Here is a 137,145-nt window from a genome sequence, read left to right on the forward strand (position 1 = left end):
AGCTATCTGTGAACTGGGGACAATGACGTGGGGTTGAGGCCCACGGGGAGGTGTTATTTAGTTTCTCACCTAACACCTTCTAAAATAGCCACCGTGAAATTCCACCCAAAATATATCCCAGTGCGCAGCCTGGTGTGGGAATAGAGGGGGGTCCCGGGGGTCTGCCTTCCTCCCCGAGCCTTGCCGCCCACAACAGCAGCCTTGAGTCTCTATAGGAGCCGGAGAGGCCAAACCCCACCTCTCCAGACACCCCAGCGCATTCCCCAAAAAAGCAACCTGTGGCTGAATTTGAAGGAAGGGGGCCGCCCGCTGTCCCGTCACCCAAGGCCTGCTGTGACCTATCCTCACCTTCAAAGAGGCTGTTCAGAGAGCAGAGGAAGGCCATAAAACATACACACAGGCCTGTTTTCCTTTTTCCCACCAGCATCACCAGGCCTTGGCCACACGTCCACGTTCCACAAGAGTCTCCTTTGAAACAAGAATGAGGCCGCAGAGGGAGGCCCCACAGAGCTGCCACTGTTCCTGGGGGAGCCCCAAACGGGCTCCACAGTCTGCCTGGGTTGGCCGCGTCTCAGCAAGGGCGGGGCCGGCAAGGGCGGGGCCGGCAAGGGCCACATCTGTGGGAGCGGGGAGCCCAACAGAGGGGGTTTCAAAGAGGCCAGTGGCTGGGCTGGGGGAGCAGCTGCAAGATCCTAAGTGTCCTTCTTCCCAAGTCATGGAATTTCCCTGTAGCCGCCACGGTCACTGCTTACCCTCGAGGGACCTCTCTTGGTACGAGAGAAGAATTCCATCTTCCTGGACTCAGAGGCTGGCATGGAACTCAAGGAGGGGCTGGGCCAGGACGTGGGGCAGAACTGTGAATTCAGGACTAGGGGTGAATTCAGGGGCACAACCCAGGCTGAGTTAAGTCACCACGTGGGACAAGCCTGGGATTGGCTGAGATCTACCTGGGCTGAGAGAAAGACGTGTGCCGGTTGTGGAGGCCGAGGGGACTTCGGTGTGGTCTGAAACGTTTTTTTGGTTTTGTTTTTTGAATTTCAATGATGAATTGTTAAAAAGCAGACCAAGCAAAAAAGATTGAGCCTTCATAAGGAACTGGAGGCTTGATGGCTGCTGGCCAAGTGCTGCCCTACGCCTTTCATGTAACCCACTGTGGGGGTGTTGAGGCCTCTAAAATCCCACTTCACAGGTGAGGCACAGAGAGGCCAAGACATTTGAGAGAGGTCACACAGCAAGTCGATGGCAGGGCAGGGATACTCACCTAGACCTGCTCTTGTTAACCCAAACTCATCAACGGTCTATCCTTGATGGCTAGAACAGTCATGTGTTATATTTTTCTTTTAATTGAATTTTATTTTTTTAGACTTTTTTGTTGTGGTAAAATATATATAACATAAAATTCACCATTTTAACTGTACAATTCAGTGGCATTAAGTACATTCACAAAATGTTGTGCATTTAATTGTGTGTTATTTATTGCCAAAATTTTTCATTGCCCCAAACAGAAACCTAGTACACATTAAGCAGTCACTCTCCACACCCCTCCCCCATCCCCTGGTAACCACTAATCTGCTTCTGTCTCTATACATTTGCCTGTTCTGGACATTTCATATAAATGGGATCACACACTGTGTGGCCTTTTGTGTCTGGTTTCTTTCACTCAGCCTGATGTTTTCCAGGTTCAGCCACACTGTAGCGTGTATCAGAGCTTCATTCCTTTTCATGGCTGAATAATATTCCACTGTATTGATGGGCCACATTTTATTTATCCATTCATCAGCTGATGGATATTTGGGTTGTTTCCACCTTCTGGTGATCGTGAGTGTGTGCTGTGAACATTGTGTACAAGTATCTGTGAGTCCCAGCTTTGAATTCGTTTGTTATATTCCTCTCACACGCACACAGTTTTTTTATGTAATACCGTCATGGACATTACTTTTTTTACACAGTGTTATTCAGTTATGATTGACATACCAAAACCGCACATATTTAAAGTATACTATTTGATGTGTTTAACACGTGTCTACACTCGTGAAACCATCGCCACAATCAGGAGGGTGAAGAAGCCGTCAGCCCGCGTGACCCTGCTCTCCCCGGGTGCCTGTCCTTTTGCATCAGTTTGCACTTCCTGCCACAGCACATTTTGGACTCTTGAATCATGCAGCCTTGGCGTCTGGCTTCTTTCACTCAGATAACCCACTGGAGGTGCATCCATGTTGTTGAGAGTGTCAGTAGCTCAGCTTTTCATTGCTGAGAAGCATTCCGTTGTGAGTTCATCCATTCCCCTGATGATGGACGTTCAGGTTGTTTCCGGTTTGGGACAGTTACAGATAGAGCTGCTGTGAGCATTCATGGACCAGCTCTGCTCTCATTTCTCTCCGGTAAATGCTGAGTGCGGAAAGGCTGGCTCCATGGTGGGGTTTTAACTTTTGAAGAAACTGCCGACCTGCCTTGGCAAGCTGGCTGCACCGGTTCACATTTCCAGCAGCTGGGAGTTCTGGTTCCTCCTCGTCCTCACCAGCACTTGACAGTGTCAGTCTGTCACGTTAGCCGTCTCTGGGAGGGGTCACAGCACACAGAGTTCTGGTTTCTGAGATTCCAGGTGGTTTTATACTCTTCTACTTTTCTGTTTTGTCTGATTTTTTCTTTTTGGTGAGGAATATTGGCCCTAACATCTGTGCCAATCTTCCTCTCTTTTGTATGTGGGACGCTGCCACAGCGTGGCTTGATGTACGGTGTGTAGGTCCGTGCCCAGGATCTGAACCCATGAACCCCAGGCAGCTGAAGTGGAGCACATGAACTTAACCACTACACCACCAGGCCAGCCCCAAGAATGTATTACTTTTACAGTCAGGGACCCTCTTCCTCCACACACACAAACCTTTTGCTTTTCCCTGAATAGGACAAATAAACAAAAATAAATGCCAGTTCAACAGCTGCATTCCTGAGTTCTCATCATAAGGAAAAACAAATTTTTTTTTGCGTTTTCTTTTTATTTTATCTATATGAGGTGATGGATGTTAACTAAACTTATGGTGGTGATCATTTCACAATATATATCAGTTAAACCATTATACCTTATGGTATATACCTTACCTTTTACACTTTAAACTTCTACAGTGATGTATGTCAATTGTATCTCAATAAAATTAGGAAAAAACCCAGCTGCTTAGTTCTGCTCAAAAGTTGCAATGAAGGTACAAGTTTCCTTTTTTATTTTTATTTTTTAACTGAGGAAGATTCGCCCTGAGCTAGCATCTGCACCAGTCTTCCTCTATTTTGTATGTGGGTCACCGCCACAGCACAGCTGCTGATGAGTGGTGTAGGTCCGCACCTGGGAACCGAAGCCCAGCCTCTGAAGTGGAGTGTGATGAACTTAAGTACTAGGCCAGCAGGGCTGGCCCACAAGTTTCCTTTCGAGGTGATAAAGATGTTCTGGAACTAGATAGAGCTGATGGTTGCATAACACTGTGGATGTGCTAAATGCCACTGAACTGTCCACTTTAGAATGGCGACATAGTGAATTTTACATTATGTGAATTTTACCTCAATTGTAAAAGAAGTTGCATTAGAATCCCCCAGGTACCTCAGTGAAATACCACTTTGCATTCATTTGGTTGGCAAAAATTACTGAGTGAGATGATACCTAGCATGGCAGGAATGGGGCTCCTGGGGCATCTCATAGATAGCTAGGGGGCAGGTGTGTTGTGGTGGCCACATTGAAACCAGCTGGTTCCTCTTCCTCACGTGGAATATTCACATACCCTGCGACACGCCCAAGAGAAATTGCTTGATGTGTTGGAGGTGTCCACAGCAGGGCAAGCCTGGAATCTGCCTGAACGCTGAACAGAGGTGGTGGAATATTATACAACCATCAAAAAGCATGCCCAGAGGGATGGGCACCAATATGCCACAGCTTAGAAACAGAGTCAGCATGCAAAAAACTGTAAGTGCCCCAAGACCACAGACAGACTGATGCCCTTTTATAAAGTTAAAAACAACCCAAATAAAAATGTATATGGGGCCAGCCGGGTGGCATAGTAGTTAAGTTCACTGCACTCCACTTCGGCTGCCCAGGTTCACGGGTTCAGATCCCGGACGGTGACCTACACCACTCATTATGCCATGCTGTGGTGGTGTCCCACATACAAAATAGAGGAAGACGGGCACAGATGTTAGCTCAGGGCCACTCTTTCTCAGGCAAAAAGAAGAAGATTGGTAACAGGCAACAGGTGTTACTTTGGGCCAATCTTCCTCACACACACACAAAAATGTATATGTACTTTTTTAATTAATAGAGGTACCAAAAAAAAGAGAGAGTACCAGTTTCCACCCCTGGAAAATGGGAGATTTGAGGTGAGGGCCACCTGGTGGGGGTGGCAATTTCCTGCGGCTACTGTAACAAGTGGGGTCTCAACAACAGGCATTTCTTCTCTCCAGTTCCGGAGGCCTGGAGTCCAGGATGCGGGTGTGGGCAGGGCTGTGCCCCCTCTGGGGGTCTGGGGGGAGCCTTCCTGGCCTCCAGCTCCTGGGGCTCCAAGTGCCCTTGGCTCGTGGTTGCATCCCTCCAACTCCTGCCTCCGTCATCATGTGGCTTCTCCCGCGTGTCTCCTCTTCTGGCTGTCATAAGGACACTTGTCATGGGGATTAGGGCCTGCCCTAAATCCAGGATGATCTCACCTTGAAATCCTTCACTGAATTACATCTGCAAGGACCCTTTTTCCAAGTGAGTCACATTCATAGGTTCCAGGGGTTAGGATTTGGCCATATCTTTCTGAGGAAGGCCATTCAATTCATTACAGGAGGCGAATATTAATTATTGCTTGTTAGGTTTTAAAAAACAGCTAGCAACCAAGTAAACAAAAGTGGCCACGGGCCCTCCAGTGATGAGAATGTGGTCAGACAAGCATTGTTTTATTTCTCATCCTCTCCATCCTGAAGAAGCCCTCAGAGGTGGTGCTACAATGCAGAGCCTGGGGCTGCCCAGGGCCTTCTCAGGCTGAATCCTGGCAGGGGGCGGGGGAAATCCTTGGAGATTGAGCCTCTCAAATCTGAGATGCCTGCATCCAGGGGGGCACCCCAGACCCCTTTGAAAAGCCCCTTTGTCCCTTTTGGGACAACTTCTCCTGGACGATTTTTAAAGGTTATCCAAGTGAATCTCACCCCACACTCCCCCAGAGCCAGATCCCAAGGCTGCCTGCTTCACTGCTCTGAGCCTCAGTTTCTAGTCCTGGAAAATGGGCTGATGCCACCTACTCTCAGAGTTGCGGGGTTGTCAAGTGATGCTATTTCTGTGTTTGTTTCACACTGGGGTTTCTCATCCTCAGCGCTATCGACGTTTTGGGCTGAATTTTATTTTGTGTGTGTTGGGGGCTGCCCTGTGCATTGCAGGACATTTAGCAGCATCCCCGGCTTCTACCCACAAGCTGCCGGCACAGAGTTGCCAGATTCAGCAAATACAAATCCAGGATGCCCAGGTAAATCTGAATTTCAGATAAACCTACAATAATTTTTTAGCCTAAGTATGTCCCAAATATTGCATGGCACACGCTCATACTAAAAAGCATTGACTGGGCCGGCCCCGTGGCTTAGCGGTTAAGTGCATGTGCTCCACTGCTGGCGGCCCGGGTTCGGATCCCGGGCGTGCACTGACGCACCACTTCTCCGGCCATGCTGAGGCCGCGTCCCACATACAGCAACTAGAAGGATGTGCAGCTATGACATACAACTATCTACTGGGGCTTTGGAGGGAAAAAATAAATAAATAAAATCTTTAAAAAGCATTGACAAGGGTGTGAAGACCATTCAATGGGAGAAAACAGTCTTTTCAACAAATGGTGCTGGACAGCTGGGTGTCCACACGTGGAAGAACGAGGTTGGACCCTGGCCACGTGCGGGAGTAAATCTCTGCGACTTTGCGTTAGGCAACATTGACTTAGATATGACACCAAAAGCACAGACAACAAAAGAAAAAATGGATGAAGTAGATTTCATCAAAATGTAAGACTTTGCCCTCCAAATGTTACCATCAAGAAACTACAAAAGACAACCCACAGAATGGGAGAAAACGTGCAAATCATATATCTGACAAGAGACTTGTATCCAGAATATAAAAAGAACCCTTACAACTCAATAATAAAAATATAAATAACTCAATTTAAAAAGGGCAAGGGACTTGAATAGACATTTCTTTTATTTATTTATTTATTTATTTATTTACTTATTTACTTTTGTGAGGAAGATCAGCCCTGAGCTAACATCCATGCCAATCCTCCTCTTTTTGCTGAGGAAGACCGACCCTGGGCTAACATCCGTGCCCATCTTCCTCTACTTTATATGGGACGCCGCCACAGCATGGCCTGACAAGCGGTGCGTCGGTGCGCGCCTGGGGTGCGAACCTGCGAACCCCGGGCCACTGAAGTGGAGCGCGGGCACTTAACCGCTGCACCACCAGGCCGGCCCCTGAATAGACATTTCTTCCTCAAAAAACAACCTTGAAAATGAACAAAGTTGGAGGGCTCACACTTCCTGATTGTGAAAATTACTCCAAAGGCACAGTAATCAAGACAGCGTGCGTGACAGCAGCATTTGTTGCCGTTAGTGCCATGGAGTCGATTCCGACTCCTAGCGCCCCTGTGGACAGCAGAGTAGAATCCGTCCTGTCTTTTTGCGCCATCATCTCACCTTCCAGTGCTGTATCAGACAATCTCCACTGCTATTCATGGGGTTTTCATGGCCAGTTTTTCAGAAGACAGTGGCCAGGACCTTCTTCCTAGTCTGTGTTAGTCTGGAAGCTCCACTGAAACCTGTCCACCGTGGGGGACCCTGCTGGTATTTGAAATACTGGTGGCGTAGATTTCAGCATCACAGCAACATGCAGCCACCACAGCGTGACAAGCGACAGATGGTAGTAGCATGAGGATAGACAAATATATCAATGGAAGGGAATTGGGAATCCAGAAACAAAGCCTTACATTCATGACCAATCGATTTTCAACAAGGGTGCTGTCTCAGTCAGCTCTGGCTGCTGTAACAAAACACCACACACACAGGGCAGCTTAAACACACACAGTTATTTCTCACAGTTCTGGAGGCTGGAAGTCCAAGATCAAATCAAGGTGACAGCCAATTCGGCTCCTGGTGAGAGCTCTTTCTGGCTTGTAGATGGCCGTCTTCTTGCTGTTTCCTCACCTGCCAGGAAGTGAAAGAGAGAGAAAGAGCGAGAGTGAGAGCGAGAGAGCGAGAGCGAGAGAGAGAGCAAGAGAGAGAGAGAGAGAGAGAGAGAGAGAGAGAGAGAGAGAGAGAGATAGAGTTCTCTGGGGTCTCTTCTTATAACAGCACTAATCCCATAGTAAGGGCTCCACTCTCATGACCTCATCTAACTATAATCACCTCCCAAAGGCCCCATTTCCAAATAACATCACACTGGGGGGTTAGGGCTTCAACACACAAATTTAATGGGGACACATTCAGTCCATAATAGGTTTCCCCATAATGGGGAAAGAATAGTTTCTTCCACAAAAGGTGCCAGAACAACTGGATCTCCATATGCAAAGGAACGCAATTGGACCCCTACCTCACACTATACACAAAAATCAACTCAAAATAGATCAAAGACCAAAATGTAAGACCTAAAACCATACAACTCTTAGAAGAAAACCTAGAGGTTAATCCCCATGACCTCAAGTTAGCAACGGTTTCTTAGATATGACACCAAAAGCAAAAGCAACAAAATAAACACATAGATCAACATGCCTTCTTTTCTAATTGGCCTTGGCCTCCATATGCTCAAAGTGTATGAAGGTGTTGATGGATGTCGAGTTTGCAGGAGAAATGTGCCAGAGATGAGTGGGAACGAAAGATTTTGACAAAGAGTGACGATCCTTTCAGTCATCTCTTTAACCTATAAACATGGGTAATAGGACTCCTCCTTGTTCCCTCCAAGCAGTGACAAGGGCTCATGCGTTGTCCCCTGAAATATTTATTGAGCACATACTGTGTGCCAGGCATCGTGCCCGGCCTTAGGCATACAGGAGCAAACGAGACTGACACATTTCCTGCTCTCAGAGAGCTGGCTTCTACCCTGGTTTGGGTTGGGTTCTCTAGAAGCTGAGCCTGAAGCAGGGATTCAGGACCATGTGAATTCATGGGAAACATGTGAGGGAGTGAGGGACACAGGATAAGTTAGGGCAGGAGCCAGGCAGGGAAGGGGGTGCGGCTGGAGTGGAGCCTCAGCCTGGGAGGGGAGGGGAAGCCCTAGAGCACATCTAGCACCAGAGTTGGTCCCATTTTGAGGCAAAGGGTCCAGCCTCTTGTGCCCCACGCCAACCAGTCCTTGGTGTGGGCTTCCCTAGAGTGTGCATGTTTGGGGGGGCCAACTTCCCTGGTGAGGCAGTTCGGGCCAGGGCAATTCACAAGGGGTGGCTGTGAGCCGTTAGCAGCCAACACTTGCAGCATCTGGGGTGGGGGCGCACCAGCCATCGAGGAGGTCTGGGTGGGGCACTCACAGTATCCTCGACAATGATGTATGTCAGAGAAGGAATCACACCGACAATAATTTAATTACAATCACGACCGATGCTGGCTGTGAAGAGGGCTCCATCAGAGGAGGGAAGGGAGGTCCTGGGGTGACAGGGACAGGAGCGGTAAGGAATGGGTCTGGAAGCCTGACTAACAAGACTAACTGGAGCAAGGCTGGAGAACAGAAGTCACCAGCAGGGGTCAGCTGGTGCAGACCACATCCTGGGCCTGGGCTCCCTCCTGAGGCACCTGAGCCCGGACACCTTCAAGCACCTGACAGCTGAGGCTGCCCTGCCCTTAGTGGAGTGACAACCTGATCTGAGGTTGGGGCGAGTCGTTTGTTATTAGTGATGGTCACCTAGGTTGTTTCACATCTTTTTTTGGGGGAAGATTGGCCCTGTGCTAACATCTGTTGCCAATCTTCCTCTTTTTTCTTTTATCTTTCTGAAGACCCAGTAGATAGCTGTGTATCATAGTCGTATAGTTGTAGCTCTTCTATATGGGATGCCACCTCAGCATGGCTTGATGAGCGGTGAGTAGGTCCATGCCCAGGATCCGAACCGGCGAACCCCAGGCTGCCAACGCCAAAGCAGAACTCATAAACTTAACCACTAGGCCACCGGGCTGGCCTCTGTTTCACATCTTTTGATCTTATCAACCAACCTGCAGTTAAACATCTTGTATGTCTGTATCAGTTATCTATTGCTGTGTAACAAATCATACCCCTAATTAGTAGTTTAAAACAATAAACACTTATTATCTCACAGTTTCTGTAGGTCAGGAACTGGGGAGTGACTTAGCTAGCTGGATGTGACTTGGGGTCTCTTAGGAGGTTGTGGTCAAGATGTCGGCTAGAGCCGGAGCCAGCGGAAGCTCTCCAGGGCTGCAGGGTCCGCTGCCAAGGTGGCTCGCACACATGGATGGCTGCAGGTGCTGGCTGTTGGGGGCGGGTCTTGGTTTTTTCCTGGACGCCTCTCCACAGGGATGCTTGAGTGTTCTCATGATGTGGTGGCAGGCTTCTCCCTGTGTGAGTGACCAGGAAAGGGCAAGGCAGGAGCCCCAGTGTCACACAGTTACTTCTGTCACCTTCTATTCGTTAGAAGCAAGTCACTAAGTCCAGTTACATTCAAGGGAGGGCAATCGAAAAATGTGTCAAAGAATTTGACATATTTTAAACTTCTACAATGTCAATTTTTGGGGTAATTTTTTTTTCATTGAGATAAAATTCATCATTTTAAAGTATATAATTCACTGCTTTTTAGTATATCCACAGTGTTGTGCAAACATCACCACTATCTAATTCCAGAACATTTCCATCACCCCCAAAAGAAACCCTGTACCTGTTGCAATTCCCCCTCGTCCATCCCCTGGCACTCGTCATTCTACATTCTGTTCCTATGAATTTGCATACTCCAGGTACCTCATGTGAGTGGAATCATACAGTATTTGTCCTTCTCGATCTGGCTTGTTTCATTTAGCAAAATGTTTTCAAGATTCATCCATGTTGTAGCATTTCATTCCTTTTTATGGCTGAGTAATATTCCATTGTATGGATATACCACATTTTGTGTATCCATTCATCCATTGATAAACATTTGGATTGTTTCCACCTTTTTGCTATTGGGAATAGTGCTGTTATGAACGTTGATGTACAACTATCTGTTTGAGTCTCTGCTTTCAATTATTTGAGTGTATACCAAGACGTGGAATTGCAGATCATATGATGATTCTATGTTCAACTTTTCAGGAAACTGCCAAACTTTTCCACAGCAGTTGCACCATTTTACACTCCCACCAGCAAGGCATAAGGGCTCCAATTTCTCCACAGCCTTGCCAACACTTGTTATTTTCCATTTTTTTAAAAATAATAGCCATCTTAGTGGGTGTGAGGTGGTATCTCATTGTGGTTTTGATTTGCATTTCCCTGATGGCTAATAATGTTGAGCTTCTTTTAATGTGCTATTTGCATATCTTCTTTGGAGAAGCGTCTATTCAGATCCTTGACCCTTTCAAAATTTTATTGTCTTTTTATCATTGAGTTTTAAAAGTCTTTTTATACTATGGATAGCAGTTGCTTATCAGATACATGGTTTGCAAATATTTTCTTCCATTCTTTTCACTTTCTTGACAGTGTTCTTTGATACACAAAAGTTACAAATTTTGATCAAGTTCAATGTATCTATTTTTTCTTTGGTTGCTTGTGCTTTTGATGTCATATCTAAGAAACCAGTGCCTAACCCAAGGTCATACAGACTAGCCCCCATATTTTCTTCAAAGAGTTTATGGTTCCAGCTCTCACATTTAGCTCGTTGATCCATTTTGAGTTAATTTTTGTATATGGTGTGATATAGGGGTCCAAATTCATTTTTTTTTTTTTTTTGCCTGAGGATATCCAATTGTCTTAGCACCATTTGTTGAAGAGACTATTTTTACCCATTGTATGGTCAGGATTCTCCAGAGAAATAGAACCAAGAGGAGAGAGAGGGAGGGAGGGAGAAAATTTATTTTAAAGAATTGGTTCACATGATTATGGAAGTATGGAAGCTTGGCAAATTCAAAATCTGCAAGATAGGCCACCAGGCTAGAGACCCAGAGAAGCTTGCACTTTGAGTCCAAAGGCAGTATGTTGGCAAAATTCCTTCTTTCTTGAGGAGGTCAGTCTTTTTCTATTAAGGTCTTCAACTGATTAGATGAGGCCCATCCACATTATGGAGGGTAATCTGCTTTACTCAAAGTGTGTTGATTTAAATGTTAATCTCATTTAACAAATACCTTCACAGAGACATCTAGAATAATGTTTGACCAAATATCTGGATAGTATGGCCTACTGAAGTTGACACACAAAATTAACCATGACCAGTCCACCTCTTGTCAACTTGGCAATCGTACACATCTCCTTAAACCACATTTAATCTCCAAATAAAGACACTAACCAGGCCAGAATTTCGCCTAACATGATACAACTGAAAAGGCACTAACCCTTTCTCCAGAAGAGAATGCAAAGTCCTTGGCTGATGTTTATTCTTGTCCTTGATATCCTGTGAGTTAAATACTATGATGTAAAGCTAATAATACTTAAATACTATGATATAAAGTCAATACACCATGTTACATGATAAGGGGATAAGAGAAGGGAGAAAACTACAATATTTGCTCTATGTGTATATATACACACGTATATATTATACACACATTCTTCCAACAAGAGAAGGAGGAGACACTTGTGGTAGTTACAATCCTCATTCCTATAACTGGTTGTGTGGGCATAGCTGGTGTAACCACCTTCTCCCACTACCCAATCCACATCCCCTTTGCCTTCAGCAAGCACCTGAGCAGTTGGGGTTCTTTACCTCCTGGGGTGACCCAGATCCTCATTCCTGAAAGGTCTGGGCCATCACTAGTCCTGGCTGAGTCGGGTTGTAGTTTCCCTTGGTCTTGATCACAGGGCATGGATGCTAAGAGATGCCTCCAGGGATCTCTTGTCTTCTGGACGTGCTCTTCCTTATCTCCACTGTGGAGCAGCAGGCCCATCTCCCCTTGTAGTCAGGATCAACCACTCCAGCCAGCACAGGAGCTCCCTTCTTTGCCTGTTGACTCAGAGGCATGGAGAACCTGAAGTGGCCAGGTGGCCATCTTAACTTCTGGCTTAATGGAATTGTTGTTGTTTCTCCTGGTCTAAGCATTCCTCCCTCTGAAATGAATACTTCTAGGCCAGAAGAGCATAAGGTCATGGGCACAGGAAGCAAAGCTTTTGCTAGTGGGTCACTAGGGGTAATAATGAGTGGTGCCCCTCCCATTTCCACCCCTTGCTTCCTGGATCCATGAGTCCCGGCTGTGGGAGAAACAGCACTACATATTGGTTGCTGACTCAGAGCATATGCAGCTTGCTGGAGAACTGTGCCCCAGCCCTGCCAGGTATCGCCTCCTAGCTGGCACTGTAACTGAGTCTTCAAATGACCATTCCACGGCTCTATCAAACCATCTGCTTCAGGATGGTGGGGAACACGGTAAGACCATTGAATTCCATGAGCATTGGCCCATTGCTGCACTTCATTTGCTCGAAGTGTGCTCCTTTCAGAAACCATGCTGTGAGGAATACCATGAGGGTGGACAATGCATTCTGTAGTCCACGGATAGTAGTTTTGGCAGAAGCGTTGTATGCAGGAAAGTACTTCCACATCCAGAGTAAGTATCTATTGTAGTAAGAACAAAATGCTGCCCCTTCCATGATGGAAGTGGTCCAAAGTAACCAACCTGCCATCAGGTAGCTGGCTGATTACCCCAGGGAATGTTCTATTTGGGGCTCAGTGTTGGTCTTTGCTGCTGGAAGATTGGGCACTCAGCAGTGACCATAGCCAGACTGACCTTGGTGAGTGGAAGTCCGTGTTGCCCATGCATAACCTCCATTCCTGCCACTGTGGCCACATGGTTCATGAGCCAATTGGGTGATGGCAGGGGTGACTGGGAAAAGGGGCGGACTGGTATCCACAGAACAGGTCATCTCACCCTCTTGATTATTAAAATCCTCCTCTGCGAAAGGGATGATTAGGCATACGTGTGTGGTGATAGATTGTGATTAGTCTTTGGGGGGTGAACATGATGTAATCTATGCAGAAATAGAAGTATAATGATGTACACTTGAGATTCATATAATGTTATAAACCAATGTTATTGCAATAAAAAAATTAAAATTAAATCCTCCTCTTCTGAGGTCCCCCTTTGGTGAGCATTCACATGGGACACAAACATCTTCACATCTTTCCCCTTTTCAGAAAGGCCTATCCATATGCATCTTCCTCAGACTTCCTTGTCACCAATTTTCCAGTCATGTTCTCTCCCATTTCCTACCATCCAACCAAACCATTGGCTACAGCTCATGAATCAGTATATAATTGCATGTCTGGCCATTTCTCCTTCCAAGCAAAATGAACAACCAGGTGCACTGCCCAAAGTTCTGCCCACTGGGAGTGCTTCTCTTCACCACTGTCGTTCAGAGAGGTCCCGGAGAGGGGCTGCAGCGCTCTGGCTGTCTACTTCTGAGTGGTGCCCGCATATCGCGAGAACCCTCTCCAGGCCCAAGATTTCTCTTCCTCTGTCAACTGACCATAGGGAACTCTGCACGAGGCTATAGGTGCAGGCTGGGAGAGAGGGCAGTGTAGCCAAAGTGGGGACCACGGGCGTTGGGCCACTTCTTCGTGTAACTTACTTATGCCTTCAGGGCCTACTTGGGCTCAATCTTTTTTATTCTTTTTTCTGAGGAAGATCAGCCCTGAGCTAACATCTGATGCTAATCCTCCTCTTTTTGCTGAGGAAGATTGGCCCTGAGCTGCCATCTGTGTTGGGCTCAATCTTACGTATACATTTCCGTTTGATGATGGAGTGTGGCTCTGCATGCCCAGTGTTATGGCTTGATGGGTTAGACAACACCCAGCTCATGATGGGCAGCTCAGGTCATGTGGTAACTTGGTGGCCCATGGGTCTGTGTTCAGTCTCTGCTAAAGCCCAGGAGCAGGGCTAAAGCTATTTCTCAAAAGGAGAGTCATTACCCACGGAGGATGCAGGGCCTTGCTCCCAAATCCTAGAGGCCTGTGCTGAGAGTCCCCTCTGGGAACTGCCAAAGGCTCCATCAGCATCTCTCTCTGCCACGGATATTCAGGCACCATCGGCCGTGCTGGGCCATGTGGCCCAAGTGGCCGAGCAGCTTGCACAGCGGTCGGGATCTGTTGCAGAGCCTTCTCTTGTTCTGGGCCCCACTCAAAACGAGCAGTTTTTCGGGTCACTCAGTAAATGGGCCAGAATAAGGAATATGTTGCCTCCAAAATCCAAAGAGGCCCACTAGGCATTGTACCTCTTTTTTGGTTGTAGGAGGGGCTAGATCCAACAGCTTATCCTTCACCTCAGAAGGGATATCCCAACATGCCCCACACCACTAGACCCCTAGAAATTTCCCTGAAGTAGAAGGCCTCTGAATTTTAGCCAGATTTATTTTCCAACCTTTGACAAGCAAATGTGTCACCAATAACTCTCAAGTGATTGCTACTTCTTTTTTTTTTTTTTTTGTGAGGAGATCAGCCCTGTGCTAACATCTGCCAATCCTCCTCTTTTTTTGCTGAGGAAGACTGACCCTGGGCTAACACCTGTGCCCGTCTTCCTCTACTTAACATGGGACGCTGCCACAGCATGGCTTGCCAAGCAGTGTGTCGGTGTGCACCTGGGATCCGAACCTGCGAATCCCGGGCCGCCGCAGCGGAGCACGCGCACCCAACCGCTTGCGCCACCGGGCTGGCCCCTGGTTGCTACTTCTTGCTCACTAGGTCCAATCAGCATAATGTCATCAATATCATGGACCAACGTGATTATCTTGTGAAGGGGAAGGTGATCAAGGTCCCTGTGGACTAAATTATGCCATAGGCTGGAGAGTTGATATGCCCCTGGGGTAGGACAGTGAACACGTGTCGCTGGCCTTGCCAGCTGAAAGCAAACTGCTTCTGGTGGGCCTTATGGACAGGGGTGGAGAAAAAGGCATTTGCTTCTCAGTAGCTGCATGGCAGGTACCAGGGGGTGGGTTCATTTGCTGGGCAATGAAACCATGTCTGGTATAGCTGCTGCAACTGGAATCACCACCTGGCTAAGCTTATGATAATCTACTCTCATTCTCCACGACCCATCTGTCCTCTGCACAGGCCAAACAGGGGAGCTGAATGAGGATGTGGTAGGAATTGCCACCCCTGCATCTTTCAAGTCATTGATGGCAGCACTCACCTGTGGAACCCTGAGAACGCAGCATCGCTTTTGGTTTACCATTTTCTTAGGTAGAGGAAGCTCTAGTGGCTTTCACTTGGCCTTTCCCACCATAATAGCCCTCACTCCACAAGTCAGGGAACCAATGTGAGGATTCTGCCAACTGCTAGGTGTATCTATTCCAATTATTCCTTCCAGAACTTGGGAAATAACCACAGGATGGGGGAGGTCAGGGACCCACTGGACCCAGCATGAGATGCATCTGAGCTAAAACTCCAGTGTCATCTGACTTCCATAAGGCCCTACTCTGACTGGTGGACCACAGAGACATTTTGGGTCTCCTGGAATTAGTGTCAGTTCAGAGCCAGTGTCCATTAGTCCCTGAAAGGTCTGATTATTTCCCTTTCCCCAATGCATAGTCACCCTGGTAAAGGGCTGTAGGCCCCACAGGGAAAGTCTGGGAGAAAGATTTACAGCATAAAATTCCAGTAGTGCACCAGGGTCCTTCCTTGAGGGGACCCAGCCTCCCCTTCATTCAAAGGGTTCTGGGTCTGTGAACTGCCTCAACTTTGAGAATTGATTGAGGGGGCTGTGACTCTCTGTTTTTATGATTCAAGTTATACTTCTGCTCACTTGACCTAGAACTTTTCGGCTCGTATAGAGCAAGTAAGAATTTAGTAGGCTTCCCATCTATTTCACTTCTAGGAACACCATGATCAACTAGTCAACGCAGAAAGTCTCTGTGAGTCAGACTTTTCTGATTGCTGCTTCGACTCTAATGTCCATTATGGTGACCACACCCACCTTGCCTTTGGTAGTTGAGTGCCACCGCTTGGCCCCTGACACTCTGGGATCCAATTACTCTCTTGCATTTAGGTTTCCCAAATAAGTGGCAGCAGGTAGCACTATAAATTCTGGCCTACAAAGAAGAATGATCACAGAGCTCTTCAAGGATGCTGGGGCTACCCTCACAAATTTATTTCTCACAATCATGGTGAAAGGTGTATCCTCTAGACCCTCTGAGGGTGAGTCTTAAATGACAAATCCACTCTAACATTCCAATCTCCCTGAGCCTTTGACTCCATTGCTCTATAGTAAACCATAGTTACTGTTGAATTGTTTATTTATCCTTTCAATTTTATCACATTTTGCTTCATGTATTTTGGGGCTTTGTTGTTAGGTGCATATATGTTTATAACTGTTATATCTTCATGATAGATTAGAACTTTTATCATTATATAATGTTTTTTGTCTCAAGTAACAATTTTGGTCTTAACATCTATTTTATCTGATATTAATATGGCAATCCAGCTCTCTTTTCTTTACTGTTTGCATGGAATATCTTTTTCTATCCCTTTACTTTCTTTTTTTTTTTTTTTTTTGGTAAGGAAGATCAGCCCTGAGCTAACATCTGTGCCTATCTTCCTCTATTTTTTTTTTTGTTTGGTAAGGAAGATCAGCCCTGAGCTAACATCCATGCCAATCCTCCTCTTTTTGCTGAGGAAGATTGGCCCTGGGCTAACATCCATGCCCATCTTCCTCCATGGCATGGCGTCGGTGCGCACCCGGAATCTGAATCCCGGGCTGCTGCAGTGGAGTGCACGCACTTAACCGCTATGCCACCGGGCCAGCCCCTCCATTTACTTTCTTTTTTTTTTTTTTAATTTTTATTTATTTATTTTTCCCCCAAAGCCCCAGTAGATAGTTGTAAGTCATGGTTGCACATCCTTCTAGTTGCTGTATGTGGGACTCAGGCTCAGCATGGCCAGAGAAGCAGTGCGTCGGTGCGCGCCTGGGATCCGAACCCAGGCTGCCAGCAGCGGAGCGTGCGCACTTAACCGCTAAGCCATGGGGCCGGCCCCCTCCATTTACTTTCAATCTATTTGTGTCTTTGAATCTAAAGTGACTCTCTTGTAGACAGCATATAGTTAAATTGTGTTTTTTAAAAAAATTTATCTGACAATCTCTGCCTTTTAAGTGAAGAGTTTCATCCATTTCCATTTAATGTAATTACTGATAAGGACTTATTTCTGCCATCTTGTTATTTGTTTTCTATATGTTTATATCTTTTTTTTTCAATTATTCCATTACGGACTTCTTTTGTATTAGACATGCTTTAGTGTGCCATCCAAAATGTCATTTTGCAAATGTGAGTATATGTAGGAAATAAGAGGAGAGCCTTAGGGGCCGGCTTGGTGGTACAAGCGGTTAAGTGTGCCCACTCAGCTTTGGTGGCCCAGGGTTCGCAGGTTCAGATCCCAGGTGCGCACCATTGCACCGCTTGTCAAGCTGTACTGTGGTGGCTTCTCATATTAAAAAAAAAAAGTAGGGGCCGGCCCCGTGGCGTAGCCATTAAGTGAGCACATTCTGCTGCTGGCGGCCCGGGCTTGGATCCCAGGCGTGCACCGACGCACCACCTGTCAGGCCATGCTGTGGCAGCGTCCCACATAAAGTGGAGGAAGATGGGCAAGGATGTTAGCTCAGGGCCAATCTTTCTCAGCAAAAAGAGGAGGATTGGCATGGATGTTAGCTCAGGGCTGATCTTCCTTACCAAAAAAAAAAAAAAAAGTAGAGGAAGATAGGCACAGATGTTAGCTCAGGGCCAATCTCCCTCAGCAAAAAAAAAAAAAGAGGAGAGCCTTAGAAGTGGAATTGCTAGATCAAAGGTGCAGAGGGGCCTGCATTTAAAACTGATAGTGTTACCACATTGGTCTTATATGCTTTTACCAGTTCAATTGGATATTTTCCAAAGAGGGCTTTGTTTTTTATCAAAACCATCCATTGGCTTGTTGGGATTCCCTCTTCAACTGTGTCTTCCTGGAGAGGGAGCACCTAATTATTCATTTTCTATATTCTCACATTTTAGTGCATAGTAGGAGACCAGAAAAGATGTGAAGAAGGAAAAAGGAACCTCTTATACGTCGTGACAGGAATATTGGAAAATGAGGAACCAGGCAGGATCAGGAACTATTAGTGCAGCTGTGCAAACCAGGAGCCCTGTGAGCTGACTTCAAGTATTTAGAGAGCCTCAGAAACTTGGGACAGAAAGGAAGTGGCGAGTTCTCCAAGACACTTTACAAAAAAGGAAGCTAGAGGCTGGAAGTTAGGAGATTAAGGCTCATAAACCAGTAGCTGAACTTGGACAACCTTTTACTGAGCACCTACTGTGTGTGGGCATTACTCTTCCCAAGGGGAAGACCATGTGATGAACAAAGCCAGCCCCTGTCCATGTGGAACTTTCCTTACTTAACAATTAAGGGAGTGAATAGTAGTTCACTTATTCTTCATCCCATCTTGATGGTTATTATCATCCTTTTCTAGTGGAGGAAACCTTAGGCTCAGAAAGGCGAATTCACTTGTACAGTCACACAGCCAGTAGGTGGCCAGATCTGGATTTCACCCCAGCGCAAGCGCTCCCAATCGCTTTATCATATACTGCCTCTTGAATAATATTATTGTCCGAAGCAGCAGCAACCACCATTTATGCGTGCCAGGCTCCGTGCTAAGGACTGCCCCCATTTGTTTATTCAACCAGTGCACAGTGAGCATCTACTATGGGTCAGGCACCCCCATTTTACGGATGGGGAAACCGAGGCCCAGGAAGCTTCTCCGAGACATGAGGGTGCGCCGTGCCGCCAAGCCTCTCCAATTGGGTGTTCCAAGACCACCTACGTAATGCATTCAGCTACTGCTCAATTAACCCGAGGCACTGTCGCAGTCGGTACGGCCACAACCACCACACCCTCACCGCCCGCCGCCCGGGCGCCACTGAACTGCGGTTTGGGCGGGACCACGGCCTCGTGCGGCCGCCGCGGCGGCGGTTGGAAGCCCCGCCTCCCGCGCGCGCGCGCTGCGCCTCCTGTCGGCCCGCTCGGCTCCGGGCGTCCGGGCGCGGTTGGAGGCGCCGCGAGGAGCGCGCGCGCCTGCGCCGGCGTCGGGCTCGCGCACGCGCACGGCGGCGGTTCCTGCTGGGAGCTGCGAGCGGCGGGCGGCTCCGAGAGGAGCGGCGGCGCTCAGGGGCTCGGCGGCGGCGGGGGCGGCTCGGCGCGCGTGACTCTCTGCCCGGCTTGCGCCGCGGCAGGCGTTTTGGTCCGGTCCAGGGGCGGGAGCGCGGCGGCGGCGGCGGCGGTCCGAAGTCCGAGGCCTGCGGCCTAGGCCTCAGCGCGGCGGCGGGCTCGAGTGCGGCGCGGAACCGGCCTGAGGGCCGTACGCGGCGGCACCATGAGCGTGGAGGCGTACGGGCCCAGCTCGCAGACGCTCACCTTCCTGGACACCGAGGAGGCCGAGCTGCTTGGCGCCGACACGCAGGGCTCGGAGTTCGAGTTCACCGACTTCACCATCCCCAGCCAGACGCAGACGCCCCCCGGCGGCCCCGGCGGCGGCGGCGCAGGGGGCCCGGTCGGCGTGGGCGCGGGCGCCGCGGCCGGACAGCTCGACGCGCAGGTGAGCGGCACATGGCGGCGCCGGAAGCCCGGACGGGCTTCTTCTCGGCGGCCGGAGACTTGCCGGGCTAATGCGCCCCGGGTCCCGCTCTCCGGCCGGGTCCGGAGTAACCTGGCTCGGGATCTCACTCAGGACTTGCCGGGTAACCTGGCTCGGGATCTCACTCATGACTTGCCGGGAGGAACCTGCCCCGGTTCCCGCTCTGAGTCCCGCTCTGGTTGCGTCCGGGTCATCTGTTCAGGATCTAGTTCAGGCTGGGTCTTAGGTGACCTGCCCCAAGTCCTCTTCCGGGCCTGTCCGGGGTGACCTGCCCTAGCACTGATTCCGGCCAGGTCGGGGGTGATCTGCCCCCCAGTACCCCTCCACCTGGGTCCGTGCCCTGCTCAAGGCGGCTCCGGGGGTATCTGCCCCGGTCCCTCCTCTGGCCAGTCCCGCCGCCCTGCCCTACTAGCTGCCTGTGGTCGCAGCAATCTGGGCACCCCCCCCAGTCATGCCCACTGAGCAGCGGGTTCAAATTTCCCCGGGCCCAGGGACGCTGGCGAGGGTGACGGTAGATGCTCCTGGAACAGAAATGGAATTTCTGCCTCCAGTCGAGAGCCCCACGCTCGTTGGCTATTAAGATTATTGAAGAGGCAGGTTGGGTTTTTTTTTTCCTTCTTGCATTGCCTGTTGCTGAAACTGACCTGTTACGTAACTGCACAGCCCTGCCTTGGAAAAGTTGGGTTTGAGTTTGTTCCTCCAATGGGGCAGTGATAGTGAGTTTTACATAAATGGGTCTGCCACGTCAGAAACTTTTGTTTTTAATGATATGGACGTTTGGCAAAGCCTACTTGGGTGTTTTAAATTTGAGTTTGGTTATGAGAAGTATCAGGCGTACATTTCGGTGACCTGGGTCCCTGCCCCAGGATGGGAGAGGGGTCTGGCTGGGGTCCCAGGGAATGTTGCGGTCATTCTCTGGATCTCAGATTACGTTTACCAAATTTCCCTGTGCCCAGCACCTCCCTCAGGTTTATTTTCCTGAATTCTCAACCAGGGAGGAGCTAAGAGGCTCACTTTGTCACAGGTGTCCTTTGCTCTGAGGACCCACTGCCAGGGCTGGGGAGCCACCCATCCTCAGCAGGAATGAGCTCAGATCCTGTCCTTGGGGGAGGGGGCTTACATTCTAGTTGGTTGAGTCACTCCAGTGGGTAGACCACCCACTTCTTTCTTTTAGCCCTTAATACAAGCAGAAAACATTTGACTCATTCTAACCCCAGATTCCTTAAAAATAGAAGTCCAGTGGGTGGGGCATTGGGGAGAACAGGTGTACAAGTATGTATGTTTCTCAGTTTTGTTTACATATGGTGGAGGGAGGTAGGAGAGGGGAGTTTGCATGGAGAAATGAAGGAGCCGCTGGAGGCTGCTGCTAACGCCTGTAGTTTCAAGCTTTGTAGACCCCTCTGTTTCCACAGCTGTGAAATGAAGGTAGCAGCTATGTTTTTGTTACTTTTCAACATTCATGAAATCTGGACTCGTGTATGAATGGACCAGATAGTGCTGCCTGTAACTTGTGGCCAGCATACCTGGAAGGCTGAGGATAAAGATCTCTTGGTTGAACAGTGTGCCATGCTCTGTAGCAGCTCAGGGTTGTGAAAGGTAGTCGTTTTACTGCAAATCTTTTTTTAACTGCAGCCAATATAAAACAGCAAACCTGGGGCAGCTCTGAGTTCTAGTTTTGTTCCTTGCCATCTGTTTGCGATTAATTGTGAGGCGTGTCCTTCTCTTTCAGTTGAAGTAATCAATTTATTTTCCTGCACCTGAACACTGTACAAAATAATAGCATTAAAACGCTCCACCGAAGGTAAACCTTGCAGTTGAGCTCATTTGAGTTCTGATGACATCAGAAGGGTCTGTCCGTCCTTCCTTTTAATGAAGCCTAAGGATCCACCCACCTATAGCCTAACTTTTGATTTGTATTTGGGGAAGGGAAGTGATATCCTTTGTGTCACAAGAGGAGGCCCTGAATTTGGGCATAGGAAAGTCTGAATAGAATCACAAAGGGGAAAAAAGTTAATTATCTCCTGTGCCAGTTGGTGGCATTGGCTGCCTGCAGCATTTGGGAGGATTTTCCTTATTTGTCCTCAGGAGTTGGCTGTATAACCAGCTATACGATGGGGCTTCCAGAAAGACTCAAAAAACCTCCCATTGTGAATGCCTTTTCATTCCGTCTTATTGGATGAGTGGCTGTGAATTGTCAACTGCTGTGTGGTCTCTTTTGTTTCACAGCTTTATTGAGATAGAATTCACATACCATATGATGCACTCGTTTCGAGTGTCCAATTCAGTGGCTTTTAATACATTCAGAGGTATGCCACCACCAGCACAATCAATTTTAGGACATTTTTGTTACCCTAGAAAGAAACCCTGCAACCCTCAGCCCGTCAATCCTCCCTTCTCCAACCCCAGGCCACCACTAATCTTTCTGGATTTATCTACTCTGAACGTTTCATATGGATGGAATCATACAGTATGTAATCTTTTGTGTCTGGCTTCTGTCACTGAGCGTGTCTTCAAGGTTTGTCCATGGTGTAGCAGTATCTGTTCCATTCCTTTTTATGACAGAATAATAGTCCACAGCATGGACAGACCACATTGTGTTTATCCACTCCTCTGTTGGTAGACATTTGGGTTGTTTCCACTTTGAACTGTTATAAGTAGTGCTGCTCTGACCATTGGTGAACAAGTTTCTGTGTGGATATATGTCCTCAGTGGAATTGCTGGGTCATGTGGTAGCTGCATAGCCCTTTCAGGAGCTGCCAGACTCGTTTCCAGCATGCAGCCACTTTTGCTGTCAGTCCTGACTGCCAGTTTTGCACGGTTAGTTTTACCTGAAAGTTTGTTTAGAGGCAGAGGGAGTGTCATGGCAGGGGTGGGAGAATGGCAGCCGGGGTGACTCCTGCTGAGCTCTGAGTTGGGTCAAATAACACTCATTTTGTTGCTTGTGAAATGAAACTGATATTTATCAAAGCCCTCGAAATGAAAAGCGTTGGCATAGTCCTGCCAAGTGTCCTTAAGATAAAGCAACAGTTTTCTTTTGATTATCTGACCCTTTCCCGGGCCCTTCCTCCACCCCTCAAAAGGCAGGGAAAGGTAATTTCAAAAGTCCTTTGAATAATAGCTGGTGTTACAAACCTGGTCTGCCCAGTTGGAATATTTCTTCTTAACTTTTGCTATTGTTGTGTTTCCTCCAAACATTGGAATTGTAGTGAAAATCTAAGAGTTGGGAACACTACTCCCAGAAAGGGAAGAAACTGTTGATACGCACAACAATGCTGATGCATCTCAAGATGATTGCACTGAGTGAAAGAAGCACTCTGACAAAAAAGAGTATATACTCTATGATTCTGTTCATATAAAACTCGAGAAAGTGTTGCTAACCTAGAGTAATAGCAGCTCAGTGGTTGGGGGGAGGGGAGCGAGGGAGGGAGGACTGACAGAGGGCACGAGGAGCCTCGGGGTGCTGGGTGTGCTCAGTATCTTGATTGTGGTGATGGCTTCACGGATGTGTATGTACATTGACGTATGTCATTTTATAAAATTATACACTTGAAGCATACACTGTTTATTGTACGTCAATTATACCTCAGTGAAACTGTTAAAAGAAAAAGCCACATGGAGATACCACTACCCACCCATTGGAGTGGCTCAATTTGTTTTTAAAAAGGCTGGAAATACCTCTTGAACTCCCTTGCCTTGCTGGTGGGATGGTTCGTTCGCCCAGACCCCTGTAGCCCTGCAGAGAAGCAAAGGTGGTCCACGTGTGGGGCTGCTCCGAGTGTTACAGCAGCTTCATTCACAGGAAACAACCAGTCTGTTTCCCAGACTGGAAACAACCCAGTGGCCGTCGCCAGGTGGACGGATAAACAAAGGCTCATCTCCAGTTGTAGTCGTGAGTGCATGACCTTGGGCCTCTTTTTCCTCTTCAAGTGGTGAGATACTTGGATCAAGAGTTGCTACCTAGTCTTCAGAACCACAGTCCTGGCTGCCTTCAGAATTCGTGGAAGGCTGTCCCGACATATCCTTGACTGTCAGGTAGACAGATCATCTGCTTACTGACCCTTAGCTTGTGAGGAGGAGGAGTGAGTTCCACACAGTCCCGGGGATGAAAGTGGTGAGTTTAAAATGTGAGTGGGCCTTTTTCCATCTGGTTTTGTGAGTGCTTGGTTAGGACGGCTGTGACGGAAGTGCACCTCGAGAAAATTGGAGCTAAGGTGCTGCACACCTGCCGGAGCTCTGGCGAGTGTTCGCTCAGTGTTTGCCCCATATTGGATTTCCCGGGTTTGGTTCCAGATGGTTAGGACTCTACCAGTGATTAGGAGAAAGAGAGGAGGGCTCACATGTTAGTTAGTGGTGAATAAGTGAAATGACTTCTAACTCACTGAACCCCAGTTAATCTCTTTACTCTGATCCAGCATGACTGGGAGAAAAGTTAACACTAATACCAGGATTAACTAAAAGACAGAGTTCTTTCTCAATCCAGTTCCCACAACCAAAAAAAAGAGACACCTTTCTAATGGCTTTATTGAGGTATGATCATATACCATGGAGTCCTCTTGTTTTTAAGTGTACAATTTAGTGTTTTTTTGTAAATTGACGGAGCTGTGGAGCCATCACGACAGTCACTGTCTGTCTTCGATTTCTCTTTCACTCTGCCTCTTCTTTCCTTTCCTGCTTCAGTTTTCCTCCTGCTAATCTTTGTAGTCATCAACAGCTCTAACGTAGGGAGATTGGGGCTTGGTTTGGAGGGACAGTGGGTGTGGCCAAGGGCCGGTGTGCCATGCCAGGGGCTTGGGCTGTATCTTGGAGGCTTGTGAAGCAACTGAGGGGTGCCCTGACCGCACCTGAGAGGAAAGGCCCTTAGACGGTGGGGAGACTTGGCTGAGTGTGGCTGAGGCCAGAAGGAGAGCTCAGGCAGAGGGCAGTGTGATCGGGTGTGTGCCCTCTTGTGTGTGTACATGTGTACGTGTACTACCAGAGTACCAGGGCACTGCCAGATCCTGGGATCCCGTGGCTGGCAAAGGGTCCTTGTACCTGTGTATTGGTATTGGTCCACTAGCAGCTTGCATGCTGGACTTCTCGGGATCCCTGCAGACTATTGCCAAGATAGCTTCTAGACGTACCATTGATTTAGGCTGCCTGCTGAGCTTTGTGCATAGCCCTTTGTCACAACTGAGGATGGCAGCTGCCTGTCTTCTTCGTCTCCTTGCGGAGCTCAGCTGCCAGCGGTGACTGTGAGCCTGGAGGGGTGGCTCTCTTCCTCTCAGGGCGGAAGGCGTTTGTCAGAGCTGTGCTCGTCTTCCATCACTTCTTTCGAGTGCGTGGCTCCACAGAGCTAACAGGTTCCAGGCGGCCACCTCGTCCACCTGTGCTGTGTAAAACTGTTTACTGTGAATTCTCTAATGTATAAGCAGAGAAAGCAGACCCTGCCCGTCCGTCTCCTCGATTTGACAACTGTGAAGATTTTCCTATCCCCTTTTTTCTTTTCCTTCACTGAAGTACTTTAAAGCAAATCCAGTGTGTCATTTCACCCTTACTTCTGAGGTTGAGCTACGTGAATTGGTGATACTCGACCATTTTGACCTACAATATTTAGTTTGCATTTCTAGAAATGCAAAAAGAGCACTTTCCTTTGTAGCCACGCTGCTGTTGCAGAGGAACAGCACCAACAGTAGTTTCGGGGTGATTTAATATGTGAGGCTTCCCTCTCTCCACAGTCACTTTCTTCACTTGTCAGAAAATGTCTTTGCTTGGTCCAGACCCCTGCGAGTCCATCATTAATGTGATCGTTGTGTCTCCTGGTCCTGCTGTCCAGGGCAGCATGTCCCTCCTTTTCATGCCACTGAGCTGGGGTCCAGTCCAGGTTATTGTCCCCTGAGGTATCCTGCCTTATGGACTGAACCCCTCGTTGTCATACCCTGGCTTCTCCTGGCAGGTTTGGGAGGGATTCCATCTCAGTCCATGTGCTTTTTTGAGAGTGGCTGATCCTGGGGCTGGACAGGTAGGGGCAGCCCAAGGTGAGCTGGGGATGCTCTGAGCATCAAAGTGAACTGTGGGTGTGGATTTGGGTGCACTGATCAGAGCAAGGGTCCACAAAGAAAGAGAGGGAGGACGGCTGTCTATCTAAAACGAATGTGGAAAGCAGAACCTGGGGATTGCTCTGTTACATGGGACCATGTGAAGTCGCCTTCTTTGTAGGTCAAAAATGGTCAAATCTCAGCAGTTTCGTGGAGTTCAAACCAATAGATTAAAAGAGGCTACAGAGACATTACAATTTGCGATCGTTAACTGGATCTTGGATTTCAAAAACTATAAAGGACGTTGGGGAAATATGCCTCTGCGTATTAGATAGCAGTGTTATATCAGTGTTATTCCTGAGCAGGATGCTTGTATTTTGATTATGTGGAGAGTGTGCATGCATGTGTGTGTGTGTGTGCAGAGTGAGAGGGAGAGAGTAAGCTTGGCAAAATGTGAGTGGCTGGTGGATTCAGTGATGGGATGTGGGTCGTTCATTCTCTGTGGTTTTAACTTTTTAAAGTTGGGGGAGGCCAGACCTTCTGTTAGCCCCTTCCTGAGGGGACTCTCAGGGCCAGGGAGCCACCCTGGGGGAAAGATGATTTCCCACTCTCTTTTTTTATTGGAACCTTGGGATTAAAGGGTAAATGGTGAGTCACTTTACATCTCCGCCTTTGTTTTGGATGAGAAGATGCATTCATTTTGCCAACACCAGCAGGGCCTCCTGGGGTGTGGGCTCAGTTCTAGGTGCTGGGGTCAGAGCAAGGGAATAGGACAGACATAGTGGCCCCCCTGGGGCCCCTCAGATGCGTCAGGGGAGGCCTCCCTGGGGGATACCCTCTGGCCCAAGACCTGAAGGACCAGGAGTCAGCTGTGCAGAGGCCAAAGGACGGTGAGTGCAGAGGCCCCAGGGCACCAGGAGACTCAGAGGCTGAGGACAGCAAGGGCATTTCATGCTGAGTGGCATGACGCTTATGAGGTTTGGAGTAAAAGTCTGTGGTCTAAACGTTCTTACCAGCACATTTAGGGGTAATTTTTGAGTTTACGTGCTTTTCTCTTGGGAATGAAGTGACCTCTCTTCCTGCTGCTCTGATGTGCAGTCTGAGTTCTGTAGTGTGGCTTACGAAACTGTCTCTAGGCAGAAACCCTTGCAGGCCTTGATCAGCTCAGCAGCTCATAGATGGACTTCAGACTGTGTGTGTCCAGAGCGGAGGTGGAGAGGGAACTGTGTCCCCAGTGACACGGTGCCTGAGGGTGGGCTCTGCAAGCCTGGGGGCGCAAGGAGGCCCTGCCCCTCTTGAGCCCAGCAGGACCCAGGGGTCCTGGCTGGAGGTAAGGGGTTGATAACCTTGGAGGACCTCAGTCCTGTGCCAGCTGAGGACAAGGACCCTCTACTCTTCCCATCATGTCACCTGGCAGGGTTGTGGGCCTTCTCTGTGCCAGGCACTTTCTAGTGCTTTGGTTTAAATCATTTAATTATAGTTTTAAGGTCAAATGTATTTTTGAAGTTAATGTTTATCTTAAAACTTTCCAGAGAGCAGAGGGAGAAGCTAACAACCCAGCTGTAGAAGTCCGTTTGTGTCATGGCCAGGTCACAGCTGGGCAGGAGTGGGGCCGAGTGGGAGCCGGGCATGCGTGCATGTCTGAGTGTGTGTGGGCATGGGTGATGGGGGACACACCGAGCTCCCCAGCTAGGCGGTTGGAGGGCCCACTGGACCTCAGGGAATCTGGTCTTTATTCATCAGCCTCCTGGGCTTCAGTGGGGGTGAGTGAGAGTCCACCTGATCTCGTGTCTGTGTTGTATTGTCTCCCTGGAGTTCCTAGAGCGGACTTGTATTTCCTGCCGCTTATTAAGCCTGACTGGGTAAGGTGGGGCAGACACATGGCTGGTCAGGCTCCATTCAGGGCCTCTCACATTCCCCATACGCCCTCTGCTGGTTCATGCCTCCCCTTTGAGGGGAGGTGAGGTGTTGGGTTCTGAGGCCCAGATGAGGCAGGAGTGAGTAGGATGAGGGCACCTGGTGGTGTGCAGTTTTCTGTATTACTCCACATACTAATTTTGATGTTTCAGGAAAGTAAAGATTCCGATATCATCAGTTTGAATTTGTATTTGATATTTCTTTGTACGTAACAATTTATGCAAAATGATAAGATATTTTAGGACTTCTTTTAGACTGGGAGTTGGCAAACGTTTTCTTATTAAAGGGCTGGCTAGTAATTATTCTAGGCTTTGTGAACAAGAAGCAAAATTGAGTATATTATTAGTTATTTAATCTAACCATTAAAAAGCATAAATACCGTCCTGAGCCCGAGAGGATGGCCTGCAGGCTGATCCCATCCTGGAGCACCTTCTTAGCCCTCTGCTGCGGCAGGATATATATGCCTCATTCGCTGCCATGAGGTAAAATTCAGGCGCCGTGTCCTGACCACACACTTTGAGAAAACTGTCACGTGTATGCCTAGGCACAGTCACGCCGAGATGTCGTGAGTCGGCAGTACTGTCTCCTGTTGGCAGCCTCACACCAGCATTGCTATTGCATGTGTCAGGAAAAGTGTTGCCAAATGGAGAGGTGACTTTTTGAAGTGATAACCAGCTATCAGAATCTTAAAGCACAACTCAACAACAGAAAATTTAACAACCTAATTAAAAATGAGTAGAGAACTTGAATAAACATTTACTTCTACAACGAAGATATACAGATGGCCAGCAGGCACATGAAAAGGTGTTCAGCATCATTAACTATCAGGGAAATGCAGATCAAAACCACAGTGAGATACCACCTGACATCCATTAGAGTGGCTGTTTTCAAAAAAAAACCCAGAGGGCCGGCCCCGTGGCTTAGCGGTTAAGTGCGCGCGCTCCGCTCCTGGCAGCCCGGGTTCGGACCCTGGGTGAGCACCGACATACTGCTTCTCTGGCCACGCTGAGGCCGCGTCCCACATACAGCAACTAGAAGGATGTGCAACTATGACATACAGCTATCTACTGGGGCTTTTGGGGGAGGGGAATCTGAATTAAAAAAAAACAAAACCCAGAAAAATTATAACGATATTGGCAAGGATGTGGAGAAACTGGAAGCCTTGTGTACTGCTGATGGGAATATAAAATGTCGCAGCCACTGTAAAACAAGTCTGCCAATTCTCAGAAAGTTAAACATAGAATGACCATATAATCCAGCAACTCCACTTCTGGATATAAACCCAAAAGAATTGAAAGCAGGAACTTGAAGAGATATTTGTACACCATGTTCACAGCAGCATTATTCACAGCACCCAAAAGGTGGAAGCAGCCCAAGTGTTGGAAGCAATTGACAGATAAATGGATAAACACAATGTGGTCCATCCATAGAATGGAATATTATTCAGCCTTAAAAAGGAAGGAAATTCTGACACATGCTACAGCATGGATGAATGATGAGCACATTATGCTCAGTGAAGTAAGCCAGTCACAAAAAGAAAAATACTGTATAATTCTGCTTGTATGTGATCCCTGGAGTCTTCAAATTCACAGAGACAGAAACTAGAATGGTGGGTGCCAGGGGCTGGAGGAGGAGGATGGGGAGTTAGTGTTTAATAGGGACATTTTCAATTTGAGAAGATGAAAAAGTTCTAGAGTTGGATGGTGGTGACGGTTGCACAACAGTGTGAATGTATCTACTGCCCCTGAACTATACACTTAGAAATGGTTAAGATGGTAAATTTTATGTTGTGATATTCTACCTCAATTTTTAAAAACAGATCAGGGATTCACAAAGAGGTGCTTATGGCGATGCTATCAGCACTATCTTCTTGGCATTAAAGTCCAAAAGTTGATTTTGATTTTCCTCTTTGAAAAAATTTTCTTCTTCAAACAATCCACAGTCTTCTAGCAGTTAACCGAGTTGTTGCCTTCATGAAAACAGTATATTAAATTGGTGGCAGACACTGAAATGAGGTTCTCACCTGGGCTGAGACCATTACAGACGCAGGTGTTCTGCGACAGGACCCCGACTTCGTGACAACCTAAATGCACTTTTGTGATTTCCGGAATGCCCCCCTCGTGAGAACCGCTGTCCATAGTCTCATACAAGTGACACAGCTGGAGCAAGGGGCGGGGAGGGTCCCTGTGGGCACTGCTGGCTCAGGCTGCAGTGGCCCGAGTGAGCCCCACTTGGTGCGGGTCTGGGTTTTGGTCCCCTAGCCTTAGGTGGCAGGGTGCCAGCTGGTGTCTGATCCCGTCTTACAGCACAGAGAAACCTGGCACCGGCCCTGAGGCTCCTGTCACTCCTCCCCGTTCTTCATCACCACTCAAAGCTCCTACTGCCTGAGCCAGCCTCGTGTGGGGAAGATGGCAGGGACTGTTGACAGCCATCTGAGGTTCCTGGGGGGGGTGGCATTAGGAATGCCTGTCCCCCTCAGGCAAGCTGGGTCTGTGTGCCCAGGAGTGGACATGTGAGCTCAGCAGATGTGTCTGTGAAATTCACAGCTGAGTTACCTACAGTTGCCTATTTGTTTGTTGTTGTGGTTGTAACATATAAAAGGTAATAAATACGTTTGGTAAGATGATGGGTTGTCCTACCATTGAATTTCTAATTCACAATTAAGAAGGGCTGCCTTCTGGAGAGGGGGCTGGCGGTGGAGGAGGTCTGCTGACTAACGAGAGGACTGCTCTCCCAGGTTGCCAGGGGTCACAGCCTTTACCTTCGGTGCTTAGGCTCTGGGAGGACCATTCACTGTGGTGGGGTTCCAGGCCCTCTGGTCTGATGTGGCGCAGCTGTCCCCAGGGGGGACCATAACTGGTTTGTAAAAAGTCGTCTTGCTTCTTGTGGCCCTCAGTCATGGAGATGAAGCGTTTTCCTCAGCGTCCTGGTTGTGGTTGTGGCTCCGTGGCCAGACAGGATTGGGCCTGGATGTGCAAGAGGCAGGGTGGATGGCCTAGGCTGCCAGTGCTGTGTTTTTGGCTGGGTAGGTTTGATAGGGAAGAGGGAGGAGAGAGTGAAAAGTCAGTTCAGAAGCTGAACTGTCTCAAAGTGGAGAGCAGGCCAGCGCTTCATGGGAGGGTCACCCTGGCTGCCCATCTTGGAAGGAGTCATGTGCTCGGGCTGAGGCCTAGAAGCTGCAGCCTTGCATGGTGACGGTGACACTGCCATTCTGCTCTAGGTCGGCGGACCCGAGGGCATCCTGCAGAATGGGGCTGTGGATGACAGTGTGGCCAAGACTAGCCAGTTGTTGGCTGAGTTGAACTTCGAAGAAGATGAAGAAGATACGTATTACACGAAGGATCTCCCCGTACATGCCTGCAGGTGAGCGCCTGTGGTGGGGTGGCGGCGGGGACTCACCTACCAGAGTGTTCATGGTCTGCGTGAGTTTGCTGGCTTTACGGAGGTCCATCTCAGTCTGTGGACTGTGACACTTGGTAGCACTGTCCTTGGGAATAAGGAGGTTGCTCAGGCCCGGGTCCACACATGAGTCCACGTTACTGGGCAGGAGGGTGGGATCAGCACCCTCTGACACCCCTAATTCTCCCAGCGGGAGAATTCTCCCTGCCTTCCTCAGGCCCTGGCGTGGTTCCCCAGTCCCTGCCCCACTCACTTGTTAGAAAGAACTCATTGTGTTGGGTGAGCCTTTGGGTTATAGGGTCAACAGAGCAGCTGAAGTTTCTCCTACAAAGAGATTAGTGTGGGATTTTGTAAAATATCTGCCTCCCTGATATATTCAAGGTTCCTGAAAAATGGGAAGTGAATCATCAGTGGATAGACCTACATGCTGACCAAATTTGGAATTCTCATCCAGAGCAAGGACCCATCCCTCACATCTACATTTATTCTAGCTTTTTAGTTAACACACACATGGGGAAATTGAGACCAAAAGAGGTGAAGTGATCTTGCTCAGGGCCCCTGGCCAGTCAGGGCAGCTTTGGGCCCAGCCCTGAGGCATGCTGCCCTCCAAGGTCTGCCCCACCCTGGGACAATGCGGCTCTCTGCCCTGCTCTGTGGGCAGACTTTTTACTTTATGTTGACTCTTTGTTCACTAATTCACAAACGTTTTTATGGAGTATTAGTGATGTGTCAGTGTTCCTGTTACAGACACAGTTGCCCATGACGTGGTCCTTGTGGAGCTGCAGGTGGTTCAAGTCTGCACACTCCTCCCCCTCCCCGTGGAGGAGGGTGGGGCGAGTCCCTGTGGTGTGGGGGTTGGGGGGAAGGTTCTTGGCTGAAGCACATTGTGGTTTGAGACTGAGTCTTGGCTTCATACGTATGTAGAACTCTGGAGAGCCAGTATTTTTCCTTTTGATGTGTGGATTTTCAGAAAAACAAGGCTGGGGGCTCCCCCTAGGTGCTTGTGAGCTGAGCTCGGTCTGCATCCCGGACCCTTCACTGCTGGGTCTGAGCTGGGCGATCCTGGGAGCACGGCACCCTCTGCTGGAGCGTGAAACACAGCGTGGTCACAGCTTCCCTTCCTGTGCCGAGAGCTAGGGATGCCGATTCCCCTGCTTATAAGTCACAGTTCCTGAAAACTGAAAGCCAAGGGAAGAGACTGGGTCACCCTGGGGGTGTCTCGCTCACCTGGCACGTTGCACGGCTCTTGTCGTCGTTCCCCCTGCAGGGTTTTTGCTGCTGCCTGGGGTGTCTCCAGGGAGCCTCCACATCGCCCCTCACCCCTCCCCACGTTTGCATGGTTAGGAAGCCTCTGCAGTGAACTGATTGGATTTTGTTAGTGAGATCGTTGGGTTTGAGTATGTGTTTAATGAAAAACTTAAAAATGTTGTAAGAGGAAAGAATTTTACATCCTGCCAAATTAAAACCAGAGAGTGACCTTCCAGCTTTAACTGTTGATGCTTTGACTTTTCTAGTTACTGCGGAATACATGATCCTGCTTGCGTGGTTTACTGTAATACCAGCAAGAAGTGGTTCTGTAACGGACGTGGAAATACTTCTGGCAGGTAGATAACCAAATCACGCATGTGTCTTTAATCAGTGCTGTGCTCAGATTTGTGTGTAAATTATGGAAATGTTGAAGCGAAGCACAATATAAAATCATGCTAACAAACCTGGTTTTTCCCTCCTCTGTGACTGGTTTAACTTGAAACAGATGGTGGTGTGTGAATGCCTTAATGTATTTACCCTTGATTTATTCTCTGTGGTTCTTTTTATTATGCAAGTAGGGTTGGCTTAATTCTCCTTTCCAGTTTTTATTTATGTTTTTCTGCAAGATGAGCTCCTGGCACGCCCATTCATCTTTATTACTGGGTGCCTGGGAAGGATGTTCCCAAGACAGTAATGGGCATCCATGGGAACCGCTTCCTGAGAAGACTCCCTCTGGCCTTAGCTCATCGGAGCGGTCCTGAGGCTAGTATGGGCCAGGTCCTGAATCATCGGATTAAATTAAGTTCACTTGACCGTCAGCCCTGGGCTTCCCTTCCTGCTGTTGATCAGCAGCAGCTGTGACTAGGTCCCTTGTTTTGTGTTTGGGGTGAGCCCAGCGTCGTGCTGGTGCTTGGATTCCAGGGGAGAGTCCGTTTGTCTAGCTCAAGTGGTGGGGCTCCTCGGCCCCCACCGCCAGTGCAGGGTCTTGTCCTGGCAGCTCCTCCAGGGCTGCTGTGATGTGTGATGACTCACTCTTCTACCACAGAGATGCAGAGCAGAGTCTTGGTGGGACAGGGCTCCACATTGCCAGCAAGAAAGCGGCATCTTCCCCTGAGGTTCGTGTTTTGGAGAGAGAAAGTGACAAGAGTCGGTAGGCAGGTTTAGGTGCACAGAGCCCCCACCCTTCCTGTGCCTTCAGCAGCTGAGGGCTAGGCCTCACCATCTTGTGCCGCCTGAGGACACAGAGTGGTCAGATCTTGTGTTGTTTTGGAGTTGGCGATGCGAATTGTGGGCTTCTGAGCAAGGCAAGAAACGGGGCTGATGTTTTTAAAAGACTTTAAAGGAAAAGCATCTTCACAATAACCAAAAGAGACTCCTGTTCCATTTTCAGAATGCTCTGGGTAATTTAAGTGTTACTATGTTTACATTAGTTCCTCTCCTGCAGGAAAAGCAATTAAATAAACCTTGTCTTAGCTGGCAACCCCAGCTTCTGGTCAGCAGAGCCAAGATCAGGGAATTGAGCCAAGGGCCTCTAAGAGAAAACAGACTCGGTCACCCAGCTCTGCATGGCTGTGCAAGGCCCGGTTGTGAAGATGGGGCAGCCCCTGCCCTTCACCGAGCTTCCAGTGTACTAGGGTGAGGTGGGTGCAGAAAAGACAAGAGGAAATTGCTGATTCTGGGAAAATGCCCGGTGGTGGTGGCTCTGGACAAGGAGTAGGGGACTTTGCGGGTGCCAAGAGCAGTGATGGTTGGTTAGAGAATTCAAAGGGCTTTGTGGGGCCAGAGAGGGTTAGGATGTTGGCATCTGAGCCCAGGCTTTCGACAGGAGGGGTTTCCTGAGGTGGAGAGTGGGCTGCAGCAAGGCAGGCTGGAGGCCCAGTGGGCATGCTCAGGTGTGGCACACCTGCAGCAAGGCTGCAGATAAGCCAGGGTGGTGTAGCGGGGAGCCTTGTTAGCTGAGACCCATGCCCAGCATGGCTGGTGGGCGTCAGGCAGAGTTTAGCAGCCAAGGGGATCGACAAGGCCCTGGTTTAGGTGAGCTGTGTCTCAGAAACAGGAAGGGTGGCAGGGTCCCGGCCACTTGACCTCAAGGAAAGAGCCGAGGCAGCAGGGGTTTCAGGTGGTTCAGAGCTGGCCCTCTGCTTCCTGAGAGTAGCCCTGGGCCCCCCTACTCGGTATTTTTTACTGTCCTCAGGTTTCTAATATGATTGGTTATCAAGTTTCCTGGCCTGCGGGAACTTAGGAGGGGCTCCTGCTCCTAGAAGCAGGCACAGGGACCATGAGAAGTGACTTTGAAAGAAGCAGCAGAGAAGCCATAAGCAGAGAGGAGCAGTGGAAGGGGGCGAGCCTCCTGCCTCCCCGGGATGGCAGCCTCGGCCCTAGGGACTGATTCCGTTAGGCCTGATTTGTTGGATTTAAGAAAGCAGGAACTGAAAAAAAAGAATCAGGAAGTATGCAAAACGTGTTAGGAAAGTTTTCCTTAGAAATGGTTCAAGTTGGATTGATTTTTGCACTCGGTGGGGAGCCAGTTCAGGGGCGGAGGGGACCCTTGGGATGCCAGATGGATGAGGTGTGACCGCCCCTGCTAATGGACCGTGAACGGTACCGGAACTTTTAACGGGGCTCAAAAATTGAAAGTGGTGAAAAGCCAAACTTGGGGTGTTAACTATTTATCATTTCCTGGTTTCAGCCACATTGTAAATCACCTAGTGAGGGCAAAGTGCAAAGAGGTGACTCTGCACAAGGACGGGCCCCTGGGGGAGACGGTCCTGGAGTGTTACAACTGCGGCTGCCGCAATGTCTTCCTCCTCGGCTTCATCCCCGCCAAGGCCGACTCGGTGGTGGTGCTGCTGTGCAGGTGAGGCCGGGACCCAGTTCCCGGGGCTGCCTCTCTGCCTGGTCGCTGACTCAGTGGAGCTTCAAAATGCTTGAAAGTGCTTGCTGCCGCCTGGCATGGTGTGAGGACGTTCGGGGGCTTGTTTAGAGAGCCAGGAATGTCGAGGGACTCTTTTGGGGTGTTCTGGTTAAATCATAAAAACAATTCTGTAAATACCAAGTCTGTTCTGAGTTTTAATTAAGGGTTTAGACCTCAAGTGTGTGGGGAGATGCAGTTTGTTACTAACAACTTAGTATGAGTAGTAGTAGTACTAGTAGTAGTATGATGAACAAAGGTAGTATGATCACATAATGAAATGTAGGGAACGTCACTTGGGGTGAAGGGTTAAGCTTTGGGGGTGGGGGTCATCCTCACCTGGGATCTCCCCGCCCTCGGGGCGTCTGCAGGCAGCCCTGCGCCAGCCAGAGCAGCCTCAAGGACATCAACTGGGACAGCTCGCAGTGGCAGCCGCTGATCCAGGACCGCTGCTTCCTGTCCTGGCTGGTCAAGATCCCTTCTGAGCAGGAGCAGCTGCGGGCTCGGCAGATCACCGCCCAGCAGATCAACAAGCTGGAGGAGCTGTGGAAGGTGAGGGCCTGCTGAGAATGCAAATCCGCACAGCCCCAGCTTCCGGCTCAGCTCGGCTCCACTGGGAGGGAGAGGAGCTGAGGGGAGTGTCTTCAGAAACGAGATGCTGGAGGGACATTGCAGCTTCTACCTGGAGTGGCCCCTCGCTGGGAGTGAGGGCGCGCGGACAGCTCCCGCTGGGCCTTCAGGAAAGGAAAGCTCCAGTCGTCGGAGTTTTTCCCTTGTCGAGGAGGAGGGTGGGAACAGGCTGTGGGCAGCTGTGGGTGGACATGTCAGGAGGAGCCTGGGCCTGAGTGGACAGACAGGACTGTAAGGGCACTTTGAAACCTCATCGGGCCTGTGACATGTCTGAGCCAGGGCAACACCAGGCAGGAGGCAAGTGTTCAGTGGGAAAGGGGTCGGGGTCTCAAAGGTCAGAGACGGGTCCCCAGAACAGCCTGACGAGTGACGGGGAGTGGGGCTTCCCGCTTGGGTAGTGGGGTTCCTGCCCTGCCCGGCAGACCCAGTTTTCCATGGAAGCCCTCCTCTGGTTCTGGCTGCTTAGATTTTATGATGAAGTTTTAATAAGGAGGCTAGAAATTTTAATTAGACACCCATATAATCAGAAATCTTAAATGTGAATTTATTTTCACTTTGAGTGCAAGTCAATATTTCTCAAGCATCGTCTAGCCAGGTACCTTTCCACTTCAGTTTCCAGGTTGCCACAGTTATTTCACTGTCTCTGTTTCTATCCAAACAGCCACATACCATTCTGTCCCTGTCAGGGAAAAGGGTGTCACTCCTGTCACCGCAGCGTAGGGTCAGGAGGAAACGGGGAGGTGGGCCCCCTGCTGTTTACAGAGCCAGAGAAACCAGTCGTCTTTCTGGCAGCCTGGAAGAGGTGTTCTCTCTCCCAGTTCAGGGCTGGGCATTTGGTGGAGAATGCAGCTATTTGATGGTAGGAGGTGTGTCAGGCTGTGTACCTGGGGTATTTTCGCCAAGATTTACCTTGTTGGTGTAACCCTGGGCGGGAGGGTTAGGAGCAGCGGCTGAGGCATGAGCATGGGCCAGGGCAGTGTCCAGCTGCTTGTGCCGCGTGGACGTCCCCATACAAGGGCTCTCCTTACAGGGTGGACACCCCGGGCCCCTGGGTGCCCTTCTCTGCATCAGCCCAACGTTGGCTTGTTCTGAGAAGTGATGGGTGTACCCTGTCCCTCTGGTGACTGGTGAGCTCACATAGAGTTCATGTCGAATGTAGGTGAGAACAGGGACAAGGTACTGGTTCTTGTCCTCTAGGAAAATCCTTCTGCCACCTTGGAGGACCTGGAGAAGCCAGGGGTGGACGAGGAGCCGCAGCACGTCCTCCTGCGGTACGAGGATGCCTACCAATATCAGAACATTTTTGGCCCCCTGGTCAAGCTGGAGGCCGACTATGACAAGAAACTAAAAGAGTCCCAGGTGATGTGTGTGCAGGGGGGTTTTGGTCATTTTAACAAAGTGTCTCTCCCAAGGTCTGGGGAGGGCAGTTTTCTCTTCAGGCTGCGGATGCTGCTGTGGGCCGAGGTGCAGTGCCCAGAGAGACGGACCCTCGGATTGACAGCAGGCAAAGGAGCCACCTCTGGGCAGACAGCCCGTCACTCAGAGCAGAACAGCGGCCTTAGTGATTTCTGATTTTTAATTCCAACAAAAATTCCTCACAGTCGCATTGCCAGCCGTCACCCACAGCCACGAGAGTCATACCGGAGGAGCCCACGACATGCCAAGGGCGCTCCTCATGCCAGTCCCATGAAGAGCGTGTCTAGGAAGCAGGAGTACCGAGGCCCGTGGGCTGTTTCCTCAGCCTTTGGCTTCCTTCTCTTCCTCCACGGACCTCTGACAGCAGACGGCGTGTGGGTCTTGGTCGTCTTGTGAGGGTTCTGGGGGTCGTAATGGCTTCTCTCCCGGATATGCTCTTGTTGGTGTTTCAGGCTGTGGGGTGCTACTTGCTGCACCCCAACATCACGGCTGATGAGGTTGCCCATAGGGCGTGCACCTGTGGATACCCAGACACGAGGAGTCCAGGCCGTGTCTGTGTTATAGGCTAACAGGGCTCTTATTTTTCATGTGCTCAGACTCAAGATAACATCACGGTCAGGTGGGACCTGGGCCTTAACAAGAAGAGAATCGCCTACTTCACTTTGCCCAAGACTGACTCTGGTAATGAGGATTTAGTCATAATTTGGTTAAGAGGTGATTTTAAGTTTTAAAATATTTGTGACTATAAGTAGCATAAAATTCCTAGTTTCACCCTTGTAAAGTGTCCCTTAATTTGAATCTTCATGGTGGCAGTCTTGGCACGTGTTGAAAATGCTGACTTTCTCGCTGTCTTTTCCCTGTAAGACATGCGGCTCATGCAGGGGGATGAGATATGCCTGCGGTACAAAGGGGACCTGGCGCCCCTGTGGAAGGGGATCGGCCATGTCATCAAGGTCCCTGATAGTATCCTTTGTGTCAAGAAGGTCTGGCCAGCCTGGGGGAGAGCCTGGTTGGGGACACCCGAGGCAGGAAGGCCGTGGGTTAGTGGGCGTGGCTGTGCCAGCTTCTCAGCTGGATGCAGGGGCTGGTTGGCATGACCCTTCACTGTTCTTAAGAAAATTCCAGGACTTAAACCTTGGCTGGGAAAGGTGGTTGTATGGTTACTTCTCTCTGCCCAGTGGTGCATTGACGAGGGTGACCTGGAGCGTCTGTGATTGGAAGTAGCTGCTGATCTCAAGGAGCACTTCCCACCCCCACCCCCACCCCCACCCCCACCCCCGACCACCCCCCGGCTCCTAGGTCTGACTCTCCCAGGTTAGTTTGGCTCTGGAGACCCTCACCTGGAAGCTGATGCATAGGCACAGGGGTTGAGAAGTCTGGGGTTTGTGTCTAGGTACTTGGAGCGCAGGCATGCTGTGACCTTGGGTGGTCCAATGTGCTGGCCAGGGTGGCTGGACTCATAGCATTCATGTGGCACAGACACTGTTGGATGCAGTGGGGTGGGGGCGCACCATGGAAGAGACTTCCTGGGAGAAGGGCCTAGAGCCAGAAGGCGCCTCGACACTGGCAGGTTGACCTCAGCCTTCTCCTCATGGTCGGCTAATGGTGCTGGTGCCTGACCCCACAGCCACCCTCTGCCCAGCCCTCTGTTGAGCTCGACCTGAGCACAGGAGACTTGCCTGTGGGTCCCCTCGGAGACCAGTTTTGGGGCACAAGTGGAGAAAAGGTTGTCATTCATGGCCGCAGCCTGAGGATGTACCGGGCCGGGGTGGCCCCTTTGAGTCGTGTTTGTGTCAGGCCCTGAGCCCTCTTCAGTTTTCTCTGAGAGCACTCCTTTGTATAAACTGATAGAAGAGCTGCTTTGCCTGTGGCCAGAGTGCTCCCAGCTCTGCACCCAAGGGCTCTGCAGAAGCTCACAGTCAGAACCCAGGCCTTGGACGTGGCCGCTTCGTTCCGGGCACTGGGTAATGCCCCAGGGCTCACAGGGAGAGTGCGGGGGCTGACTGCAGTGGGGCTGGGCACCATGGGCAGAATCTCAGGAGAGCGCAGGCCTCACTGGCTGTGCTTTTAGCTTTTGGCACAGAAGAGGGGTCTCTCCTAAGTAACCAAATGAGGGTGCCTCAGAAAGGTAAGCCTGGCTTTTGATAAGAATGACACTTAACTCGGACACAGATTATGGTGATGAGATCGCCATTGAGCTTCGGAGCAGTGTGGGCGCACCTGTGGAGGTGACTCATAACTTCCAGGTGGATTTCGTGTGGAAGTCAACCTCATTCGATAGGTATGTCTGCCTTCCCCCAGAGGCACTGCTGCATCTGCTCTGTAGTCACCTGCTATTGGCGTGGCCACTGCCCCTACCTTCTAGATGATTCTCTACGTCACAGGAGCAGGTCTTCACTGTTGCTCCACAGTGGTGCTTGTTACTGACCTGGAGCTTTCCTTGTAGGATGCAGAGTGCGTTGAAAACCTTTGCCGTGGACGAGACGTCCGTGTCAGGCTACATCTACCACAAACTGCTTGGCCACGAGGTGGAGGACGTGATCATCAAGTGCCAGTTGCCGAAGCGCTTCACGGCACAGGGGCTACCTGACCTCAACCACTCGCAGGTTCTTGCCCGTCCAGGGGCTGAAGGGGCCTGGGCCGCAGAGCCCACTGGGTGGGCAGCCCCCCCGGGGCGTCTGCACCCTTAACGGCCACTTGTACCTGAAGGTTTACGCCGTGAAGACTGTGCTGCAGAGACCACTGAGCCTGATCCAGGGACCACCGGGCACGGGGAAGACCGTGACCTCAGCCACCATCGTCTATCATCTGGCCCGACAAGGCAACGGGTAGGGCTCAGCAGTGCCCAGGTGGTGAGAGAGGAGCCCTGTCTGCCGGGCTACGGGCATGCCGGTGTCTTTGGGGCTTGGTTACCTGGCATGCTGCGTTGTACAGTATTTGTCTTAAATCTGGCCTTTGTGGTTGCTTGTAACAAGCAAGCCTGCAGCTCTGGTAAAGGCAGCACTGGGCTGGTGCATTGTGGGTTGTGCTGTGCCTGGGCACATCTCGGAGCTTAGGACATCTTCATGGTGCACACAGGAGGCTGAGGACACGGGACTCAGTCAACTAGCAGTGCTTTGCGAGAGTGGAGTGAAAACGGCGTGGGACAGGAAGCTCCAGCCGGGCTGGGTTTTAGCTCCTTCAGCATTGTGTCATTCCTGGCTTTAGTCTTAGATGGCACACTGGCTCCACTGCCTGTGATTCAAAGCAATAGCCTTGGCTAATTAGCATTTCCTGAACTTTCTCTGGCGAGCACTGAGGTGTGCACTTATGTTGTGTTGAAGGCCTGTGCTTGTCTGTGCTCCGAGTAACATAGCCGTGGATCAGCTGACCGAGAAGATCCACCAGACCGGACTGAAAGTCGTGCGGCTCTGCGCCAAGAGCCGCGAGGCCATCGACTCCCCGGTGTCGTTCCTGGCCCTGCATAACCAGATCAGGAACATGGATAGGTGGGTGTCGGGTAATTGGCCTCCAGACTGTCCCTGTAAGTCAGTTGTTCAGTCATGGCGCTGTGCGGGGCCCTGGTGGCGCACCCTCCCGTGCTCACTGACGTGCCCCTGTGCTTCCAGCATGCCGGAGCTGCAGAAGCTGCAGCAGCTGAAGGACGAGACTGGGGAGCTGTCGTCTGCGGATGAGAAGCGCTACCGGGCCCTGAAGCGCACCGCTGAGAGGGAGCTGCTCATGGTGAGCTCCTACCTGGCGTGCGCCAGGAAACAGGCCTGGGGCCTCGGGGCTTTGGTGTGTTCATTTTGGCCGGAGGACCTGTTTAGATATATTAAGCGTATGATGGCCCCTTTAGTTAGCTTGTTGTTCCCCTTTTGAGAAGAGAACTTTGATGCCTCCTTTGTTTGTCTTCTCCTTGGTGAAGAAATTAGAGATACTTGGCTACCTGAAACACATGATTTTGGAGGTAGTTTCACCTCCCTGCCAGCCTCCCTGCTGCTGGGAGCTGGGATACCTGGTCCACATGTCCAGATTGGGTCTGGAATGCTCCCTCCTGCTCTTTCATAACCAACCAACCAACCAGAAGTGGATCTCAGCCTGGGTATGGGTCTCCCCAGCTCAGCACTGCCCCTCGGAGGCTGGCTCGAGGCACCGAACCGATTCTGTGCTGAGAGGTTTTCTCCAATGAAGCACAGCCACTTAGGATCTCAAAAGTTAGTGTCACCACAGCCTAGACATAGATGTTGTCAGGGAGGGACAGCTCGTTTCCACAGTTGCTGGGGAAAGTGTGGATCAGAATGATGTCTGTGTCCTGTCCCACCTGCCCTCTGGGGCCTGGTAACGTCCACCTGCAGGGGCCGTGACACCTCGTACACTCTCTTCCCCAGAACGCGGATGTCATCTGCTGCACGTGTGTGGGTGCAGGTGACCCAAGGCTCGCCAAGATGCAGTTCCGTTCCATTTTAATCGACGAAAGCACCCAGGCCACTGAACCGGAGTGCATGGTCCCTGTGGTTCTTGGAGCCAAGCAGGTGGGCCATGTTGCATCTGCTGTAGTCTCATTTGAAACCTAGTCTGTGTTCTTTTCTGTTCTAATTCTTAATCTGGAAGTTCGTTTTTTAAAATGTCCCATAATGCTGTGTGACACCCTGGCAGAGCATAGCAGGATGCACAGCCAGCCCTTTGAGGGGGTCTCTGAAGGGTGGGCGCTGCACGGAGTGCCTCTCCATGTGGCTCGTGAGTGCGTGTCTGTGTTTGGTGTGTGTGGTGGGCGATTTTCCCATACCTGGTCAGTGTCTTACTCTTGGATTCACGTGGCTGGGTGATTATATGGATGAAGGGCCCCTTAGTCCCTGCGAGTGGATGTCTAGGCTGTTTGGTGCTTGAGCTTCTCACCTGTGTGGGCCTCTTGCCGCAGCTGATCCTTGTGGGCGACCACTGCCAGCTGGGCCCCGTCGTGATGTGCAAGAAGGCGGCCAAGGCCGGGCTGTCCCAGTCGCTCTTTGAGCGCTTGGTGGTGCTGGGCATCCGTCCCATCCGCCTCCAGGTCCAGTATCGGATGCACCCTGCGCTCAGCGCCTTCCCATCCAACATCTTCTATGAGGGCTCTCTTCAGAATGGTGTCACTGCAGGTAACGCTAGGGCCAGAGGGGGTGCCTGGAGGGAGCACGGCCTGGGAGATGAAATCCACTGTCACTGCCTTCCTAAGTGGCGTCATGTAGTGACCACTTATTTCAGTGGCCGGGGGGCACCTCAGAGAGGTACTGTGGTCAGTGGGACAGATGTCCACTCTGGAATGTGGGACGTTGTTGGGTTGTGGGCGAGGAGCAGCCCACATCCTCCTAAAATTCAGAGTTCATACACAAGAATTCACCCCAGGGGCTCAGCACACATGGCACATAGAAAGGAGGCAGCAGAGCCAAGCGCCCCTCCCAGTCCCTCCTTTCTCTTGTATTTCTCAAAGCCTGGGCCCTGGGTCTGCAAGACCGAGGTCAGAGTTAGTTTTTTTTGTGTGTGTGTATGAGGAAGATCAGCCCTGAGCTAACATCCACGCCAATCCTCCTTTTTGCTGAGGAAGACTGGCCCTGAGCTAACATCTATCACCAATCCCCCTCCTTTTTTTTTTCCCTTTTTCTCCCCAAAGCCCCAGTAGATAGTTGTATGTCATAGTTGCACATCCTTCTAGTTGCTGTGTGTGGGACGCGGCCTCAGCATGGCTGGACAAGCAGCGTGTCAGTGGGCGCCAGGGATTTGAACCCCGGGCTGCCAGTAGCGGAGCACGCGCACTTAACCGCTAAGCCACGGGGCCGGCCCCCTAGAGTTACTTTCATAGTAACCCTGAGTCATTGTGTGCCCCTTCACTGTGCTGACATGTGCGCCAGTGGTGCAGAAGCAACCCTGGGGGGCTGGCTGGTGCCTTGGCGCGAGTCGGGAAGGTGCTGCAAAATGCCATGTGTTGTCACCGCCACATGCTTGAGGCAAGCACCACCCAGATGCAGAAGTGAAGAGTATTCATTTTATTAAATGAGTGCACGTCCTGTGATGCTGTGTGTGCCGAGATAGTTCTAAGACACTTGGCAGGTGCTTGAAGGAAGGACTCGTGGACACACTGCAGTCATTCAGACTGGGGTGTTTGGCAGGCGTTTTCCAAAGATGATCGAAGCAAGCCTGTGGCTTCAAGGACAACAACTGACAGTATTTTTCACCTGTGATGAGGATTCAAACAAAAATTAGAATTTTGGAAAACTCATGTCCCCTAATATGAGCTGACTAAGTGTTCCTAATGCTGAGCGGCTTTTCTGATGAGATCCATGGTGGTAACAGATGTCTGTGAGGTGTGTCAGCCTTTGGAAGCTCTGCTTGACTTGGGGACACTTCCCATTCCAACGGCCGGTGAGGGTGCTACCAAGTCACTCGGGGTCCAAGGCCCTGCAGGTGCAGGGCAGAGTAGAGCGGCCATCGTCACTGACCTGCAGGGAGACCTCCTGTCCAGCTTTGGTGTAGAATTGGGCAGAATTTCACAGTTCTGAGAAAGGTGACAGAACACTCTTCGCTTTTCTAACTCCATGTGTCTGTGAGGCTACTGAGGGAGCTCTTGGGGGACTGCGTGCAGAAGCAGAGTAAGCCAGAGAGTGAAGTGAGTTGCAAAAATTTGCTAAATACATATTTTAATGGAAAATACAGTTTTCATTAAAAAATATTCGTAAGTTGGTGCCAACCCGGTGGCGCAAGCAGTTAAGTGCACACGCTCCGCTGCAGCGGCCCGGGGTTCGCTGGTTCGGATCCCGGGCGCACACCGACACACCGATTGTCAAGCCGTGCTGTGGCGGCGTCCCATATAAAGTAGAGGAAGCTGGGCGTGGATGTTAGCACAGGGCCAGTCTTCCTCAGCAAAAAGAGGAGGATTGGCTGATGTTAGCTCAGGGACCATCTTCCTCACACACACAAAAAATTGTAAGTTAATATTCACATGAATTAATATTTTAAGTTTCTAGGCCTTAAATTACAGTCAATATCAGTAGATGTAATCCACAGAAACAGTAGCTGTTTGGACTTGTCAACTTTTCAGAGCATAAAGGGGTCCTGAGACAAGCGTTTGAGAACTGCTGACTTCCTGTCTCATTGATGCCAACAGCAGCCATGCCAGCCTTGTTTAGCCCACTTTATAGATGGGACTGAAGCTGAGGGCGTGCCCATCCAGGGCCCTGCAGCCGCTACATGGTGCGGTCCTAGGGGCTGCTGCCGCTGTTACCATCACCACGACACTTAGACTCTGCTGGTCCCTGGGGTGATGGGGCTAGCAGAGGCCAGGCCACAAGGAGTTTGTTGGTGGTTCTGTGATGCTGTGGACACTAGTTGGGGAAGCCACTGCTCAGCACTGATTCACGCCTTCACCAGCCCTGCTCCGCTGTCCTCCATGGCATTGGCTCCGTAGGGCAGGGCCCAGTGGTGGTGGTTCACTGCTGTGTCCTCAGTGCCCAGCATCTAGTCAGCACCCAATAAGTATGTCTGTAAACATTCTTTTTTTTTTTTTTTTTTTGCTGAGGAAGATTCACCCTGAGCTAACATCTGTGCCAGTCTTCCTCTATTTTGTATGTGGGTCACCACCACAGCATGGCCACCAACAAGTGGTGTAGGTCCACGCCCAGGAACTGAACCTGGGCTGCCAAAGCGGAGTACACCGAACTTAACCACTAGGCCACAGGGCCAGCCCCAAACATTCTTTATTGAAGTGTGAAGGCGCCCAAGTCTTAACCATCCAGCTTAGTGAGTTTTCACTAAGTGAACACACCCATGTAACCAGCACCTGAACCCCAAAACACAACCTAACCAGCTCCCAGAAGCCCCCTTCAGCCCTGAGGCGACCCCTGTTCAGGGCAGTGCTGGTGTCAGCGCAGACCCACTGATACGGAGTAGCCTCACACAGCTCTGACAGGGGTGTTTATACCACAACAATTGGCAGGTGCTGCAGACCAGCCCTGCCCCCAGCAGACGGTTAAACATTTGCTGCTGGGCTCACGGCACCAAGCTCACCAGCTAGTCCCTGCCTTAGCTTGACATAAAGGGGACCATAGAGCGCATCTTCACTGGTCAGGCTTCCTTCATCCATGTGAGGTGCTATAAGCCAGTTTTCTCATGCTGACCTGTTGACTAGATGCAGTTCCAGTCAAAATCCCAAAGGGATGGGCAGGTTGTATGAGTTGACAAGGTGATTTTTAAGTTATGCACAGGACCGCGAACAGGAAGGGCCTGAAGAAGGTGGCAGCTCACACTCGGAGGCATCACGACTTACTGTAGGCAAAGCTGCAGTTGCTGAGACACTGTGACACGGTGCCCAGGATAGAGTCCAGAGGCAGACCCGCCGACCTCAGGCCCTGCTCTGTGTCAGGGCGGGGTCGGCTCAGCAGTCACCCACAAGAATCAGTTGGAGGGGCTTATGGGTTCTTGAACTTATAGCAGTAAAGCTTCTAGAAGGAAAAGGAGAATAGCTTCGTGACCCTGGGGCAGGCAAAGATTTCTTAAACAGGCCACAGAAAGCACTGAAAGATCCGTTCAGTGAGTGAGCCGGCTCTGTGTCAGACACGGTGCTGAGTGTGCACGCCTCACTCAGCCTTGGGTGTTTTGGGCAGGGGACTCGCTCGGGTGGCCTCTCTGGGGCCCCACAGACCTGGGTCTCCTGCCTGGAGCCTGCCGTTGGCCTGCTCTGCCACCTGGCCTCTGCCATTGAGGCGCAGCCTCGGCGCTGCTCTGTCTCAGCTCAGTCGAGACTGGCCGCCTCTTCTTTGACTGAACTGTGGCCTCTTCTCTGTCCCCAACAACAGCGGACCGTGTGAAGAAGGGGTTTGACTTCCAGTGGCCCCAACCCGATAAGCCGATGTTCTTCTACGTGACCCAGGGCCAGGAGGAGATCGCCAGCTCGGGTACCTCCTACCTGAACAGGTGAGCAGAGACTTGCCCGGCGTGTCTGCTGGCTTCACAGGCAGCTTGGTGAGTGGCCACTGACCTGTTGGGTGTCTTTTAACCTGGTGCTGAAACTTTTCCTTGCCTTCCTCTTCTCCCTTCTGTTCAGACATCTAAACCAACCGAGTGTTTCCACTTCATCTTTTCAGTACGTGTTCTCTTGTTGAGCAGGTCCTTTCTAAGGCCATGTGTGGGCCTTTTCTGCCTCTTGTGACTCTGTCGGTCGAGGATCGGGCACTGGGCAGGGCCTTCACTGGGCTGCGCTGGAGGCAGAGCTGCCCCACGCCTCCCTCAGCCTCCGGCCTCGGGCATCAGGAGCCCACAGGCGGAGCCCCGGCACTGAAAGCCTGGCTTTCTTAGGACGGAAGCCGCAAACGTGGAGAAGATCACCACGAAGTTGCTGAAGGCGGGTGCCAAACCAGACCAGATCGGCATCATCACGCCCTACGAGGGCCAGCGCTCCTACCTGGTGCAGTACATGCAGTTCAGCGGCTCCCTGCACACCAAGCTCTACCAGGTGCGTGCTCGGGCTATCCGCGGGGCCACCGTAGGCACCGACCTAGACCTCCTTGCAGTGGAGGCACAGGGAACAGCCTGGGGCTCTGTGGCTTCAGGTCCCAGGCTCGTTGGTGGGATTTGATGGTGCATCTTGAAACGATTCCTGCAGTCGGGGGTCCTTGGAGGCAGCCTCCTGGCTGACCGTGACCGTGTGCCCCTTGCAGGAGGTGGAGATTGCCAGCGTGGACGCATTCCAGGGGCGTGAGAAGGACTTCATCATCCTCTCCTGCGTGCGGGCCAATGAACACCAAGGCATTGGGTTTTTAAACGACCCCAGACGGCTTAACGTGGCCCTGACCAGAGCACGGTATGGAGGGCTGAGTCCTGCTGGGCCCTCTGCTGGGGAGTCCTTCCGAAAGACTTTTCCCTTGGAGTCTGGGCCTGGGAGGGCCGGCCCAAGAGGTCCCTTGCTGCGTGGTTCTCCTGGTTACTAATCCTCCTGTCCTAGCCACACCTGGGGCTGGCAGCTCAGTAGGGAGGGCGCTTTGCCGGTGTCAGAGGTCAGAGAGCTCCCAGCAGCAATTTAGAAAAAATGTCTCACCTGAGAGTCATCTTTGTTTCCGTGTGGTTTTCTATGGCCTTGGTCTCGCAGGAAAGGCAAACCCAGCGGCGGCAGGGTGTGTGTCCCGTCTGGTTGTTTAATCCGCAAGTCTGACATTTTGGTCCTGTCTGCTTATTCTGGCTCTAGAATGTAACTTTTCTGAAAAAGCACTAACAGCAGAAGGGACCCAGAGAACAGGTTGGCCCCCATATGGCCCCCAGACGATGCCCACTCCCTTACCAGCTGGAAGCGGGGCTCATGTTCACAGGCTGGTTCCTTTCCCTCAGGGCACCTTGGTTTTTGTTTTTGTTTGTTACTCCCTTTCAATGGTGCCCTCTTGTTTGGTGGCTGGCAGTGGGGTTGGGGGGTCCCCGCCACAGGTGGGTGAAGGTGAGCATCCACTGGAAGCCAGGCCCAGGTTTGGGCATCAAGTTATGTACCCTGGCCCATGAGGGTCTGTGAGGTGGCTGATGACCTGGTGCCCATGGCTGCAAACAAGGACACTCGTCTCTGAGCCGTTCTGATATCTGGGCTACTCATAAATCCGCCCCCAAATAGACCTGAGTGCAGTGTCAGCAGCTGTATGGTGGGCTCCAGGGTGGTCACCGTGGCCAGCAGTGTGCCCGCCCATCCCCAGCATTCATGGTGGGCGCTGTCACAGGCGTCTGGGCAGGGAGGTCGAGAGTGGCCCAGGGCTGGCCTGGTGTATGGGCTAGTGACCTCCCAGGCTCTTGCGCGGTGAGGAGGTGGGTGGGGGGTGTGCCAGGAGAGCTACCCGGGCTTGGCTCCTGATGTTGGGATTTGGGTTTTGAGTTGGTTCTACCTTGCCCCAGACTGTTCCGCTTGGTGCTCTCTCTGCTCACCGCGTGGGCCTAAGCACTGCACTCTTTGTGCCTGCATCTTGTAGATACGGGGTCATTATTGTGGGCAACCCGAAGGCCCTGTCCAAGCAGCCGCTCTGGAACCACCTGCTGAACTACTACAAGGAGCAGAAGGTGCTGGTGGAGGGGCCCCTGAACAACCTGCGGGAGAGCCTCATGCAGTTCAGCAAGCCCAGGAAGCTGGTCAACACCATCAACCCGGTGAGCTCCAGGAGGGCGGGCGGGGGGATGCAGGGCCTGCCTCGTGGTCCTGACCTGAGCCAGAATAAGTTGGAGGGGGAAGTTCTCGCGTCTCACCTCATATAAGACGCTCTGACCCTAGTCAGCAGCCCGTGATCCCTCCCTTGTTTCAGGGGCTTAGTAACACTGTAGCAGGCGGGAGGGGGTCACCCATGCACCTTAGGAATGGGGACTCAGGATCTGCCAGTCCCCCGCACGCTCGGGCCAGCCCCACCTCTCGTCCACAGAGAGGGTCTCAGAGCAGGGCAGGAAGCCCTTTTCTCCTTAGGCCAGTGTTCTGGACACGTGGCAGTGAGGGATGGCAGGTGTCAGTGGTGGTGAGCCTGAATGAGGGTGGGTGCACACCTCAGTGTGGACAGGAGTGATGTGTGCCATGCTCCATGGAGCCCCCGACGCAGGTCTCCCGAGCGTTCTAAGGCCTTTTTGGCCTGAGCCTTAGCAGATGCCAAGTCATGGGTAGCGTCTGGGAGTGGGACACAGGCCATTAGAAAACCTTGTGAACTGGGGTGCTCTGGGGGGCTTAGGGGGTGTGCTGCTGCTTGAGCCAAAGCCCAGAGGCTGAAATGTTCAGTGTCAAAAGCCTGGTTGGTTCAGGAGGGGCCAGCAAGGCCCGAAGCACACGGTCAGCAAGCCTCAGGGTTGGCCTCGGCACAGCCCTACCACCCCCAGGCCACCAGATCTTGGAAAGTTCTTCCTGTGTCAAGATGATAAATTCCTCACCCATCTAAACTCTTTGCAGGGAGCCCGCTTCATGACGACAGCCATGTATGACGCCCGGGAGGCCATTATTCCAGGATCGGTCTACGATCGGAGCAGCCAGGGTGAGTCTGCTCTGTGGGGGACCAGCCGCCCTGTGTGTGTTGACCGTTCCCACACCTGCAGCTTCCCACCCTGTCACTCCTGGGGTGGCCTCCCAGCTTCAGTCCACAGAAACCTGCCTGACAGAGTTCCTTCTCAGCTTCCCTTGTCTGGAATCAAAGAATTGGTCTCTGGCAGTTTTCTAAAAGCAAGATGATTTTTGAGTCACACGGCTCTGCGTCGGTGGTGTTTGAGCAAATCCTGCCACTCTGCCTGTTTGTCCCAGGGCCCGCGTGCCCCGCCCTTGGCTCACCTCTCAGGGAAGGTTACATTGCAGCTCCTCCAGGGGGCCTGCAGCCTCCTTTCAGGTGTTGCTGCCTTCCTGAAGCTTCTGCGTGCGCTGTCAGACCTCAGGGTTGGGTGTACATCTTCGTTTCCCACGTGGGCTCTCTGTCCCAAGGTTGAGCCCGGCACACCTCCTCCTGCCTGAGCCAGTCCATCTAGATGGTCTCCATTTCTCCCCAGGTCCCTGCCTCCTAGGACCCTTCCCTGTGCCAGCCCCCACTGAGGGTGACAACCTTGCCCAAGTGCTCGGTGCCCCCTGCCCACGTTTTACCTTGGGCTTCATCCCCTTGTGTGCTGGCTGTCCACCCGGAGGGCAGGTGCACCCCAGCTGCTCCTCTCTCACCTTAAATTGGCACAGTCCCCCTTTCCTTGTTCCAGTAGTCTCCTGGTTGCTGGGTTCAGACTGTGGATCACGTTCTTTGACGACGACAAATCTCATTGCCACATCCAGCGAGTCGCCCTGTAGCTCTAAGGGTGTCTTGGGTCCCTTCTTCATCCCTGAGTCCGCTATGGGCCTGGCGTAGGCTTGCGGCCCTGGGGGCCCAACCTGGAAGACCAGGCTCTTGGGCTCCGGCTCTCTTTGGTCTCCCCGCCCCCAGGCCGCTCTGTGCAGGTCAGGCGTCCCTAGACCCAGGGGCACACTGGGAGCCCTTGCCTTCAGTGGGATCTGCTGGTCTATTGACCTTAGGCGTTTTCTTCCTTTGTGGGAGGAAGAGGGGAAGGTATGTGCAATATGAATGTAAAACTTGCCATAAAAAGGACTTTTTTTAAAAAATTGGGAATGTAGTGCCATTTTCAATCTTTCAGATTCCTGTAAGGCCAGTTGTTCTGAGTCTACTGGGAGAAAAGGCGCATGCCCAGGCGCTAGCCCCGGGACGCTGTTGCGAGCTGGGATGGAGTGGTGCGGGTCTGCTCCAGGTGGCTCTGCTGTGGGGGCACCAGGGAACGCCGGGCGGGCAGTGCAGGACGAGGCAGACAAGCCGATTTGGAGGTGGGCAACAGGCTCATTTGGATGTGGCTGGTGACGCCTGCTGCCCCTATTGTGTCTTGCAGGCCGGCCCTCGAACATGTACTTCCAGACCCACGACCAGATCGGCATGATCAGTGCTGGCCCTAGCCATGTGGCCGCCATGAACATTCCCATCCCCTTCAACCTGGTCATGCCGCCCATGCCTCCACCGGGGTATTTTGGACAAGCTAATGGGCCAGCCGCAGGTGAGTGCCTGGCAGCATCGCGTGGGGAAACGCACGTTGGCATGAGAGTTTGTTCACATCCGGGCTTTGAGCAGGTGTGTTTGCTTATGAGGCCCAGAACCTCCTTCAAGGAACCCTGGACTGCTGTTTTCTAGGCCGGGGCACTCCAAAAGGCAAGACTGGTCGTGGGGGACGCCAGAAGAACCGCTTTGGGCTTCCTGGGCCCAGCCAGACGAATCTCCCCAACAGCCAGGCCAGCCAGGATGTGGCATCCCAGCCCTTCTCGCAGGGCGCGCTGACCCAGGGCTACATCTCCATGAGCCAGCCCTCCCAGATGAGCCAGCCTGGCCTCTCACAGCCCGAGCTGTCCCAGGTGAGCAGCTGGCCGGCACTTGAAGTTGAAATGTCTCACACCTGCAGGGAAGTCAGGCCAACCCAGGGACCCCTCTCCACACACACAGACCCCACGATGCTCACCCCTGAAGACTCAGAAGGAGGATGGTCTCCTACATAGGCATGCCCTTAGCAGTGGGACCCTAAGTCTAGAACATTCCATCCATGACACTACCCTTCAGAAGAGTCCTGGGCAGCTGGTCTGAGCTCTCTCCTGTGATGAGGTAACCAGTGTGGGTCTCCTGCCATTTAGGCTTGAGAACAGGGTTTTCTAGATTTTTCTGAGGGACTAGATGAGGAGCAGGTTCTTGAGCCTGGGAGGACGTGAGTGTGTCCTCCGACTGTGGGTGCTCATCTCCTCAACCTTATCTTTCAGGACAGTTACCTTGGTGATGAGTTTAAGTCACAGATAGATGTGGCATTGTCGCAAGACTCCACATACCAGGGGGAGCGGGCATACCAGCACGGCGGAGTGACGGGGCTGTCCCAGTACTAGAAGGTAAGCCAACCCCTGGAGGAGGTCTTCACTGGGAATCTGGAATTGTGGGGAAATTTGGGAAGCGTGGGGTCAGGGTCTCAAGTCCCCAAGGGGCCACCTTGTCCTGTGACCTGTCCCTTCAGGTCCCTATGCCTCTGCTCACGGTGGCGGGGGGACGTGAGCTTTTATGCACACTTCCCTGAGTCACGGTCCTCTCCTGAGAGAGTTCTAGAGCTCCCCGAGAAAGGAGTAGATTTGGGAGACCTGCAGCCACCATCAGGTGGGCAGTGAGGAGGACCACCCACTCCTCCCTGACAGGTGACAGGGCTCCTGGTCCCTGACACATGGGCACCTGTGGAAGAGGTGCTTCTAGGTGCCTGCAAGGGCTCTGCGCGTGGTTCCCTGTCTAACGTGACCGGATCAGTGTGGGCGTGGGGCCCCCTGTGCATGGGAAAGTGGGGTGCTGGTGTAGCTGGGAGAAGGGCACTGTTGCTACAGCGCAGGCTCAGTAGCCTTAGCTCTTGGCTTACCTTCTCTCTCAGTGGGTAGTCACTGGTCTGCCAGGGTGCCGGCCAGCATCTGAAGGGCCCTCTCACAGGTAAGGACACAGGTGTGGGGAAAGCTGGGCCTCCTGCCTTCTCTGATGCCTCTTGCGCCCCCCCCCCCCCCCAACAGGTGGCGGCGGAAGAGCTAAGCTCCGTGGCTTAGTCCATCAGCATCTTATTCTGGGTAATAAAAAATAAAAATAAATGGATACCTGTTTTCCACTGCTAAAACTGAAGCACCACTGTGAGCGACAGGAGAGGGAGAGAAGCACCGAGGAAGAGGAGCCCGAGGCGAAGTGGGCGCCTACTGCTGGCACGCGGCGGCGGCGAGGAGAAGGAGAGGGAGAGGGGCGGGGCCGGCCGCGGAGCCCACCTGAGCCCTGCCAGCCCCACTCGCCGAGGAGGCCCAGTGCTCGCCGCATCCACACCTGGGTCTGCGACCGGGGCAGAGGAGGAGGACCCTCATCTCAGAGTAGCCCTTTCCTCTGTTTTTTTTTTCTTTTTCTCTTTTATTGAAAGGGGACTACGTTTTAGCAGGAAACAACTTTGCATTTCTGTGCTGAGCAGGCTCCTTGCAGGTGGTGGCCGGGCCGGGAGGGCCCAAGGAGGTGCGGGTTCTGTCCACGCCAGCCAACTCCCAGACAGACCGCCGAGGCCACACTGCCTGTGTTCTAAGGAGGTTTTCATTTAAAGAAAATACGGTGTTTTGGGTTTTTCTGTTTGTTTGTTAAAGATTCTTTCAAAGGAGTACTGAAAAACATACTTTCCTGAGTTTGTCTCTCACATCTTAGTGGTGGACCTGGGAAATGCGAGAACCTTCCAGAAATGAAGTTTAAATGAGCCGACAATTCGAGATTAGGATCAACACCTGTGACTTGATCGAGAGGATTTTTGTTTTCACTTTTAAAAAGCTTCCGGTGGCTTCTCCCTGTGCATCAGGCAGTGAGGGAGCACCATCCCGGGCCAGGCGGCTCCACGGTCCCCGCTGGACTCTGAGAAGCAAAGTGCTTCCCACACGTGGTGGACTCAGGCCCCCAGGAGGGGCCCCCCAGGATGGCCAAGAGGCCGGAGTGTGGGAAGGTGGCTGCTCCCTGGCCAGGGCTTCTTCCCCAGGGTCTTTCCTGAGGATTTGGCAGAAGACAGCAGCCAAGAGGACCCATCCCCAGGGAGATGCCTACGTCCCTGTGGCCGGTTAGACACACAGAGCACCCCCCCTTATTTTTCACCCCACTCTCCAAGTTTGCAACTCCTCTGGGCACAGCTTCAATGAGGGGGTGGTTTCTGCTTTTGGGGGGGAGGGAGTACGTTTCAGAAATAAGTTGCTTCTGTGCCAAAGGGGCTTGGAGGAGTTGGCACGTCAGCTGGTCAAGGGGCCTGGGTCTGGGTTGCAGCTTGAGAAGTTCTGGCGGCTGAGAGCGCGCAACCTCCAGCTCCTTGCACACCATGGTGGGGTATGTCTCCCTGGTGGCCACCTGTTTGGGGGCCCTCCCCTGCCTACCCAAGCCCTGGTGACCCTGACGCCCTGGCTTTCCCATCCCCGTGTGGCTGACGCTGGGCCTCATCCCAGAGCCTCTAGATTCCAGCTTGTTCACGGGTGAGTCGGGGGCACACAGGCCACCTTCATCTGCTGTGGAGCTGCTGGGTCCGCCTTCCTTGGGTAGGCCGCATAGAGGCATAGAGCTTGGGTAGGTTTCTGCTGTGATCCTTTGTGCAACACCCCCTGGACAACACCCCGCCAGCCCTGTTGCCCTCTTGGAATGCTTTGCCTCTGCTTTGTGCTGTTTGCTTTGTCCACCTTCACGGCAGCAGTTCCTCTGAGTTTTTCAAATCGAGACACATCTGTACCAAGTGCAATGTAACTTTGATTTTTGGTCAATTTGTTTTAAGCTCTTTTGTCACCAATAAAATCTTAATGAACAGCTCTTGCGTTCACACTCAGGCTGGATAAAGTGCAGGAAGGTGGCAGAGCACTTGGTCTGGGTGGGGCTGGCTGGGTGGGGGCACTCTGAGCCACCTCTGGCAAAGCTGAGAGAGGTGGGACCTGCACAGCAGGGACTCCGGGGACCTGGCCCCTCGGAAGTGGAGGGCAGCTCCCAGGGTGGGCGCCTGGAGATGGGTTTCCAGGAACCCCCGTCTTCTCTGTAGGACCCCCATCACCCTAACGGTCTATCGCCATGGATGCAGCGGCTTCCGCCCCGCCCCGGGGACAGGATGAGGAGACGGGGAGCCGACCACGCAGTGTTTGTTTATTTTTGGGCCCCGTCCCCGCCCGTCAGCGGCACCCGCACTCGTCCACTACCATGTCCTCGTAGTGCCGCAGGACCACGTTGTCGCTGTTGTCGAAGAAGAGCACGGAGATGGGCGACAGGCGGGCGGGCACGCAGCAGGGCAGGCCGGCGGCGCCGGGGGCGGCCGCGTGCATGAGCGCGCGCAGCACGGCGTGGTTGAGCGCGGGCGGGCCACCGGGTCCCGACAGCGCGGCGGGCAGCGCGCACTGACCCTGGCAGTAGTTGGCCAGGAAGCCGCGCGGCGCGATGACCCAGCGGTGCCAGCCCACCTCGCGGAAGCTCACGTAGAGCCGCCGCGCTCGACACGCGCCCCCGGGGACGCTGCCCACTGCGGGCTCTGCCTCACGCCGCGGCCGGGCCAGGGGGTGGCAAAGGCGCGGGTCGAGGGTCACCAGCAGCAGCGAGGCCTCGGCTAGGCGCGCGCAGGTGGCGGGGACCTGGGGGCGCAGCGCCAGCGACAGGCGGAGGCTGCGCGGCGCCGAGGCGTTGCGGGCCCACGCGGTGCCCAGCAGCTCGGCGCGCACCGGCGTTCCCAGGGCGGGCACCGCCTGGCGGAGCAGCACCGGCCCGGGGCCCGCGCCCTCGGCCGCCCGCGCCACGCTCAGCTCCCAGCCGCCCGCCGGCCCCGCCGCCGCGAAGCGCAGCTCCAGGCGGGCCCGGCTCGGACGCTCGGCGGCTTCCACAGCCGACAGGTCGAAGACGACGGTCCACTCGGGGCACTGCCCAGCGGCCGAGGCGGGCTGCGGGGGCCGGGAGGACGCACCTGGGGAGGCAGGGAGCGGGCTGGGCTCGCGCTGAGTCCCCGCACGGTGCCCGGCCTGCCGCGAGGGATCTCATTCCGGGACCGGGGCAAGGTGAGCGTCTGGGGCGGGGCGGGGCGGGGCGCACCATCTGTTAGGCGGCGTCAAATGGTGTGAAGCTGCGGGGTGGGGGGAGATGGAGTGGGGGCAGGGCATCGCTTGCAAAGAAGAGGCTCTGCCCAGTGCAGGTCGGCCTGCCCGCAGTTGGGGATACAGGCAGCGGGGAGAGCTGAGCAACCGCCTGGGGCCTGCGGGGAAGCGAAGCTGGGGCGGGGTGGCATCTGCAGGAAGGCATCAAATGGTGTGAAGCAGCAGGCGGTGGAATGGGGGCAGGGCCTCAGCTGCAAGCTAGGGGCCTTGCCCGGTGCAAGGGAGCCTGGCTTAGGACCGCTCCCCGCGATCCCCGCAGGTGTCCACGGGGAGGAGTGGATGGAGCGTGGAGTCCCAGGTTGCTAGTGGGCTGGACGGGGCGGGTGGGAACACTGGGAGTCGCTCCAGCCTCCCCTGCCTGGCACTCGAGGCTGGTGATGGCCCGGGACGCCCAGCGAGGTCTAGGCCTCCCGGACCCACGCCCCCAGCGCGGGCCCCACTCACCGCGGTCCAGGACGTGGCGCACGATGTTTCCGGCGACTCCCAACTCCTCCACGTGGCACGGTCGCAGGGCGGCCCCTGGGGGCGTCCGCCGCGGGCTCACCCTGGCCTCCTGGGGGTCCCGGCGGCGGAACAGGTGCCACATGACGGGGGGTACGGGCCGGAGAGTGGGGGCTCCCCGGGGCGCTTCGCGCAGCCCGAGAGCCTGGAGCAGGGCGGCGGCGGGGCCCGGGGATGCGGGAGCGCGGGCCGGGGGTGGCGAGGGGAGCAGCAGGGCCAGGAGAAGGAGAAGGAAGTGGCGGCCGGGACGGCGGCGCAGCGTTGGCATCTTCTTTGCAGGCAGCGGCCAGACGAGTGCTCAGGGGCCGCCGGGCCCCCCTACCGGCGGGCTGGGGGCGGGGGCGGGGTCCCTGGAGGGGCCGGGGCGGGGTCCGAGGCTGGGCGGGGTCAGGGTCCCAGGGGCGTGGCCGTGGTCCTGAAGCCTGACAGGGACCGATCCCGGGGCGGGGTCTGGGGCGGGGCAGGGGCCCCGGGGTCAGGGCGGGGGTCGAGGGGCTCAGAAGCGCTTGTCTTTCACCAGGCCATTCCTCAGCGGCTTCCTGTGGACCAGAACCCAGCCCAAGTCAGCCGACCCCACGCCCCCGACTACCCGCCCGTCTTGCCCTCCACATTTCTTTCCCATCCGGGCGCCGGCTTCGCGCGGTCCCTGCCCACAGGGCCCAAAGACCCCGCGGTGCGCCTGGTGAGCACGTCGTCCCCGTTCTTCCCCACAATTAAACCCTCTTCTCCCCTCCCAGCATCCTTCCTTCCTGGGCCCCGGACAGCCGCTGGAGAGCAAAAGCCACCGACCAGCCTCCGTCTGACTTAACCTCACCGCCTCGACCTGGATAACCCGCCACTTTATCCCCTCCCTTGCCAGGGAGGCAGGGCTGCCCAGAGCCCCCTGCCACGCCCGCCTGGGCAGGCTCCTCCCGGCTCCAGTGGTCCTGGCCGGGTCGGAGCCTAACCAGCAAAGGCTTCCCTGCCCCTGGGATTCGCCATCTACTGCCCACTGTGCATTCTGCCGCAGCCCCAACTTCCCTTCCATGTTCTTAAAACAAGTTATGCGATGTTTTAAAACTCTAATCAGTACGTTAAGTGTCCAGCTTAAGATCCCAGAGAAAGACCCCTAACTTCTAAACAATGTTGGTGGTTTGCACTTTAAAACTATCAAGATGTCTTCTCCTGCACCTCAATTTCCCCCAAATACAACACTGTTCGAGATCTCTCCCGTGCACTGCTGCTCTCTGTAAACTCCATTTTCCCTGCCCGTCTCTGGGGTTCCCACCAGGAGGGGCCCTGCGATCCGCAGGTGTGCCCAGGCCACCCCACAGGACCCGGCAGGAGTTTCTGCCCCTGCTTTTCGCAGCTTTGCTAGTGCTGGGGCTGCATCCTGTTTAATCGGCCGGCCTGCTGGTGCCCAGAGGGCATCTCCCTGCAGCCAAACGGTCATGGCCACTGGCGGTTCCTGTTCCCACTTACCGGCGCTCTTCATGCCTTTGCACATGGTCTGTCTGTTTGTAGAAGTAGGTTCTATAGTCTAGTTTACATACAAATGCATTACGATTTTTGAGCCAGTAATACACCCCCACAACGTAGACATCAGAAAGCACAGAACACTCCACTCCTGAGCCACTCCACGGGGCCCGCCGGTGCTAGCGTCCGTGTGTCCTCACGCAGATACCCGCGGTGCATTCCCATCCCGGCACCCCTCCGTGCGCGGGAGCACTCTAGCTCAGAGATCCTTTCATACGAGAACAAAAGACTTTCCTGGAGAAGACGGTCCTAGTCACTTTCATTGGCTCTCCCCTTGGGCTGAAGCCCCTGGCTGTCCTGTCCTGGGAGGACACCTCTCGTCCCCTGCACCCTCTTCCCCGTGGTAGCTCTTTCTCTCTCTGCCACCAGCAGGAGCCTTTTACCTGTGCGGCCATAGATAAGCCCACGGGAACTCCCATCCGTCCTTTATCTTCTGGCTTTGCCTGATGGTCCTTCAGACAGAGCAGCGGTGGGGTTCCCAACTTCTCGATTCTTCTCATAGTTCAATTGCTGGACGACAGTCTCCCATTTTGGCTGTGGTCTGAATTCTTGGCTTCTGCTTCTGCATCTACATCTCTGATCCACAGGGAGTTTGCCCTGGAGGCTGATGTGAGTTCTCTCCAGATGGCTGCCCTCCGGCGATCTGTATTATCTACTGAAGTTGGATGGACTCAGGTCTGTTCCGTCTATGGACTCAGCTCGGTTCCCGCGCTGTTTTAATTCCTATACTTTTATAGTAAGTTCCATACCTTCAGCGATTGGTACCCCCACTCCATGCCTTTTACCAGTTTTCCTGATGACTCTGGTTGCTTTTTGTGCACAAGCTTCCAAGGGCCCCCTCTCCCCTCAAAACACAGTTAGTATTTGGGGGAGAGTGGCCTCTCTACGATGCCAGGTTTGCACCTTTCTGTTTTGGTGCACACCATAGGGAAGAAATCGGCGAGAGGGAGGCTAAAGGGAGATGAGGCAGGCGGCCAGTCAAGTAGCTTCTGGATGTTTCCTCGAGGACGAGGAGGAGAGGGAGGGAGAGGGGGCTCCCTAGGGTTTTGCAAGGTTTTTTCCCCCCAAGTTGCCATCACCTGCGATGGGCCAACATTCAGGAGAGGCAGTTTGGGGGGTGGGGGGAGTTGGGGCTTGACTTTCGATATTTTAGAAGATGCTTGGAATATCAAGCAGATGCTGGAGACAGAGGATGGAGCTCAGAGGAGCATTGTGAGCCAGGAGAGAAACTGGGGAGTCTGGTGGATGAAGTGAAGGGGCCCTGGGAGAGGGTAGGCCAAAGACGGAGCAAGAACGCACCAGAATCAGGGCGAAAAGGGGCCCTTGGGAAGTGGGGAGCAGAGGAGACTGGTGGGCGTGTGACGGGGCGCTGGATTGGGTGTGGGGTTTCTTATGGCGGTGACGAAAATGTTCTAAGACTGTGGTGACGGTTGCAGAATTCTGTGAAAGGAGGGAAAACACTGAATTCTACACAGTAAGTGGGCGAGTTGTATGGTGTGAGATGCTATCTCGATAAAACTATTATTGAAAAAAAAAGATGGTGAGGTGACCCCAGTTTAGCAGCAATAACGGCTGGGTGGAGCCGGACAGGAGGGGTCTCAGGGGGCGGTGGGAGGAAGGTTCCAGGATGGAGGGGAGGGAGGAGCCGTGCTGTGGAGGGGGACGAATGGGCCAGGCTGGCGGGGTAGGGCCGAGAGAGCGGCTTCTCTCCAGGATGGGGACGATCTTGAGCAGGAAAGAGTGTGGACACCCCTGGCCCGGGATGGTGGCCTTGGAGGGAGACAGGACGTCCACTGAAGCAGCCGGACAGTGCGAGGGTGGATGTCCTCACCTGGCCACTCCTGCCTTCTCGGGGACACAGAGGTCAGGTCACCGGTGGAGGGGACAATGATGAGGGCAGTTGGTGGCCGAGGAGGAGTGGGCACGTTGGCACTGCATGGGCGGCACCAAGGGTGCTCTGGCCCATGGTGGCGCAGCAGCAAGGGCCAGAGGTGCGGGTCACAGCTCTTCAGAGGCCGTGGAGCAGCCACAAGTGCAGTGGAGGTGGAAGCGGGTGTACGAAGACGAGGGTGTCATCTGGCAGGTCAGCTGAGGGCCCCTCGATGGCCAGTGGTCCCGGCAGCCCCCCGAGAGGATGACGGGGGCTTCCGACAGAGGTGCCTGGTCATGACCAGGGCATGGGGACCAGCCCAGCGGGCTGAAGGCGTCGGTCCAGGAGGGTGGTCTGCCAGATGACCAGGGGCCCCGTGGGGGGATCAGAAGAGAGAACCAGCTTGGGGTGGGGGGCCCAGGATTCGAGAGCCACTGGGGAAGCAGGAAGGAAGACAGGGGGGCTGAGGAGGGGCCGGCGCTGCTTAGTCACCACATGATTTGTGTCTGACTCTTGAATTACTTCAAAGTGGTTCTTGTCAGTTTTCTTACCATTTTCAAACCTGAGTTTGCGTCTATACGGTCTGCATGATCCTGGTTCTGCGAGACTGGGGTTTCCCCTGGGGCTTGGCTTGGTCAATTTTGAGAAACGCTCCTGTGTGTAAGAACATCTGTTCACTCTGCTTCTCTGCTGCTCCATGAGCACGAGCCTGGACCACCTCCCATGGCCCCGGCTCCCTGAGCTTCATGGCTGCGTCATGCGGAACGTTCCAGATCAAGAATTACACCTGGATTTCTCTTCCTGTCCTTTTACTGGCAACTTTTGCGTACCATGGAGATGAAGTCTTTTAATCAGTATAGAGGTGGATTTAAAAAAAGAACCCAATCTCGTGACTGTCAGGCTTATTCCATGTATGCTTATTTGAATGCCTAATATTTGAGATTCTACCCTTATTTTATTTTGCATTTATTTTTGTGTTTTTTTGTTTCATTCTCCCTCTACGCTGTAACAGTGTTAACAAAAGTACTTAGTACAGCCTAAAGGTAACCCCAGCCTCTTGTAAAATGCAAAGCCCCAAACCTGTTTCAATAATGTTTGATACTTCAGTTCTAATTTTTTTAATCTCTCAAATTAGGCATTTAAACATTTTTACCCAGATATGTGTCAATTTCTCTGCTGACCTACCTCTTGGGATAGTCTCCTGTTTTCTGAAATATGTGTGTAGAGAAGATGTGACGGTGGTCAACTTTCTCAGATTTTGTTCCTGAGGGTGTTCTATCTCTTGAAATTGTGAACGAAATTCTCAGTTGCTTGTTACTTCCTTTCAGCACCTGAGGGGCTATGTTACCCCCAGTCCTCCAGATCCTTGGTTGCGGGCAGTCTGCCATTATTTTGTAGGTCATCTCTTCCGTTCTGGGGCTCTTTGGCGTTTTCACTATGATGTGTCAGGGCATGGATGCCTTTTTATTCATCCTGCTTATGATTTCTGTCTTGTCACTTTCTGGAAAATCCTCAGCATTATGTCTTCTCATCTTGTCTCTCCCTGCTTGTCTCCTGTTAGAACTCCGCTAGACTAGATAATTCTTAGAATTCTAGCTTTCATATTTCCCATCTGTTTATGCTGCATTTTGGGTAATTTCTTCACAGCTTTCAACTGACTGATGCTCTCTCCAGCTGCTTCTACTCATTTGAACCTTATCATCTCCAGTAGGTTAAGAGGTGGTCCCTGAAAAGCTATGTCCACGTCCTAATCTCTGGAACCTGTGAATGCGACTTTATTTGGAAAAAGTCTTTGCAGATGTAATTAAGTGAAAGAATCTGGGGTGAGATCATACTGGATTTAGGGTGGGCCCTAAATCCAATGACCAATATCCTTCTAAGAAAGAAGAGCCAGAGAGAAGAGAAGGCCACGTGAAGATGAAAGAGGGAGATTGGGGCGCAGCCACAAGCCAAGGGAGCCCTGGAGCCCCCGAAGCTGGAAGAGACAAGGAAGGTTCCTCCCTAGAGCCGCCAGAGGGACACGGCCCTGCAACACTTGGATTTCAGATTTCTGGCCTCCAGAACTGTGAGAAAATAAATTTCTATTGTTTTAAGCCACCCAGTTTGTGGTCATTTGCTACAACGGCCCCCCAAAACTAATATAACATCCAGTGCCATTTTTGATGGTCTCTCATGCCTTTTATTTTTTTAATGAACTTTTAATTTTAGAATAATTTGAGATTTGCAGAAGCCTTGCAAAGATAGTACAGAGCTTCCCCGAATGTGAACGTCTTATACTTCCACAGTACATCTGCTACGAAACCAACGCTGGGACACTGCCATGAACTAAACCGTAGACGCCATTTCGATTTCACTAGTTTGTCCAAGGTGTTGTTCTTCTGGGTCAGGATCTCACACTGCATTCAGTCATCACATCTCCTTAGTCTCCTCTGATCTGGGACAGTTCCTCCGTCTTCTTTGTCTCCATGACCTGGCGGTTTTGAGGTGTCCTGACCAGCTCTGCTGTATTCGCATTGCGTTTTAGCCCATCCCGTTTCATACCCACCTGCACTAACTCCAGCCATCCTTGAGGAATCAAGTTCTGCTGGTGGTGCCCACGGGGTCGACCATGGCAGCGTGTCCCCTGGTACACTCTGTCATTTCCACGCAGAGGAAATGTTGGGACATCCTAGTGGAGGAGCAGGCGGGGTGCCAGCCCCCCAGCCTACATTCTGGCCCATTCTCAGGGGAGATCAAACAGGTGGGGCCGGGGGCTGGCCTGCCTTTGCCATGGGCTTTGAATTTACAAGGACATCTTCACCAGAAGTTCACCGTTTTACAGAAAGAAGATCCTTCCAATTTTTAGATTCAGCCAAGCAAGTGCTTGCCCTCCCCCAGCCCTGGAGTTCTCTTTAGCCACGGCTCCTTCTGGAAGCCTCTGAGGATGGGTCAGACTCCTTGGTGAGACCTCACCAATGTCTCTGCAGAATTCCCAACTCACGTTCCCTGGACAGTGATGATCCATCACCCCCCAAACTAGACTCCCACACTGCCCCCGTCTGCGTGCACAGCCCTGCCCCAAGTGCCATCTTGGTGAACGGCAGCTTGAGGCAGAAGTCTGGGTCGTCTCTGATTCTTTTATTTCTGTTTCACCTACATCCAAAGAGAGTCTGGTTGGTTCTACAACAGAGTTGGGATCTGACCACCGGGGCGACCTCACCTGCTGCCCAGTCCTCTCATGTCGTCCCCACTCACCTGCCTGATCCCTCTCCAGCCCGGGCACTGGCTTTTTGGCTTCGGCACACCTCGCCTGTGGTCTCATGCTTGGCGGATGCAAAGTGCTTCTGTTTATTAGACCCAGCCTCAAGAGCCCTCCTGGGTCCCACCCTCCGCTCTGGCAATGCCCCAGTTCTTTGCTCCCCATCTCGTGTCTTTCAAGGAGGTTTTGAAAATCTCTGCTTCGCTCATCCTCCTGGCCACCCATTCCAACTCACCTCATCAAGCTCTGAGCCCACTGCTTCCCCAAAACCACCTTTCCCAGGGTGGTCGCTGATGATGCCCCAGATGCCAAATCGGAGGGTGCGCAGGGCTAGTACCCTGTGGGCCTGCAGCAGCCTCTCGCCTGGCGCCGGCTCCAACAGCCCTCACAATGGCCTCGTCACGATGCTCCCTACACCCTGCTGGTCGCCCAAACCTGCCTCTGCTCGCTCCCGGGGCCCCTCCAAGCCGGGGGCTTTGGACACCATCTGGCTCACATTCCAAGGCTGTTGAGTCCCGAGGGCCCTACCTCCAGGATGCCTGACGAGGCTCCTTCTTCTCTTCTTTCCTAGGACTCCCACCTGGGCCAGACTGCACCTGAGCCCCTAGCCCCAGATCCTGCTTGGCTGACCAGTGGGCTGCCCTGCTGGACCTTGAGGCCAAGGAGCATCAGCATAGACAGAGCGTGGCCTCTCCAGGCTGCCTGTGGCACCCCCTCATCCCACCTCCACTGCCACCTGCTTAGAGTTTACTGTCTGGTCTGGCCAACGGCTGTTCCTCACCACCCCCAGGGCCCTCGCTCACCTGCTCTGGCACTGCTCCCACCACCAAGACCCTGATTCTCACCGCTCACCCCAGACCTCCTACCCTATTCCTCACTGTCTGTCCTTACAGCATCTAACTGTCACCACATCATCCACGTCTTTATTACAGTCTCTGATCTGGACGTTAGGCTCCAGTGGGCCACATTGGCTTCGGCCTCATCTGCTGCTGTGTCTCCCGGGCCCGCCCACAGAACACGTGCTCAGAGGGACAGATGTGGCTAAAGGAATGAATCCGGGGCGGCGGCCCCTCCACACTCACTCAGCTTTGCTGGGCTTGGGGCTTGGAGCCTCCGCTGCATCGTATTCCCGCACATCCTTCACCTCACGCACCTGGCCCATCAACACTTTGGCAGCAAAAGCCACGATGTACTGTGGGAGAGGAAGGCACAGGTGAGAAAACATCCTTCCCGACGGTGCCACCCTCTTGGTGGCCCTGTGCTCTGGCCAGAGGTCCTCTGCACCTGCTGTTCCTCGATGCCTAACATGCCCCACCTGGGCGGGCCTGAGAAGGGCCTGCATGACCACTGCCTGGGGACAGGCTCGGGGACCAGGACAGGCCTGCTGGCTGAGGAGGAGCACTGGGTGATGAGCTGCGGGCGGCCGACTCACCAGGAACCAGTAGAGGTTCAAGATGGTGAGCACCAGCAGGAGTGCGTTGAAGAAGAAGTAGAAGGGGATGTCAGGCACCAAGCGCAGGCTGCAGTGGCTCGTGGCATACAGGACCTTGAGTGGGAACCAGTAGAGGCGGAACCAGAACCTGCAGGGGGAGGAGACGGGTTGGGGAGGCTGTGGGGGAGAGGGGGAGGGTGGCCCCACCAGGTCCTTGTCCTGTCCCATCTGGACTCATCCATCTGTCCCTGCACATCCCCACACATCCCTGAGCCCTTGCACCATCCTTGTCCACCCCCGCCCAGCTGTTTCCATTCCTGCTCTGTTCAGCTCAACTCCCCCTCTTCCCAACTCAGGCCTCCCCTGCCCTGCCAGCCCTGCCCACCCACCAGGACCCACCTCCTTCCAGCCTGGCCCCACCCCTCCCCACAAGCCCCACTCCCTTCTCTGCTGGCCCCACCCCTCCCACAAGCCCTGCCTCCTTCCTGCCTGGCCCCACCCCTCCCCACAAGCCCTGCCTCCTTCCAGCCTGGCCCCGCCCCTCCCCACAAGCCCTGCCTCTTTCCTGCCTGGCCCCACCCCTCCCCACAAGCCCTGCCTCCTTCCAGCCTGGCCCCACCCCTCCCACAAGCCCTGCCTCCTTCCAGCCTGGCCCCACCCCTCCCACAAGCCCTGCCTCCTTCCAGCCTGGCCCCGCCCCTCCCCACAAGCCCTGCCTCCTTCCTGCCTGGCCCCAACCCTCCCCACAAGCCCTGCCTCCTTCCAGCCTGGCCCCACCCCTCCCACAAGCCCTGCCTCCTTCCAGCCTGGCCCCACCCCTCCCACAAGCCCTGCCTCCTTCCAGCCTGGCCCCGCCCCTCCCCACAAGCCCTGCCTCCTTCCTGCCTGGCCCCAACCCTCCCCACAAGCCCTGCCTCCTTCCAGCCTGGCCCCACCCCTCCCACAAGCCCTGCCTCCTTCCAGCCTGGCCCCACCCCTCCCACAAGCCCTGCCTCCTTCCAGCCTGGCCCCGCCCCTCCCCACAAGCCCTGCCTCCTTCCAGCCTGGCCCCGCCCCTCCCCACAAGCCCTGCCTCCTTCCGGCCTGGCCCCAGCCCTCCCCACAAGCCCTGCCTTCTTCCTGCCTGTTTCCGCCCCTCCCCACAAGCCCTGCCTCCTTCCTGCCTGTTCCCGCCCCTCCCCACAATCCCTACCTTCTTCCAGCCTGACCCCACCCCTCCCCACAATCCCCACCTCCTTCCTGCCTGGCCCCGCCCCTCCCCACAAGCCCTGCCTCCTTCCTGCCTGGCCCCGCCCCTCCCCACAAACCCTGCCTCCTTCCTGCCTGGCCCTGCCCCTCCCCACAATCCCTACCTCCTTCCAACCTGGCCCCGCCCCTCCCCACAATCCCCAGCTCCTTCCTGCCTGGCCCCGCCCCTCCCCACAATCCCTACCTCCTTCCAGCCTGGCCCCGCCCCTCCCCACAAGCCCCACCTCCTTCCTGCCTGGCCCCGCCCCTCCCCACAAGCCCTGCCTCCTTCCCTGCCCTCTCACCAGCTGAGGCTGAAGCTGAGGCAACCCAGGTCGGCTGCCAGAGCGTGCAGCCGGTGGTGGGAGCCTCCGCGAGACTTGAAGTAGACATTGAGCTTGGTGAACTCCAGCTGCACGTCGCTGATGTCATGTAGGAAGAGCACAAGGATGCCCACATTGTGGTACCTGGGCAGTGCAGTGGGAGAGAAGAGAAGGCAGGTTACACTGGGGACCCCCGCCCCGCACTGAGGCTCTCGAGCACAGGCCCCCTTGGCTGCACCTCCAGGCTTCCCATGGGCCCCTTCAGAGCCATCCCCCCACCATGCCAAGTCAGGGGCAGCACCCGGGCTGTACCTGACCCATGACAGCCCCACTGGGACCCTCACCCTCCCCATCTCACTGTCCCCCGATGACCTAGGAGCCTCGCTGGAAGTGCCTAGTCTGGTCCCTCCTCATCTCCGTGACCTCTGACCCTCCATGACCTCTGGACCTCACAGGCCTGGACCATTCTATGTCCAGATCTCCCACCAACTCATCCCTCGCTTTGAACACCACTGCCATGCTGAGAGTCCCAGGTTTATACATTTAACCTAAACGTGGCTGCAAGCTGCAGACTTGCCTAGGAAAGGCTGAGTCCCCACTAGGATCTAAAGAGCCTGAAGGCCGCTCCCTGTCCCTCACCAGTGTTCCACCTTACAGCTGCTTGGGCCAAGGGGCCTGAATTCAGCCTGGACGTCGCGGTGCACCTCTCTCACCATGTCTCCATCCCCACTCTGCCCTCAGCTCACGCTCCTGCCTCAGGCCCTTTGCACGTGCTGTTCCCATCCCCCAGCATGCGCCTCCCCGGTGTTCACAAAGCCTTCCTTCACCTCCTTTCAGTCTGTGCTCCCCTGTCACCCAGACCACCCCATCTAAACTTCACCACCTCGCCAGTGCTCATCTTCCCATGTGATTATTCTCTATAGTTATCACTTTCAAACACATTGCTAGTTCTTTTCTTTCATTCCCTTTTTTTTTTTTTGGTTTTATCATCTGATTCTACCCTCTAGAGCAGTGCTAACAAAATTTTCTAGAGTGATGGGAATGTTCTAAACCTGTGCTGTCTAATATGGGAGCCACCAGGCACCTGTGGCCACTGAGCAGCTGAAATGTGGCTAGTGTGGCTGAGGAACAGAATGTGTGATTTTATTTAAGTCTCACTAAAGTTGCAATAGCCACCTGTGGCCAGCAGCCACTGTACTGGAGAGTGCGACAGAGCAGCTAGTCCCATAGGAATAGCACGCGAGCTGTTTATGTCATTTTATAAAAGCTTGTCCATCGGCCACATTAAAAAACAGGAGAGAGAAAATTAATTTTAATAATGTATTGTAATTAACTCAGTAAATCCAAAATATTGTCATTTCCACATGTAATCGATATAACAATAGGATTGGCGAGATATTTTCACTTTCCTTTGCCTTTGGAATTGGGGTGGATTTCACACATACAGCAGGTGGTGGTTTGGACAGGCTCTGTCCAAAGTGCTCAGTGGCCACACCTGATGACCACAGTGGCCTCTAGAACAACAGGGTTTGTCTGTTGTGTTCATGGCTGTGCCGCCAGCAGCACCTGCTATGTGACCTGGCTGAGGGTGCCATCCAGGCGAGGTGGAGGGAGTGGGTGGGCCAGGGGCGGGGTGGTGACTCTGCACCTGTTTCACCCATCCCTTCCGAGTCTCTGTCTCTGGAACCCTCCTCCATGGACATCCCCATCGCCTCCCAGGCATTAGCCTCTGCCCCATGCCAGCCTCTACCCAGTGCCCACGCAGTGCCCTCTGCCCTTCTGGACTCACCGGAAGGCGTAGGAGGAGACGATGAGGACCAGGGTGACCACGTGGTGGACGAGCATGACCACTGAGTCCTTGCGCCAGGCGTCCATGTACAGCGTGGCATAGATGGAATGGCCGTAGAAGCTTCCCTGCAGCAGGTAGGCAGCTGCGATGTCCCGTGGTATCGCCATGCCCGGTGTCCAGTCTGAGGAGAGCCAGCCAGCGCCACCAGGGACCTGTAGGGCCTCTGGGACCCTGAGTGCCCCCACACGCCCCCTCAAGCCAGGCACACTCCTCTGCATGCCAGGGCACACCCCACGTCTCCGTAGGTGTACTGGCTGCTGGTTTTCTGTTCCCAATTTTCTACCTGTTGTTTTTTATGAACAGGCGTTACTTTTTAGAACAGCTCTAGATTTATAGAAAAAGGTGATCCTTCCCCTTAAATCGGTCCCTTGCAGGATTTCCAACTCTGCCCCAGCCCCCCTTCCCATCTTCTCTTATTTCTCAGGCTCTTTTGAGCCAGCTCAGATGCCCTGTCCTGGGCAGCCCACTCCCGGCAAATCCGCAACCTGATGGAGGCTGCCCCTGGCCTCGCCATGATGGTCTGAGCAGCTGAGGCGGAAATCTGACCTGCTGACGCCGCTGAGTGTGGGCTCTCCCACTGAGCGGGCCCTGGCTCCCCTCCCCTCCTCTAGCCTCCCCATTCCTCCTGGCACCTGTGCCCACCGTTCCGGTGACACTGACCCCCCGGCTCTCCCCACCACCTCCATGTCCTCTCCTCAGGCCATCACCAACGGCCAAGGGCTCTGCCTGCATCGACCTGGAACTCTCTGGATTGTGCCCTGTTCTCTGGTGGCTCCCTCTCTGCCCACCCCCCAAACAGCTTCCTTGGGCTCCATCCAGGGCCTCCTGTCCCCAACCCCTGCCTCAGGGACCTGGAGCAGACCCTCACGTCCCGCTGGAGCCCTAGACTCCTGCTGTGCCCCCACCTCAGTGACAGCCATTCATCTGTGCCCAGGCTCCTCCCACAACCAGGATTCACTTGGACGTCTACCCGAGGGCCCTCCTTCGGTCCATGCCTCTGCTCACGTCCCCCCGCCCCCACCACCCACCGTGGTCCAGGCACCACCGTGTCACGCCCAGCGCTGCCCCAGGTCCTCCAGCCTCCAGAGCCAGTTCCTGCCTGTCCACTCTCCCCACGGTGGCCTCAACGGCTATGAATACCCAGACCTCGTGACCCAGTAATTCCACGCCTAGGTACGTTCCCAAGAGAAGTGAAAACAGGGACTCACACACGTGTGTTCACAGCAGCACTCGTCACAATCACCAAAAGGGGAACAACTCAGATGTCCATCAATGGATGAACAAAATGTGGTCCATCCACACAATGGAATATTACTCAGCTACAAAAAGGAATGAAGCTCTGACATGCTACAACACAGATGAGCCTTGAAAACATTGTGCTGAGTGACAGAAGCCAGACACAAAAGGCCACACGGTGTGGGATCCCATTTATATGAAACATCCAGAACAGACAAATCCATAGAGATGAAAAGTGTAATAGTGGTTGTCAGGGTCTGGGGGAGGAGGATGGGGAGTGGCTGCTCACAGGGACGGAGTCTCCTCTTGAGGTAATGACAATGTTCTGGAATTAAATAGAGGTGATGGTTGCACAACATTGTGAATGTACTAAAGACCACTGAATTGTTCACTTTAAATGGTTCATTTTTAAAAATTGTGGTAAAAATATATATAACATAAATTTTACCACCGTAACCATTTTTAAGTTCAGCGGCATTAAGCACATTCACATTGGCGTGCAGCCATCCCCACCATCCACCTCCAGAACTTGTTCATCGTCCCAAACTGAAACTCTGTGCTCGTTAAGCACTCGCTCCCCATCCCCCTCCCCCAGCCCCTGGCACCCTCCATCCTACTTTCTGTCTCTGTGAATCTGACTCCCCTAGGGACCTCATGTAAGTGGACTCACGCAGTATTCGTCTTTTTGTGACTAAAACGGTTAATTTTATATTATGTAAATTTCACCTAATAAAAAAAGGAAAACTGCTCAGAGATCAGATCTCACCCCCCCCACTTCAATACGTTCAGGGGCTCCCCAAAGCTCGACAGCAAAACTCACACTCCCGGCTAGGCTGTCACCCCGAGCTGCGTCCTCAACCACATGGAAACTCTGCAGCCGGTGCCCAGTCCCCACCTGCCAGGTCCCTCTGTCCCTCTTCAGCCCGAGGCACCCAGAAGGAAGGGACACAAAGGTGCCTTGAGGCACAAAGTCCACTGTGGAAACAGGACATCATCACCTTTTTCCCCCATTGCACTGGCAAGACTGTGACAGCAGGTGAGCGTCCCCCTCTAGCCTCAGGCCCCAGATCTGGGCTGGGGGGAGAGAGGGGCACGATTCACCATCCAGACTGCGTCTGCACCTCCCCACACGTTGGGGGGCCTCCAACCTCCAACCTCTTCTCCACACACGTCCCACCTGCTGCTCTGGATGCCCATGCACCCCTGCCACATCCCCCTCCCCGACCTCCTTTATCAGCCTCCTGGACATCCCATACCCAGCTTCTGGTCTCCCCCAAACCAGCCTCCTGGCTCCCCAGACCCTAGCGTCATCCCCACCCTCCCTCTCTCTCACACCCATCTCTGGTTTGGCATGAAACCTATCAGCTCTGCCTTCAAAACTTTTCTCAAATCAGCCACTTCTGCCCCCCACAAGGCCCTCTCGTGTCCCAGCCCTGCCCTTGGCCCCTCCTCAGATCATCTGCATTGGCCAGGGTCCTGTCCATGTCCCTCCTCTGCTCACAGCCCCTGGCACACACCCTTGCTGCCCGGCCGCCCTCCTGGCCCCTCCCTTGGCAGGGTGTGCTCACTGCTGCTCCTGGTCCCCCCAGGAGAGCATCTGTCTGACACCAGCCTTTGTATCTCCTGTCTGCTCCAGGCTCTTTCCGGTCCCCACTCAAAAGTCACCTTGGGTGGGACTGTCCCCATCCCTGTAGAAAATACCGCCCTCCCCACCTCCCAGACAGCCCATTTCTCCTCTCCTCTCCCCACCCAAGTTTTCTCATCAGCCGTTATCGCTGTGAACAGATTTCGTATTTCACTGCCTGTTGCCCTGAAACACGGGGGCGGGGGGCTTTCTCTGATCTGCTTACTGCTTGTGTCAACACAGTGCCTGGTACGCAGTGGGTACCCAATAAATGCACATGCAAAGAAGCAGCTAACTTGCAAGCATGTTATTGTAGCATAATTTATAAGAATAAGCCAGAGGCAACTCCACGCCCAAAACTTTGAGAGTTCGATTATGGTTCATTTGCATAAAGGGAATTGCACGAGCTAAAACCTCCCCTCTAGGACTGACCACATGGGAAACGACCGTGTGCTCCGTGAGAAAAGTGGCCGTATGGGTGCATGGTCCCACGGTCCCACGCTCCCAAGAAGACACACAGGTGCCAAGTAAATCCAGTGTTTCTCACCAGGACCCTGTAACACAGGGCTCCGTGCCTGGCCCCCCAACAGGAGCACTGGGCTCAGTGCCATCAGGAGCCCTCTCAGGCTTTTCATGTCACACAGCAGGAAACACGCCCACGTGTATCCGTGATACACGGCCTGGGGGGTCAGCACAGGAGGAGGAAAGCCTGAGCCCCCATCGCACACAGGTTTTCTATACCGGCCTACCCACTGGTGAGAGAGGAAATGCAGTCACCTTCCTGTCCGTCCCCCTAGAGCTCAGGCCTGGACGACCCCCACATCTAATCCAATCAATGCAGCCACTTCTCACCATCTTTATCTCCTCACCAAGCTGGTCCAAGCCACATAGGTACCCCCATCACCCCCGCTACTCCCAGGTCCTGCTGCCCTCCACACGTAAGACTTGTCTGTCCCCAGACGGCAGCTAGAGAGAGCTTTTTATAATCCGTAGACCCATCCCATTCAGAGTGAAACTCGAACTCCTGCCACACTCCTCTCATCCTCAGGCATCAAGCTCCTGCATGCCCCAGGGCCTTTGCACTTGCTGTTCCTGACACCTAGAATGCCCGCCTGGGCCCATACAAGGGGTCACCTCTTCCAGGATGCCTCCCTGAGCCCTTGTAGGGCCAGGTGCCCCCTTCTCTGCCTCTAGGGCCCCTTGACGGCCTTTGTCTCGGGGCAGACACCCAGCATGGGATGACTGATGAGTGTCCGGCTCCTCCATGTATCCTTCTCCATGTTTAGAGCAGAGCCTCCCCCACTCCATCCCACAGGACCCCTACCGTAGAAGACGGAGGGCGGGTCGTGAAAGAAGGGGTAGTCGGTGCCGAAGAGCAGGTAGGCACTGTAGCTCCAGGCGCCCAGGTAGAAGAGAAACTTCCAGGCGCTTTCAGGCATCTTGGCGGCATCTCTAGGCTGGAGGCGGCACCACTTGGCCAGGGGCTACAGGTGAGAAGGCGGGCGGCCATCAGCGCCGGGGGCCAAGGGCCACTCCTCCAGGATGGGGAAACCAAGGCCCAGAGACTCCCCAGCTCGGGCAGTGTCGGGGAGGGCTGGGCCCCGGTACCCACAGCCGCCTGGAGCATAACCAGAGCCCACGTGGGCCTGCCAAGGGCTAAACTTAGTGCCCAGCTGTCCGGCGGCGGTATGGGGAGGGGAGTGAAGGGGGGACCTGAGGGGAATGTGAAGGCAGGCTGTGAGGGCCAGGAGGGGGCATGGGGGACAAAAAGCAAGGAAGACTAAGGCGGTCAGCCCAGGGGAGTCAGAGGCTTGGGAGTCACAGGGGTAGCTGAGAGTGTAACAAAGAGGGGGCCAGATCAAAGAGAAGACACGGAGGGGCTGTAGGATGAACTGGGGAAGAGAACGTGGAACAGAATACACGGCATGTGGGGGATGCAGGGGGCTGGAACCCCAAGTGATCCCCATGGGGGAGAAACTTGAGGGGAAGGGGGTGCCTCGGAAGAATTTGGGGATACCAGGGAAGACCAGGGGGCTGGAGAAGATAGGGTGAGTAGGTAGGGGAGGACGTGGAAACGTGGGGGGACAAAGGAGGCGAGAATTGGGCTAGAAGGAAAAAGGGGGGTCAGGGAGCAAATGTCACAGGAGATGGGGGGACCTCTGGGGACATCAGGGAGGACACCAGGGGAAGTGCAGCCTGCAATGTGAGGCAGAGAGGAATTTGAGGGGCCCAAGACCCTGGGGGAGGGGCTCCAGAGCTGCCAGCCAAGCCCTGCCCCTTCCCTCCGCAGGAGAGGCTGAGGGAGGTGGAGCACCAACAGTTGCCATGGAGACAGCCAGAGCCAGCTCATAACCCTTGGCAACCAGTCGGCTGCCAAGAAGATGAGCTTTGGAGGCCGGGGCAGCCCCTCTGCGGGTTTCTTGGGAACGGCGAGTCTCGAATTGGGGCAAGAGCCCCACCAGAGCTTCGGAAGGAGGACCAGGGGCAACAGCCTGACCTCTGGGGATTCCAAAAGCGAGGGAGCATGTGGTTTTGCTCTCCCACACCCAGCTTCCTCAGGAACATGAGAAGAGAGCCCACTCTACCCTGGTAATCCCAGAGTGACCACATCCCTCTCCCGAGCTCTGCCCTTTGTCCTCCTGGACCTCGCCCTTCCCAGCTGGAAACTGGGAAGATGGGGGAGTAACAAAGCCAGATTGGGACCATGGCTGACCTATGGAGAGACCCTCGTCATGCCTGCCTCCCATTCCCGGGAGCAGGGTGGTGGCCAGGATCCCTTCCCCACGTGAGTGATATGGGGATGGGGGTGGGGACAAGGGCAGCCAGACCACATCCCATCCCCGACTTAACAAGGGCCCGCCTCTTCCCGGCCAACAGAGAAAGGCCCCTTTGTTGGCGCCGGGCGCTCTGTCCCTGCACCCCCTGCCACCTCCAGCCAGACTGGGGTGGGGTGCCCCAGCCGGTCGGTCCGCGGGGGAATCGCAGCCCAGCTGGGAGCCCAAACGCCTTCCCAGCAGCACTCATAGCAGCTGCCACAGCAGACCCCTCCCCAAGTATGGGATGAAGGCCAGGCGCCAATGTCAGCCCCGTGGTCACTCTCTGGCCGGGGCGCTGGCCTCCCCGGGCTCGCTGGGAATTCGGTCGCGGCCCCTTGGAGGCAGCACAGTCCAGCTCCGAAGACCCAGGCCGTCCCACCTCCCCAAGGCTACGATCACTGGGGTGGCCGGGGAGCTCAAGCCTTTGTCTCCCGTGGTCGGAGGGTGGCGCTGACTCCAGACAGGCGCGAAGCAGCGACCGGGCAGCTCCTGCCGCTTCCGGATAGCAGCGGACAGTCGGCCCCGCCGCCGCCGCCGCCGCCGCACGGACCCAGGTCCCGCTCCGGTTCCGAGCGCCACCCGCAGGGCCCAGAAGCCCAAGGTGCAGGCGGCCCCTATGCGCCGAGCCCTCCCCGCCTGCATTCCTCCGTCGCCGGCTCGGCCCTGCTCGAAAGAGTGCGCGGCGGAACGGGCCCTCTGACTGCCCAGGACCCCCTTATTCGGCATTGACCGGAATGGCTCAGCCCCAGTTCTCCCACATCTCCAACACCCTACTCGTATCAGGGTCTTCACTTCCTGGGCTTCCCCCAGCTCGGCCACACCCCCACATCCACCCCCACCCCCACCCCGCACTGACCGAAAGGGGAGCGCGGGGACCCAAGATTCCGCGGTCGAGCTCCTCCAGCCCGAGGCCCCCCATGTTTCAGTGACCCCAGCCCCCACAGAGCGGCCCGGGGTCCCCCGGGCCGGGGCCCCCTAATATCCCAGCTCTCCAGCCCAGGGCCCCCGCGTCCCGGCCCCCAACAGCACTGACCCGAAAGAGGCGCGCGGTGGCCACCGAGCGCAGCGCCGTCCAGCCGAGCGCGCCGAGCGCCAACAGCAGCAGCTCGGGCGGCGCCAGGTGCGCGTGCTCGGCCAGGCCGCGGCGCGCCAGTTCCCAGCCGCAGTCCGCGCAGCCCCGCGCCGCCGCCAGCGCGCTGCCCCAGCCGCGCTGCACCAGCTGCGCGTAGCTCGGCATGGGCTCGGGCCCCGCCGGCCCCGCCGTGGTCCCCGCTGCCGCCATGCCTCCTGTCCGCCGGCCGTCCCCGCCGCCTGCGCCCGTCCGCGGTGGCCGCCAGAACCGCGCGCCCCGCGTCACGCGCCGCAGCTGGGCTGGGGGCGCGCCGGCCGGAGCGCGGGGGACGGAGGGGCGGGGCCGTCGCAAGCTCCGCCCCGGCGAGGACGCGGGGCCCTAGCGTGGCGTCCGCGAGCTGGGGGCCACACGGGTGCTGGGTCCCCCGCAGGCAGCGGCGGGGATCACAGGCGGATAAGTCCCGGAGTTACTGCGCCGCGTCTTGGCGGCGGGCCCGCGCACCAGCCCATTCCCCAGCCGAAGAATCGGAGGTGCAGAGGGCGGGAGGACGGAGTCGGCCCAGCGCCTCCTCGGCCTGGACCCGTGCAGGCCAGGCGCGACCCCGTGTCCCCACTCCCTATCCCCGCCCCAGAGCGCCTGTGCCCACCCCAGGCTCCCCTATCCCATCACGCTGTGTCCGCGACATGGGGCACGGTGGGCACCAGCAGGCAGTGCCCTCGACTGGCGACACCTTCCTTCCCTGGCCCTCCAGCATGCCTCTCCCGCCCCCGTCCCACCCTCGGATCTCACCACTCTCTGGTCTGAGCCCCCTGCTGCTCTCCATCACCCTGAGGCCCAGGCAGGCCTCCCTTTCGGGAGGCAAAAGGAGTGGATGCCCACGTGGGGGCGGCTCAGAGGCTGGATCAAGGCCACAGATTCATTTTACCACCCCTGGTGACCTTCCACCCTCCACTGACCAGGCCCTGTGCCCAAAGCCCCCAAAGGCCATCACTGAGGGCACACCTGTTGGGGACATCGCCTCACTTTGCACTGATAGCCCCCAGGACTCCCCAACAGCCATGCCCCTCCTTTCCCCCACCTAGGACGTCATCCTGTAGCCTTCGAGGGGCAGAGTGCAGGAATCAGTGTGGGCTCTGCAGGAGCTGAGCTCCAGGCCCATAGGGCCACCAGCCTCACCCGACCTTCAGGTGCACAGGTGAAAACAGGGAGGGGGGCCAAGGAGGGCCTCATCTCTCCTCCTTCCCTTCACCCCTCGTCCAGTCCTGCAGCACACCTTCTGGCCCCACCTTCAAATGTTCCTGAATCCAGCCACTTCTCTGCGCCTGCACAGCTTCATGCAGCCCTGGGCCACCCTCGTACCTCCTGCATGGTATCCTGACTTCCTTCCCACCCCACATACAGGCCAGAGGGAGCCTGCCAGTCAGTCCCTCCTCTGCTCACAGCCTTCCATGGCTCCCATCACTCAAGAGTAAAAACCCAGCTTCTCACCGTGACATATCACCTGCCCTCACACCCTCCTCTCTCCACCTTGCTCCCTCTGTTTCAGCCACACTGGCCACCTCACTGTATCTCCAACACCCCGAAGTGCCTCAGGGCCTTTGCACTGGCTGTTCCCTCTGCCTGGAATGTTGTTCCCCCAGGTACTGGCAGGGTTCCTCCTTCACCAACTTGACTTTACCTACTAATATCACCTGTTCAGAGTGCCTCCCTGACCCCCCTGTCATTCTCATCATTGGCACGTCACCATCTGTCCTGCTATACCTCCTACTCATTCTTGACTGTGCACTCTGTGTGGGCAGGGTTCATCTGTCCTGTCAATACTTTGGTCAGCCTGGCAGACAGAGGGACGCTCAGGGGTCCCAGGCTGGCTGGACATGCCCCCACAGGTCTGGCCAGAACTGTGGGGCAGCCCTGGACCTTCCCAACCACCATCTTGGCCCTCCCACCCAAGCACTATCTGGTCACCATGACGCCCATCAGTAACGGGAGAGGCGCCCCTGCCCACCAGCTCCAGCCCAGGCTCCAGTTTCATTTTGGCGGGGCCCAAAGGGGAGGCCACCAACGTGGATGCAGGACAGGAATAGAAAGTGGCTCCTGGGGCCGGCCCTGTGGCTTAGCAGTTGAGTCCGAGCGCTCCGCTGCTGGCGGCCCAGGTTCGGATCCTGGGCATGCACCACTTCTCCGGCCATGCTGGGACCGCGTCCCACATACAGCAACTAGAAAGATGTGCAGCTATGACATGCAACTATCTACTGGGGCTTTGAGGGGAAAAAAAATAAATAAAATCTTTAAAAAAAAAAAAAGAAAGTGACTCCTGGTGCTGGCAGCTGAGGCTCCCAGCTGGAGCAGGGCTCCCAGGCACCAGGCACCCAGTGGAGGGCTGCTGAGGTCCCAAGGTTAGCGCCCCTTCTCTGCCCGTCCCAAGAGGGTGGGCCTTCTCTCCCAGGGAGCTCACCACCTGACCACTCCTGACCCTGACTGATGGCCCTGCTCAGGTAAGCCTTATCCGCCACCTCTCCCCGGCTGGGCCCCCCACCAGGCAAGGAGGGGCTGAGGGTGGTCCCTGCTGCAGGGGGTCCCTTGCTCTATGTCCTGTCCTAGCAACGAGGCACTGGGTTTCAGATGGCCCCCTCTGGAGCAGATGGAGCCAGGCACTGGAACCCAGGTGCCTTCACTCCTCCCTGGGAAAGACCCAGTCACTGGCCCCGGGAGAAAGGGCATGTAGCCCTGTCCAGCTCACCGAGCCCAGTGTGGTCTCAGGGCCTCTGACGGGCTGTTCTTGCTGCCCAGGATGCTCATCTCCCCAGAACCGGGCCGAGCAGCTCCTTCTTGTTCAGGTGGACACAGCTCAATGGTGACCTCACCCACAGGCCCCAGATAACCCCCTCCCCTGACTGCCCGCCTCCCTCTCTGTTGTCCAGCCTCCTCTTATCACACGGTGCTCACTACGCATTTCTCTCTTCGGGCAGGCAGCTCCGTGCTTCGGCCACCGAGGCACTCCAGCGCCCACGGCCCCGACCACAGCGACCACAGCGGGTCTCAGTCTTGGCTGATGACTCACCACAGGGCAGCAGCGAGGAGCAGGGGCCTGGGGGCAGCGGGTTGATGTTTACTTCCACAAGGACCCGGCACACCCCCTCCCCGCTTGGCTGAGCTGAGGCCTGAGTGCTTCCAGCCCCCTCATCACCTACAGACTACGTGGGGCCCCGGTGTCAATCCTGGTGCTCCTTGTGATGGCTGTGACCTCTCTGCACCTCAGTCTTCCTGGATGCCAAGTGGGCTTGGGGGACATGGCTGTGCCACCCACAGCTCGGCAGCATAGGACAGCTGTTTGAGGTGCAGGGAAGTCTGTGTAGCTGCTACTTACAGACTCTGGTCTCCAGAGCCCCCTCCCAGGAACAGCCCTTGGCCACGGTGCCCAGGCCCCTCCCATCCGAGCCCTGGTTCCCCTACACCCACCTTGAAGTTGCTGGAGCAAACACGGACCGGATGGGGCTACCCTAGTGGAGATGTTTATTGACAGGATGGGGGCAGGGCTGGGCGAGACAGGACGGGTGAGCAAGACGGGAAAGTCGAGGGCAGGTGCCCAAGGGAGAGAGCAGCTTGGTTGGGCCTCACTGTCCCAGGCTCGGGAAGTGCCTCTGGGCCTCAGGCGCTGGGGGCGTACTGCAGCACCAGCCGGGCAAAATCGTTTTCCTTCAACACGAATGAGGGGAGAGATGTGAGCCAGGCCCCAAGTTCCAGGCCTTCCTTGGGTAGACCGGGGTCTGGGGCTCAGAGACGGGCACCCACATGGGCTCACCTTGGCCTGGTACTCCTTGATGAAGGGGTGGGACCTGTGGGCATCCTTCAGCTGGGACAGGTAGCGATTTGTCACCTGCGGGGGAGGTGAGTCCAGGTTAGCTGGATACACGGACCCCATGGTGGCTTTGTTTGTCCCATCCTGCAGTTGTGGGGTGGGACGAGGGCCACCCAGCCGACCCCAGGCAAGAACCTGGTCTCCCCACATTCCCTCCATCACCCACCCTGGAATCAGGCTGATGAGAGAGGACCCGCAGGGTGGGGGAAGCACCAGCTGGAACAGTGCCCGGCACAGAGACTGGGGGTCTGGTGCTGTTTCTGGGGTGAGTGAGAGGGTCGTTCTATCTGTCCTGCACTACCCCAGCCCCAAGGGTCCTGTGACTCTCTGTCAGAAAGCCCTTGGGAGGGGCCCTGGCCAGCTGGGCCAGTCACTTAAACGGAGCAGTGCCCCAATGTTCTTGCGCTCTGCCCTCACGAGGTGGGCTCACCAGAATCACTCCCCTGGGCCCCTTTTCTCTGTCCTGTTGCCCACCCCCCACCATGAGGTGGCACAGGCTGGGTCTCAGCCCAGGCGCCCTCCAAGCCTCAGCCTACTCATCCATAGGACTCACGGGAGCAGCTGACCTGCAGCCCGGAACCCACTCGTGGTGAGTTGCCCCAACCCCAGGCCAACTCTGAAGTTCAGACTCTAAGGCCCCAAGCTTCCTCTGGAGCCGGCACCAAACCAGAGACCCCCGCCCGCCCCAGGCTGGCACTGTAAGGGCTGGAAAACCCTTCTGCACCAGGCTTGGGGGGCCCTACCTCGGGGGGCTTGCCCAGGTGCTGGGACAGGACAATGAGGTTGATCAGTGTCTCCGGGTGGCCGCTGTCCTAGAAACAGGAGGACGCCGGGCAGACAGGGTCAGCTCCTCCAGGCCCCCAGACTCAGCCTGCTCACCCCTATCTTGGGCAGGACAACGTCCCCTGCTGCCCTGGGGTGGGGACGTGACCTGCACAAGGTCATACCCTCAGAAGTGAGGCAGGGCCGAGGCTGCAGGACTCAGAGTGCCCCCCAACAGTGGCCACTCTGTAAGCGGTGACCTTGGGGCCCTGCCTTCTGCCTCAGGAGGCAGCACAGTGTGGAGGGGCCACGGCCTCTTCCACCTCTGCAGGCCAGCTGCTTCCCCTCTGAGCTCGTTGTCTTCTGCAGACCAGACTGCAATGGAGCCCCTGGCTTACTGCAATTTGGGAGGAGTGGATTTATCACACAAATCTCAAAGTAACAAAGCCCGGCCCAAGGCGGCCTCAGTACTATCACAGCCATGCTATAACCAAGCCATTCCTCATGCTGTGACGATGAGGTCTGAGACCACGGGCAAACCCCGCCCACCCCACCTCTTCCCAAGGGAACTTGGCAGGAAGCTGCTGGGAAATCACCAGAACCTCCAGGCGGGTGACCTCATTCTGCCCGCCCATCCTGGGCTCTGAGGCACAGGGAACCCTGGGAACCACCCAGACGCTGCCTCGGCCAGGAGCCCCAGCCAGAGCCCCTAGTGCCTACGAGGCAGGGACACTGGGAGGAGCGCTGCCTGGACTCAGGGCAGAGGCACCATCTAGGACGCACAGCGCCTCAAGCTCAAGGGGCTGCAGAGACCCTGGCCTCCTGCACAGACTTGGCTCCACCCCTTGGCTGCCCTTCTTTGCGGAGACCCAACTTCTTCCGGCCAGCACAGGGTGCCCTGGCGGGGTGAGGCAGCTGCAGGGTGCAGCCTGGGGACACCAGCCCGCGGAAGCACTTGACTAACGCCCTTGGCCCGTCCCTGCTCTGCACACAACCTTCTGATGATCACTCGGCCCCTCGAAGAGATGAACAAGAAGAAAGCTTCCTACCAGTGTCAGTTTCTCATTATACCAAAAAATTTTTTCCAAAATTGAAAACAGCTTTGATGGCTTTTCTGATTATAAAAATAACGTAAAAGACGGATGTCAGTCAGGAGAAGACGACTGTGCCGCCCCAAGAGGGCAGCGCTCTCAGTCCCCCTTCTCGACAAGGATGGGCACAGGCGATGCCACGTGTCTGCAGCCCACTCTCCCCTCGGTAGTGAACGACGGGCGTCTCTTCCATGTATGGACCCAGGGGAGGCAGCCAAAGTGACAGCGAGGAGGGCCTGGGACATGTATGTCCGTTCAGCTCAGGCTGACTGAGGCTCAAGCTGACGGGATCTTCCCATTTCCAAGAGAAGCTAGAATCGGGATTTTCGTTTGCAATACCAATTTTCAGCTGACTCAGCATTAAAATCCCTGTGTGGCCACATGGCAGGCCCATGGGGTCTCTGCCGCACCTGTTTCTGTCCGTCTCCATCTGCCTGTGTGCCTCTGCAGCAAGCCCAGCCACCTGCCTTCCCCGCTCTGGGAGTCCTGGGCAGAGGCCAGTCCTGCCTGTACCTTGTCCAGCGCCTCCTGCAGCACGCCCTCGGCTGCCTCCCACCGGCCCTGGGCCATGTGGCAGGCCGCCTGCCCGTTGAGCAGCAGCAGGGTAGATGAGCACTTGTCAGCCATCTCCTGGAAGATGTAGTAGGCGTCCTGCAGCTTCTCGCCACCCTGTGGGGACAGTTCTGATGTCACTGTTTGTCACTCTGCTGTCTGGCCCTACCCCTGCCTGCTCCCTCACAGAAGGATCCCTGCACCTTGTGGAGACAATCCTGGCAAGGGCAGCCCATGGCAGGCACTCCTTGGACACTGCCCCCTTCCCCACAGAGACCCCCACGGAGCCTGTGCTGTGCTGAAGGGGCCGAAATGGCATGCAGCTGCTACAAGCCCGGCTCCCCGAGGCTTCTGTTTACAGATGCAGAAGCCTCAGCTTCCAAGAGGAGAACCAGTGCACAGGCGGCCGGGCCAAACTCTGAGCTGGGACCACTGGGTCACATGGCCCATCAGGGGTGGGCTTGCTCGGTGACCAGCAGCCCTGACCCCGACTGCCCAGGCTCTGAGTAGAAGGTTCTGTCTGCCTGCTAAAGACACAGTGTCACACTTGCAAGGGAGCCTGAGACCAAGATGTGCTTGTGAGAAAATGCAAGGCTACTAGAGACAGCTGTCAGGGTTTGTCTCACGAAACTAGACGGATATTGGAAACCAGCCTGGGCGAGGCCTCAGCTGCCCAAGGGCAGTGAAGATGCATAAACATGGGGAGCACATATTAAAAGGCCTGTACAGGGCTGGCCCCATGGCTTAGCGGTTAAGTGCACGCGCTCCGCTGCTGGCGGCCCGGGTTCGGATCCCGGGCGCGCACCGACACACCGCTTCTCCGGCCATGCTGAGGTCATGTCCCACGTACAGCAACCAGAAGGATGTGGAGCTATGACGTACACCTATCTACTGGGTCTTTGAGGGGAAAAATAAATAAAATTAAAAAAAAAAAAAAAAAAAAAGGCATGTACAGGGGCTGGCCCGGTGGTGTAGCAGTTAAGTTCACATGCTCCGCTTCAGCGGCCCGGGGATCGCAGGTCTGGATCCCGGGCACGCACTGACGCACCGTTTATCAAGCCATGCTGTGATGGCGTCCCATATAAAGTAGAAGAAGATGGGCACGGATGTTAGCCCAGGGCCAATCTTCCTCAGCAAAAAGAGGAGGACTGGCATCGGATGTTAGCTCAGTGCTGATCCTCCTCACACGCACACACACAAACAGGCCTGTACAAAAGAGTGACTCAGAAAGGAAGCCAAGTGCCACAGGCCAAAAAAGGGGCTGTTGCCAGGAGACTGGGGTACCCAGGCATGTGGGGGAACAGGGACTGGGCACAGGGGAACCCATGAGGGGGACACCCCCACCCGCTTTGTGCCAGAACCTCAGAGAGCAAGCTGAGCAGCAGCCAAGCCCAGGGCCAGACCCCAGAGGAGGGTCCGCTGCCAGGCAGGCCGGCTCAGTGGGTCCCGGGGGGCGTGTGGGGAAAGGCATGCCGAGTCAGGTTCCGGACCCCCCAGTCCATTCACTCTGGCCAAGCCACTCAGCTACGAGAATCCTACAATGGGGTAGACGCGGAGTGAGGTGGGAAACGTGCCCAGGTCCCCGGGGCTGGGATCCTCTGGCGGACTGGCCCTAAAGGAAGCAGGAGGTCCAGCGTATCGTGGAACCGCCCCACCTACACTCTCCCCATAGGAGCAGCCAGTGCTGGGTGCAGGGGGCCACCTCCCACCTCCCAGCTCCCTGATGCTCCTGCCCCCATCTCCCAGAGCAACCTAGGGGCTCACCACGGCCAGGTTAACCCAGGCGGTGGCCAGCTGGGTGAGGGTGGCATCCTCGTCCTGGTCCTGCATTTTCTTCAGCTCTTTCCTGGGGGCAGAGGAGAGAGGCAGGAAGGTGCTAAGGGGCCTGGCCAGTGCCCTGAGTTCCCTGCTCACAAGGCACACACACCTGCTTGCTTATGAGGCTCTAGAACCTTGGGCCATGGCCTGGCTGCCCCCCACCCGAGGCTACACACTTGAGAAGCCCAACCCAACCCTGCAGGACAGGCTCCACTGCCTGCCTCACAGAAGGACACTGAGATATGGACAGTGAAGCCCCTTGTCCTGGCAACACCCTGCAGGGAAGGGCAGGTAAACATCGGAGCATCACCCCGATCAACTGGAAGAACTAGAGAAACAATTGTGGCATCGATGCTCTGGGGCAGGGGGAGGGCTCGGGGACAGTCCCCACGCTGAGTGCCTCCTTGTGGACAGGAGCCCAACTTCCAGAGAACACGGGGTCCCAACATGGCCTGGCTGTTGCTCAGGCACCCCCAATGCACAGGCCACAGCACAGCGTCCCCAGGTGGTGACAGGTGAGGAGGAGCTTACCGGGCAAGGTCCAGGCGGTCCAGCTTCAGCAGGATCTGCACCGTCATGGCCATGCTGCGGGACAGGGCAGCAGTCAGCGCACCCCTCCCCACTTTACTCTCCCATGAGAGGCTCACTTCATGTGGGTTCCACCTTCTGGAACATTCCTATGAGTGCTTGGGCCACCAACCCAGCCTTGCAGAGGGGGACACTGAGGTTGACCACTGGCCCAGCAGAGCCAGACTCAGACCTGGGCACCCGTTGCTAGGCTGAGCACTCCCATCACTTCCTGGGAACCTCACTCTCATGTGTCACAGCTGAGCACGCTCAGGCCGGGAGCTCCTGTGGGGTCCCCAAGGCAGGGACCCCAGGCCTCTGGCCTGCTCCCTGCCCATGCCTCAGCCGGCCACCATATTCACATCTCCTACCCCCAGCCCCCTTCCAAATTCAGTCACAGATGAAGTGCTGTAGGGGGGACACGGCTCACTCCCTTCAGTTCCCACACCCACTGCTTCCCTCTTGGGCTGTGACTGCCCAGTACTAATGTGGCTGCTTGTTCCCAGGTTGTCCCACAGGAATGTGACCCAGCACCCAGACCAGCCAAGGTAAGAGCATGAGAAACACTTGTGGGGCCCACTGCCTCCTTGGCCATGTGCTATGCCGATTTCTAAGCTGCTGCAAATCCCCTTCTGGATTGAGAAGGACATAAACAGATACATAAGGAACATGTAGCGACCAACTAACCAAGCGAAGGCAGGAGCCAGAGAACTCACGGGGAAGGGCGACTGTGCCCTCTGGGGCTGGAGCCCTGGACACAGTGCTGGCCCAGAGTCACCTCCTGGGATGGGGGTGGAGGCGACTGCATGCTGTGTGGGCTCTAGCACCCCAGCCTTGGAGTGCCCTGAATGAGGGCCGGCCTCAGGGGAGAGCCTGGAGAACCTAGGAGGACACGGAAAAGCCAGCATAGAGGAACACAAGGCTTCATGGGGGAATGGGATACAGAAACCTCAGGCAGAGACAAAGCTGCTTTCTGCTCTGCCCTCAGGAAAAGGTTTGCAGCCCCAGGCACTGTGTCCTTGGAGCAGTGGCCCAGCAGTGCACAAAGAAGTGTCTCCTGGACAGAGAATGAGAGCTGCAGCCTAAATAGGAGGTCTTCTCCCCGCCCCAGTCTCTCATAGTAGCCCCCTCACTGTTCCCAGGACGATGGCTGAAGAGGGCCTGAGCATCCTGGAGACCAGAGGGGCCAATCACCTCTCCAGGCCGTCCCTGTGGTGCAGGGCGGACACTCACCACTCCAGGCTGTCCCCTTGGTGCAGGGCACGCAGGGCTGCGTCCAAGTTCTGGTCATGGAAGTAGATGGAGGCAGCCATCAGTAGGAAGGTGGTGTTGGTCACATCTACGCTCCTGCTCATCTCCTGGTCCAGCTCAGCAACAATTGCGTCCCTGCAAGACATGGTGACGCAGGGCCCGTGGCTGGGGGTGGGAGGCAGGCCTCACCCCTGTGGGAGCAGACAGGCCCAGAGAGGGCGAGTCAGGCCGCCAGGGACACACAGCAGCAGCGGGCAGAATGGGCCCAGCTGTCTCTGTCAAGCCCCACTGGGTGCCAGCCTTGTCACCTTCCCCCAAGGTATTTCTCACCCCCACACAGACAGGGAAATCAAGGTCAAGAAAAGTGGGGCTAGGTGCTCCCAGCCCCACGGGGAGATGTGGTGCAGGAGGGGCCACACCCGGCTCTGCCCATGAAGCAGCACAAATGACCACGTGGGCCTCGAGATACCCCAGCCTCAGCGCTTGGGGGCTGTGATGTCCATACCACCCTGGAATGTGGAGGGATGGCTGACTTGCCGGGGGTGCATCCACAGGGACATGAGACTACACATGTGAATCTCACAGTGGAACGTCACCACCTTCCTGAGGAGGCCCGTGGTCCGGTGGAGGCTCCAGACGCTCATCCATCAGCACATGGGCCTGGGTACCAAGGGCAGCTGGGCAGGAGCACGCCCCACTGCCAGGGAGGCTGCCCTCCGTTCCTGACCCCGGCGTGCTGGCTGCTCCTGGCCAGTGAGTAATGTGCTAGGCTGGGGGCTGAGAGCCAGCGGCCGGCCTGGAGTCCAGGCTTGGCCAAGGACCAACCAGGCACCCACACATGTCACAGGACACCCAAGCCATGGTCTGCTTAACTGGAAAATGGAGCCAAGACCCCTTGTTTCAAAGGGCTGCTGAGCAGTCGATGAGAGAAAGAAGGCAAAGGCCGGGCCCCTCACCACTAGACAAAAGCTGCTGTTTGGGGTCCATACAGTCTCCACAAACGCGTGGATGTCATGAGGATTTCTGGGGCGCTGTTGGCCAAATACCTGTGTCTGAGGGCCCCTGGAGAGCGGGGACATGCCCATCACTGTCTCCGTGCCCACCAAGGAGATACCTGATGGACAAATAACTTCAAATCTAAGCCTGTTTCCTGCTCTGCAAGGCAGGACCACGTACAGGGTGTAATGCAGGGTTGGCCTGAGGAGCCCTCTGGGCCGCCTCACGGAGCTTCCTGCCTGGTTCTGGGCACACGGGGTGTGGACACACTGCCTGCTGTTGTCACTGTGATGTCAGTGTTGTACACTGGAACACGCTGCAGCTGTGCTCACTGCTCTGGAACTTTCTCCACCTGCTTGCCAGGCAGGCCGTGTGCAGGAGCAGGTGTGTGCTGCCAGGATGGACCCACCTTGAACTGCTCTGCTTTCCTGAGCTCCTGCCCCATGCCACATGCTTCCTGTGGGTTCTTTCCTGTAATGCTCACAGCAGCCACTGCTCCTGGAGGACCCCCAGGTACCCTCTCCTTCCAAAGGACAATGGGATTTGTCACCTCGGCTAGTGAAGTGCGGGGCGGGAGAAACGATGGCCTCAGGAGGCTGCCCGTCTTAGTGTCCTGGGGCTGCTGTCACAAAGCACCACCAGCCAGGGGAGATTAAAACAACAGGAGTTTCTTCTCTCACAACTCTGGAGGCCAGAAGTCTGAGATCAAGGGTGGGCAGGGTTGGCTCCTTCGGAGGCTCTTAGGGGGAATCCGTCCCGGGCCTCTCTCCCGGCTTCTGGTGGCTGCACAGTCCTGTGTTCCTCAGCTGTGTCTACGTCACCCCGATCTCTGTCTCCATCCTCACATGGCATCTTCTCTGTGTCTTCTCCTCTTCTGTCTCTTATAAAGACCCCAGTCACCCTATACCCAGGATGAGCTCAAGATCCTTAACCACTTACATCTGCAAAGACCCCACTCCCAATGAGGGCACATTCACAGGTTCCAGGGGTCAGATATGGACACGTCTTGCAGGGGCCCCCATTCAGCTGTGACTGCTCACAAGTAAACCCCGAGCCTCGGACTTTGTGGACGAAGGAGCTCACAGCACACACACTTGGGACCAGCAGACAGCCGCCACAGCCCACGAGCGAAACATGGTGTCAACAAGGTCATGACCACGTCCTGGTCTAAGAAGCTCTGCAGGGCAGAGACTGGGGAAGGCCCCTCTGTGAGTCGTCTCAGTGCCGCGAGGGATGGCCTGGGGTGGTGGTGGGGTCTTGGGGCAGGGACAGGGGTCAGCCCACAGAGCAGAGCATCTCCCTGTCGTGGGCTGTGCCATCATCCTTCTATCCCAGCTGCCCTGTGGGGAGTGTTTTACCTCCCCAATCCCAGCCCATTCCCAGGGATGGGGGAAACCAAGGTGCAGAGGGGCCGCGGAGCCTGCTGGGTCAAGCTGGTGCTCCACGCACAGGTGAGGCAGGGTCACGTGGCTCCCACCTGCAGAGGCCTGAGCTCACGTGCATCTGGGCAAGCATGCTACCACTGAGGGAACAGCCATGCAAACCCCGCAGTAGGAACCACTCGAGGCCAGCAGGGCTGGAATGTGCCACTGCAGACCCCACACTGAGCAGCAGAACACAGGTGGGCCTGGGCCTGGGATGCTTGGCCCTAGCCTGGCAGGCAAGGCTCACCCTGCCCTCCCTTGGCCGCTGGAGGGGGCAGTGCTTCCAGGTCCCCACAGCCCCAACCTCCACCTCCCCTGGCAATCACCCTCGGGAATTTGACAATTGCTGGTCTGTGGCTCAGGGTGAGGACTTGGCATGTTCCCATCCCCCCTCCACCTGGGTCCCCTTCCTGAGGAGACGATCAGCAGGTGGTACAACCGCCTCCCTGGACAGACCGAGGGCCTGGGTAAGCAGCAGGCTGGAAGACTGGCTGGAGGGTCTCGACCCTGTGTGTCGAGGGGGAGGCCCTCTTGGCAGCACGACGCCCCTCACGGCCCCGGAGGGCATCTGCACACAAGTCCTCATCTGTGACCCCCCGAGACCCCTTTGAAGCAGGGTCCATCACTGCCGCCCACTGTGCAGGTGAGGGAAACAGAGATTCAGGGAGGTGACAGGTGGGAAAGAGGGACACCCCCCTAGGGCCCCCCATCCTCACCTCCGGCTGTCACTGGCCAGGTACTCAGCAAACATGCGCACAGCTTGGAGTTCGGGGGCCGAGGAGGGTTTGATCTCATCCAGGACCACGCCATATTTCCTCTGCCGTCAAGGCAAGCATGCTGTCAGTTCCCCACTCCTACCCCACAGGATTTATAGATCCTCAGCCCCCAGGAACACAAGGGCTTCTCGTGGCTCCAGCATCACCCGGGTGGGCACTCGGCCCTGGTGCAGCAGGTAAAACCCACACTGCCCTCCCTGGGCTGCAGGAGGTCTACCACCCACCACCTCCAGGGACCCAAGGCTGCCAGGTGCCAGCCTCACTACAGTGCACTGTGGAAGCCAGCACAGACTCGTCACCTGTCAGGCCACGCTGCCCACTGCTCTGGCTGGAGACCCCAGTGGTTCACCCCAGTGGTGGTGAGGTGACAGGGTGAGGGTCCCACGAGCTCTGGGGAGGTATGTCACTGGGGGCAGGGGGTCTGGGTATGTGCTTCTATAGAGCAGAACACACCCCCCACAACAGAGGCCCTCCCTGCTGACACCCAGAACTGGTGCTGGGGGTCACCTCCTAGAGGGGAACTGGAGCCAGGGGCCCATTTCTCACTGTGTTTCTCTCTAGGCAGTTTCAGTGTTTTTACTGCCACGCACAGGTGTTCGTTTTTGTAAAACGTACGCGTGCACACACATACGTATGAACACATTCCAAGGAGATTGTGGGCCATACATACTGTCTGGGCCTGAGCTTCACTCTTGAGTGTCAGGGGGTGGGGGGTCCTGTCAGGCTCTGGAATGCCCCACAAACAGAAAGGTGCGAAGAGCCCTGGGAAGCCACTGGAGCCCAGATGTGAGGTGGGGCAGCTGCGAAGCCGCAGTTCCAGGGCTGCAGCTAGGGGACAAGGCAGGTGGGAGGCCGGAAGCCACACTCGCACAGCGGGCATTGGGCAGAACCGGGGCAGGGCACAGCTCGGTTCTATCTGCACTGTCTGGATTTTTAGAACATAAGGAGACACTCTTACTGTATTCCAGAGTAACGCTGCGTTTAAAAACCCCCAGTGCCTAAACTGTGGACTCTAGTTAACATCAGGGTCAATATCGGTGTATCGATTGTAACAAAAGCATCTGGCCAACCCAAGACGTTAATAAGAGAAACTGCTGGGTGGGGGGGTGGAATACGGAATTTTCTTTACTATTTGCTCAATTATTCTGTAAACTTAAAACTGTACTAAACAAATAAAATCTGATTACGTAAAAAGATAAAAGTGAGAAATCCTGACACTGGCCCTCTGGCCTGGTGGTCCAGGGCCTCGGTGACACACCCACCTACTTGTGGTGGCCACACTGGCTGCTCGTGGTGGCTGGACTCTACCCTCCCCTCCCCCTCCCAGCACTGTTCCTTACTCCCCCACCCCAGGGGTGTTGGTGGCCCGGGGCACGGTGACGGGCCCACACTCACCTGTGCCAGGTATGCTCTGTACAGGAAGACATCCCTTTCCACGTCTCTCTCTGGGCTCGATGGCTACAGAAACAGAGGCAGGTCAGGATGCACAGGACAGGCCCTCAGAGGCCAAGAGTGGGCAGCTTCCCCAGCAGAGTCTGGGCCTCAGTCCTGGCCCTGGCTCTCAGCTGCTTGTGACCTTGGGGGACAGGAGAGCAGCCCCGGCTGAGGGCACGCAGCATGCCGGGCAACTGATGCTGTCCCACCCCGACACCACCCTGGGAAGGTGGTTTGATCGTCACCCCCATCTGTCCAGGTGAGAGATGGGGGCACCAAAAGTGCCACATCTGTTCCAACTACATGGCAAGGGGCCAGGGTGGAGCCCACGCCTCTGACTACCTCTTCCAGATGGGGAAGGAGCCCAGGGGGCAGCAGGTCAAAAGAGAAGCTGCTTGACAGTCCGTGTGGTCCAAGGACATTAGGGGGACGTGCCTTGGTGACTGGGTTTGTAAAAGCAGAGAGAATAGGTCTGGGCCGGCTGATGCTGGACAACAGATAAGACCCAGGTGGAGACATGCAAAGGGGACTTTGCCTTCTTAACAAATACTTCCACGCAGCTTGTTCCTGTCCTGTTTTTGTTCCAAAATACTCTTTAAACATGGCAAACAAAACAGATGAAGGTCGGCCTCACACAGAGAGCCTGCCCTATCTCCAGCAAAAGGGCCTTTCTGAGAGAGCTCAGCTTGGCTGCCCAGGGCTGGGCGAGACCTCAGGGACAAGGCCCACGGGCCAGGCCCCCGCGGCCCAGCCACCGCACAGAGCCAAGGACTAGGAGCAAGGTGACCTCACAGAATGTTCACTGTGGGACTGTGAGGAAGCCCCCAGGAGACTGCAGGCAGGCAGGGGACCCTTCCTTTGGAGAAGAGCTTTGGACGATGCCCCAGGGTGCCAGCCGGCTCCCTGGGAGGCCTTGCGGTACCTGGGATGGGTGCGCACAGAGCAGCTCTGCCCAGAGGGCTTGAGGGCACTGGGACAGGCCACCCGGGGGCCAGAAGAGGTAACTGACGTGGGAAGAGGGCCGGCCACGTTGGAGTCGCCATTCCAACAGCCTCCAAACCATGGACCCTGGAAAAGTGCACAGAAAGATGGCCTGTCCACACAGGACAGAGTCTGAAGCCCACAGCTGGGGGCACACCAGGACTGCCCTCCCTGAGGCTGAGAACCAGATTCCTAGTCACCTCACCTTCTTCTCCTCAGCCTGGGGTGGGGGCGGGGGAGTGAGGGCGGCAAACACTTTCTCCTCCCAGGTCAACGGAGACCTAGAACAAGAAGCCTGGCGCCTGGCTCCTGGCCCCAGCTCAATGCAGGGCAACTTGGCCACAGGGTTCCAATGGCTTGCTCTGGCCTTGATGGCCAGGCTGGGGATCTGGCCATGATTTAGAACATGACGTCTTTTTTTTTTTTTTTTTTTGCTGAGGAAGATTGGCCCTGAGCTAACACCTGTGCCAATCTTCTTCTATTTTGTATATGGGACGCCGCCTCAGCATGGCTTGACGAGCGGTGCATAGGTCCGCGCCTAGATCTGAACCTGCAAACCCCAGGCTGCCACAGCAGAGCGCACGAACTTAACCACTGCATCACCCGGCTGCCCCTCTTCTAAATAAGGGCAACCTGCCTGGGGTCCACACACTACCTTCAATAAAAAGAGACAAATGGCGGGCCGGCCCCGTGGCTTGGCGGTTGGGTGCGCGCGCTCCACTACTGGCGGCCCGGGTTCGGATCCCGGGCATGCGCCGACGCACTGCTTCTCTGGCCATGCTGAGGCCACATCCCGCATACAGCAGCTAGAAGGATGTGCAGCTGTGACATACAACTATCTACTGGGGCTTTGGGGGAAAAAATAAATAAATAAAATTATAAAAAAAAAAAAAAGAGACAAATGGCAGCTCTTGGTGTCTTTGAAGCAATAATACAGTGGGACGCCATGAGGGACTGGGGTGGCTTTGGGTCCCAGAGGCAACTCTGAGCCTCAGCTCCCCCATCTGTAAAATGGGCACCCCCACCCCGAGCCTGCAGGACTGCTGAGGCATCACCCAGACCAGCATGTGGACACTCAGGACCCCCTCAAACAGCCTGAGAGAGAAGAGCGTCTGGGAGGCGTTAAGAACAAGGACAGACATACAGGCCAGGGGCCACGACAGGAGATTTTGGAACCTCTGTAGTTTCCCTCGACAGTCATGTTTTACCCCACAGCAACTGGAAGTGAAACGTGCGTCTCCCTGGGGCGAGAGAGCTCGAGCCTGGTTTGTACCACAGCTGCTGGCAGAGCAAAGACACATTTTGAAAAAAGGAGAGGCAGGGGCCAGCCCAGTGGCATAGTGGTTAAGCTCGCGCGTTCTGCTTCAGCAGCCCGGGGTTCGCCTGTTCAGATCCTGGGCGCGGACCTACTCGCTGCTCATCCAGTCACGCTGAGGCGGCGTCCCACATAGAAGAACTACAACTCCACAACTATGACACAAACTACGTCCTGGGGCTTTGGGGAGAAAAAAAAAAAAGAGGGAGACTGGCAACAGACGTTAGCGCAGGGCCAATCTTCCTCAAAAAAAAAAAAGAAAAGAAAGAAAAAAGGAGAGGCAAGTGCAAGGATGCCTGCTGGCACAGCAGAAAGCCAGAAGGGACCCAAATGTCCGGCAACAGAGGAGTAGCTACATAAACTGCAGCAGGTCCCCACGGGGGCACACGACACAGTGGGGAAAAAGAAGGCAGCACATCTACAGGTACTGACGCACATTGTTCTGCGAGACAACTGCAGACGACAGGCCTGGCACGGTCTGTTCTGCTAACAAGGAACAAGGCACAGACAGCTGCCTGTTCACACGCCAGGACAAGCCGGGAGCAGACTCTGGGCTGGTTCAGAACGTCTTCACTCCTCATGCGAGACTCATCTGTTTGTTACCTGGGAGATCAAAACCCACCAAGGCAGGCCGACCAGAGCCAGGAGACAAAGAAGGCTTGTGGAGACTGGGCCAGAAACTGTGTGGCTTGGCAAGAGCCTGCCACCGGTGACTAAGGCTGTGGAGTGCAGATTGGGAGCAGGAGCCTGCACTTCGTGGAGCGGGACCACGGAGCCGCTCCCCAATCCCCCAGGGGAGACAGGCCACCAACCCAAGGCCCATGGCGGCACCTGTCTTACTGCGGCTGAGCGTCTGCCCGCACGCCTGCCGTGCAGGATGCTTCCCGCCTGAAGGCCCCTCCTCCCCGTGACAGCTTCCTTCTGTGGGGCCCAAAGCTGATCCAGGAACAGCCAGTTTACAGCGTGGCTAATGAGAAGCCCCGCTTTAAACAGACCAAAAACCTACTGCCCTCCCTGCCAAGAGGAGACAGGGGGCACAGAGGGGGTCCTGGGTCCACTTGACAGTCAGCTGTGGTCCCAGACCCCAAGGTCTGCTGGGCTGAAATGTTCCGGAAGGAGCTGGTGAGACCTGCTCTGGCAGCTTGACTAAGTCACTGGTTGGAGGCCCTTGCTGAATGCTGTGACTTCCCTGAGGCTACGTTCCCCTTTCTGGGTTGGGCCCCACCTGCAAACTGGGGTAACCAATGCTGGAGGCCGGGTCATTGGGAGGTCAGCCTCCCAACGGGTGAGTGCATTGGGGCTCCAAGCACCATCCCTGTAGCAGCAGCAGCAGCAGCAGCGTCTCCCAGGAGCTCATTAGGGAGGCAGAGTCTTGGGCCCCTCCCCGACCTGCTGATTCAGACCCTGCAGGGGTGGCTCCAGTAACCCCCATTTACAGAGCACCCCAGGGACTCTGATGCATCCCACCACGCGAGCACTGTGGTCCCCAGCCCCCACAGCTCGTCAGAATCACCTGGGAACTCAGAACCAGCAAAGCCAGGAAGCCCACCCCACCAATGATGCCTGACCCTGGGGTGGCCCCACACTGCCCCAGACAGCTCAGAGGTGCAGCCGGGGCCGAGGACGATGGTACTGTCTGGGGAGGCCAGTTAGAGCCACCTGACCACACCACATGGCCAGCTGCTCAAGGCTTTCTTCACTGCTTCGGCCCAACACCTGGGCAGTGCCTGCCATCTTGTGGGCACTTGAGAAATATCTGACAAATGGGGAAACTTCATGACAGTGACATTGTGCTATGACATACCAGGTGTTCTAGCGGGAGCCACCTCAGGTGGTGCCTGTCTGAAGTCCTGGAGCTGCTGTAACAAACTACCACAAACTAGGGGGCTTAAAACAACAGATACTTATTCTCGCACAGTTCTGGAGGCCAGAAGTCCAAAATTAAGGTGTCAATAGGGCCGTGGCTCCCCACAAAGGCTCTCTAGGAGGATCCTTCTTTGCCTCACCCAGCTTCTGGGACTCCAGGTGTTCCTGGGCTTGTGGCTCATCACCCCAATCTCTGCCTCTGTCTTCTCTGTCTGTGTCTCAAACCTCTCTTTGCCTTTCTCTTAGAAGGACACTTCTCATTGGATTTAAGGCCCATCCTAAATCCTGGATGACTTCATCTAGAGATCCTACTGAATTACATCTGTAAAGACCCTTTTTCCAAGTAAGCTACATTCACAGGTTCTGGGTAGACATATCTTTTCAGGGACACCACTCAACCCAGTACAGCCTGCCCAGGACGGTTCAGGTGGCCTATGGATCAGAATTAAATCACATCAAATGGCTCAGGGGGGAGAGTGCTCCATTCTTCTGGATGCTTCAGGGAGAACACCTTGGCTTGGTGGCAGCACCTCTTGATCACATCGCCAAAGAGGGCGCAGGTCCCCAGCTCAGAGGCTGAGCAGTGTGCCTCCAGCCAAAGTGACCACTGACATGGTTTCCATATCTTCATTTTCAGACACTCTCTATGTGCAGCAGGTCATGCTGGTTCTCCCTTTCAGCAGCAGTGTATAGTCTGCATATAATGACTCAAAAGAACACATCGCTATGAAGTAAGCAGAACAGACATACGGTAGAAGTCAAAAGGTGGAATGTGAGTGTAACACTGAATCTCACAGTGACCCTAATGAGATAGGCATCATTTTTCCCATTTGACAGGAGAGGAAAACAGAAGCTCAAAGAGGTGCAATGACTCAGCCCTGGTAGCAGAGCCGAAATCTGAGCCCAGGTCTGTCTCAATCTTCTCGCAGCCCACACTACCCCAGCCAAGAGACACATAAAATTGTGGTGGTGAGCCAAATAAGGCACCCCCCACCCCTGCTGCCCAGAGATGTCCACACCAGTCCTTGGAATCTGTGAATAGCTTACATCACGTCACAAAAGGGACTTCAGAGCTGTGATTAAGGTTATGGACCCTAAGAGGGGGAAACTATGCTGGGTTATCTGGGAGGGCACAGCCCAATCACAGAAGCTGATAGCAGCTAACAGACAGAAGGAATGCAGAAGGGGAAATTCGAGAGATTCCAACTGTGAGAACCCCACGGCTAGTTCTGAGATGGAGGGGCTACATGGAGGTTGAGAATTGGAGAGAAGCTTCTAGGAGGTAACTTAGGTGGTCCCAGGCAGAGAGCCAGCAACCTGAATGAGTTTGGAAGCAGATTCTTCCCTGGAATCTCCAGAAAAGACACAGCCCACCTGACAATTTGATTTTAGCCTGGTGAGCCGTGTTGGACTTCTGACGTATAGAAACTTTGAGATAAGTTTGTGTCATCTTAAGCTATTGTTTGAGATAATTTGTCCCGGCGGCAACAGAAAACTCATGCAATCATGCAAACGTTATTTCAAGAAATCCAAACCGCTTTCTGAAATCTGTTTGAGGCTTTATCCCCATTATACAGATGACGTGCAGGGAAATCAGGTACACTGCAAAAGGCGAAAAGCATGGAAAACAAGCCTTCTCTACTTCAGAGTCTAAATTCCTCCCAACTCTCTGGCTGCCTCTGTGAAGACACCTGCCACTCTCTCACTAGGTGCTCCAGTGGCTTCCTGTGCCTTTAGAATAAAATCTAAAGCCCTGCCGTGACCCCAAGGCCCTGCCCACCTCATTCTCATCCTCCCCATCGCTTGCCCCACTTCTGCTACACTGACCCCTTATGCCTGGGCTACGCCAAGCTCATCCCTGCCTCAGCACTTTTGCAGCAGTTTATGGGGTCAGACGCCTCTCAAGATTCAGCCTCAGGTTCAAATGACAATCAGAGAGGCCTGGCCTGATCTGACCACTCCCACATGAAGCAGCACCCTCCTTCTCCATTCTCAGCACTTTTTATCTACCCCCATCCCCAGAGTGCTCAAGTTGTAACTACGTATTCACTAGCTTCTTTACTTGCTTACTCTCTTTGGAACACTAGACTGTGAAGGCAGGCAAGACTGCCAATTTCACTGCTCTTAAAAGTTCTCCAATGGTTCACTCTCGCAGTGTCAGTAACATCATGTCCCTCCCCAAAAGTTGCTGCTAATGGCCCCTGGTGCCCCCTCTCCTGTCACTGGCTGGCTGGGCCCTGCCTTGCAGGGCTATTTTCTAGCTCTCAAACAGCCAAGCTCATTCCCACCACTCTCCATCACGCCACCTCTTGACTTCTTGTTTATTTACTCCTTTACTGTCTGTCTCCCTTGAGAGGCTGAGGTTTCTGAAAATGCTAGGAGTTTTGTCTGTTTTGTCACTGCTCTGAGCCCAGCACGAATACACTACTTGGCCCACAGAGATGCTCAATGAGGAACGAACGAATGAATAACTGAACAAGCACGTCTGGGGACAAATGACCGGGCTAGTGGGGCAGGATAACACCGGGGAAGCCATTTCTCTCTTGAGCCTCAGTGTTCTCTGTAAAATGAGGATAAACAGCAGTCCCTACTTCACGGGAATTGAGGGTCTGGCGGAACAGTGTGGGCCGCTCAACAAAGGAGAACATTATTACTACATGATACAAATGCCTCTCTTACTCCAATGCTTCCAGGACGCAGAGCGAGCGCTCTGAGTGAGAAGCACTATGAACTGTTACTGCTCTGAGATTTGCTATGGGACAAGATAACTCCTCACCGCGCTCTCAAGAGATGCGTGAGGGGAAACCGCCGCGAGAAGAGGAAGCGTTCTTAAAGTCAGACCGCGACTCGCGGCCACCAGGCAGCTTCCTCCGTCCCCGCCCCCAGCGTCCCGGGCCCGGAGCGGCCGCACCTTCACCCGCTGCGCCTCATTGATGCACTGCTGGTAGCTCCCAATGTAGAAAGCATTCTTCACGTCGAACAACTCGTCCACCTCCCCTGAGCTGCCGGAGGCCGGGCCGGGGGCGGGAGGCGCCATATCGCTATCGTCGCAACCGCTCTTCTTCCTGAGGGACACGTCGGCCGGAAGCAGGGGGCCACCGCGGGGCCGGGAAATGTAGTTCACTCGTTCCGGCCTGGAGATGAGCCAATGGGAGACGCCTAAACGGGGGTACGGGGGACGCGAGTGCGTCTCGCAGGGCATCTCGGGAATTGTAGTTTGATTCGATCCTGCGAGCCAATGGGATTCGGGGAAATATGGTAAGGATGCGGTCGATGGCAGAGTGAGCTGGAGAGGGCGGGACCATGCAGGAGGCGGATCCAATTAACGGGAGAGGTTTCGTGACGTCATCAGCACGCGCCGGAAGCGCCTCTACACACGGCTGCTCACACGGGGCTGGCGGCGAGGATGGCCGGCTTCGCGGAGCTCGGCCTGTCGTCGTGGCTGGTGGAACAATGTCGGCAGCTGGGTTTGAAGCAGCCCACGCCCGTACAACTCGGCTGCATCCCCGCCATCCTGGAGGGTGAGTGTGGCCCGGCCTCTTCCCAGAGGCATCTCCACTCCTGTTGCCTCTCATTCTTTGCCCACGCCGGTCCTGTGAGGCGTGGGGCAGGCTTGGGCGTTACGGGCGAGTGTAGGTTCCGGAGGCAGACTGGGCAGTGTTGGTGTTAGGCTGTGTGTCCTCGCACAAGTGATATAATCTCTGAAACTTTTATAGCTTCAGAACAGGGAGGGTTTCATAAATGATTAATCGATAGTACTGGGAAGATTTGGTAGAGTTTGCACTACTTATCTTCATTTTACAAATGGAAACTGAGGCTGTCAACATTACTGGTAAATCCAGGACGCTGGTCCCGTGACTGCTCTTCTCCCCACTCTTCTGGCCCGACCTAATTTGCCATTACTGAGGGGCCCTCAAGAAGCCTAGGATGAGACAATTTGAGGGATTAAATAAAGATGGAAGAATTAACAGGGAGCATAGGATGCAGATTGGGGAGGGCATTCCAGGTTCCCCAAGCTCAGGTGCTCTGGAAGGGAGTCAAAATGAGGTAGTGGTCAGTAGCAGGCATATTGGGTCAGATGGATGAGGGTTCCAGTCTAGTCTGGCATCAGCCAGCCGTGTGTCCTGGACAAATCTCTGAGACTCATTTTTGCCTTCTGTTAAATGGGGATGATAACGGCCTTTCCCTCCTAGAATTTGTCAGTTACCAGCAATGGAACGTTGTCAGTATGTTCGGAGGGGAAATGGCATAGGCAGTACTGGGCACACAGTAACTGCTCATTAAATGTCAGCTGTTGTCAACTGTGCCAAATGGAACACCCGTCTACACCTAAAGTGTGTTGATGCTGCTTTGCCCTCTGCCCAGGTCGGGACTGCCTGGGCTGTGCCAAGACAGGCAGCGGCAAGACAGCAGCGTTTGTCCTGCCCATCCTGCAGAAGCTGTCTGAGGATCCCTATGGCATCTTCTGCCTCGTCCTGACACCCACCAGGTGAGCCCCCTACAGGTCTCCTGGGTAAGTTAACCAGCTGTGCTCTCAGGCAGGCGCCTTTACCTTGCTGAGCAACACTTTCCCCATGTGCAAAATGGGGACAGAAATCGAGGCCACCTCATAGGAGTGCTGCAGAATTAAACAAGACGGTGTGCCAAAAGTGCTGGGCACAGGGCTTGCCTCAGGGCAGGCACTGCCGGAAAGGAGCCATCAGTAGTCTTACAGCCCAAGAAATACAGTCACTTGCCACGTAACGATGTTTCGGTCGACAACAGACCGCATATATGGCAGTGGTCCCATAAGATCAGCGCCATAGAGCCCGGGTATGTAGGAGGCTGCACCCAGGTTTGTGTAAGTGCACTCTGTGATGTTCGCACAACCATAAAATTGCCTAACAACGCATTTCTCAGAACGGGTTCCTGTCAAGTGATGCCTGACTGTAAACACATCTCCAGTTCTTGGGCAGACACGTGTGGCAGTTGAAATGACAAGTCCTGTGATGGCCACAGAAGAGGCAGGCGCTGCATGCTGTTGAGGGCGTGGCCAGGGAAGGGGGCGTCGAGGAAGGCTTCATTCAAGGGGTGCCTTAATGGATGGAAAAGGTCTCTCAAGAGGACAAGTTTGGGGAAAGCATTCTAGGCGGAGAGATCTGCTAGTGCATTCATGCAGAGGTCTGAGAGGCAGGGAACAGAAAGGGTCCTGTGGGCCAGGTGTGTTAGAGCCAGCTTGAGAAGGGCCTTGAATGTCAGGTTAGAATTGATTCAGAAGGTGTGTGAGCAGGAAAGGGCAAGACAGGAGGCCAGGAAGTGGGGACAGGGGCCGAGGAGAGGCCTGGGCAGAGCTGGGCCTGAGGCACAGAGGAGGGGACTTGGACACTGACCAGCCCCGGGGAGGGGGGACTGATGCTCGGGTCTCAGGCTTTGGTGACTGGTGTTGAGACCATTGCTGAGGACGTGGGAGGAGGAAAGGCCAGTTTGGATGGGACTGGGGGGGGGGGCAGGGCCCTGGGCTGATCTGGGGCCCAGCCTGGGGAGGGTGCAGGGGCCACAGCGGGCCTCCAACGCTCAGCATCAGAGCCTTTGACCACAGGGGACTGGGAGCCCTGAAGGGTGTGTGAACGGGAGAGGGTGAGTCAGGAGACGCCGGCGGGTGGAGACAGGAATGGGAGAAGGCACAGAACCCCTATCTGACCCAACCCGGCCTCTTCATGCCCACAGGGAGCTGGCCTACCAGATCGCAGAGCAGTTCCGGGTCCTGGGGAAGCCTCTGGGCCTGAAAGACTGCATCATCGTAGGCGGCATGGGTACGGAGGGCTCGGGGAGGCTCTGAGTGTGGCCCTCTGCAGCCTTGGACCACCTGCCCAGCCCCACCTCTCGCCCTTCACCCACAGACATGGTGGCTCAGGCCCTGGAGCTCTCCCGGAAACCACACGTGGTCATTGCCACTCCGGGGCGCCTGGCAGACCACCTCCGCAGCTCCAGCACCTTCAGCATAAAGAAGATCCGCTTCCTGGTGAGTTGGCCTGGGGCGCTGATTCATCTATTTGGGAAACATGCGTCCCACAGGCCATGCAGTAGAGCTTTGGGAACAGTGACAAGGACACTCAGGGACCAACGAGGGGACCTGTACTAGGAAGATGGTTGGGGCAGGGTCTCTCGGAGGAGCTGACGTAGAAGCCAAGATGGGTGAGGGAGCAGGCCTCCGAGACCTAGAGGGACAGTTCTCCAGGGCTCACATCCAAGGCAGGGAAGGAGGCACATGGGGGAGGCGGGTCAGGCCCCAGACAGCACCCTCACCCCAGATCCACCCCCACCCCCCGCCACCGGCACCGCAGGTGCTGGATGAGGCGGACCGGCTGTTGGAGCAGGGCTGCACTGACTTTACTGTGGACCTGGAGACCATCCTGGCGGCCGTGCCGGCCCGCAGGCAGACCCTGCTCTTCAGTGCCACACTGACCGACACGCTCCGGGAGCTGCAGGGCCTGGCCACCAACCAGCCCTTCTTCTGGGAGGCTCAGGCCCTGTAAGAGCAGCAGCGCAGGCAGGGGGTGGGGGGGCATCCCCAATGGAGGCTATTACCCGTGGGCAGGGCGGGGCATTGGCCCCATTCAGCAGAAGGGGACACATGGCGCACCTGTCCCCAGGGTACGCACGGTGGAGCAGCTGGATCAGCGCTACCTGCTGGTGCCTGAGAAGATCAAGGATGCCTACCTGGTCCACCTGATCCAGAACTTCCAGGACGAGCACGAGGACTGGTCCATCATCATTTTCACCAACACGTGCAAGTGAGCTTGAGCGGGCCCCCCCCCCCGAGCCCTTCACGGAGGCCCAAGAGGGGCCAAGGTGCAGATGTGAGGCACACGGCCAGACTCGGTGCTGTGGGGCCTCTGCTCAGACCAGAGATTTCAGAGAACTCTCTCAAGGATGCTCAGAGAGACCAAGGGATTCGCCATGGTCACTTCTCCTGAAGCTGGAGCCAGGATTTGGGGTTTTTCAGACCTGCCCTTAACTAGAAGGGCCAGGGGCCTCGGGCTGTCCCCAGGAACCCCTGCAGCAGATTTGCTATGCTCTAGGGTGTCACTGAGGCCCAGCGCACCAGCACCCAGGCTGTTGTCTCTGCAATCCCAGGGGTCCCTAGAGCCAGTTCAAGTCGGCTCCTCCTCTGAAGCTTTTGGGGAGATGTCAAGAAGATGTAGGCTATTCCAGTATGAGCTAGGATAGAGGGGCAGTCCACGTTGCATTGAGGAGGCCTCCTAACTGGCTGCTGCCCTCCAAGAACTTATTGGCTACCAGAAACGTCTGGATATAGGGGTGACTCGTTATCTTAGGCCAGGGAAAGGGTCAGCAGAGAGGATGTTACCAGCGAGGACACCCCACACCCCTGCTTCTCCTTTCCCAGCTGTGTAGGGCCACCTGCTTGGGGTCTCAGGGGTGGGCTGCAGGGGTTGACAGCACACCCTTCCCACAGGACCTGCCAGATCCTGTGCATGATGCTGCGCAAATTCAACTTCCCCACCGTGGCCCTGCATTCCATGATGAAACAGGTGAGACGGTGGGCTGCCCCAGAGACCCCGTCGCCCATCTGCCTCGCCCTGGGGACTCCTCCCAGCTTCAGGGCCTTTGCCCAGGCTCCTCCCTATTCCTGCCAGTCGTCTGCTCCATCTGGTCTTCCCACGGTCGTCTTGCTTGCTGGGCTGTGAACCCCGTGAGGGCGGGGATGGTCCCGGCCTGTCCCCAGGCCTCACACACTAAGTGCTCAAACGTTTGCTGAGATGCCCCCTGACCCCAGCTCCCCTGCTTCTCTCCCTGACCCGGCACAGAAAGAACGCTTTGCCGCCCTGGCCAAGTTCAAGTCTAGCATCTACCGGATCCTGATCGCGACAGATGTGGCCTCCCGGTGAGCAACCCCAGGGTACTTCCTCCCATTCGCTGGTCCCCTGGTGCCCACAGAGGGGCCAGAGGGGGAGGGTGGCCTCCGGCAAGGGTCGCGCAGCCCCAGCTTCACTGCTGGGTGACCTTGGCTGTGTCCCAGCCTCGGTTTCCCCATGTGGACAGTGGTGCTGACCAGCTTCTGCCTCCAGGGGCCTGGACATTCCCACAGTGCAGGTGGTCATCAACCACAACACTCCCGGGCTCCCGAAGATCTACATCCACCGAGTTGGCCGGACCGCCCGTGCAGGTGAGCGGACAGGTTGTGGTGGCCTCTGGGCACCTGTTTGTTGCTCCAGCCTGCCCACACCACGAGGAGTCAAAGTCATGAGCTGGTGGCGCATGGGGATACAGCCCTCAGGTGAGAGATACTAGAGGCGTTTGCAAGTCGCGGGAATTGTCCTTTCAGAAGCAAAGGTGGGGTGCTTTGGCTTCTCCACACTACCTATGCGTTGATAGCTGAGCAGCGTGCACTGTCCCCTGGGGGCATGGCACCCATTGCCCCAGTCCCCACCACTCCGTTGCCTCACTCAGTCTCCTTTGCCTATCAGAGCTGCCAATCAGGGCCTGGCAGCAAGTAGGTGTGTGAGCCCTGGTAGGTTTGATGCTGCCCCGTAGGATTTCGTGTCCAAGTTCAACCTTTCACTATAACCCTGGCCAGGGGCTGAGGAGGCATCCTTCTGTCTGCTCCCCAGCCCCAGCAGGGAAGGCCATGGGGTTCATGAGACTCTCTCACTCCTGGACTGGGGAGAGAGATGGTTTCTGGGGCTGGGCTGGACCTGGCCCTTTTCTCCCGCCCTGTGGCCTTGGGCAGGTCACATTAGCTCTCGGCCCCGTTGCCTCATCAAATGATGGATAACAAGAATGTGACACCTGTTTCGGGCTGTTCCAAGGGTCACATGCTTCGTCAGCTGTCAGTGCTGCTCCAGCACCAGTCACCGTCACAGAAACGGAGTGGAGAACCTGGCGTACAGAGATCTGGGCTGAAGCCTGTTGGGGCTTATTGCTGACATAACTCAGCCTGGGCTCCCTGGCAGTCACACCAGACAGGGAGATCAGCCACATCACCAGCCCCTGTGTAAGGCCAAGCTGGCAGGAGAGCCGCCTCTCCCTGGAGTCCTGCAGCCCCCCTGGGGCAGACCCACCTACTACAGAGAGGTCCGGCAGGGGGTGAGCCCTGATGCCCTGGGCTTCCTTCCCCTCCCCCCACCCACCTGCCCGGCTCTTGCTCTGCTCCCCTCAATCGAGAGGAGCCCTGAGCAGCCTAGCAGTCAGAATTGCCTCTGTTGGCCCCTTGTCCCGGCCTCCAGCACACAGCAGGTAACTATGGTGTGTCCTCACAGGGCGGCAGGGACAGGCTATCACACTGGTGACGCAGTATGACATCCACTTGGTACACGCCATAGAGGAGCAGATCAGTGAGTGGGGGGGCGCGGGGGAGGCGGGTGCCTCGGGGTGAGATGCCCAGTAGCCTCACGTGAACAGGCGAAAATGCAGTTTCCTTCCTACACAACCCCAAAGGAAGTGTCTTTCGCCCCTTTATCGAAACAGAAGCTCCCACAGCGGCCCTCACTAGCTGAAAGCCAGCGGGGGGAAAGGACTAGCTGCTCACACCAGGGAGTCTTGCTGGTCCTGCGGGGGAAGAAGGCGGCAGAGATGGGCCCAGGCTTGGGCGGTTGAACGTGTAGCCAGGACTAAGAACCACTGATTGGGCATCTCTAGTCACTGCACAGAGTGTCCTAAAATTCAGAAACATCTGACCTGAAAGACCACTGCTGCCAAAAAATAAATATTCCCAGTCAAATTCAGTGTTGCTGACAACAAAAAAAGAGCAGTCCTTCATCCTTAGGTCTGAGGAAGGTTCAGACCTTTCTCAGGTCTGAAATCCCTGAACTTGTCCACCTGACCCTTACGTGGTTTGACCCTGGCCGGCCTTGCATGCCCCACTGCACGGGGAACTCACTGCGTGGCTGAAATCCCTCTTATGTCCGCCTGCCTCCCTGGCCTCTGCTGTCCCCACAGAGAAGAAGCTGGAGGAGTTCTCAGTGGAGGAGGCCAACGTGCTGCAGATTCTCACGCAGGTCAACGTGGTGCGGAGGGAGTGTGAGATTGTGAGTGTTGAGAAAGGTGCTGGGGCACGAGACCAAGCTGGTCTCTTCAAGATGGGGACCCCTCATGACGGCCTTTCCCTCCCTACCAGAAACTAGAGGCAGCCAACTTTGACGAAAAGAAGGAGATCAACAAGCGGAAGCAGCTGATCCTGGAGGGGAAGGTGAGGGCTGAGCTGGCAGGGGGCAGGGTTCCCCAGGGGGACGACCGGCTCAGCCTCCTCCCGGTCCTCCCTGTGCCAGGACCCTGACCTGGAGGCCAAGCGCAAGGCAGAGCTGGCCAAGATCAAGCAGAAGAACCGGCGCTTCAAGGAGAAGGTAGAGCAGGCCCTGCAGCAGCAGAAGGCCAGCAGGGCTGGCCGCCAGGGGCATCCACCTGGGGTCCAGCCTGAGGCCCGTTCAGCCCCAGCACCCACCCAGGACCCGGCCTGAGTTCCACACGGCCCCCACCTGCCCAGCCTGAGATTCCTTCATCGAGCTAAGGTTCAGAGGGTCCCCCCCTGGGGACAGTCCCCCCTCCCAGCCTGCCCGGTCCCCCTCAGCGGAGCCCATGGACACCCACGTTGTACAGCCCCCAACTGGCCCCTTCTCAGAACCTTGGCCAAGAGTCAGGCTGCAGGGGAGGAAAGAACGCTGGCTGTGAGGTTGGGCCCAGTTCCACATACGGTGACCCCAGCCCAAGGTCACCTCATGGGTGTGCCACGGGGCCCCAGAGCGACGGTGTGTCGCTCACAGGAGGTACTCAATAAATGGGTCTTTCGACTTCCTCCATCTGACTCTCAGGGAGTCAGGGCAGGAGAGGAGAGTTCGGCTGCTTGTGCTTCTCAGGTCCCCCAGAACATCATGTCCCCCCCACCTACCCCCAGTTCTCCATTCCCACCTGGCCAGGCCCAAAGCTTTGAACTGCAGTGCTGGCCATTCCAGCCACATGACCTTGGGTTGGTGAAGGCCCCTCTGGGGCTCAGTTTCCTCATCCAGAAAATGGGCGTAGCAACTGCACCATTCTCCAAACACCGCCATGAGGTTTTGGTGGGCTTGCTCCCAGGCCTAGTGAACACAGCTGTGTTCCAGGAACTTCCCTGCATACCCACCTGGTCACATTTGGTGTTTGTGGCCACAGTGAATGGGGCTTACCCAGAGGCCACCTAAATCCAAACTGGTCCAGACAACATGGGCTGAATCCCAGGGGATGGGGGCAGCAGAGCTGGGTTCCTGGCTATGTAGCCTGGGCACGCCCCTCAGGCTCTCTGAACCTCACTCCCCTCCCCTGCACGTGGTTTACCAAACCCTATAGGGATTGAGGGCAGCTACATGCACCCGAGACAGGGGTAGGTAGCGGGCCCTGTGAAGGCGGTTAGGCCCCGGTGCCCACACACCACACACACACACACACACACGGCCACGTTTAGAAATGTAATCTGGGCACCAGCACGCACCCAGGGGATTCTAGAAATTCTACACAATGAAAAGCTCAAAAACAGCCCCTGAGCTGTGAGTGGCCAGGGCCCCCCCGGACTGGGTCGGCCCCTGGTCCCTGCCAGGGCAAATGGCCCACTGTGCCGCCGGCGGCCCAGCCCATGGCCCAGGCAGGAATCGTTCATGTAACACCAGCTCCCATGGGCCAGACCCCACATGGGCCCGGTGGCCAGCTCAGTGCGCACCCTCGGCCAGGCGGGCCAAGCCCTCCCGTAGCTCGCTCAGCTCGAACAGCCTGACGTCCAGCAGCTGCGCGGCCCGGCCCACCTCGGCCCGCGCCCGCTCGCGCTCAGCCCGCGCCTCCTCCAGGCTGCGCTCCATTGCCCGCAGCTGGTGCTCCAGCTCTGCGTTGCGGGTTTCCAGGTCCTGCAGGGAGAGGGCGGGCAGAGTTGGGGGCCCCAACCCTGCCTAGGGCGTCCAGCATCTGAGTGCCGTCCCCACAAATCCCACTCTGGACCAAGCCCCCTCTGCCCCCAGGTCTCCTCCCTGACACCTCTGCCCAAGACACTTCCCACCCTGGCCAATCTGAATATCACAGAACTGATCACATCCCTCTGCTGCTCAAAGCCCTCCTGTGACCCATCTGGCTGGGAATGAAATCCACACCCTTCCCCCCTCTCCTTGCTCATTCCAACTCAGCCTCGCTGGCCTCCTTGCAGTTCTTTGAACACACTGACCTGCTCCCCACCTCAGGGCCTTTGCACATGCTGTGCATTGCCAAAGACAACAGGGAGCATTTCCCCAACTTCTCTCTCCCTGTAAACTTTTGGGGGCACCAGATCCTTTAACAGCTCCAACTGCTGGACTCACAGGACATGCCCCATGAATGTTTCTCAGATAAAATCTTCAGCGAAAACCAGGGCAGTCAGATCTGGGTTCAAATGGAGGTTCCTGACTTCAGGATGAGTATGTGTGAAAACTTGATGGCATCAAGCATGCGGATTCACTGGGGACTCAAACTGCTCGTTGAGTGAATAGATGGATATGAAACGCTGTACTAACAGCCATGGTTTACAAACCACCTGCTGTGCCTCAGGCCTTCCACGCACCTGGTCTCTCCAGTCCTCCACAACTTTAGGCGGGTATCTTCCTGACCCCATTTACAGGGGGAAGAAATTGAGGTTTAGGCAGTCATATAGCTGCCCAGGACCCACCAGGAAGGACAATCTCAGGTCTGTCCCACACCACAGCCTGGCTGCCCATGCACGGTCACCCCACCCCATGGCGACCACACACACCTGCACTTTCTGCTGTGTCTCCTCGCGCTCGGCTGCGTCCGGGGCCTCACGGGGCCCACCAGTCTGGCTCTTCAGTGTCTGAATCTCCTGGAGGAGAAGAGTTCCCAGGGTCTGTCTTGGGGGTCCTGGCTCCCTTATAGGAGATCAGGGAAAGCGAGGCCCGGGGACATGCGCGCGCGCGCACACACACACATGCTCACACATCAGCGGGTGCTCACCTGGTCCCTGGTTTGTACTAGTGCCTCCAGCTGCTCCAGCGACTGGCCCGGCCCCTCCTCGCTGCTTGAGGGTGGCTCAGCAGCTGCCTGGGCCTCCAGCTCAGCCACCTGTGCAGACAGCAAGGTCAGCACCTGGCCTCCAGCCTGCACTCTCCTGACCCCTGGGCACTCTGCCTCCCGCTCACTGACCCCCTCTGGGTGGGACCACCACCCCACCTCTGGCAGGTAGGACTTCAGGGCCTGACAGTCCTCTGAGGCTGGCATTATTTCAGACCCATATTACAGAGCAAGAAATTGAGACTGAGGAAGGTGACCTGCCGGGATCACACAGCCAGTCAGCGAACTCAGGACACAGAGGATGCGCCCGCACCTTGTGGCCAAAGCCACTTGGGGTCTCAGGGAGCTACGGGGCCCCTCACCCGCTGCCGCAGCCGCTCGGCCTCTGCGCGCTGGGCCTCCAGCTGCTGCCTCCACTGGGCGGCGGCGGCGTTGGCCTCTCGCAGGGCGCCCGCCAACTTGTTGTTGCTGTCCTGCAGCGCGAAGAACTCGGCCTCCCACTGCACCTCGCCCACCGAGCTGCGGGACGGCAGGGGCGGGGTCAGGAGAGCGCTGGGGCGGGTGCGGGGGGGCGGCGGTCCCGGGGTCAGCCTCCTCCCCTTCCCCGGGCCTGGGGTCCCCAGTCAGATCCGCCGCCGCAGCCAACCCGTGGACTTCTGAGCAGCTCCTGCCCCGCCCCGCCCCGCCCCCTCACCCCTCCGACAGCATCTTCTTGAGCCGCTCTCGCTCCGCGGGGCCCGGGACATCTGCGCTCTGGCTGCGGAACAGTTTCTCGTCGCCAGGGCCGTTGGCACTGACGAGGGGGCTCGGGGGCACCTAAGAGCGTGGGCAGAAGTGGGGTCACGGTGGGGGTGGCTTCAGTCAAGAACCAATTAGATGGTCATGGTTGGGGTCAGGGCTCATGTTAGCGGGGTCGTGACTGAGGGTCAGGGAGTCCTTCCAGGCACTGGGATCTGAGCGCGCCCCTCCCCTCCTCACCCACCCTCCATGGCTCCCCATGGCCCCCGGGCCAGAGTTCCCGGATCTGCCCCGACCTTATCTGCTCGGACTCTCACCACCCCCAGGAGCAAACCTGATGCAGTCTGGTCTAAACTCACTGAGACACCTGAAATCTGCAAAGGGGAAGCAATCTGAAACCTCGGTGCTATTCCCTAAGAGCAATGCCCTTCCCTGGGGCCGCATTTCAACATCCATTTAAGATTCCGATAGGAAGCCCTTTCCACCAGGCTGAGTTCGTTATGAATCCACCTCGCTGCCTAGACCTTGAGACCTGAGGGCAGGGCCAGCTGACTTTTTCATCTCTGTAACCCCTGTACCCAGCCCTGGGCCTGGCACGCAGACGGTGGCCAATAAATTACGCCAAATAAATTAATGGAGGAAAAGGCCCAGGGACAGTTCTTTACTCAACCCCTCTACTTAGCCATTTCAACTTCCAGGTCTCTATTCCGCCATCTGGGCTGGTCTTCTGGCCTTCCCTGACCCCAGGCTACGCCCGACCGCCTACAACATGCTCCCGTGGCCCCTGCCATGGGTCTAGTTTTATGTTGTCATCTGTGAGCATTTGGGCCGGGGCACCAGCACAGCACCCGGAGCCCCCAGTATCAGTCGAGTGCCTGGCAGGCACGGGATAGGGAGTGCTGACCTGGTGGGCGGTGAGCCCCAGGGCCGGACTGGTGAGCTCCCCCCCATCCTGAGATTTCTCCCGAGCCAGCCTCGCTGCTTCCTTCACTTCCTGGAACTTCTCAGCAAACTGAGGAAGGGAGGGGGGCAGCAACACAGTCAACAAATCCCCAGCCTTCTCCCCTAAGGGCCCCCCCCACCCCTGTACCAGCCCTGTCACTTTGGAAGAAACTGTAGGAACTGTGCACATCTTCTCATCTCATGAACTGGAAAAGTGGGAAGGTTTGGAAAATGATGTCCCAATGAGCAGAGTGGGTATCAAGGTCGGGGGTGGGATGTCCACGGAGGTGTATGACATTGAGCCACCTTGAGAGAGGGATCCCCTTTTCCTCTCAGGCGTATTTCAGCAAGGAGAGCCACATTAGCTGGGTGCTAATGTGTTTGTAATGTCTGGACCCTTGTGAACATCCTTGTATGACGGACAGAAGGCAGGGCTTGGGCTCAGAGCTGGAGAGGCACCACAGCCAGTGAGAAAGTAATACCCTATCCTCATTTCTGTTACACTATGTTTACATTTACCACCCACTCCAGTTTTCCAGGTAGGGGAGGATACACTTTTTTTCATTTTAAAATAAATTTCCTTCCTTTGAAAATAATTTTTTAAAGAAAATATGTACAGACATCCAGCCACTTGATTTGTGCAGAGGCCCGTGCAAATCATTGGGGGGAAATGGTCTTTTCAAAAAACAGTCCAAGAGCAACTGAATACTCACATGGAAAAAATATTCCTATCTTATACCACCCACAGAAATTAATTCAAGACCTAAATGTGAAAAGAAAACAAGCTTCTAGAAGAAAAGAGAAGAAAATCATCACGATCTCAGCAGGACTCAGGGGCGCTAGCCATACAGGAAGACAATGGATAAGACGAGACTGAAGTCTTGAGAGGACGCGGGGTGGAGGGAGGCGATGACGAAGGGAGTGCTGGGGTGTGTGGGGAAGCGCCCAGCCCATCCCAGGCACCCAGAGAGGGCAGGGTGTTTGCAAAATCGGAGCAGGCGGCCAGCAGAGCTGAGACGCGAACCAGGGAACCAGGAGGGGCTTCTGACTTGTCCAATTCTGTACGCCCATTCTGCAGGTGGGAAGACGGAGGCCCAGCACCTTTCCAGGGTCCCCAGGGCACCCAGGAGAAGACCCAGGCGCAGCCCTGTCCCTCCCCCCGCATAACCCCAAGACCCACCTGGGTCAGATGTTGCTCAGAAGCAAAGCCCAGGCCGTAGACAGTGTTGGCACGACTGTCTGCCCACTGCCCAAACTTCTGGGAGGTTTTGGTAAAGGTCATGTTGGGGGTGACAGTGCTGTTGATGATGGCCTGGGAAGGGGGGAGCAGAGTTCAAGGTTGGTGGGACTGGTAACAATGGACATGAAACCCCCACCACCACCCGGCTATCACTTTGTATTAGCACCGCGGAGGTCCTTGCTCTGAACTATTTCAGGATGAAGGGAAGAGGCCCAGAAAGGGTTAGGGCTCCTCCAGGCACAGAGCAAGGCATCGACCAGACCCAGGCCTGTCACTCGGACCCCTGGCACCTGCCGCCCCACCCAGGCCCCGCAGGGACCTTGGCACCCCCGATGCTGATGATTCGGTAGACGTTGCGGGTGGCATCATAGAAGTAGGAGACGGTGAGCGCGTGCTTGCCCGCTGGGATCCAGTTCCGCTTGGTGGCCGGGTCGATCTGGAACACATGCGCCCGTGTGCTGAAGATGGGCTGCTCCCTGCACGGGGAGAGGGTGCTCAGTGGGGCTGGGCGCCGCCCAGGGGGCTCAGGGCCAAGCAGGTGGAGATGGGGGCTCACCTGGCTGTGGACATTGGTCAGGTTGAGCTGGGCGGGCTCCAAGAGGCAGCCAGGGGGATGGCAGAAGCTGCTGGCTCCACCTCTGGAGGGAGAGGGGGCCTGTGAGTGTCCCCCACAGGCCAGGCTGAGGGAGGCCAAGCAGGTCCAACCTCAGGACCCACCACCAGGAGCACCATTCACAGAACTTCAATCAAAAAGGTGAAGGACTCAGTAGATCACTCAGAACCAAAAAACCGGTCTCTCTCCATCTGGAGGAAGCCCCCACAACACCCTGGGCAGGAGACGGCTCTCTGAGACGAGCTGGGGCCCCTGACATCCCAGTGTAAACCTCTCACCGGCCCAGTCACTGGACCCCAGTGAAGCCCCCTCAGTCTCAGAGCTGGGCTGAGGAGGCCAAGGCCAACTCCCGCGCAGTACTTTCTGCCACATTCACCCATCACTCCCCAAACCAGGGCACCATCAAAAAGTGGGGCACAGCCAGGGGCCTACTGGGAAACCAGTCTCCCACTGGGCTCAGAGAGAGACCTGAGCTTCCACTCTGGGGCAGAGGCACACCTTAGAGACAAGGTCCAATGCTCAGGAAGCCTCCAGCTTCGTTAAAAAGACAAGATGTAACCAAAAAGGTCCACCCTGCTGCCTACCGCCAGACCTCCCATGCCACTCAATCCCGACACCATGGGGGGCCGGGCGGGATCCAGATCCTGGAGGGACCTGGGGGAGGGGGAGGCAAAGCGGGGGGGAAGGGAGGCCCCGGCACAGCCCTGTCCTGGGCAGCTGCTGTCCCGGTCACAGGGTCTGAAACCCGAGCCCCTAGGTGGAGGAGGGGCGGCAGCTTCGGCGGGGTTGGGGGTGGGTCCTGGGTTGGGGCAGGGCTCCCGGCGCCGGGGTCCCAGGAACTCAGGCCCTTCCGGCACCGACGCTTCTGCCGCGACCTGCGGCGTTGGCGTTCGGGGAAAGTTACTCACCAGCTAGTCATGCGCCTCGGCCGCGGGGCTCCCGGAGGGGGCCCGACCCTGCCCGGTGCCGGGGAGCCCCAATCGCGTGCGGGGGCGAAGCCCCACCCCATGCGCCCCAGTGCCGGGGGCCTGACAGTCAGTCAGGATCGAGTCCCCACCGCCGTCAGGAGCGGGGCGCCCCGCGCGCGCCCCAACTTCGGGAGGCGCGGCTCCTGACCCCGGAACTTCTGAGACCCCCGCGACGCACCCCGACTCCAGGTCCAGAACTTCGGGGGCACATTATCTGCCTCCTCCAACTCCAGGTCCAGAACTTCGAGGACCCTCCGCGCCGCCCCCGACTCCTAAAGTTCGGGGACCTTCTGCCACCCTTCCATCTCCAGGTGGGGAATTCCGGGGTCCCCTCGTGCCGCCCCCACACCCACGGTTCGGAACTTAGGAGACACCTTCGCAGCCTCCTCCAACGCCCGGTCCGAAACTTTGGGAAGCCCTCGCACAGTCCCTTCCCGACCCCGACTCCGGAACTTCGGGGCCCCGGCGCCCCCTCAAGCCCTGGAACTTCGGGGCTCCCCGAGCCGCCCCCAGCCTCCAGGTCCGGAACTTCGGGGACCCCCGGAGCCCTCCCCCGGCCCGGGAACTTCGGGGGCCCCGCGCCCCCGCGCAGGCTCGGCGGGCCCGGCTCACCCTGCCGGCTCGGCGCCTCGCGAGTGTCCGGGAGCGAGTCGGGTGCGACCCCGCGGCGCCGACTCCCCGCTGCCCGGCGCCCCGCTCGCTCGCTGGCTCCGGGGCCCGCGCCCTCCGCGCCGCCCTCCGCGCCGCCGCCCGCGCCTTTGTCTGCGCCGCCGCCGCCGCCCGCGCCGCCTCCGGTCCCATCGCGGCGGGTCCGACGCGGCCGCCGCCCGCCCCGCCTCCCCGGGCCCCGAGGCCGCCCCGCAGCGCCCCCTGCCGGCCCTCCGCGGCGCGGGGGAGGGGGTTCAGGGTGGGGAAGGATAGGGTGGGGAAGAAGGATGGGGTGGGGGTGGGGGCAGAGACACAGGAGACGACAGACAGACAGACAGAGATGGACAGTGGGGAATGTGGCTTCGTTCTCTCGTCAAGGGTGACCCCGACACTCCAGGTCACTGCTGCCTTCTGCCCCTGATGGGAGTCAGGTCCCTGTCCACCTGAGGGGCGTGCAGGGACAGAGGCACATCTGCCACTTTGGTGGGTGCAGGGCCTGCACACAGTAGGTGCTCAGTGCATGTTGCCAGGAAATGAGAGAGACCTGGGCAGAGAGGGGGCGGGAAGAGGCTGAGAGAAGCAACCAGTAGACACTTAATGGGGCTTGATCTTGGGTGCCCTGCTCAGAATCCTTCTTGCCTGCCCTCCCGCCCAGCCCTGATCCCCCAGGCTCAGGCTTCTGTCTGCCTCTCTCTCCCCTGAGACCACTGTAGCAATGCTAGTGATGGTTAGATTACGATGACTATCGCTGTATCCCAGGGTCCCAGAATCCAGGGCGGAGGGAAGGTGGGTGTCCAGTTCCCACCGAATGGGTGAATCCCCTGGAGGTCTGCGGGCCTGGGTTTCCACCTCTGGTTGGAGGAGCCCAGCCCTCATACATTTGCCAGGAGAGGCTCTTTCTGCAGCTGAGCCGGAATCGGCCTCCCCAGGCCCCAGCCTGCCTGTGGGGCCCACTTAGTCGCGAGGCTGCCCTTTCTCCGGAGATTCCTCTGGGGCCACACAGAGTCGTCTGCTTGGTGGGCAGCGCACGGGGCTCCTCAGAACCGGCCCGCAGTTCCCTGAAGCTCTGAGCCTCAGGTCTGAGCTTTCCAACACCCTTAGGGGTTTTGCTCTTCATCTGCTCTGCCCCTGTCCCCTTTCCCTGTTCTTTTATTTCTGTTCCTCCTGACAAGAACCACACATCTGAGCTAGGAGCTGCCTTCATATTCCCGTTAGGGAATTCCAGGTCCTGGTGTTTCTGGAGACTTATTCCCAGGCCAAGGTCTGAATTTTGCTCCCTCCAGGCCTTTGCCCAAGCTGTCTCCTCCCCATGGAGTGCTCTTTCCACAGGCATGTATTCTTCCTTTCCTTCCAGGCTCAGCTCCGCTGCCCCCTCTCCTCCTGGAAGCTTCTCTGACTCTCCCAGGCTTGGAAGGGATCTCACCCTCCCCTACTCACAACCCCATCCCTTTCTGTGGGATCCCTGGTCTGTGTTACCTGGTTATTACTTCTGGGTACTCCTGGAGGGCCAACCCGTCCTGGAGCCCCAGCCTCACCCGGCACGAGAGGGACTGCTTACCCCAGCTGGGGAAACTGAGGCACAGACTCAGTTTCCCCAGCTGCTTCTAAGTTCACAAGGCATCTGCACAGACAAAGGATTTGGCTTCGCTCTCAGGCCCAAAGCCACAAAATGCTTGAACATTGTGGGGAACAAAGAAAATACCGTCTGTTCTGTGCAAAGAGTGACTTTTCCTTATTACCAAAAAAATAACCAAAAAAAAAAGTAACTGGAAAGGTGCCGGCAGGGTCGAGGCTTCTGGAAGCCACTCAGGATGTGCTGAGTGCTGGCCGGCTGCAGAGCTGGGGCCACGTGGCCATTCTCTGGGGGTGGCTAGGCCAGGGGCCCGGGCAGACTTTCCTGCGTATGTGGGCAGAAGGCAACAGCATGAGGGAGAGTAGGGCCCCCTCTCAGACCTCTGGGAGTGGCTGGGACAGGGCTAGCCTTGAGCAGCCCTGACCTGAAGTTGTCGTAGTCAAGTCCAGACTGAAGGAACGGCTTTATCAGTGTGGATCTCAGTTTTCTTGCCCGGACAATGGTCTGATGCTTGCAGGGCTGGGGGTGGGGGAGGAGGCAGGGAGGAGCCAGGCAACAGCAGCAGCTCCTCACTGTCCCCTGGGTATCGATGGGTGGGGGCTGCCCTGAGCTGCAGCCCCCTGCAGCCTGAGCCCTCTGCTGCCTGGGGATGTCCTTGCAGGGTGGCAGAGGCCATCACCACAGGGTGGCTGGCTAGAAGCAACAGCGTTCACTTGGGGCTGAGGAAGGCATGAGGGAAGGAGCTCCCTGTCACAGGAGGGACCAAACAGGGACTGGAACAGCTTGCTCTGCTCTAGGGAAGCTGCCCTTGCAGAGTGGCTCTTAGGGGTCAAGCTCTGTCCTCTGCCTACTTCAATCTGACCCAACCTTTGGACTAAAGCTAAATCGTCTGTCCTCTCTGGGGAGCTGCTGTCCCACCAAATCAGGGTAAGTCTGTCACTCTTCCCAAAGCCACCTGCCCAACGATGTGGCACAGGTCACAGTGGCCGCTTAGACCTGTTGTGTGTGATTTGGTTACTGTCCACCTCTTCCACGGCTCAGCACCTAGAGCAAGTCTGACCTACAGCAGGAACTCTGTAAATGCTTCCAGAAGGCGAGGAGCCCTAGGCCCCAGCCTTGGTTTTTGGTGGTCCAGAGTCACATGAGCCAGGGAGTGAATCCTAGCCTTGCCTCTTACCAGCAGTGTGACCTTAAGGAAGCCACTTTCCCTCTCTGTGCCTTAGTTTCCCCATCTATAAAATGGGAATAAGAATGGTGCCCACTTCTGAGGTTTGCTGTAAGGATCCAAGGAGTCCTTGCGTGAAGAGGCGTGACTCTAGGAGCTTAATAAATGCTTGCCATTATAAACATTGTATTTATTCTTGGCTGTCCAGCATGTGGTATTGATCCTGGGCCGAGTTCTTAAGATTTTCTCTTTTAGGAGTTGAAGGGTCCCAGCCAGGCATGAACTCTTGAGGACAGAAATGGGTCCAACCTGGCATGATATCCTCTAAATCTTTAGCTCTGAGGCGCTTGTGCCCCTCCAGCCATCTTCCTCCTCTTTCTCCCCCTTCCCCCAGCATCGTCAGTTGGGCCAGCCACCAGACCTTGTCCTCTTGGAAAACTCCTATTTATCCCTCAAAGCCCTACCTCCAATGCCCTCTTCTCCAAAAAGCCCTCCCTCCTCTCCCTCTGGACTCTTCCCAACACCCTCCTTCCTTCTGGCCAAACCCTGACCCCAAAGGCCTGGTGGCGTCTGTGTTCAGCTCTGACCCCCAGCCTGAGGGCACCTGGAAGTGTGCAGGCACTGAGGAAGCCTGGCTTCCCTCGGGCTTGGCATCTCCCAGCATTGGATGGACACATTGGGGTCATGGCAGAGGAGAGTTCGATGACTCAATACTGGTGAGTTTTTATCATTTGACAGGGACCCCACCTTAAATTTAGATCCAACCCAAGGCCAGGTTTAATTCATTAAACAAACAGCTCCCAGGAAGTGACAGAGCCAGGCCCCTCAGGCCCAGGCATGAAGGGGCTAGGGGAGGGTTTGGCTCTGGGTTATGGACTTGAGCTCCCAGGACCAGGGCGGGTTGGGGGTGGGGGAGGCCATCCTCGAGCCCCCTCCAAACTCCGGACCTGGATCTGCGGTTCGGTTCCCACAGACCTAATTACCCTCATTTGCCACATGCACTAATTACCTGCACCGTGCCAGGTGGCTGGGCGGGGCTGGCCCACTTTGGGGAGGTAGGTCGGAGCCCGATTATTTTTGGCTATGTCGTCCTTGAGGGCTCTGCCATCTGCCTGCGTGAAGGGCAGAAAGTGGGGCAAAAGAATTGCGGCCACATCAGGAGGGACGCTGGGAGACTTGGGGGTCAGTCGGGTTGGCCCAGGAGCTCCCTGAGCAGGGAGACTTGAGCCCGAGGCCTGAGGGTCTTTGGCACCCACCTGGAGGCAGCAAGACCTGGAGGGGCTGAGAATCATCTAGCTCCACGGTGGACTGGTCTGGAGGCCTGTTTTAAACGTGGCACCATTGGTGGGAGAGGGCCAGGGTGCAAACCTCACTCCCACCAACTTGATGCATGTTCCTGGACACGTGACCTTCTCTTTTTGCACCTTTCCTGAGGGATCAAATGAAGATAATAACTTACAAAGAGTGCTCTGGGCAGAGGGCACAGCATGTGCAAAGGCCCTGAGGCAAGGATGGGCTGGGTGTTTTGGAGGAACAGCAGGGAGGCCAGGATAGCCAGAGCAGAGTGAGTGGGAAGAGAGTAGGGGGCACTGAGGGCTAAGGGAGTCACAGGAGCCAGGTTGGACCTCATGGGCAGTGGTGAGGTGTGTAGGCTTTGTTCTGAGTTAGGATTCACCTCTCTAGGTGCTGGGGAGCTATGGGAGAGTTTGGAGCCAGAGAGAGAGGGAAGTGATCAGCTTTACACTTCAGGCTCCAGGCCAGGGTTTCAGCTCTTGGGAGAGAACTAGATGTCTGTACATGTGCAGAATGGGGATAGACTCTCCCTTTCTCTGAACCTCAGTTTCCCCATCTCGGGTAGAGGCCTGAGGCTTGGACAGCCCCAGGACACACTGGACCCTCTGCCCAGGATGCTCCCCTCTGCCCAAACTCCCAGATTCTGGCCCAGCAGCCTACATGGCCTCCCCTTCACCTGCCCTCTCCTCCTACTCTCCTTCTGGGGCCTTGACGGAACAGCTGTGGGAACAGAGAGCGGGAGGCCTCAGGGAAGGCGGCACGGAGGGGCTCCGGGGGCCGTGTTCCTGCTTGCTGGCGGCCCACACAGGGCCGCTGGGTGCCGAATGTTCCTGCAGGAACCGGCTGACTCAGATGCTGCAGTCTCCTCCCTCGGTCTGCTGAGGGAGGCCATTCCTGGTCCCCCGGCACAGACAGGAGTCAGGATTCGCCTCTCCAGGCTGCCTCCAAACCAGCGCCCCGCAGTGGTCCCTTTAACTGGCATTGCTCACTTTCCTGCTCTGGACCTTCCACAGCTCCCCTGCCAGTGTCAGAGGGAGAATCCAGCTCCTCATTGACGTTGGCCAAGCTGCCAGACCCCACCTCTGAGCCTTTGCGCTGGGCCCACCTATGGCCTGGAACGTGAGCTTCGACGCCCCCTCCTCTGGGAAGGCTTCCCAGACTCCCTCCATTCCCCCAACCCTGACCCCCGGGACAAGGTGGGGTCTGTGTCCGGCTCTGCCTCCACCCCAGACCGGGGGCTCCTCGATGTCCCAGCTCGGGCCAAGGCCTCTCAGGGGCCCCATTGTCACCCAATATGGGACAGCACAGAGGGGACACTGGGGGAGGAGGACACATGCTGTGGCAGCCCAAGGCGGGAACCCCCCGGGGCTGCCTCCTTGACCCACCCTCTAACCCCATTTTTATAGAAGAGGAAACTGAGGCTCAAGGGACTTAAGCTGATTCCTCAAATTAAAAGCTGGCCGAGAGGAAAAGCCGGGCCTCAAGCCCGAGTCTGGGAGCCCAGGCCCGGCTCCTGCAGCCTCCAGAGGCTTATTTTCCCATGGAGGGGGAGGGGCATTCACTTGGCTGCAGGTCAGTTTGGTCCAATCTGGGCTCAGACTCCAGGGCTCCGACAGCCCGTGTCCATGGACGCGCTGGGGGCCGCCCTGGGCCTCTGTTTCCTCCTCCTCCTTCATCTGCTGTCTCGTGTGTATTGAGCACCTACTAGGTGCCAGCCCTGTGGGAGGCCTTGCCCTCAAGGCGCTCCAGCTCTCTGGTGGACAAGACGGATGACAAAGAGGACCAAGTCGGATGACTTCTGACAGCATTTTTTGAAGGAAAGAAAACCAGGCAAAGCAACAGGCAAAGACGAGTGGTCGGCAAAGGCTGCTCCTGAGGAGCTGGTGATTTGGGGGAACAGCATGTGCCACGGCCCTGAGGCGGGAATATGCTCAGCTCCTTGCTCAGGTCCGAGGAGGTGGGTGTGGCCAGAGCAGGGTGAGCTGTGGGCTAGAATGTGGGGCCGTGTGGGCAGGGAGCTCCGTAAGTGGGGTCACAGGGTGCCTTGTGGTCCCCAGCGAAGAGTGTAAACTTTATACTCAGAGCACTGGAGAGCCATGGGAGGCTTCTGAGCAGGAGAGGGACATGATCTGCTTTCACACATTTAGATAAGATTGACCAGGGCACCACACGCGAATGGACTGAGGGTGATTCTAATGCTTTCCTCCCCGCCATCACTGTGCAGAGGGCGTCCTGGGCTGTGCTTGACACACAAATGGTGTTCTTATTAGCACTACCATTTATCTTTGGAGATGGCCACAGGCTCTGAGCTCACATGCCTCCCAGGGCCTGGGGGAGGAAGCCTGTCTCAACAACCTCCTTTCTGCTTGTCCTGCCTTCCTCTCTCTCTCACGGGCCCTGAAGCCGCTGGCCCTGGCCTTATCGCTGAAATCTCAGGCCTCCAACTGCTCGGAAACATCTGTTTCCCTGAGCGAGGATCCTGCAGCCCCAAGGGAGGTCACAGAGGAGGCTGCTGTGCCCAGGGCTGGGGGAGGAGAGCCACTGATGGACAGAGAGTGGGTCACACATTGGGCACCGACCGCATACACAGGAGAGACACTCTGCACAGGCCGCAGTCAGGGGCCTGGGTTCGAATGCTGCCCTGTCTTATCCTAGCTGGGAGGCCTGAGAGCAGCAGCCACAGCTCCTGGGCCTGAAGAGTCCTCCTGAGCAGGAACTGACAGCCCGGCACCCGAGAAACGCTTGTTGCTGGATGCTGCAGGAGAGCCCGCGTGACTTGCAGGCCCCAGCGCAAAAGGCAAATGCAGGGGCCCTTGTCAAAGACTTATTCAGAACTTTAAGACAGTGACACCAGAGCACTGAACTCAGGAGCTGGCCCTTGGTGGGAGCTTCCACCGCCACATTTTACAGCTGGGGAAACTGAGTCTGAGAGAGGGAAGGGGGTGTGCCCAAGAGCAGAGGGACCCACGGGGACCTTCCCCCTCCCAAAACGGTGGCAAGGATGTTGAATGTGGGGGGGCAACTGGGACTCAGCCTCCTGGTCACATCTTGGGTACCCCAAAGGCTGGGATTCCAGAATTCTGGGAACTGTGGTCCCTGCTTCTCAAAACCCTTTAATTCTCTGTTATAACTAATCCCAAAGTGAACAGGGAGCAGGGAGCTGGAGTCTGGGGAAGGGGTGTCAGTCCCACCACATCCCGGGGGTCCTAGTCACTTCTTGGGGTCCCTCAGGCTTTGGCGTTTGTCCTGGGGCCCAGGAGGATATGTCTGGTGGCTGGGCTGAGTCCTTGGGGGTGTCACCGCTGTTCTGGGGACACCTTACAGGGAGGCAACGAGGAAGGGCAGGAGGGAGGAGGGGCTGCGGGGCCCCCACAGTGCCTGCCAGGTGGTGGGCGGTCCCAAGTCGGCTGTGGGGGCGGGGCCTTCTCCAGGGCCTGGGGCGCCCGGGCACACGTGTCCCTGTGCCAGCTCCAGGTCAGGAGATTGAGGAACAGGAAGGCAAACACACAGGTACAGACCTCGGAGAGCAGCCACTCCCAGGGCAGCCGCAGCGAGCTGGACCCTCTCCTGGGGGGACCTCTCCGAGCCCAGCTGGGAAACAGCGGTGGTGCCCTGTCCAAGACAGACAGGTGCAGCTGGCCGGGACGGCCTGCGAGTCCCACCCCCCGGCGCCCTCCACCGACTGGTAGTTACAGCACCCGGTGCTGGTCTCCATGGTGGTGAGCAGCATCAGGCTCCGCTCAACAGCAGGTGTCTGGAGTCTCGCGGGAGGAGCAGCCAGCCTTGAAGAGCCCCCTGTGGAGGCCAGGTTGGAGAAGGAGCTGTAACGCGGGGGGCCTGTGGCCCACCACCACCCTGACCTTTCACACTGGGCTCTCAGGGGTAGGCTGAGGGTGGGGCCTTAGAGATTGTTGAGGCCCAAGGCCAAGCTCCTTCTTTCTACTCCCTGACTGTTCACCCCCTCACCCATCTGCCCATCCATCCATCCATCCACCCAATCACCCACCTACCCACCCATCCATCCACCCATCCACCCAATCACCCACCCACCCATCCACCCAATCACCCACCCATCCCTCCACCCATCTACTCACCTACCCACCCATCCATCATCCACCCAATCACCCACCCACCCATCCACCCATCCACCCAATCACCCACCCATCCATCTACCCATCTACTCACCTACCCACCCATCCATCATCCACCCAATCACCCACCCACCCATCCACCCATCCACCCAATCTCCCACCCACCCATCCACCCACCTACCCACCCATCCATCCACACATCCACCCACCTACCTACCCATCCATCCACCCACCCACTCATCCACCCAGTCTCCCACCCATCCATCTACCCAATCACTGACCCATCCACTACCCACCCACCCACCCTTCCACTACCCATCTGCCCCCCACCCACCCATCTGCCTGCCCTCCCACGGATGCAGGCATCATCCATGATCCACCCCCAGCAGCTCCATCCATGTATCCACCCAGCTATTCTTCCACTTCTCAGCCTAACACACTTCTATTCATTCTTCAAGCCCCAACTCTGTGTCCCCTCCTCCATGCAGCCCTCCAGACTCTTCAGACAGAGTGCTTTGCCCAGGCCTGACCCCATGGAGCTGAGAGCGAGTGTATCTGACTTGGCTTCCTCAGACAGGGGGCTCTTTGAGGGTCATGGGCTAATGCTTCCCAGGGGCCCAGCAGCACCAGTGTGAGGTGGGTACCAAGGAGAAGACCACCAACTTCTGCCCATGGCCCGTTGAGGAATCAAACAAGCCTCCATGTGGAATGCAGTCCCCTCATCAGTAATGAAGCCATTTATATGAACCCAATAAAATGGCTGCAGGGAAGGAAGGAATCCAGGCTTGGCCTGAGTCCACTCCAGGGAGCAGAAGGAGCTCCAGGGGCAGACAGCTTTCACTGTCACTATGTGCTCTGTGACATTGGGCAGGTTACTTTCCCTCTCTGAGCCTCAGATCCCCCACCTGGAAATCTCTACGTCTCAACTTAACTGCACATTTTCCAGGAGCCCAGCCCCACCACAGACTCCAGGAGCTGGGATGTATCAGCTCTACTCTTGGTGAGAGGCCAGGAGGGGCGGCTGGGAAGAGGGTTGGCCGTGATGGGAGGCTGGGAGGGCCTGGGACACACACACATACGTTTTCTAATAGAAACAGCTTTGCGTGTTTTCTCTTCTGATTGCCAAAGTAGAATGTGCTCAGTGTAAAAACGTTTTCAGAAAACAGACAAGCATGACGTAAACAATCTAAATAGGTCCCTTGTCATAGCATTTATTCCCTGAATGCATTTTTATTACCCATTTATGACGTGTCTGGTGCTCCCTGGTAACTTAAAAGACACTGGCAAAGAAAACAAACTCCAGAAGCAGGCCCTGCCCTCGGCGCAGGCTGGCCCGCGGTGGGTCCTCCATCAGTATCTGTTGAGTGAATGAAATTTTAAAAATAAAATCAACACCCAGAAATCACTGTTAGTAACATGACGGTCCATTTTATTCTAGATTTTTTTTCTTTCTCTTTGTTTTTCTTAGCTGAAATGGAATCATACCGTACACACGGGTCATTAGTGGAGGCCCACTCTCCACACCGGTCAACACGAGCCTACCCTCTTGTGTTGAAGGGCTTCATAATCATCCATCTGGCGCCTCTTCCATGATTTATTAAACTGATCCCCTGTGATTGGGCAACTAGGTTGCTTCCTCGAGGGATGCCTTTTGGAGAGAGCGTTAAAAGTGGAATAACACATTTTCAAGGCTTTTAATGGAAATTTAGGGCCACACCTCCTTCCCTGTGGGATGCCTGTATCTCAGTCTGCTCCCAGCAGCCATGGGTGAATGTGTCCACTTCTCTGAATGTCTGACATTTGAAAATAAGTATTAAAGATATCGGCTTTGCAAGATGTGGATTAAAATCAGAGTCCCCCAAGGTGGGGATGGGGAGTGACTGCTTAATAGGTATGGGGGTCTCCTTTTAGGGTGACGAAAATGTCCTGGAACTAGATAGAGGTGGTGGTTGCACAACATCGTGAATGCACTAAATCCCACAGAATTGTACACTTTAAAATGGCTAATTTTATGTTATATGAATTTTACCTGAATAAAAAAAAAAATCAGAGATCCCAACCTGGGGTCTCAGACTTCCAGAAAGTCCCCAGAACTCTGCTCAAGTATCACCTCCTCCAGGAAGCCTCCACTCATTACCACAGCCAACCCCCCATACCCCTTCCAGCACTTTCCTTCTGTCCTCCAATTTGTCTTCACAGCTCTCATCACTCCCTGGAATCATTTCATTCATTCATTCACTTATTCACTAGCTGAGCTGGGCACATAGTAGGTCCTCAGTAAATATTTGTTGAATAAACGAAAGTTTATGAAACAACAGTCACAACCCAATTGTTGCTATCATGTCCAACAGAGAGGCCAGACATGACACATGACAGAGGGACCCCAGCCAGGCAAGACCCAGAAAAAGGCATTCTGGCAAAGGAGAGGCTCCCGGGGGGGGAGCGCACAGTTCTCACCCCTCTCTGCTTGTCTGTATTTTCCTTGATTTCTGTCTAAAAACCCGAGGGCAAGTGACCCGCGTGTGTTTCATCAAGCAGATTCGGGGTGGACAGGCGCCTCCCCAGGGGCGGCTTCCCAAGGTGAGGGCCAGTGGGGGCTGCCCGGGGGGCCTCTGGGCCATAAGTGGCCAGGCAGCAGGGCTTGCTGGGGCAGGCAGCTGGAGGGAGAAGCGTTACCCTCTCTCATGGCTTGACTGACACCTGCAGTTGTCCCCAAGCACAAAGCTGCAGCCCTGGGGACCCCTTGGTTGGTTTTCCTGGTCCCTGGGCAGCATTTACACTCTCTGGACTGAGGTTTCTTTGAAACCCAACAGAAGCCCCTGGTGGGGACTTGCATGGAGGTAGCAGAGGCGCCCCTCCGTCCTGCGTCCACCTGCCAGCCGGATGACAGCCAGACAAGCTTCCCTGCGAGACGCCTGAATTAACCTGCCGAAAAAAAGGGAGAAAGCAGGCTGCAGGGTGGGGGCCCGTCTCCATCCTGCCCTAGCCCGCTGCAAGGCTCAGTTTTCGAGAAGTCATCATATAAAAACAGCACTCAGCACCAGGCAGCTTGCGTGCAGTAGGTGCTCAATAAATGCTGGTAGTGGTTGTGGTTCTTACATGCATCCGAAGCCCTGTGTGACCCAGCTCGGCCCTCTCTCCCACTGTCTCCTCCAATGCAGTGACACTGTGCCCAGGGCTAACCTGAATATCCCCTCCGCCCCCCCCACCCGCCGGTGGTGCCCTCCCAGGGAGCACCCTTCTTCCTTCCCCCTGGCAAAGCCGTGCTCAGCCTTTGAGGCCACTGGATACCTGCTCCTGAAATGGACAGGATGTCCCTGGCTTTGAGGCCACTCAACACTTGTCAATTATCATTGTGGGCTCGTAGGAGAGTGGTTAAGACAGCTGAGGACCCTGAATTCAGGGTTCGAATCCTAGTGTGCTGCGAGGCCTCGATTCCCTTGCCTGTGAATGGGAGTGAGATGCCCTCGGTCCCTGCCTCAGTGGCATGGTCGGGACTAGGGGAGGGGGCGGCATGTACCTGGCCGCCAGGCCAGGGCACCTGGCCAGGGGGACGCAGTGGGTGAAGTGTGGGGCCCCGGAGCAGTGAGGAGGGTCTCAGGCCAGCACTCGTCAAGGCAGAGCTGGCAGCGCCTCAGCCACTGGAGGAAGCTGCACGCTCAACCCTGAGGATGCAAATGGGAGGCCTTGGCGGCTGGAGCTGGGGGCTGCTGAGCTGCAGGCTGCCCTGACCTCCAGAGTTGGGCTCCCTCTGCGGCCGGGCAGCCTTTGGGTGAGGCGGGTGAGCAGTGAGCACAAGGACCCCAGGCCTCTCGTCTGGCCTCCTCCGGGTCCCAGCCTCAGCACGCCCTGCACAGGGGGAGGGCCTTGAGGTGGGCAGGGCTGGGGCAGAGCCCTCTTGTCCTACCTGAGGGGGCCATGAAGGGTGTGAGGAGGGGAGGTCGGCCAGGTGTAGCCCCCTGGGGTGGCTGGGCCCAGGGGTCCGGGGAAGGAGGCCAGGAGGGGTCCGGGTGGGAACCAGGGAGGCCGTGGGAACAGCAGGAGCGATGCAGCTGAGAACTGAGGAAGGAGGTTGGCAGGATCAGGGACCTGAGTGGACATGGGCTTAGGAGTGAGAGGCATCAGGGCTCTGCCTGGTGACCAGCTCAGGGGCCCAGAGCAGACAAGGAGGATGGCCTGAGACTCAGGATGCTTTAGAGACATGTGGCACTGAGAGAGGGACATTCAGGGAGCTCAGGGGCTGAGATTGCGGGAGGCGGGTCCTTCCCCAGCCTGCGATCCTGTGGATCACGTGGGGCACACAGTTGACACTTAATAAATGTTTTCTGGGAGAGAGAATAGAGAGGGCTGCACACACAGGAAGGTCCTGGCCTGGGGGGCGGGGAGGTTTATTCAGCATGCATTGAGTTCTACTGTGTGCCAGCCTTGGGCTGAGCCTGAGATGCTACTGGGGACAGAGACCTGGGCCTGCCCTCATGGAGCAACAATCAAGCACAAAAGACACAGTCACAGAAATGAACGTCTAAGTCTGAACAGACCCACTTGGAAAGAAAAGAACTGGTTTTATGAGAGCTTATATCAGGGGGCCTGACCTGTGCTGGGGGAGCTGGGGAAAGCTTCTGGGGGGTAGCTGGAGCTAAGGGATAGAAGAACTGGGTGAAAGGGGCAGACACGGGAGAAGGTGCTCCTGGAAGAGGGCAGTGTATGTGCAAAGCCCAGCAGAGGGAATGAGATGCAGAGAGGCAGAGAGCAGCCTCAGCTCACGCGGGGGTGGGAGCATCGGGAGGGGCAAGATGGGGCAGAGTCTCAGAGGGGAGTTGGGGTCTTATTCCTATTGGGCTGGGCGTCACAGGATGATCTGGAGAAAGCCCCTGCAGCCACAATAGGGAGTTGCGGGAGGGTTGGAGGCAGGGCTGGGGGCCTCGGGGAGGAGACTGGGCAGGGGTTGGGGAGAGAAGTGGGTGGACTCAGGATGTCTTTGCGGCTGAAGGGATCAGTTGTGCTGAGGGAGAGACTGGCCATGGATCAAGCTGATGACCAAGGAGGTGGTGGCCTTCCCTTCTGGGGACACAGCTCCACAGAGCCCACGGCCTGGGGGCCACAGGGCCTCTTCCATGGTGACCATCTCTTGGCGGTGGCTGTGGGCCTTGGGTAGGTACCTGTCATCTGGGGGCAGGAGAGAACATTGGGGAAGTGCTCGGGGCTTTGCTGAGAGCCAGCCTGTCCCACAGAGACCCTAGGGGAAACCCAGGCCTGCCCTGTGCTGGCTGTGTGAAAAGGGGCAGGTGCACACCCTCTCTGGGCCTCAGTCACTTGAGCTACAGGTCGGCATCAACGCCAGGCGCCAGGGTTGGCGAGTACTCACCAAGATGCAGTGTGAAGAGCCGTCACCCGTGGGGGCTCCTCTGTGCCCCTAGCGCCTTCCTGGTTCCCAGGAACCAGTACGTGTGCTCCGTGCTGTCTCCCTGAGGTCCTCAGCAGGACCGAGCCCCTGTTGCCCACGGTGTCACCTGCAGGGCTCCCTCCCTCTCCGTCTTGGGTCTCCACCCCTCACAAGGGCTTCCTGGGGTCGGCTTCTGGGGGCCCCAAACTAAGACAGGCCCCAAAGCCACTACCAATATCAAACAGTTAGCAGTTGAATGCCACGTGGGCTGGATTTGCTCGTTCTTTCTACAGCCCTCTAAAGAGGACCCCCCGCCTGCACAGGCACGCCTGGCCAGACCCTCCTCACGCCTGGGATTTTGACCTGCCAAGCTCGGCATGAACATCCCAGTGTCACAGATGCAGAAAGTGAGTCCCCAGCCACAGGCCACGGGTCCACAGGGGCAGAGGGGCAGGGGCAGCACTGGAGTTTGAACCCTTCCCACCCTCCCAACTCTTCCCAATGGCCCAATCTGTAAGAAGTTTGGGGGGCGAGTTGGGAGTGAAGTGTACTTTGCGGAGCAGATGTGAGGAGAGCCAGGCCCACTCCAGGCCAGGACTCAGTTTCCGGAGGCTTTTAAACTGTCCAGCTAGGGAAGATTGAAAGTTGGCTTCTCAGCCCCTCCCTCTGCCAGGTGCCCCATAAAATGGCAGGAAAGCCACATTCTGCTCCCCGCCCCCCCCCCCCGCCCCCCAGCTCCAGTCTGGCCCTCAGGAGGCCCAGGTGGGGAAGGGTCCTGCTAACAGCAGGGGACGAGCCCCCCACCAACACACACACACCTCCTGGGCTTCAGCCGTCCAGGGCCTGCCCCTCCCGGCGCCTGCCCACTCCAACCAGGCTGGAAACTCTCCTCAAAAGCGCCAGTGTGCTCCGGTGCCAGGCCCTCTGTTGGACCCCTCAGGTCTGCCCAAGGCAGCGCCTACGGTGAAGGTCCCCAGGGTGAGGGGGGACCAACCCGGCTGACTGAGCAGTTCCTGACGCTACCAGAAGGGATCCCTCAGTTCTAAAGCTCCCGCTATGTGCTGTCTTCAAGTCCAGACTGCGGATTCCCCTGTGGCCTCGCCACAACCTCATGGGCCCATTTTGCAGAAAAGGAAACTGAGGTTCAGTGCCCGCCCCAGGCCCCCAACCTCCTGGCTCCTCCTTCAACCACGGCCTGTTGCCGACTCTCCTCTCCTGGAGGAAGTGAGCGAACAATCCCTGAGCATTTATTGAGTGCCGGCTGCACGCTGAGGGTCCAATCTACATCCTCAAAGTTCGTTCTCCCAATAGCCCACTGAGTGGGTAAACTGAGGCACGGAGCAGTTAAGGAGCTTGCCCAAGTTGTCACAGCTGGGAAACGAGGGGCCCAGTGTTGAGGAAAGGGCTCCACCAGCATCCATTCTACAGAGGCGAAAGCTGAGGTCCGGAGAGCGACGTAACATGCCGGCAGCAAGGACGGGCAGAGGCGGCTTTTGGGGTGAGGCTATTCCCGTGTCCACTGTATAGAGGGGGAAGGCAGGGCACAGAGAAGGTCAGCGGGTTGCCAGAGGCCACACAGCTGCGGGCAGAGAGGAGAGGACTTGAAGCCGGGGCGCAGCTGGCGGGGTGGGGCTACCCCATCGGGTGGGGCCCGGGCGGGGCGCACCTGTGCTCAGCACAGGGGATGGGCTTAGGGGAACTGGCGGCGGGGGCTCGCCTGGCGGAGCGGGGCTCCTCGCGGGGTGGGCGGGGCCCCGGGGTGAGGCTGGGGGCGGGGTTGCCCCGTTTGGTGGGCGGGGCTGGGGCGGGGCGGACGGCGCACCTGTGTGGCGCAAGGGCGTTCGAGCCCCCGCGGTCGAGGATGTGCTGGTGCCGAGGTTAGGCGGCGTAGCCGCGGGTGCTCGCGCACGCACTGCGGCGTCCGCTCCCGCAGCAACTTGAGGCGGTTGTAGCAGAGGCTGCCAGGCCACGTTGTCCACGCACTGGGGGAGAGGAAAAGGGTCTGGCCTCAGCTCCTCGTCAGGGAAATGGGGTCTCGATCCTCACCTCCTGTCTTCGCCCCACTCCCCCGTGCCTCTCTAGGCCTCAGTCTCCACATCTGACAAATGGGTACGCCAAGCCCAAGCCAGAAGGGGCCTTTTGTGCACCAGAGCTGGTCTCTTCCCTGCTCCCCAGTGGCCTCAGAATACAGTCAGACACCTCCCCTCTCCACCCTCACCTCCCTCCACTCTCTCCCTCATTCACTCCTGTCCAGCCAAGAGTATCCCTACTGGTCCTGGCACAGAGCAACAACATACCCACCTCAGGGCCTTTGCACATGCTGGTCCCACTGCCTGGACAGCCTTCCCTCAGCTCTTCCTCCTGACTGGCTGTTCCTTCAGCTCAAATGCCACCACCCTGGCCAAAATAGCCTTCCCTCCCCCCAGTTTCAAATCCATGAGAGGGAAAAGGATGTAGGGCTAACCAGATAGTCATACAAAAAAGTATAAAATCGGGTCCAGGGCCGGCCCCGTGGCTTAGCGGTTAAGTGCACGCACTCCGCTGCTGGCGGCCCGGGTTCGGATCCTGGGCGCACACCGACACACCGCTTCTCTCGCCATGCTGAGGCCGTGTCCCACATACAGCAACTAGAAGGATGTGCAGCTATGACATACAACTATCTACTGGGGCTTTGGGGGAAAATAAATAAAATCGGGTCCATACCTCACTAGGTACAGTAGGATAATTCCTAATGGACCAGAGAAGTCCTTGTAAACACACACCCTACAACCACTAGAAGATGATTGCACGTTCCCCTACGGTCTGGGAGTGGAGAGCACTTTCCTAAAGACCATTCAGAGCCCAGAAGTAAGAACAGAAAGTGTATGTGTAAAATAAAACTTTTGCATGTCAACAAATATCATTAGCAATGTTTTATGATGAAGTGGGAAAAATCTTTACAACTTATATCACAAAGGGTTAATATTCCTAATATATAGTTTCCAAAAATAAGGAAAATCAACTACCCCATAATAAAAAAGAGGCAAGAGATCACAATAAATAAATGCAATAGCCCTGAAAACATGCTTAACCTCACTCTAATAAGAGAAATGCAAGTTAAAACTACATGGAGGGCACCCTCTTTGCCACCTTCTCTATCTCTTCCTCCTTCTTGCTGCCTGGAATGCAGATGTGATGGCTGGAGCTGAAGCAGCCATACTGGACCATGAGACATTGGGCATGGAGGCCAAGATAGAAGGAGGCTGAATCCAGAGGACTTTGTGGAGCAGTTACAATGTGAGCCCTGGACCATCTACCTCTGGAATTTTATAAGAGAGAAACTAAATTTTCATTTTGTTTGGGGAAAAAAAAACAAATGGGCGGCTTGGTGGCATAGCAGTTAAGTTTGCGCACTCTGCTTCAGTGGCCCGGGGTTCGCAGGTTCAAATTCCGGGTGCGGACTGATGCACTGCTCATCAAGCCATGCTGTGGCAGCATCCCACATACAGAAAGAGGAACATTGGCAACGGATGTTAGCTCAGGGCTAGTCTTCCTCACACACACACACAAAAAAAACATGGAGATAGACGTGTGACCCTACATCCTTGGTGAGGCTGTGGAGAAACAGGTACTCTCATTCATTGTTGGTGGGAATGTAAAGTAGTATAATGGCGTGGTGATGGAAGGGAATGTGGAAGTATGTAGCAAATCTACATGTTCATTCATCCTTTGAATCAGCAATCCTGTTTCTAGGGATCTATTCCAAAAAGATGTGTGTACAACATGCAGTGATAACTGACACTGGAAACAACCCAGTGGGGCAGCGGGATGAAGTGCCCGTGCGTCCACCCAGCGGAGCACACACTGTGCAGTGCATTGAGGCAGAGCTGCGTGTTACTGGAGTCACCGCGAAGGTACGTTATAAAGTGCAAAGAGCGAAGTAGGGGAAAGTTCGTGTAATATGCTGTCATTTATCAAAGGGAGACTATGAATGTATATTTATTTGCTTGTATTTAAAATGGAAGAATAAACCTCAAAATTTTAAAGGAAGAAACAGGATGAAAGGGACAGGTGAAAAGCTGACTTCTCGGAGTTCATCTTGTTTTGTAAATGTAGCTTTGGGATCATGTAAATGTTTTACATGGTTACAAAACAAAATTAAATGAGAGAAAGAGAGAGAGAGCCAAAAAACTTGAAATCAAAATGAGACAAATGAACCTAATTGTGTTTTTGAGTTGGTGTCTCAGCCCCACAAGCAGGAGTTATTTCAGATGACTTTAAAACACGGCTGTCTGAACACAGTGCGCAGTACACGCCCTCATGGGCTCCCCCCCAAGGACAAAAAGAACTGTAAAAAATCTTAAGCTGTTTTTGACAATCATCGTATTAGTGATAATATTGGTGTTGCTATTCTGAAACTATTACGTATATTTTAAAACCAAAGCAATAAGTAATTTTGTTAATGTTAGGAACCAAGATTTTCAGAGTTACAGGAAAGATGTACAAATATAAAAGCAGGAAAGTTAAGTAAAATTCTGCCAACCTAGATAATTGAATTGAAAAATTAGTAGGAACACAGAACATATTGTCTCTTGAAAAGAAAAAGTGGGCCCTGGCTCCGTCCTCCGGAAAGGCCCAGAAGCAGCGAGCTCCCTGCTGCCGGCATGGTCTCTAAACGCCACTCGCCACTCCCACCACAGGAGCCGCGGCTGCTGAGGGAGGGCTGCTTCCAGGTCCTGGCAGAAATGCGCCAGAGGAGCCAGGAGTGTCTTGTGATAACAGAAAGCAAGGAAGCTTCTGAAGATCGGGATCATGTCAAAGGAGCAAAACCCTGAAGGGTGCCCGCGAGCTAAAGATGGGATGAGTGAGCAAGAGCCGGCTTGAGGACCCGATGGACTGAAGCACGTCGAATGTGTTCAAGATCCATGAGTTCACATTGATGCTCAAAGGAAGGAAGGAAGAAGGGACGGAGGGAGGGAGGGAGGGAACGAGAGAGAGGTGTATTTCCTGAGTGTCTGACGGAAGGTGCTCAGAATCACCGCCTCTCCTCCACTCTGGGCCCACATGCACCGAGCACTTGTCGGCATTTAGAAGCCGGTGTGTCTGGGGAGCCCTTGCTGCTGTCCTGCAGGGCCTGGAGCCAGCCTGCCCACCCCGCCCACCCCCATCTCAGGAGCACCCTGGCTTTACCCCTTTCTACTCTGGGCCTCAGGGTGGACAAGGTACCCCCCTGGGCCCATCCTCAGCCTGTCCCGGAGAGGTCCAGAGAGGCGTCACTCAGAAGACCCCGGCCTCGGCTCCCTTCTCAAGGCTGGGCAGCTAGGGAAGACTCTCTGTACCTCAGTTTCCCCATCTGGGCTGCCATGAAGCTCAAGGTCCTGTGGATGTTCCCTCACTGGGGTGAGGTGGGGATGGGGTCCCCGGGGCCCAAATGCCCCATCTTGTCTCCAAGTTGGGGGTTCAGGAAGGGCATGGGGGCCGGGGAGATGAAGCATCCCACGGGGCAGGGGCGGGGAGGCAGAGAGGAGCACGGAAGGAGGCATGGAGCGGAACCACGGCTCTGGTCAGCGTTGGTTAGGTGCTGGCAGGCCTCCTGGCTTCTCAACCATGTGATGACAGCAGCTGTCGTGGCTGGACCCCACCCTGGCCCATGGAGGAGGGCGGAGGAGGCCGCAGTTATAATTACGCAGGTCTTCCAGAGAAGGAAACTGAGGCTGAGTTGCCCCAGGGCATGCAGGCAAGCGAGCACGGAGTTGGGGCCTGAGCTGCACCCCCACCTCCTCCCACCCCCACCCCTGGCCCTGGCCCTGTTCATGCCTGGGGGCTTCTCCAAATTGGGGAAAGTGTCAACAGTCCAGCCCATACCTGGGCCTCAGAAGGAGTTCTTGTCACTTCTGGTCGCTCAACCCCTACAGTCTGTTCACTCATTCATCCATTCACTCATTCATTCTACAAAGATATTTTGAGGCCTAACCATGTCCTGGGCCCTGGGCTGGGTGGGGAGGGGTACAATAAGCATAAAAGGCAAAAATATAAACAAGGAGAGGACACACGACAATATGTACTGAGAAAGAAATCAAACAGGACATGGGGGATGGCCTGGAGAGCATGGAGGTGGCGCTACTGTCTCCAGGAGAGGCAAGGAGTCCCCTCTGAGGAGCTGACATTTGACCTGAAACCCAAAGGAGGCAAAGAAGTCAGGCACATGAGATCAGGAGGAAGGGCATCCCAGGTGGAGGGCACAGCACATGCAAAGGTCCTGAAGTGGAAAGGATCTGGGCATGTTTGAGGAGCATGGAGGAGGTGCTGAGGCTAGAGCAGGGTGAGCAAGGTAGAGAGGGAGGGAGAGGAGGCCAGGGAGATGGGCAGGGGTTGGGCCTCCTCAGGGGCTGCAGAGAGTGAGGGGTTTCTATTCTAGGGTGATGGGAGCCACAGGCATGTTTTGAGCGGGGGAATAACTTGGTGTGGTTTTTAAGTTCTGGAAAGCTCCCTGTGGCTGCTGTAGGGAGAAGGGACTGGGGCATGGTGGTGTCAGGGAGACCAAAGATGAGCAGGGTCAGCCTCCGGGGGAGAGAAGGTCTGCCTGCGTGGGGCGAGGGATCATGAGAAGTTAGCTAAGTGGGGGAATGTTCCGGAGGCTGAGGGAAGAGAGGAGTCTAAGGAGACTCCTGGATGTCTGGTGTTTGATGGAGCATTTCCCTGACTTGGGGAGACTTGAGGGGCACTGGGCAGGTCTGAGGGTGGCCTGGGAGTCTCACATCCACATCTCCCAGTGGAGGAAGGCGCTGGACCTGAGCATGACCTTGAGCTTCCCCTTGGCAAAGACGTGCTGGACCTTCCACACAGGGAACACACACACAGCCAGATGCTCCCCCCTCCCCTCAGAAGAAGGCAGGAAAAGAAAAATATTAACAAAGGTGGGGTCTGGGCGGGCAGGAGGCAGAGTGAGCTGTTTCACCATCCCTGCAGGAAGGAAGCAAGTTTGAGCCGGTCCGCGCCTCCCCGCCCTGCTTCCTTTGGCAGATGCTCCACAATGTCATTGCACTTTGCTGACAGGGCAAAGCTTGCTGGGCTGGCTGGCCCTTAGGACAGGCCACAGGGGACCTGGAGACTGCTTGAGTTGAGTCACGCAGATCGGAGTTGGAATCCCTGCTCCATCCCTGGTTCCCTGTGTAAGCATGGACACAGATGGGCTTTTCAGGAAATTGTCCTGGAGCAGCCAGATATCCATGTGGAACGTATGGATGTGCACCTTGATCCCTACCTCACGCCATATACAAACATTCAACCTGTGGCAAAGCCCTTTCTTACTCTGAGCCTCTTGTGGGGGACAGTCCCCACCTCGAAGACCTGTTGTGGGATTGGGTCCCTGTAGGCCTGTTGTGCGGCTGGCACTCAAACAACTACTGCCATTATTATTATTATTGTTTCTTTAAAATTCTATAAGGCACACACGTAACTGCATGTAAAACTGGAGAAATCTGAATAAGGTCTGTCAACGTATCAATGTCAGTTTCTTGGTTGTGATACTGTACTGTAGTCATGCAAGACATTCCCACTTGTGGAAGTGGGGTGTAGGGTACCCCAGATCTCTCTGTATTTTTTCAATAGCTTTGAGATATAATTCACATACTATAAAATTCACCCTTTTAAAATTTTCAATTCAGTGGTTTTTAGTATATTCATAAAGTTGTACAACCATCAGCACTAATTCCAGAAAAGTTTCACAACCCCCCAAAAAAAACCTCCGTGCCCATTAGCAATCACTTCTCATTCTCCCCTCCCCCTAACTCGCTAATCTTTCAGCCGCTAATCTTTCTGTCTCTTCACATTCGCCTCTTCCAAGTGTTTCACATAAATGGAACCATATACTATGTGGCCTTTTATTTTGTGTCTGGCTTCTTTCACTGAGCATCAAGTTTTTTTTTTTTTTTTTTTTTTCTGAGGGTGATTTGCCCTGAGCTAACAACTGTGCCAATCTTCCTCTATTTTGTATGTGGGTCACCACCACAGCATGGCCACCGACAAGTGGTGTAGGTCTGCACCTGGGCACTGAACCCAGGCCACCAAAGTGGAGCACACTGAATTTAACCACTAGGCCACGGGGCAGCAGTGTGTTTTTAAGATCCATCCATGTTGTAGCATGTACCAATATTTCATTCCTTTTTGTGGCTGAGTAATATTTCACTGTACAGAGATTTCACATTTTCTTTACCCATGCATCATTTGGCAGACATTTAGATTGCTTCTACTTTTGGCTGTTATGAATAATGCTGCTATGATTATTCACATACAACTTTTTGTATGAACATATGCTTTCAATTCTCTGTCTTTTATTTCTTACAGCTGCACGTGAATCTGGAATTATTTCAAAATAAAAAGTTTAATGAAAATGATAAAAAGACTTGCAATGCTGGAGGATTAAGATCACATATTGAAAATAACAGAAAACAATAGATACTATTTTGCAAAGTGGGGACAAGCTCTATGAAGACAGTGGAATGCATACAGCTGTTTGAAACAAGATGATGTACCGGGCGGGGCACAAGGGAACCCTCCAGATTGAGCTGGGTGGTGATTACCCGGGTGTGCCCACATAAAAAATTAACCAAACTCTACACCTAAAATTAATGCACTTTACGCATGTTCCTGGGTGTACGCTATACCGCAACAATAGAGAAAAATGAAAAATATAAGTTTATGCTTCACAACAAATTTGAAAAAATATTATAAAAAAGGCAAATAGACGGGTTAAGGTGGTCCATTCAAGAAAAAAATGAGGTAGATCTATGTGTATAGATGTGCGTATATATTCACAACACGGAGCTGGTGAATAAAACCATTTTCAGATCAACATGTAGGACAGAATCATGTTTCTGTGAAGTTAAGAATGTAGATCTACATTTCTGTATCTGGATGTTTATACTTGGCAGGTGTGGCCCCGGAAGCGTGCTTGTCCAGCTGCCCTCAGAAAGGAGGTCGTGGGCTTTCTCTCTTTATTCCGTAGAACCCTGTAAACTTGAATTTTTCACACTGAGCATATATTATTTTTTATTGAGATATAATTGACATATAACATTACGTTAGTCTCAGGTGGACAACATATGACTCAAGATTTGTATCTGTTGCGAAATGCTCACCACAATAAGTCTAGTTAACACCCATCACCACACACGGGTATAAATATTTTTTTTCTTGTGATGAGAGCTTTTAAGATCCACTCTCTTAGCAACTTTTTTTGTGTGTGTGTGAGGAAGATCAGCACTGAGCTAACATCCACGCCAATCCTCCTCTTTTTGCTGAGGAAGACTGGCCCTGGGCTAACACCCGTGCCCATCTTCCTCCACTTTATGTGGGATGCCGCCACAGCATGGCCTGACAAGCGGTGCGTCGGTGCGCGCCCGGGATCTGAACTCGGGCCCCAAACTCCGGAAACCAGCAGCGGAGCGCACGCACTTAACCGCTACGCCACGGGGCCGGCCCTGCAACTTTCAAATATACAACACAGTAATAAAACTATAGTCACCATGCCGTACCTTACATCCCAGGACTTATTTATTTTATAACTGGAAGTTTGTACCTTTTGACCCCCTTCATCCATTTCACCCACCCAACCTATTTTTGTATTTAAAATGAAATAGAAGGAAAAAAATTTTTTTAAGAGTTAACTTTTCTCCTAATCACTTTACTCTTTTGTGCCTGACATGGATCAAATCTGGACCCTGGACAAGTCGCCTACTCCTTTCTGGGCCTCAGTTTCCTCTTCTGAAAAGTGGAGAGAAATAGCCCCTGTGAGGGGAATCTGGATGAGCCAGCACAGCCTGGCCTCCGGGCAGACAAGCTCTGAGGTGCTCTGCACACTCCAGACTCCCCGCGGGATCAGCCTGAGGAGGGGGTGGCGATGGCGGGGTGGGTGGCTGCCACATCAGCTGCTGCAACTTTTGTGTGTGTGTGAGTGTGTGTATGTAGGGGGCGGAATGCATATCTAATTTTTGTAAGCAGAGGAAAGAGTTATAAGAATAAAGTTTTAAAAAATGTCCTGGGCACAGTAAGTGCATTATCTCAATCTTCACTGTGCCCTTGGAAGTTAACACAATTATTGTCCCTCCTGCTGTACAGACAAAGCGTCTGAGGCCTAGAGAGGTGAAGCTACTTGTCCAAAGTCTCTCAGCCTGTGGCAGAGCTGGGATTTGAACCTGAGCTGAGTCTAGAGTCTTTGCTCGTCACCACTCGCTGTTCTTTGTCTCATGAGTGTGGGAAAACCTCAGAAGCAGACCTAACAGGGCTCGTCTCTGGGTGGAGGAATGAGAAGAAACAGCTGCACCTTTCTGTCTGATCCGTATTGTCTAAGTCGTCTGCAGTAGACGCAGCGTTGCGTACTAAGAAAAATAAATATTTCCCTCTAAAATATTAATGGCTCTTGTTTTAGAAATGATAGGTAATTTCGGTTTATTTTTTCTTTCTGCTTATCTTGTCAGTTGCTTTTCCTCCAGTAGAGTCATATTACTTGAATAACAACAAAAATGTAATGAGACCATTTTTAAATTCTGGACAGCAGTGCAGGAAAATGCCCCCAGCGATGATCTCTGTGCTGAGCAATTATGGGAGAGGTTGTGTTTTTCTTTGTTTTCTTTTCTGCTTCTTTGATTCTCCATCAGGAAATTGCCCAAACTTTTTATAATTAGGGGAAAATGATCACACAAAACCCCGGGTGGAGCAATTACTCCGGGTCACCCTCTGGCAGGGACGAGCCTCGAGGGTGGGTCTCGGCCCCCTTCCCAGCTCCAGCTCGCCTGGGCTGACGGGCAGGCGGGGCCAGGGGCTCTGCATTTCCTGAGAGGCGCCAGCTCTGAATTCTCAAGCAGGAAGCCTCTCTCAGAGGCTCAGTAAATGGAGATGAGACTCTCTCCTCCCGACTGTTGGGGTGAAGATTACATGAGGTGACACAAGAAAGGGAGGATCCCGCCTGGCCCCAGGTGGCAGGTCAGAGCCTCCCATCACCTTCCCGCCCCACAGCCGAGGGTTTAAACCCAAAGCTCTGAGCCTTCCTGAGCAGCTGTTTTTGCCTCTGGCAGTGAGCGCCTGGCATGCAGTGGGCATCATATTATTGCTCTCCAGAGGCACAGAAATGATGTCCTCTTACCACTGAGGCAGAAGGATCCGGTAAGAGAAAGTTTCTCTCTAGTCTTCAGTTTTACAGGACGTTGAGTGGAAGCTGGTCGTGGGATGGAGCAGAGCCGGCTGACCTTGAGGAAGGCTGTCCACTGCTTCCGCAGGAGTCCTTCCCCCAGCGGCGTCCCTGGCTGCCCCTGTGTGGCCCCCTGCTCAGTGTCTGTTCTCGTGCCCTTCCCTCTGTCAGAGTCACCTCATCACCTCCCCACCTGCTGAACTCCTACTCAACGACCAGCGTCATGGCCCCTCCTCCAGGAAGGCTTCTCTAAACCCCCAGGCAGGGCCCAGCTCCCCATTCTGGGGTCCACCAGCCCCAATTCTTCCCTCTGGCCCAGCCCTGACCCCATCAGGCTGGGGGTGTTTGTGTTTGGTTTTGCTGCCCAGACTGGAGGACCTTGAGGACTGAGGCCTTTCATGGGTCCAGCGTCACCTAGCATGGGGCTGTGCACGGAGCTGTGTCATAATATGTATTAACAAAAGATGTACACATGAGCACAGTGGCCTCAGCTTCTTGAACTCCCTCCATTTGAGGAGAAGTTCGGAACATTCATTCATCCAGGCTCAGTTCAGAGCACTAGTGGCTCTTAATTTTGTAGCTAGAGGGGAAAGATTTGAAGAGACATCAGCATGCAAGAGCCTTGCGAAGCTGGCTGCTGGGGAATGCCCAGTTGGGAACGGCAGATGGCGGTGGGCACCAAGGGCCCTCAAATGGCCCAGGCCTTGCCATTTTGCAAAGCTTTGGCTCAGCAATGCACAGCTCAGCGATATTCCCAATACTGGGGAAAATTGGGAGCAGCCGCTAAACCTAACCCAAGAGGTCTGGTTACATGAGTGTCTACACAACATGCCATGATGTGGCAGGCGGAGGGCTGGAATCAAAACATTCCTCGCTTGTGGGAGACCACACCCAGCCCAGCAGCTCCACTCCTGGGACTCGCCCCACATAAACACGACACAAATGTGCTCTGTAGCATCATTCCTAGTCACCCCAACTGGACACCACCCAAATGCCCATCACAGGAGGATGAAGACACGGTGCTTGAGTCATGCTGTGGAATATTATACAGCCATGATAAAGAGCTGACTGCCAACCCACAACCACATGGATTGATGGTCATTATGCCACAGAACTGATGGTTCCATTTATGTGAGATTTTATCACAGGCAAAACTAATCCACATATGAAAATCGATCAATGTGATATACCACCTTAACAGAATGAAGAATAAAAATCACACAATCACCACAATTGATGCAGAAAAAGCATTTGGCAAAATCCAACACTCTTTCTTGCTCAAAACATTCAACAAGCTAGGAACAGAAGGGGACTTCCTCAGCATGAGAAAGGCCATATATGAAGAACCCACAGCTCACATCATACTGAATGGTGAAAGACTGAGAGCTTTTCCTTTACTATCAGGAACAAGACAAGTGTCTCAGTCTGTTTGGGATGCCATAACAAAGTGCCATGGACAAGGTGGCTTATAAACAACAGAAAT

The 137,145-nt window shown here is 55.3% G+C and overlaps 6 protein-coding genes across 16 annotated transcripts; 2 read left to right on the plus strand and 4 right to left on the minus strand.

The window, feature by feature from the left end:
• Nucleotides 1–19,289: 19,289 nt before the first annotated feature.
• UPF1 (UPF1 RNA helicase and ATPase) lies at nt 19,290–54,113 on the plus strand. Of its 2 annotated transcripts, none has more exons than XM_058563817.1 (24): nt 19,290–19,704; nt 30,895–31,037; nt 32,588–32,677; nt 35,011–35,178; nt 35,604–35,784; nt 37,060–37,221; nt 37,875–37,992; nt 38,143–38,241; nt 39,451–39,559; nt 39,725–39,884; nt 39,988–40,106; nt 40,602–40,766; nt 40,887–41,001; nt 41,649–41,792; nt 42,179–42,392; nt 46,083–46,200; nt 46,582–46,738; nt 46,944–47,086; nt 48,228–48,402; nt 49,181–49,262; nt 50,638–50,799; nt 50,934–51,151; nt 51,548–51,670; nt 52,325–54,113. In XM_058563817.1, the coding sequence occupies exons 1-23, from the start codon at nt 19,483–19,485 to the stop codon at nt 51,665–51,667; spliced, it is 3,384 nt and encodes a 1,127-aa protein (XP_058419800.1). In that variant the 5' UTR covers nt 19,290–19,482; the 3' UTR covers nt 51,668–51,670; nt 52,325–54,113. The 2 variants fall into 2 exon arrangements, with proteins under 2 accessions (XP_058419800.1, XP_058419801.1); XM_058563818.1 differs by having other exon boundaries at nt 37,875–37,959.
• GDF1 (growth differentiation factor 1) lies at nt 52,988–56,201 on the minus strand. Of its 2 annotated transcripts, XM_058563826.1 has the most exons (3): nt 55,877–56,201; nt 55,371–55,563; nt 54,772–55,245 (listed from the first exon to the last, which is right to left on the minus strand). In XM_058563826.1, the coding sequence occupies exons 1-3, from the start codon at nt 56,199–56,201 to the stop codon at nt 54,825–54,827; spliced, it is 939 nt and encodes a 312-aa protein (XP_058419809.1). In that variant the 3' UTR covers nt 54,772–54,824. The 2 variants fall into 2 exon arrangements, with proteins under 2 accessions (XP_058419808.1, XP_058419809.1); XM_058563825.1 differs by lacking the exon at nt 55,371–55,563 and having other exon boundaries at nt 52,988–55,245.
• A 205-nt stretch (nt 56,202–56,406) lies between these two features.
• On the minus strand, nt 56,407–74,711 carry CERS1 (ceramide synthase 1). 6 transcript variants are annotated; one of them, XM_058563820.1, is made up of 8 exons: nt 74,097–74,710; nt 71,572–71,731; nt 67,328–67,508; nt 65,521–65,682; nt 63,989–64,136; nt 63,639–63,748; nt 61,864–61,951; nt 58,029–61,788 (listed from the first exon to the last, which is right to left on the minus strand). In XM_058563820.1, the coding sequence occupies exons 1-8, from the start codon at nt 74,343–74,345 to the stop codon at nt 61,738–61,740; spliced, it is 1,149 nt and encodes a 382-aa protein (XP_058419803.1). In that variant the 5' UTR covers nt 74,346–74,710; the 3' UTR covers nt 58,029–61,737. The 6 variants fall into 6 exon arrangements, with proteins under 6 accessions (XP_058419805.1, XP_058419807.1, XP_058419803.1 ...); XM_058563822.1 differs by lacking the exons at nt 58,029–61,788; nt 61,864–61,951 and adding an exon at nt 56,407–56,472 and having other exon boundaries at nt 74,097–74,449; XM_058563824.1 differs by lacking the exon at nt 61,864–61,951 and having other exon boundaries at nt 56,513–58,052; nt 74,097–74,711.
• A 2,914-nt stretch (nt 74,712–77,625) lies between these two features.
• COPE (COPI coat complex subunit epsilon) lies at nt 77,626–95,917 on the minus strand. Of its 2 annotated transcripts, XM_058563827.1 has the most exons (10): nt 95,739–95,915; nt 88,627–88,689; nt 87,172–87,272; nt 84,018–84,170; nt 82,749–82,802; nt 82,164–82,245; nt 80,361–80,516; nt 78,738–78,806; nt 77,938–78,012; nt 77,626–77,831 (listed from the first exon to the last, which is right to left on the minus strand). In XM_058563827.1, the coding sequence occupies exons 1-10, from the start codon at nt 95,862–95,864 to the stop codon at nt 77,784–77,786; spliced, it is 927 nt and encodes a 308-aa protein (XP_058419810.1). In that variant the 5' UTR covers nt 95,865–95,915; the 3' UTR covers nt 77,626–77,783. The 2 variants fall into 2 exon arrangements, with proteins under 2 accessions (XP_058419810.1, XP_058419811.1); XM_058563828.1 differs by lacking the exon at nt 78,738–78,806 and having other exon boundaries at nt 95,739–95,917.
• Nucleotides 95,918–96,211: 294 nt separating this feature from the next.
• Nucleotides 96,212–103,655, plus strand: DDX49 (DEAD-box helicase 49). 3 transcript variants are annotated; one of them, XM_058563829.1, is made up of 13 exons: nt 96,214–96,348; nt 97,193–97,316; nt 98,534–98,619; nt 98,707–98,828; nt 99,151–99,338; nt 99,460–99,600; nt 100,284–100,359; nt 100,636–100,712; nt 100,897–100,994; nt 102,088–102,162; nt 102,767–102,855; nt 102,945–103,016; nt 103,096–103,655. In XM_058563829.1, the coding sequence occupies exons 1-13, from the start codon at nt 96,234–96,236 to the stop codon at nt 103,282–103,284; spliced, it is 1,452 nt and encodes a 483-aa protein (XP_058419812.1). In that variant the 5' UTR covers nt 96,214–96,233; the 3' UTR covers nt 103,285–103,655. The 3 variants fall into 3 exon arrangements, with proteins under 3 accessions (XP_058419813.1, XP_058419814.1, XP_058419812.1); XM_058563830.1 differs by lacking the exon at nt 102,088–102,162 and having other exon boundaries at nt 96,212–96,348; XM_058563831.1 differs by lacking the exon at nt 97,193–97,316 and having other exon boundaries at nt 96,213–96,348.
• A 698-nt stretch (nt 103,656–104,353) lies between these two features.
• HOMER3 (homer scaffold protein 3) lies at nt 104,354–111,095 on the minus strand. The gene is made up of 10 exons (XM_058563832.1): nt 110,955–111,095; nt 109,318–109,399; nt 109,081–109,237; nt 108,702–108,833; nt 107,484–107,591; nt 106,536–106,657; nt 106,204–106,360; nt 105,785–105,892; nt 105,567–105,653; nt 104,354–104,694 (listed from the first exon to the last, which is right to left on the minus strand). Exons 2-10 carry the CDS (start codon nt 109,329–109,331, stop codon nt 104,503–104,505), a joined length of 1,077 nt encoding a protein of 358 aa, XP_058419815.1. The 5' UTR covers nt 109,332–109,399; nt 110,955–111,095; the 3' UTR covers nt 104,354–104,502.
• Between the last annotated feature and the right edge of the window lie 26,050 nt (nt 111,096–137,145).

Source organism: Diceros bicornis, chromosome 20 (genome assembly GCF_020826845.1).
Source record: "Diceros bicornis minor isolate mBicDic1 chromosome 20, mDicBic1.mat.cur, whole genome shotgun sequence".
Lineage (NCBI taxonomy): Eukaryota > Metazoa > Chordata > Mammalia > Perissodactyla > Rhinocerotidae > Diceros > Diceros bicornis.

Excerpts from the sequence above, each read along its gene's own strand:
- UPF1 (XM_058563817.1), top strand. The coding sequence starts at position 19,483 with ATGAGCGTGGAGGCGTACGGGCCCAGCTCGCAGACGCTCACCTTCCTG. Across the intron at positions 38,242-39,450 it reads TGTCATCAAGGTCCCTGATA|ATTATGGTGATGAGATCGCC; the intron begins GTATCCTTTGTG and ends ACTCGGACACAG. Across the intron at positions 40,107-40,601 it reads CTGGCCCGACAAGGCAACGG|GCCTGTGCTTGTCTGTGCTC; the intron begins GTAGGGCTCAGC and ends GTTGTGTTGAAG.
- GDF1 (XM_058563825.1), bottom strand. The coding sequence starts at position 56,201 with ATGCCAACGCTGCGCCGCCGTCCCGGCCGCCACTTCCTTCTCCTTCTC. Across the intron at positions 55,246-55,876 it reads GCGCCACGTCCTGGACCGCG|GTGCGTCCTCCCGGCCCCCG; the intron begins GTGAGTGGGGCC and ends CTGCCTCCCCAG.
- CERS1 (XM_058563819.1), bottom strand. The coding sequence starts at position 74,345 with ATGGCGGCAGCGGGGACCACGGCGGGGCCGGCGGGGCCCGAGCCCATG. Across the intron at positions 65,683-67,327 it reads GTCTCCTCCTACGCCTTCCG|GTACCACAATGTGGGCATCC; the intron begins GTGAGTCCAGAA and ends TGCACTGCCCAG. Across the intron at positions 61,952-63,638 it reads CCCAAGCCCAGCAAAGCTGA|AGTGTACCAGGGGACACGCT; the intron begins GTGAGTGTGGAG and ends TGGAAATGACAG.
- COPE (XM_058563827.1), bottom strand. The coding sequence starts at position 95,864 with ATGGCGCCTCCCGCCCCCGGCCCGGCCTCCGGCAGCTCAGGGGAGGTG. Across the intron at positions 78,807-80,360 it reads TGCAGGAGGCGCTGGACAAG|GACAGCGGCCACCCGGAGAC; the intron begins GTACAGGCAGGA and ends TCCTGTTTCTAG. Across the intron at positions 77,832-77,937 it reads TCAAGGAGTACCAGGCCAAG|GAAAACGATTTTGCCCGGCT; the intron begins GTGAGCCCATGT and ends TTCGTGTTGAAG.
- DDX49 (XM_058563829.1), top strand. The coding sequence starts at position 96,234 with ATGGCCGGCTTCGCGGAGCTCGGCCTGTCGTCGTGGCTGGTGGAACAA. Across the intron at positions 98,829-99,150 it reads TAAAGAAGATCCGCTTCCTG|GTGCTGGATGAGGCGGACCG; the intron begins GTGAGTTGGCCT and ends CCGGCACCGCAG. Across the intron at positions 102,856-102,944 it reads TGCGGAGGGAGTGTGAGATT|AAACTAGAGGCAGCCAACTT; the intron begins GTGAGTGTTGAG and ends CCTCCCTACCAG.
- HOMER3 (XM_058563832.1), bottom strand. Across the intron at positions 108,834-109,080 it reads TCAGCATCGGGGGTGCCAAG|GCCATCATCAACAGCACTGT; the intron begins GTCCCTGCGGGG and ends CCCCCTTCCCAG. Across the intron at positions 107,592-108,701 it reads CTGAGCAACATCTGACCCAG|TTTGCTGAGAAGTTCCAGGA; the intron begins GTGGGTCTTGGG and ends TCCCTTCCTCAG.